Raw genomic sequence first — 106,771 nt, forward strand, 5'->3', positions numbered from 1 at the left:
GTTTTGGGTAGAAGAGCCCCACTGAACAAAAAGCTAATGAGCTGACATCTTCCTATCTTTTAGGGGAGTCCCATGGAGTTGTGGTGTTGCCTACGTTGGGAGTGACTTGGGTATAGCTGGGCTTTTTCCCATGGTAGCGGTTTAGGTGATGAGCAAAATGCCGCACGCTTCTATTGCTGCATTTTTAGCATGATGGCAACCCAAGCAATAGCCGAGTGGCAGCTGTGGGTGCACGGGCAGCCTTGGCTCAACCAGCAGAGCAGCATTTGAAGGAGCTCCCCCAGGATCCAGGGAGCCCATGATTTCCCCAAGCTCCTTGAAATTGGACTGGCAAGCCAAGGGCTGGCTAGCAACCAGGGTGAAAGCTGCCTTCAGTGCTGCTCCTGATTGAGCACTTCCCATGGATGCCGAAGACCAGAGCTAAGTTGCCAGGTCTGGCCAAGTCCCTGAGCAAGCCCACGGGCAGAGCACAGCATGTGGGTATCCAGTTTATGCCTGGAAATGACATCTAAAAGGGGTATCAGCACTATACTGGAAGCAGCAGTGCTGGTCCATGCTACACTTCTGATTTAATGGAATTATTCTGGTTTTCTGTGAAGCTTTTCTCAAAAGTAATCGGTTTTCCTTCCTTTTTAAATTTTTTTTTTAATTTTTATTTAGCATCTTCTTTTCTTTTCCAGCAAGGAAGACTGCAGAAGGAGAGAGAGGTCAGACCAGGTGAATAAAGAGAAACCAAAATGCTTAAAAAGCTGCTCATGAACATTTTTTGTTTCAAAGCAAAATAAGTACAGAGTAAAACACTGGACTCACATGAAATCCTGGCCTTTTCCTGGTTCTTGCTCTTAGTTTTTTCTTTACATGTGACAAAATCATGACTCCACTTTTCTTCATCAGACTCATCCCAAAGACTGGGCGTACCACCTGGAAATGGCTGTGTGTCAGCACAACTCTTATTAGACATCAGAGAATCCCTAACAGCAAATTGCCCCAACCCTGGAAAAAACTTCTGTCAGCACTGGCATATCGTTAGACACAGAAGAGACACAAATCCACACTGAATTTGGCTTTATTTTGTCCACCATTTATAGTATGGGTAATTTCTCCCAAGTTTGAAGCAATGGGTGGCAAACAGGCAGAGAAAGATGGGGAAGACATGGAAAGGCCAGGATGGGAGATCTCATATGGCTCAGGGAAAGGGACATAGCGGGAAAGGTGATGAATTGGTGAAAAAAAAAAGCCAACCAACCAAAAAGTAAAATAAACTTACAGAAACGTGAAGGAGTTCCAGTAAAAGGGGAAAGAGAAACAATCTGGAAATGGCAGGCCGCGCTGCGGATGGTATATTTAGTTAAGCCACTGGCACTTTCCTCTGGTGGGAAAAGTGACAATTGCAGGGCTTAGGTCTTAATCCAACAAGGGAATTTCAACGCGGGCTTATTTTTAAACATGTGAGTAATCCTCATGATTTCGGTTCAGAAAGGTAGATCCCAGCTCGTATCAAGCCTGTTGTCCGCATGGACCTCGCTGTTAGAAAAAAAGATGTTTTGGATCTCTTTCAAGTCACATGTTTTATTTTTCCCCATGAAAAGATGTACCTGCCCAAATTTCTTCTGATTAACAGAGGCTGCTGTGAGATGGAGGAATGGGGTTTGAGGTTTTCCCCAAGACTGAGACAGGTCTGCCTGCTCCGGTTGCGTTCTGCTGAGAGCAGAGCTGGGGACCAAATCAGTGTGATGGAGACATTTCCAGCATGATGGAAAAACGCAAGCAGCCAGCACCTGAGACACCACATCCTCGGGAATGGGGTTTGCCTGGTGCAGAGAACACACGGCAGAGCACAACTGTCTCCATCCTAGGCTCTTGCAACCTGAATGGAGCTTGGTTTGGGTGCAATGGGATGCAGAAGAGCACATCTGGGGGTGAGCCCGGCCCCTGCATTGGGAGCTCGAGCTGTGCCTGGGGGCACATGCTTTATTCCCAAGTTCACTGTCTCCTCTTAAAAGGCAGCCTAGGCAGAAGTTTCACGTCAGGAATTTTATTCACTGGATTTTTAGGGGGTTTTATTGGAAGGGGAGATGGGATCGCTAGTTCTTTCTGCACCCATCCTTTCAAAATGCTCACAAAACAAACTGTTTTGAAGCTTAAACTTTTTGGACATTGAGAAAACAGTGATGCTTGGAGTCAAACACTCAGCTTAGGAGCAAGTTGTTCGTACATGGGGATGGTCCCGCTTGCTCTCAGGCGCATTTTATCACTTGCTGCAAGCACTCCAGTCTCCTCTGGAGAGGAGAGCAGAGCCCACCACGTGCTGATCCTTAAGTGCCATGGACCTCTGTTGATATCCAAACAGATTAACCATTGCCCCCATCCCCCTCTCTCTGTGCTGGGTTTCATACTGATAAACCCCCCGGGTATTCAAAAATCCACAGAGAGCTGCACCTCCTCTTGCAGAGGCTGCTCTTAGCCAACGCCACGCTGCTCCAGAGCTTCAACACCTTCAGGAAATTTTTGGAAATTAGGATGCTTAGAGGGGTCTCCAGTTGCTGGATGCAGTGCAATTTCATGGAGAGATGGTTCCTCCGCCGGACATTGACGCAGTGCTGGTGGACCTCACGGAAAGCCCCGAATCTGGGAGAATTTACCATCTTCCTTGAAAAGGAGCGTATCTCATGGCACTGGCTCGGCAGAGAGACCTGCCTGTGCCAGCCTGGCATCTTCTTGTTTAACAGGCTTATTTTTGAGCAAATAGACCCAGATAGGGTTACTCCACTTCTTCCTGTCAGATTGACGTAAGCAATTTCTACAATGCTCCAAAATGAAAAATTTCTTTAGGAAAACAGCTGAAACCAGTGAGATTTGGCCAGCCCATCCTCACCCTTTTATCAGTAGCATCATAAGTCACTGAAACTGGTGTCTGATAAGGAGATCTCCATTAACTGCGCTCCTGGAAATACACATCAAATTGCATCCGAGTTTGCAAAACCTTCCAAGGAGCAATGAAGAATACAAAGCAGATGGAGAAATGACTGAAATAAAGCAGGTCAGGATGCTCAAAAATATAGCAGTGTTGCAAAAAAAAAGGGAAAATGACTGGAGTCTCATTTTAATTAGTATAAAAAGTCCCCCATATGTATGGAAGCATTTTATACTGTCTTAGATACAGGTTCTTTGCAAGAAGTGCTTTACCATAGCTTGCTGCTATGGGGCTGATAGCGGGAGCTCAGAAAATGAAGGCACCAGGTCCTCTAACACCCCAGCCCTGAAATCTGGATTAGACAGCAACAGTTTACAAAGACCAGGCAGGAGCAGCGGCCTTATTTACAAGAGGGTTATCTCCAGTGGTGTGACAAGGATGGGAAATTTGGGCTAGAAATCCCCTTTAGCAGCCCTCAGACTTTTGCCTTTAGTCACCTTTGAGAGCAACACTTAAAACTGCGGAGAAGGCATCGCCGGCTGGTGGCACTGAACCAGCCTGCCCATCTTGCCGAACTTACTCCATCAGTTCTTCTTCCTCCTCTGACCCTTACTACGGGGTGAGGAGGAGCGAGGTGGGGGCGTGAATGGCACGGCAGGACTTCAGAAATCCCCCCCAACACCCAAGTCAGGCAGAGACGCAGACCTCAGAGGCCGGTTTGTTCCGGGAAGAGGCATTTCCCCGGTGCCGACTGGGCAGCCAAGAGAGCAAGAATTGGAATACGCTCTGCAACGCCCGAGCGAGGCGGCTCGTAAGGACGCGTGGCTCATTCCCCCCGCCCAACCCTTTCTCTCCAAGACAGACTGCGGCAGACAGCGTGCAACCCGCCTTGCACCTCCCGGCCTCCCGCTCCCAGCTCCGTGGGTGCCAAGCCCAGCTGCTGGGCTCTGGGTGCTGCTGCAGCTCCCGCTCCCGCTGGCACGGCTGCTGCTGAGCGGAGCCGGGGAGGGCCATAGTGACGCACCCTATTGGTATTAGAAGACTTCACCGGCTATTTATAGGCCCCCGCCAACCGCAGAAGGCTCTCGGCCTCTCTTTTTCTCCCTCCCTCCTTCCGTCTTGCTCACTGGCTTTAGCTCGGTGCGGGAGGGGGAGCAATAGAAATGCTGTAAATAAACCGGTGGGTCCGCGCGCGACATTCCCGAGCACAGCAAGGTTTCTGCCCCTCCGCTATTGAAATCAGCCGGTGGATTCAGTCTGAAGAAATTACTTCCAGCACACTGGCTTTTTGCTCTGGTGTTCTTTCCTCCCAGCTTTTCGGCTTTGATTTCTGTCTCTTTTTGCTTTTTTTTTTTTTTTTTTTCTTTTCCCTCTCTGTGCAGTTTCACTTTCCAGTTCCTGGCATTGGCTCCGCTATTCCTCAGCAGGGCTGGATAAAGCCCAGGGAGGGGGAGACCTCTCTATTGAGCTTGGCAAATTTCCCCAATTCCTGCCAAGCGCTTCCCCCTGTGTCTCTTCCCAATACCCAGGCTGAGCCCTGACCCTTATTTTGGCCCACGACATCTTCTGATGCTCTCCTGACCGCAGGGCCAGGCTCCAGCTGCCACGCGCGCTCTCTGAAGGACAGGCCACGTGCCCAGCGCCCTTGTCACCCACGCCTCTCTCCAGCCCTTGCCCTGTTCCCGTGCCGGCGGGTGAGTCGATGAGGACCAAGCTGAGCCACAGATGGAAACGGTACCTGCGCGTCCATCCTGGGCGCTCCTTCAGCATGGATAACCACAGCAGTAAGTTTTGAATCACTGTTGCCGGAGCGCAGTCCGCCCCAGCTCGGGGCAAAGGCAGCATTTGGAAATGTGAGCAAAAAATTCACTACACCTGGATGTGGGCAGCGAGGTAAAAACAATGAATAGTGTCCACAGCAAAGGCATTGATGGAGAAGTAAAGCCATTTATAATCACTTCAGTGAAGTGAAAAATAGAGGTCACTGGAGGTGCACATCCATTCTTTCTTTAACAAAACAATGCTGATTTTCACAATATTTATTGTCAGAAGCATTTCTAACAGAAACACTCCTGCCTGCACGCAGGCCCTCGGGTTTAAAACAGCGGTAAGAGAGGACAACTGTGGGAATTAAATCTGCAGCAAGACATTTTCCTTCTGCTTTCTCGTTGAATTAACCATTGCCCTACCTGGGAGACTCCGTTCCTTGCAGCGCCATCAGCACTGCAGAGATAAAGTGATCAAGGGGTGGGGGTGTCTTCTCGGGAGAGATGAGTCTTATCCTTAAGTAAATCACTTTACCTCTCTGTTTTTGTATGGCACCCTGCTCCATGCTTATCTATTCGGCCTTGCAGGCTCCGGGGCCTGTCTCCCGATGCTGGGGAGGGATGTACAGCACCAAGCCCAGCCACATCCCCCGCGGGGATTGAGGCTTGCATCGATGCTGGCAAGCAAATAACAGGGCCTGGGTCTTTCTCCTTGGAGTGGAACCACATATCCAAGTGCAAACAGCTAGTCCCAAACCTAAACCTTTGTGCTATTTTTTTATTTTTCATTTTTTTTTAGAAAATAGCTTATTGAAAAAGGATACAGATATTTCAAGAGCTATATTTGAACTTGGGGATGGTGCTTAACATTTAGTCTCAGAACAAGGGATTGTCACCTTCTCTTGACAATCTCACCCCTTCACAACTTTCTGATCACGTTTTTAAACCTTGATGTGCACCATCTCTTGCTAAAGTTGTCTTAGTGGGAGCTGTGTCGTGATATGGTCTTATGGGCTATGCAGGACTGGGTCTGAAAATTGGGTAAGAGAAAGAAAATTCTTATTACCACTATGCAGCTCCTTTAGAGGTCTCACAAAATTGTGTTTGCCATCCCTGATAAGGAAGGTCAGCAGGCTGCCACCAGTTAAAAACAAGTTGATGGAAAGGGGATGGGAAGTGTCCTGGCACAGGGAAAGCAATCCTTCTCATCTGACCATGCTGGAGGGTGCACAGTGTGATACTGAAAAGCCGTGCAACCCACTGTCCTCTCCAACTCACACCACTCCTCTGCAAAGCTGAAAGCCTACAGACCCTTTCTCAGAGGTGGCTCAGCACAAACGGATTCCCTTCGGCACGCCAAACGCTGTGCCATGACTGACAGCCAGGACACTTGCTTTTTGCATCCTTCTCAACCCAGAGATGCCCCAGCCCTGCCTTGAGAACTGCATGGTCACCCTGGAAATTTGGGATAAGCCAGTCAAATTTCAGCATGCCTCTGGAAGGCTGTTTTAAAAGCGAATCAGAACTGACAGCCGACACAGGAAGATTTTGTTTTATTCTCCAGTTCTTGGTTCTTCAGTTTTGCAGAGGCACATTCATAAACCATAAAAGCAAATTATCCCTCCACCAATACGGATCCAGCCTTGACCTTTCTACAGTGTAATTAAAATGTTAAAGCACTTTGCCAGATTGCCATATGACTAAAATTGTTCCTTTCATTTATACCCCACTTCCTGCCAGCACCAATGTGTGAGGAATTGGTGGTCGTGGCTCACAATGAATGTCTGGTAGTTCTCTTATGATAAAACCCTGATTTTAAGGAACTTGCAACTCGAGCTGGACAAGCATCTCATAGGATATAATTTACTCTTGAATTCAGTGTGTTTCTCCACATGCAGCTTAGTTTTCTCGAACTTTTGTGTTTGAAATTTTCTCACCGGGTATTTCCTACAACTAAATCTCATTCTCATGGACCACACAAAAGCATCCCTGCTACAAGTACTTGACACTTGGCATTTGACAGAGGAAGTGTGCTTGGTTCATTGCTATTATTTATTGTATTTTTGTCAGTGTCCCAGTTCTGCCACTCCATTCCTAAGCAGGAAAAAACACACGGCCTCTGCCCCAAACGGGCTGCAGTCGGATGACAACTGGCGATACTGTAGTGCTGCAGGTAATCTTAAAGCTTCTAGCACACTTGGCTGTGGAAGTTTGCCAAATAACAAATACCCGTTAGGCATTTAAGAGGCCCATGTAAAAGTTCTGCTAGTTTCTATGACAAATGTAGGGAAAGAAAATAAAAGAACATATTTAAACTGTCGTTTGGACTTTGGACTTAAGAGTGAAGTGTTCAGTATTGTATTTTAATATAATAAATGTCACATGGTTTCTGGTAATGGAATAATACAAGCAACTCAGCACGTTATACATTCATGTATTAGATCATAAATGTTTGTAAACCAGGCAATAAAGCTGTTCAAGCAGAAGTACTTACAAGATATTAGTGAAGTAATTTGAGTTTTAAAAGTACATGAAAAGTTGGTGTTTGACAGTGCTATGTGGACAGCAGAAAGCGTTAACCAACAGAAGCAGCACGGTGTAACATGTAGGAGCCGCTTACAAATGCGTGTGTAAACAGCGTGCCTTAGGGATAAAAACCATTACATTTTTTTTTTCCTTAGGTAAAGGAGGGTCTGTTTTCTTGCAGCAAGACCTCTGGATCTTCTCTCTTGGTCATTTGCGAAGCAAAGGGATCAGGAACGTGATGCTAAACTGCTGGAGCACACAGGTTAGCCTGCTTATGTGATGGTAGTAATGACATTAAACTTAAATCTCAGTCTCTTAAACTGCACAATTATACTGTATGTCCTGTAATAAATATAATTTCATATAACTATTTAGAAATATGAACCTCATTTAAGAAAAGTAAGTATATTACACTGGCATGCCTTTGTTCCCAGTTATACCTACCAATTGCCAATAGAGAAAGAATAAAAAGTATCTGAAGATCTACATGAAATGTTTAAAATGGCAATTGACTCTATCTCAGAACACAGGATTGTTATTTCTTTGCTAAATTCAGATGGTCTCCAAGAATCTATAAGCTTGTTGCAGCTGGACAGTGTTTATAGACATATGGCAGAGGATGGTTTTCAAAGGAATTTAAATATTGCAGGGAGTGGTTTTATATTCCAGAGCCCCAAGTTTGCTTTGTGATAGCGGTTTACTTTCACTGTTGCTCAAGAAAGGAGCCCTCTGTTCAGAGGGAAATGCAGAAGGTGTGAAGCAAACAAATAAAATGTTACATTTTCCATCCCTGGCACAGCAGAGGAATAGGAAGCAGCGCGGCAGAAAAAGAGACGAGACTGGATGAACAGGAGAGATACATGACCTGAGCAAATCAGACATATAATACTGGTTTGTATTCCCTGGGTTGACAAACATAAATTAACACCCAGTAAGATGACTGTGTTTTTGAGATAAAATTTTGCTTTCCATGAATACCCTCTAAAATGGGCTTAAAATTCTTTCCATAAACATTTCTAGCCACTAATCTAATTGACCGGAATGTTTTCAAAAAGCAAACACAGCTGAAGGAAATTCACTGCTTTTATTCATGTATAAGTGAATATTTGCAGGTTTTTAAAGGTATTCCCCGAGGTCAATAACTAACTAAACAACCTTATTTTGTAAACAGATATCGTGCAGTAAAAAAGCCAGGCTCTCACGTCTTTGCGTGAAACTATCTACCAAATCATCTCAATTACACTCAAAAGAACAAATATTTTTAGCAAGTGTTCCCTTGAACACGATATACACCTTCTGACGCTCCCTGGAAGATGTAGCTGAAAGTGAAGTTTATGTCACCAGGATACCCGCATTGGGGATCAAAGATTTCCGACTGCTCGAGATGTGCATGGATGCAAGCGGTCAGGCCCCTCTTGCCAGACCCTGCTTTGATTTGGGCTTTGAAACCTCAAATTCATGGGCTTCAGGGGAATTACTCCCCATTTACAAGGGTGGGAGAGCTGCATCAAGCTCCTGGGACCTACCCCGGCTACAGGCACACCACGCGCCTTGAGCAGACCTGGTTGCCTGAGCTCCTTTTACTTTGGGTTTTGTGGTTTGTTTCTTTCTCTCTAATGACTTCTGTAGCAGCAGCTGTGGAAACCTTCAGGTAAAGCCAGAGCCAAACACAAGACGCGCGACCTTCCTCCAGAGTTCTGCACCGCACGCAAATTACGGAGGGCAAGCTACTGATTTTCCAAGCCAGGGACAACAACTATCCCTGCTGAGCTGATCCCTGTCTAAGTGGCACTAGCCTAACTGTAAGCAGTTTTGAAGCAGTTTGGTGGAAACGCTGTAATTTCTAAACCCAGTCTAAGTGAAGAGTAGCTTGGCTCAGTTCAGCTGAAGCAAACATGTTCCTGAACAACTGACCCTAAACAACCAAACTTGCGAAAACCAAAATAAACCACCTCAAACAGAAATCACCTTCGGCAGTGGGCCGTGTTTTTAAACTTTTCTCTGTAACTGTGAAATTGAGATTTTAAAAGTAAAAGCCAAGATCTTCATATAATTGCTTCCTCGCCAGCACTGGCCCTGAAGAAAAACTGCTGTATATTGGGAAAGCTGCAGCACCGCAATGATATGAAATATTACCTCGGCTGCTGTCTCTGGGAGCGTGCGCGCGAAGCCCCCATAGTACGTTGTAGCAGCGGAGCAGGATGATTGCTTGTAGACTTTCACCCTCCAGAAGCAATCACGCCCAAATTCATGAGCTCAATTTCTGTCTCAATTCCGTCAGAATATTGCTGTTAAAGAAGATACAACCACAAAAAGACAATCTACCCTGACATTCCCACCCCTTTCAGTTCTTTGAAGAGGGTGTGTGTATATATATGTGTGTGTGTGTGTATATATATATATTTCTCTGTCATTGAATGGTAAATACTCTGTTCTTCATTTTATTTGCCAAATTGCACAGAATCTGATGCAAAGCCCTCTTTTGTGCAGCGTTCGGAAGTCGCTAAGCATGAATCACTGTGTGAGCATTGCTGAAGGCTGCAGAACCTTGCAAGTATTTTAACCTCTTAATATGGCAGGGGAAAAAAATAAAAGACGACATCTTAAATCCTCTGCTTTTGCTATCAATTCAAATAGGGGGATCACATATAAAAATCCTTCATTTTTCCCAATGATTAGCTGGAACGAATCCCTTACACCAAGGTAACCGTCTTGGGTTTCAATGGAAACAGGTCTGTGCCAAACAAAATGCATGTTCATATTCATAAATTTTAATGCAAACAGCCAATTACTCAGAAGAGGATCAAAATGCAGTATGTGTAAAATAAAATGCAATAAAAGAACAACAGGAGGGATGCGGTTTATTCTAATCCGAGAGCAGTTAAAGCAAGAGCATTTACAATAGCAGAGCTCCACTGATTTCAACAGGAAAGGAAATACCAGTCAACAAATCCTCAAAGTTTTATGAACGCGCCAGTTGGGGTGGGGAAGCCTTCGGATGCTTTCAAAGCAGACTGAAGAAACAGGGAAGATGGGGTAGTTATTAAACAATGTTATTTTCCCAATATTATCTTAGAATTGAAAGATTTATGGCTTTATGCAGCTGATGAGCAGAGCGGTGCCACTGCCCAAGGAACGCTGCATGTAAGAAACTCCCTGGCCCCTCAGCGCAATGAAGGTATTGGGAGAAACCCCAAAGGCATTAAGCCAGGTATGTTTCATAGTGTCGGGGGGTAAAATTGTAACATAAAATATTATAGCTCATTTCTTAAAATTCACTGTGTGGCAGTGCTAGATGTTCAGGAAGGCGTAAGACCCCACTTCTGCTCTTTCTTTGATGAAAGAAAAAGAAAAAATCCTGCTCAAGCCCTACCAAATCTGTATGGCACCACTTCTTCCCCCCTGCTTTTTTTTCCCCTGACACAATGGCCTTACTGGTCTTATTTTTCTTCCCCTTTCGTATTACAGCACTCCGAGTACCGTCCATCCTGGATTTCTTCCAAGACACTATGGACTATAGGACAGCTGGCAGGATGATGCCTTAGATGCAAAGAGAGAACTCTAAAGGACATTTTTTTTTTTGGTGTGTGATTTAACATTCCTGCTTCAAATGAGGAACTGTGAAATCTTCACTCCAGCTCCCTGGATCTCGATAAAAGCAAGCAGGAAAAAAACTGTAACTAGTCCCACTATTTCTAAAGTGAAAAACAAGAACAAATTATTGCAGGTTATAGTTTTTCAGCTCTTCAATTACTGTGGATGCCAAAATAAGGAAAAAAATAAATAAATCTGTATTTATAGCACTCTGTCCAGGGAACAAGTTTTTAAAGCAAACAAAACTGTGTATTTTTGCAGCCTGGGAAAATGCCAATGTAGTCCCTTATTCTGATAGCGTTATCTCATTATCTTACATAAGTCTATCAGCTATTTTACGCTTTTACTGCAAAAACCAGGTCTTAGTTTAAGAGTTTGTATGTAGAGATGAAGAGGTGAAACGCAATTTGAGTATCTCATTTCCCTCACTGGGATTAAATTTTTGGTAAGGCTCCAGTATTTGTTGGAAACTCCTAGCGGGCATTACTTCCTCACTCTACCCAAAATAAATTCCTCCAATATTAATCATTTGTGAAAACGGCGTTGCTTTTTTACACCTCAGATACTGCTCCTATCTGTCAATTCCCCCCAGCAGCACAAGAGGAATTGCACTTTATAATGCAGCTGTCAACGCTATTACTTTTATTTTTTCATTCATCTGGTCAAATTTTGACATCACGCCGGAACCTGAAATGCGCTTTGTTCTCTAAAATCTGTCAGAATTAAAAAAAAAAAAAAAAAAAAGATGAAAAGGTGGGGAGGGATGTGGAAACGTTCAGACCGTGAGCCACGACACCTGTCAAACGCAAGCAAACCCCATCTTCGCACTTCCAAACCCCGCGGTGCCGTGGGGCTGAGGGAAGCCGAGCTGGCTGCAGCCAGCCCCCGCCTCAGGCTTTTCAGCTCCCCCCGGCGCCCGGCCAGCCCTTCCCGCCCGGTGCCAGCGGGGCCGCCCCGGCTTCCCGTGGAGCAGGCCCCAGCGCCGGTCTCCTTCCTCCGGCGGGAAACGACCTTGGCTGCGCCGCGCTGCCCCGGGGCGAGCCCTTCTCCGCCCCGGACATCTCCCGGCCGCCGGCCCCGCTCCGCAGGCAGCCCCGGGGCGAGCCCTTCCCCTCCCCGGGGTCTCGGAGGCGCCGAGCCCGCCGCCTCCGCCCCGCCCGACCCCGCCTCGCTCGCTGAGGTGACCCCCGCCTCGGCCAGCGCCGTGCCCCCGCTCGCTGAGGCGACCCCCGCCCGGGCCGGCGCGGTGCCCGCCCCCGCCCTCACACCGCTGCCGGCTCGGCGCCCCGGCCCGCCGCCCTCGGGGCCGGCGGGGTGTCCGCGCCCCTCCCCCGGGCCGGGCCGCGCCGGGCCGCCCGCCCGCCGGCTCCAGTCACGCTCCCTCCCCCGCCCTCCGCTCCCTGCGTGACCATCTCCCGGCGAGGGGGCGGGAGGAGGCGCTTCTCCCCCCTCCCTCCACCTTCCTCCGCACCCTTCTGATTGGGCCGGGCCGGGCCGCCCATCAACCCAACCCTCAATGCCGGTTGGCCGCGGCGGCAGGCCAGGGCGCAGCTCCCGCCCCGCGGGGGTCCCTCCGGCCCTCCCCAGCACTTCGCGGCAGTGTCCTCAGAAGACTCATTGGGCCGGAGGGGCCGCTCCAGCGCTGGCGGCCGATCCGCGCGCCCATTGGCCGGCCGCCGCGCCAATCCGCCGGGCCGCGGCGCCCCCGTAGGCTGGCGGGGCGCCCGGGGGGCGGGGCGGGGCGGCCTACCCCCCCCCCCCCCCCCGCGGTCCCGCCCTGTGACTAACTCCCGTGTGTGAGTCACGGCGCGGCCCGTCAGCGCCGTTAAATGCCGTGTGCGGGCGGGCGGCGCTGCCTGGGCTGCCCCGGCCCCCTGCGCGCTGGCGGCCGCCTCCCCCGCCTCCTCCCCCGGTACATGGCTGGCGGGCCGTACTTGTCACGGTGTCACATCCTCCCTGCCGGCTGCGGCCCCAACTTCCCCCCCAGCTCGGCTGCCGCCGCCGCCCGGGGCCACCGCAGCGGCATGGGATAGAGCACAGCCGCCTCAGCGCCTGGCCGCCGCCTCCGTCGCGCAGCCCGGCGCCTCGCCGCACGCTCATTTTAAATTAATTTCCCCCTCCAGTTTAAATTCCTCACCCGTGTCGTGTGTCCCCCCCCCCCCCCCACTGCCTCTCGCCGCCCCCCCGCGCCCCCTCTTCCCCTTGGCACCCCCCGCCGTTCGGCCGCCCCCCGCTCCCCTCAGCGCCTCCCTCAACGGTCCTCAACGGCCCTCGCCGCGGAGCCCCCCGGAGCGGGTGAGTGCCGGGCACGGCCTTCCCGGGCTCGCTCCTTTCTGCCTGCCGGGGCTGGGGGGGCGAGGGGTGGGCGGCGGGGCCGGGGCAGCCCCCGGTTCTCCGTGGAGGCGGCGGGGCGGGCGGGGGGAGCGCGGCGGCGGCGGCGGGCCGGGTGCCTCCGCTGGCTGCCAACTGTTTGAAAGTTGGGGGCATTCGCCTCGCAGCGCAGCCTGGCACCGGCCGGGGAGGTACTTTCCCCCTCGGACTGGAAAAGAAGGAGGAGGGGGGGGAAAAAAAAAAAAAAATTTACAAAAGCCTGGCGTCGTTGCCAACTACAAATGCGTGTCATGCTGCCGATGACACATTTGATTGTAATTTTTATTTTATTTTTTTTTTTTCCCCCTGGTTGAGACCGCAGTTGAGGCTGTGGTGAAGGTTGACGTGAGGGGCGAGGGGCTCCCGAAAGCCGCCCGCATCGAGCGGTGGGCCAGACCCCTCCGGACCGGGCTCCGGCCACTGTCCTTCTTGGAAAACCAGGGAAACTCACCTTTTTCATTTCTAGGTGCACCATCTTCCTCCCCACCCTGTCGTGCCTGGATGTTTCAGTATTACCTGGGCTGGACTTGGTGTGGCAGGAAAATGTGTGAATCGTAGGGTGAAGCCCTGGTCTGCAGCGGGGAGTTTTGGTGGCTTGGATTGATAATGGGAGCGCTTAATGTAAAATGGTTATGTCTCTCTTTCATTGCCATTGATTTTTATTTTTTGTTTTCCTCCTTAATGTATTTTTAGAAACGTGAACGTGGTGTACGTTCTCATGTGCCATACGTTCAGAGTAGCTAAAATAAAACAGATACATGGAAAACCCCAGCAAGCAGAGCAGCGTTTCCATACACAGAGCGTCTGAAGCCTTAGTACTTCGCTGGGCTTAGTTATTAATATTAATTGCTCAATCTTTGTAATTCATATCATATGGAAAGTAATTGCTGAACTGAAGGTTTACCAAACCTCACAGTGCTCCAAAATCACCTTTCTCAGACGTCTGAAAAATAAATCTGCAGAACTTTTGTTAAGAGGAAAGGCCAGCATCATTCTAAGAATCCTCCACATGAAGTTTCTTTTTTTAAGGCAAGCACTCTTGTAAATAACAAGTAGTAAAGTATGGCTTTAGTCAGTGACTACTTAAGTGTAGTCTTAAGTATGCTTAAGATCAGTAAATTTCTAGAGGAAATTAAGTCTTTAACAAATCTGGTCTTGCTTCTACCTATAAAGGGGGGGAGAGAAACAAAAAAAAAAAATCAGCCCTGAGATTAATACCAAATAGAAAATCGGTCCTTATCCCAAGGAGTAACTTGCCCAACGTAACCCCAAAACTGCCTAAATGTCTATTATTTTGCCTTTATGGGGTGTCCTCAAACTGTGGTCTCTTAAATCAATATGAAGTGGGCCTGCTTCTCCGCCGGTACTAGTTTAGCACTGGTGTAACTTCACTAACTTTAACGGAGCAGCTTTGCATTCATGTGAAAAGTAATCAAGAAACCCATGTTTTCAGAAAGGCCCCTATAGTAGTGACGTGACAAGCTCCGATTCCTTCTCTCATCAGACCCAATTACGCCACCCTTACTCATGCTGAGTGGTACTTTACTGCGCAAGTACTCCCTGCGATGCTTGTATGACTACTTGTGTACTACAGTGCCAATCTGGGTGAGGTAGAGTGGTGCTTATTTTTTCATAACTACTTCTTTTTTCCCTTGCCTTGAAATAAGAATATATTGGATAACTATTTTTCTTGGGTCTTGAAGAAAACGGAGGATTAAATGTAAAGCTGCTCTGTTAAGTGACCGTACCAAAAAAACCCCTGTTTAAGACTTCTGTGCTACCAGTGAAACAGGCAGGTAAGTTTTCTGTGTGTTTAGCTTTCCCTTGTTGCTATGGAAAGTAGGAAAGAGATTGTTGAAAAATTCATTATCTTGTCCTGAAATTCCTCTATGCCTGCGGGAATCCATGCATACATGCAGCGTTCAAGTTGGGGTTGGTGGGTTTTTTTTCCTTCCCCTCCTTCTCCAGAACCCCGTAAACATTCACATCGTGTTGTTTAAATGTTTGCTATTGAAATCACTGGCAGCAGGATCAGGCCCTCAGTTGTTTTTCTTTAAAGCAGTTGATAATGGCTTTGATGTGATGTTGTAGAAAGATAATACTATCTGGTGTGTCCACAGCTCAGATCCACTGTCTTATTACAATCTCAGAAGAAAGCTCTGTACTAAGCAGCCTGTAAAGAAAATATGTCTAACAAAGCAGAACTGTCTTCTGCCTTTATGTTATTTATAAATCTCTTGAAAGTTTGCTTGATACTCTTTCAGAACAAGACACAATTCTTTCATGTTTGTTTCATGTTTTCACTTCCTTGTATGACTGTGTTCATTGCTAAGCTTTTGTGTCACTGATTGAGATGTTATTGTAATTAACATTAATTATGCAAACTAGATTGTTTTTAGAGGCTCTCCAACTCTGTATTGATACTGTCAACTTGTTTGTTTGTTGAACAAAAATCCACACATTTCACCATTCTCAGAGGAAATAGATTAACCGGTTCCAAATTAATACATGCATGGGAAACCATAGCAAAATTAAGCTATTTTAGCTCAAATGGCACATTGAATCTTGATGGAGATGGTGATTACAGTGCAGTTGGATCTGAAATATCAAGGCAGGGTAAACAGGGGGAGCAAGAAAGGGGACTAGGTACAGCCATTTAGGGAGGGTGTTTACACTGCAGAGTTCTACCACATTCTTTCCAGATAGACAGTACTAGATTAATTGGGCCGAATTCTGCAGTCCCTAATTGAGCAAAACTCTCACTGAAGTATACTGGAGCTGTCTGCTTGGTTATGGACTGCTGAATTTGTTTGAGAAATGGAGAAAAATGGCATACTTTATTAATAATTTAGGATGTTTTGGATTTTGGACTTGGAGAAGATATCTTCCTTTAATTTGGTTTAGAAGGTGTTCTAGGTTTGTGGGTTTTTTTAAGAAAAACTTATTAAAAGTATCTTTGAAATACACATTCACTTATAAAATATTCCCTATAGCAATGGTAACATTTTACATTTTTTTTTATAACGTTAATTATAGTGACATTCACAAAAATATCTATGTCTGATTCTGAATCACCCCCTTGAAACACTTCTGAGCTGAGAAGGACTTCAGAATCTCTCCCTAGAAATCGTAATTGTTGCGATATTTATATGTTGTATTGTTGTGTACTCTCAGGAAGAAAAAAAATAGGGGTAGAGAGAAGAGTATAAATGAGAATTTGTTGTCACGATATCAAATTGGAAAATACATGCAGGCTGGCAGATTATTCCCTGTCTTAAAAGTTAAGTCTCTCTAATTTCCCATTTAAATAAGCAAAATTTGGTTTGCAGTTTGCTTTGGGTAATGAAAGAGAGGTTTTTTGTCTCTACTTTCAGTGCAGTGGTCCTCCGGAAAGTTAGAAACAGCGCCCTGGGGCTCAGCGAAGTGGAGGGTGTATAATTATATGGGAAGGCTCCATAGCATCAGTGAATTAGCATTAGCAGCTGAGTGAGTTTGTTAAGCTGTAGAGATGGTATTATGGAAATCAATAAAATGCTGATTTCTTTTTCTTATTGCAGATTCCATGTTAAAAGGAAAAGATGCTATTTGTTTGTCTGCCTTTCATGTAGGCTTGCCAAGCCATTAGTTGATTTGGGAAGGCAGGTTTTTCAGTTCAGACAATAAATAGTCAGATTTTTTTTTTAACTCTTTTAAATCTTTATTTATTAGATTGTATTCCAGAAATCACACTAACATCCTGGCCCGCAAGTGGCTTCAAGTGTGTCTGTCTGTCAGCAGAGGCAAGAGTGAAGGTCACTTATTTTTCTTATGACATGCTGCTGTGGCATTGTTTGTTGTAGACCAAATGCTGTTATGTTCCTGACATTCCTGTTTCTGCTTTAAATTATCTCAAGTGTTTGGAGGGTTCTGATGAGATGTGCTGAAATCCATGGTAAAAATAAAAGAGAAATAGTGACCTTAACTGTTTTCATAGATGTGAGTCAGGAGGACTGATATTAATCACTGTAAGATCTGTAATATGCATTGGCCTTTATTTCTTTGTCTCAAAGCTTCTCCTGCTTTTATACCAGAAAGACAAGTAACCAGATCATTCATCACATTAAGTACTTACAGAGAAATGACAGATCGACAGCCTTATGTTGAGCACTGTGTAACATGTATGATGCATTAAGTTCTGATGATCTATATAAAACATTTTAATTGGGAGAACAGTAAATGGGAACGGCTGTCTTCTAATCCAAGGACTTTATGGGTTTTTTTTTTTCTTCTTCCTGATTGAAATTAAACTTAAGTTCATAATCAAATTATTTTATTTTAAAATACCTGTATGCTGTGACCCTTGATAAAATACTCTGAAACATTTCATACATTAAGAGCTTTGGGGGAACCTGGGAAACCTGGCTGCCTTAGTGGTGGATGGCATAACTGATGGTAATCCAGTGGACTTTACAGAACTGGGAAGGTCCAACTCAGCAGCTTCTTCAGGGACACGGCAGCGAGCATCTGTTTTGTGACATGTGAGCAGTGTATGTACAGAGTTCAGATATCGTGAGGCGTGTGGAGCATGTTCTTGTATGAATAGAAACAGTTCAAAATGCCGGATTTTATGATGCAGGCAACAGTAAAGGTCAGCAACTTGGAAAATTAATAATATGGTTTGTGTTGACATTTCAGAGGGAATTCTGATGGGGGCGTGGTTCCAGCAAATGTAAACTTGCTGGTCCGGCTGCACAGATAAAATAGGCAGCCTTCCTCTTATCTCTTTGGTAACCCAAACCTTTTTACTGAGAAACTGGCAACATTATGTTTATATTCTCCCTATGTTTTATTGTTTCTGTTAATCTCTAATTAAATAGAGCCAGTGAGGGCCAGCATGGTGCTTTTAATGCTCAACCACAGCTTAGAAATGACACTCTGCTTTCTAATGATTATGAGCAGGTGAAGTCACAGGAAGGGCGGGGGAGTTGGAGTAACGTAGTATGCAAGTAAATTCCTGATTCTCTAAGACATTTGCCTGTAGTTGTGGCGATCCACAGTACTTCATATCTCTGGCATTGCCACGGGTGTCCAACTGAGGACAGTTTCAGAACACAGAAATGAAAAAAAAAAAAAAAAACCAGGGAGGAAGACATGTCAGCTGAACCTGAACAAAACCTTTTTAACTCCTAACGTGTGAAACAGGGAGGAAGGTCCCAAGAAATAATTAGGATAAAATCTTTCATGACTGCAAAGTTACAGTAGTGATGCTGACTCTGAAGAAGTAGCTTCTAGATAGAGAAGGAATTGCTGTCTTTTCATAAGCTGTTACTAATGTGGTTAAAGCATTAGTTCGGAGAACAAGTGTGTTGAGAGCTTGGAATCTTCCTCTTTAAAATTTAAAAGTCTGTATTCATATATTTGCTGTGGGGCAAAATAAAATACTGCTTGTTTGATTAACCGAATTCAACATTCTTGGTTTAAAAAAAAACAAAAGTGCACCCTGTTTTTTGTTGAAATTAAGTCAGATATTCCTGTGGATGCCTTTTCTACTTTTGGTTATCTTTTTTTGGTTTCCCTTCTTCTAAGCATCTTTTCATTGTCTGGTTTCCTTCTTTCTGTCCTACTGAATTCCTTTTCTGTTGTTGTTTTTGATTCCCTCCACTTCTTTCCAGCCAATTTTTTTTTTCCCCATTTGTTGTTGTTCTTTCTAGTCTTAATCAACTACCAGTGTTGCTGCTTGCTTATAGAATCACATTAACAGCTCCAAATAACACTGCTCTACGCAGAGTACAAATAAATAGCAACTGATCCTTCCCTAAAAAGCTTACAGTGGGAATGTGAAATCTGGGGGACTGGCATCCAGCTTCTGTTTTTTGTGGCCCACACTTCTTGGTTTTGGTATGGAAAGCGGTTGTGCTGCTGTCATGCAGTGCTAAGGCACATGTTGAAGTATGGGATGCCAGTAATATTTAGTGTCCTCTGCCCTTGGCAAGGAAAAGGTTCACCACTGCTGACCCATAATCCAAAAGGAAAATGTGAAGGGAGAGCCTTTTGGAGGTGTGACATGAGTTGGTGCAGTCATCCAGAAGGAGTCAGGACCACAGCCAGGAATAATACTCAGGTGTCATCAGCTTCAGACATGTGCCCTGTGCTATAGCAAAGAAGGTTTTTTGCTGCTTCTGTGCCTTGTGGAGCTCAGTTCTACTTTTTGTTGTTGTTGTTGTTGTTCTGCTTCTATTTATTTGGCTGTCTTCTCTGTTTTTTCTCTAGTCTTTTCTCATCTTTAATATGTCATGGCTACCAGTGACCTCTCAGACTGCCTCACAGGGATGTTATTAAGACTTAGTGGGTTTTCCCTCATCCTGTGCTGGAATATTTGACCGTTGCCAAAGAAATTGAGGTCGGAATCAGGGCCTCTTGAGTACCATGCACCAAAAAGTATGTATATATGTGTTGAAGGGAACAAAATACTCTTTAAAAAAACCAAACAAACCAACAACCAAAAAACCCCCCCCCAAAACCCCAATAACAACAAAAAAACCCAAACACGATTTGTGAAGTTAAAAAAGCTAATATCTGGTTTGTGATACAATGTGAGAACTAAGGTATAAAATGAGATAGGTTTTCTGTGGTAATGTAAAGGTAAAAGGTGCAGCCTTTTTAAGAGAACCTTTAAACTGTTAAACCTTTTTAAAGGAACACCTCAATCCTTTGTTAAACCTGCTAATTTGAAGGTTTTGGAAGGTAAGTGGCCCTCTTTCCTGTGAGAAGGAACATACCTGATAGTGAAGTTTCTGAACAGAGCTGAAGTCTCTAGGCCTGGTGGTAGTGAGAGTTGTTGCCTGATATCGAGTGAAAGAGGGTAGCAACCAGATATGCAATGGGAAAATGCCCAGGAATAGGGCATCCTTCCAGTGTTCAGTCAACACAAGGAGGCTGTTTTAACTGCCCTTTGATTTGGAATATTTTTAATTTATTCCCTGTTTTCAGATATTTCAGTGCAAATTGTAGGGAAAGGCAGTTTCTGTCTTTTCAGATTGGCAGACTTTTGTGGCATTCTTACCTTGGAAAGTCCAAAAGGGGGGAGGAATCTTGGGTATAGTCTTCGTAGTCTTCTACTCTCCTCCCTGTCATGTTCAAAATGAGGAAGTCTTCCCTTGTTCAGAATAAAAGCTGTGATAATCCATTTCCTTTGCTGTGATAATCCATTGCCCAAATGTCCTGGTAGCATAATTTGATTGTGGTGCTTGGACAGCTATCATATCACTATTATAAAACAACAGTGTTTGAAATGTTACAATCCAAGAAATCCAGAGTTAAAGTGCTTACAGCACTGACTAATTGCATGCTAGTGAGTATTACTGTATCTTCCTGATTTATGTCCCTCACTGGCCAAGACAGACTTGCAGATGAGTTCTTAACATAGTATTTAACAAGATGGTAGTGCTCTGTGTTTAAATTGCTTGTTGTTGTTTTTTTATTCTTCCTCCCCAATATGGGGTTCAGACCTCCTTGTTAGTTTATGGGAAAGCCACAGATCCAGATTCTTTCTGGAGCTGTTACAGCATGAGTCAACAGACTGCGTAGGGCTTCTTTCAAGAGCTATGAAAGTAGCCTGTGCTCCTTACCCAAGAAAAGTTAAGAATCCTTATTATCTCTGGGGCTTTTCTGTGGTTTTTGTTTTATTTTTTTCTTTTTCCTTTCCATGTCTTCCCCACTTGAACCCTGATTCTGAAGGAGCTGGAGCAGTTACCCAGCCTATGTTACATCTTTCCATTCAGAAGAGGGTGGGGTGGGAAAGAAGGTCTGCATTGGACTGTAGATGTTCTCTCTAGTCCCTTCACCACCCCTAAGTCACACTTCTTCAACCTGAAAAACAGCAGAGGAGAACACTTTTTCCTGGCTTTAATGAGAGATTAAGGAAAAAAATCCTTCTTTTACAAAGAGAGGAAGTAGTGTAGGTGAATGCATCTACCACCCTTTCAGAAAGGGTCACCACCATGGGGGTGCTGCTCAGAAGGGTTGCCAAATCCTCCCAGACTCTGCACCAGGCTGTTGTGAAAGGCTCCTATGAAATGAAGAAGCTATGTAGCCAGTGTGTGCATGCGTATTTCTGAAGGTTATGCTGGATTTCTGCCATGCCACAAAACTGATTAGAATAATTTATAATAAAAAGTGGGGCATGGATTTCAGAAATTGTTAATGTAATGGGGGAAGGAGGGAAGTGGGTGGCAGGGAAGGCAAATCTGAAGGTTTTCCTGGTCAGTGGATGTACCCCAACGTGTAGATTTTCTACCGCTGTCTGTAGGAAGAAGCTACCACCCTCGGTTTTGTTGTCAGAGATGACTGCTACATGCTTGGCTTAATATACATATTGTGTGCTTAGGCATTGCTATTTGTTTATTTACTTGCAGTAGGACTCAGGATATTCCAGATACTTTCCAGGTGCCTACGGATAATCTCTGCTCCAAGGACTTCACAAATCTGAGAGAGGCCAGAGGAGAGTAAATAGGTGTGACTTTACAGGTTAGTACTGAGAAACAGAATGAGATTCACAGGACGCAGGGCCCTTGAGAGGAGTGTGAGTGTGTGGCAAAGGTGCTGTGCAGGTGAGGTGGGGAGGAGGATATGTGCAGTGGCCTCCATGAAAGAAATGGGCACCATGCAGACAAGTGCTCTGACTGCTGAGCCTTCTGTCTATTCTGCATTTATCAGCCATCTAGGCCTAGTAAACGTGTGCATTTTGGTCTCTGGTGTGTCTGGAAAGAAAAGAGATCCTTTGCTTTGCTTCTGCATTACAAGTTCAGTCCTTGGTCAGTTTAGAGCTCCCGACACCTGATCTGTCTCTTGGACGCGTTCCCCTGTATTTGTCATTGCTTGATGTGACGTCTGTGTAAGTGGAGTTATTCTGTCATGTTCTATGCAGAGAAATGCTGTGAAAATGAGAAAGCAGGGGAATGAGGCACGTGAGGTGTGTGTGTGCAACATGAGTCTTGACAAGGCCAGTGAGAAGTAGCACTGGGGTTTTGCACATGTATTCCTTGGGGCACAAAGTGTCATCAATTCAATTTTTGTTGCAGTTAGGGCCCCTGAGCATATCTGTAACACAAAACAGAAAACAAAGAAAATGTTTTCTCTTCAGCCGTCATTCCAGCATTGCTTATGTGCGTATGAATCATTCCTCCTCCATCTGGAAGGATGAGATGCAGAGCTCTTTTCTAAGGAGGTATCTAACATACATCCTCATAGCAGCCAGCAATTGGCATGACAAAAGGGTTACAGCTAGTGGCTGGCACTTTTCCCATCCATCTTGCCACTGGAAATATAACACTTTTGCAATGTGCTTGTTCTTCAGGCACCAGCGTGCAGACGCAGTCCTCGGGACACACAAACAGAGCAGTTGCATGTTGTTCGCTTTTGCTTGTGGTGCCTCCTCAGCAGCCCAAGAACAGGGAAGCGGAAGTAACAGCAATTAACTGGTTTTCTTTATTAGAGTGTGACATGGAGTGGATGGGAACAGTGGGGTACTCATGGAACATCCCCAGGTGTGGGAGGATGAGCAGCAAGGCATCTAGCACTGCCAGTGTAACATCAAGTGTGGGAGAAGACCTTGTTTTGCTTCTAAGCTTGTATGCTTTGCACAGGACAAGGCAAAATTTAGTAGTTTTGGTTGCACAAGGAAAAAAGTCTGATTTTAAAAAATGTCATATGTTGTTCATGTAAACTGACTACCTTGTATATATTCTGTCCTTCACTTGATTTGCAAGAAGACCAAGGCCCTGACTCAATTAACTTAGTCTCAGGTGTTCCTGTCATGTCAAGAAAGAATTCTATTGCCCATCTTGATGTAGAGGGGTGTTTAATGTGGTGTCAGAATGGGCAGTAGAAAGAAGGGCTCCTTAATCTTGGTACACTGCTTTAACAAATCTGTTGTCATTTTTCTCTGTTGCTGAGCATGACTGGAAATGCCCTCATCTTGCAGCAGCAACCAGCTCAATATGCAGTTCAAACCTAAATGTAGAAGCTGGATGTTCTTCTGCTGAAGCTCCTTGAGGCATTCTTGAAACTCACCAAACGCATGCCCATGGGATTGGACATGTCTTTGCTGCTTCCTTCTTTTGAAGGACAGTTGGAGGTGAGGTAGAGGAGAGTCCAGGATATGCTGCCCCCCCAGGGCCTTTGCATTTAATGAGCTGGTGTTTGGACCCATTGTCCTCAGAGCTGGGACCAGTGGCTCTTTCTTCCTGAGGAGTGCCTGTGCGAACAAGAAGAGCCTCTCTGCTCCCCCTTCCTGCTCTGCATTTTAACCAGTGTCTGTTCTGCAAGGCAGGCTAGTTTCTGCTGCAGGAGACGAGAGTCATCTCTCCATCTCGCACAGGATAGCCTGGAGGTTTAGGGCACTGCTCCTGCAAGACCTCAGACGACTTGGGTTGGGGTGGGAATGGCAGGGAGGAAATCATCAGCCTGCCTCACCTGAGGGAGCTGAGTCCTGCTCTGCTGCATGGAGGATACAGAGTTGTGGCCACTGTTGCTAGTGCCTTGTGTACAAAGTGAGGAACTTTGGCTTTTTGAAGGACAGGTTCCTGTCTTAGTGCACAGATGGAGGAACCTTCCTGCTTTTTTGTGATGGGTGGGTTTAAGATGCAGCCCTGTTCTTATTAGCTGACTCCAGACAGCGACATGCGGGGCTCGGGGGTGTGAAGTACTGGCCTGTTCCCTAGTGTACTTTGGGTTTGGGGGAGAGGGAGATGGCCAATGGGGTCTATAGGCTTTCTGCAGCAGAGTTCCTGTTCTGAGGTGATAACAGCTGTGCCCCTTTCCTTTGGAGCTGTTATGACTGTAGGCAGGGACTGTGAAACCCTCGTGCACTGCTGAAGCTGAACACTGTGTGAAAGAGACTATCTGTCTGCTCCCTCCCAAAGTGCTTTCGGGAGGACGCTCTGGAGCTGGGATGTGAAACGGTGTCGTAGAAAGCCACCGTGCCCTGGAGAGTGAAATACTCCTGCAATTTAGGGTTCAGCGCTGGACTTTGTATCTGGGGAGAGCTTTTCTTCTAGCATGTCTCAAGCTTCTGCTTTTCTTTCCTCTGATACATAGTAGCCTGGAGAAGACCCTTCAGGCAGGGATGCTTTGTTACTTTCTTTAGCTTCATGATTGCTGTTTATACTATAGTGTAATAAACACAATTAGCATTTTTGGCTTATTTCAGGGTGTGTGCTTGTGTGTGAAAAAGATTTGGATACATTAACTGTGCCATCTTTCTTACCTGTGCCTGAGAGATTATCTGCTTACGATCTTTCCTGATACATAACAGCTATGGAAAGGAAATAACACTCTCCATGCTTTTGGAAGCATTTCAGTGGCTTGACCTCGGTAAGCAGTACAGTGGTAATAGGGATGAGGGGTGATATGTACAGTGTCTTGCTTTGAAAACTGGCTTCTGGATCCTGCAGAGCATGGTCAGCAGGTGGAGGTTGTTCACATTGTGCACTTCACCTGCAGTGTCCAGTTGCAACATGTTCCATGTGTATAAATTCAGCTCTGCTTTTCTTTCTGTGACAGGTCAGAGTTCAAAATCTGGTCTGGGGACCCCCGAGGCAAAAGAATTGCGTTGCCGTGCGTGTTTGTATGTGTATTTTCAGCAGGTGTATTTTCTCCTGTAACGTGTTCAATATCTTCCAGCCCATGTCAGCTGTGGGTATTTCCACTTGCTGAGAGGCTGAAGAGCAGGTTCTCATGGCCTAAATTCCACCTAAGGCTCTGGGCTTTGAAGGCTAGGAGTCAGCTGGAAAAAAATAAAAGATACAGGGACTTAGGTGCAATTTAGGGCATGTGAATATGGCTCCTCCTCTCCTGCGATACCAGTGTGCCATAAGCATCTAATGTAGGAAGCTAGTACTGAGCTGCACCAATGACTGTATTTTCACTTTCCAGAGTGTTTCTAGACATACCAAACTGGACTCCCCACCTCTAACCCGGGTCCAGTTTGAATTCTGAAGACAATCCCATCAGCGTAGGGCAGAGCAAAGAACCTGATCCAAGCAGTGGGAGAGTCCTGACATCTCACAGCATTTACCTTCTGGAGGGTAACTGGAGGGGTAGGGGAAAGGCCTGGAGCTATGCTGGTGCATGTGCTGTTTTCTGTCTGTGAGGTTTTTTGTTGTTGTTTTTGTGGGTTCTTTTGTTTCTCGCTTTTACAAAGTTTGAAAGCTTGCATTGCACCTGTGGCCTGGAAGGACTGGGCAATGCTCTGTTACCCACCAGCACCAGAGAGATCTGGTGTTGAATGAGGGAGACACTTGGGCTCTCAGACAAGGGGTGCTGAGGGTGCTTTGCAGTGTTCCCAGCGTACTCGGCTATGGGGGAACTGAGCCCCCCCCCAGGCTCGCTTGTGGCCATAAAGAGTGTGATCTCTCACTATGTTGGCCCTGGTAATCTCTGACTATCAATCATCCTCTTCTCATTTGGAAGGACTTTGACTTAATAATAATGGGAGATACATCAGCTTGAGTAATTTCTGTTTGAAGATACTAAGCTCTGTGAATACTGAAGAATATCGTATCCTAAGCTTTTGAGCAGTTCTGACTGTAATGCAGTGCTGTTCTTGGAATGATTTGTTTCAACTATAGGGCCACTTTAAATAGAGCTATTTAAGTATATGTTGCTGTTTCTCATACATCAAAAAGTGAAATTCAGTGAATAATGAGTTATCATGGGGCACCACAATGAGATAAGAACTCATCATAGTTTTGCAATAAATGGCAGTGTCATTAAAGGAAAAAAGACTTTTTGTCTATAAGCTTAATTAGAAAAGCCAGAAATGTTGAGTGGAGTTTTTTAGCCTGCTGACCAACTGCAATACACTGTAATAAGAGCAAATTTCTGTGTGCAATGACTTGCAGTTATGTCATGCTGTAGTTCTAAACTGTGCAAGGCGGTTTGACTCATTTATGTTCTCATTCAGGTCTTCAATGTGCACACAGAAGCAGCTGATTTCTGGGATTGCTGATCATATGGATCGGAGGTGGGGATGACCAGCCCTGGTGTACAGGGGTATTAGGCACTTGCTCGCTCACTGAGTTTTGTAACAAAGCCACTACGCTTGAATTTCCCCATCTGCAGAATGTCGGTCCATCCTGCAGTTTATAAAGAATTTTAAGAGGAATGGTGTGCAAGACCCATACCACTTTTCTTCCCTTTGTGGTGCTTACTTTAACTTATTGCTTTTAGTAAGTAGAATCATTGTACCGCTGTGGTCTCGGTGATAGTTAGCAGGACACCACAATCTGCCCATCTGCAACAGCTCTGCTGGAAAGGTCGGATCTGCAGGAGCCCTTGTTTGCTCTTAAGGATGAAATGCAATTGAGCATCTGGTGAAGGCTGCTCTATGGTAGAAATTAACTATAAATACATACCTGGGGATTTTTTTAATCATTAGGCTTAAATTGATTATTTCCTACCAGTTGTAGGACTCCTAAAAACTGCTCTAAAAACTGCTTTTTCTCCTTCCATAAGAAAAATAGCAGTTTGGTGGGCAAATGCTATGCTATGGGTAAGATGTGGCAACAATAAAGCATGAGGAGTGGTGTGAGGAAAAAGACAGCTTCCTGCTCTGTGTGGTTTTTTTTTTTTTTTCCCCTTCCTAATTACATGGAGTTGGAAGAATGAGCTGATAGGATATGACTGTTGCCATCCCATAATAAGAGTTGTGGTCATGGGTGCCATGCAGGCATGAAGCTTCAAGAGACTGTGATGTGTTTTGAGGACAGACCAGGAATAAGTCAGGCCTGCACATGGCTTTCTCAGGTAGAAGGTAAGCTAAGGAAATGTCTACAAAGCTACTGCCCAAAGTTGGAATTGTGTTCCCTGTTCCAGTTAAACCAATACATAAACAAACCAGTTCACTTGATGTTCCCATTAATTTGGACTGCTTACCTTTCCAGTTTTTCCAGCTTGTGATTTGAGCAGAATGAGCCAGTAGGAAAAATGACAGTCTGGAACTGGCTTGACTTGTCTCTGTCTCTCCCCAGAAAGCCAGTTTCTTTTCTACCACCGAAACAGGGACTGGCTCCACAGCCATTGTTCAGGACACCTGAGACTCCACAGCAAAATCATCTGCCACTGCCTAGATAGAAAAGGGACAGCAAAGGAGAACTCGCAGTCCTTTGCCAGCTCCTTCTGTGCCTCTCTACCTACTAAGGTTTTTCTCCACTGTACAAATGGTGTAGCAGCTGTGGCTTGAAAATCACTGGGGCTTTCCCCTCACCCTGGGGTATTTAACTGTATCCAGCCCTGGCACTTTTACAAGCACAGGCAGCAGAAGCTGTGTGTGGGGCCGGTGTCACGGCTGTGCTGAGTGCGCTGCTTCTGACAGCCATGCTCTGCCTGTGTCTCCTTCCAACGTGGCCCCAGCACACAAAGCGGGCTGGCCCACGGAAAGACAAGTTGTGCTGTTCTGACTTGAGGCCTTCAGGCCTTGTGATGACCTTGAGCCTTTTGTCCCTGAAGATACTAGGGAGTAGCACAAATAAAAGCCTTTCCTTTTTAATGGAGAACCAAACATTTGGGTTACTGAAGGATCTCTGGGACTGGTTGGAGTGGGTTTTTCTACTGTGTGTGTGTGAGAGGGGGCATGGTAGGGAGAAGGAGACTGGGTACTCAGTACAATGTTCAGTTTGATTGTGTAACTCCACTGCAGTGTGCTCATGATGCGTGTTTCTGACTTAACCAAGAACGACTGAAGGTGCAAAGCCCCTCCATGTCCTCCCTGTTCCAGGAAGTCCTGACAAGCTTCTCGCTAAACAGTCAACAAGTCCACAGAGTCCCTTTGGTGTTCTGATGCCTGTGGAAAGAGAAGTTGGCAGTGGGAGTTATTTTCTGGCTTGTGTTGCTGACTGTGACAAAAAAAAAAAAAGAAGTCAGCTTTCTTGACCTGGAACAATGCTGAGGCTGTGTGCAGGCTGGAGAATGAAACTAGTGGTCTTTCCCTCATGCCTTGGGTTTTTGAAAAAAGATTTCTTTGGTATCAAAGTAGACCCTAACCTTCCACGGGGATCTCCTGGTTGAATTCAGAGGTCTGTAGCTGAGATCTGAGTCCTGCCTTGTCCTCAGGCTCACTTTGCTATCATTTTTTATATAGCTCTGCATGGTGCACTAGTATAGACTTTGATGTACTGTATTCTCACCCATCACTAAGGGCTCCATGCTTTTGTATGCTGCCTGTGTATCAGTGGATACAGCTGGTAGGCTCACCTACCAAAAGTGTTTCTTTTGTTTCCTCGATATTGCTAGAAGCCATTCTCAAGTACATTCTGCCAGACAAAATAAAATGAAACCTGTGAATTTCAAAAACTTGGAATCTCGAAGAAGACCAAGTAGGGAAATTTGTATCTTTGGCAGCACCAAGGCCCTCTTGACACAAAAGATCACAGCTGTGATCCATGTCTCTTGAGACTCTGGAGATCAGGGGCTGTATTTCTCATACTGCAGGTTGCCAACCTCTGACCAAAAGAAAGAGGGGAAAAAGAAAAAAAAAAAAGAGGGGGGGGGGAGAAAAAAATGAGTTGGTTTCCTTGGAAAAAGAAAAAGGGATATGCTAAAAACCTGTAACTGAATTGGCTTGAGCTTATGATTGAAACTCTTGTAGTATGATCTGGGTGTGATCTGCTATAATGTTCGCACATTGTACTGGGGTGGGTTTTTTTGCTTGCTGCTGGCTTGCCTTTTAGTCTTGTGTGTGCACAAAGTGGAGAGAATAGTGTGTCAGGTGGCAAGAGGCAGGAAACAATCTCCTACGTGTGCATCTACGGGACTGATGTTCAATGACTGGAGCTGGGAGTAAACCACATCTTAGACCAGGAAAAAAGCAAACTGAGTAAATGAAGCTGCTGGAGTTGTTTAGTGTGCGGAACAGAGCCTGGCAGAGGAGATGCTGGCTGCAGCATTGCACATCTTCCTGGCCTGAGTGATGTTGTGTCGGGGAATTGGAGAGGCTGAAATCCTCTGTGTTGGTTCTGAATCTGGCATATGAGATAATCGAGATTTACTGTAGGCTGCAGTGGGAGAAATGGAGAGGATTGCGAACTCCCAGAAGGTCGTTTGAATGCTGTGTCTACTTGTGTGAGGAATACCACATGGGAAAGGGGTATTCCTCCTCCTTTAGAAGGAACTAGAGATCAGCTGAGACTGTTTGCTCTAGCATTACATAGTAGTGTAAAACTCAGTCATGGGATTTTTATTTTTGAATAGCTAGCAAATTGGGGAGTCGTGATAGAAGTGATTAGAGACATGATTAACTGCGTTGCTTTTCATTTTGTGGCTGAACCAAAAATGTGGGTTGGTTTGAACTGAAAGATGAAAAACTTCTTTTGCTAACATGAAAAAATTAGGATTTTGGGTAATCCTAAACCCAAGTATTTTGGATTGTCTAAATTCCTTTAGGTTAAAGAGTAAGTGATTGAAAACAGTTTTCTAGTTTTAGAGAAACAGGAATCTTAAGGGCTGCTCATTGAATTCAGATTGATTTCAGTCCTCCTGAATCCACATTTTGCTGAGCATAACATGGGACAGATTCACCTGCAGAGGGAAAGGGAGCTGTAGTCCCCCAGCTGCTCACTATACTAGCAGCTGGAATCTCTCCTCTGTCATGGGGGTGTAATCACAACTGTTCAGCTCCCTTATTCAGAGCAGTGCACACCCTTGAAATAGTTCTCCAGACCAAAAAACTTCCCAGCATCTATAAAAGAGAGATAAAATTGAAAGTCAGTCACAGTGAGAAACAGAGCTGTTTTTTTTCCAAAGAGCAGTGTGCATGTGGAAGGCAAGTGCAAATGATTCCCTAATGAAAAAGCAGTAAAAGAGCTGAAGAGCACAGCTAAACAAAGGTCAAACCATGTAGACTGAATGCAGGCAGAGGCTAAACCTATTTGCAATACATACAGAGAGTGCAGTATAAAATGAAGGTGGCCAGCCCAAGGAATATTACCATGCATATATATGTAGATAATATATGCAATCATACATTCTGAAAGCCTGTCATCAGAACAAATTGCAAAGCACAGAACGTGCACAGGAGTTCAAAAAGACCTAGCTGGAGAACATAACACCAAGATCACCACAGAAACAGTGTTCCTTGGGGGTCACTTTGTTTAAGGCAGCCCTTTAAGGCTCTACAATGCATTGGCAAGCAAATTCACAGAAAGTGAATTTCCAAATAGGTGCTGGAGCTAGGTACAGTAAAATTTCAAGTGCATGAATGCAGAAAGGATTGGTGCCAGCCTTATAAAAGCAAAAAAAAAAAGCCCCCTCAGATTCACCTGCTGGGCGCAAGATCAGCCTGTGTGGCAAAGCCCGTGCTGGCATGTCTATATAAAGTTCAATACTATTCAGTAGTGCTTTGCTATGGAACAGAATGTCTCATGAGCCTGACTGGAAATGCTCTGTAAATGCAGTTTTACAAATGTATGTGCTGAGCAGCATTTTTAAAGAATACAAGAGGCATTTCAAGGAAGACTGGATTAAGGAAGTTGTGTGAGATACTGATAGGGGTCCTTGCATCCCAACAGCGTGCACGATCCATGCTGTGTCCCCCTTGTCCCTGAGACATGAAGCAAAAGGTGAAAGTGTTAAAAATAAGTGTTGCTGATTCAATGTAGTTATCGACCAAGTTATTAGTATATGGTTCTGGTTTAAAGAAATAAATGCTATTTTGAACTGTTGTCTGTATACAGAAAGTCTAAATGAGGCCCCCTTGAGAACTTTTTACCCCGGTGTGGTTACATGAGGAAGGTACAAAGATGAGAAGACTTCCAAAAGAGGAAATCATGTCTAGACTTCAAAATGCCAGTTCTCAGTTTTGTTTTAGGTGGTGATATCCTGTCTGGTATCTTTGAGCCTGCATGGAGGAGAAGTAATTGACTGAGAGAAGGAAACTAACATAAGGAGATGCCATGTATCATTTCAGAGTAGAAGTTACCAAACTTTCATATTGAAAATTGTCACCAGCCCTGAAAATTTGTCACAAACTAGAAAGGCAGCATGTATTTTATTGTCTGATAGTGTATCAATTTAATACCACTGACCAGCAATGATGGAAAGTGTTCTTTTGAAGGCAGTCTGCAAGGTCTTGACTAACTTGCATGCTGTAGCCAATGTGCCGCCTTCATATATTTTATGTTAAAGGTTAAATATTTTTGCTTCTTTCATGTTTTAGCTGTCTTGGGGATTGGGATGGATGTGCTGATTCCCAGCTTTTTTTAATAGGTGACTTGATAAACATAAATATAGAACATTGGACTTAAGGAGTTAAGTTCACTATTTCTGGTAGTTGAAATTAAGGTCCCCCAGTTTTGCATATTTTCTGTGTGTACTGTGCCACTGATGTTGAGGGGGGGGTGGATCTCAAACTCAGTAGTTCCCTAAACGAGGAGGAAAACAATTATTTATGTTGTTTGTGGTTAACCTACAGAGCAGTATTAATGGTCTGTAAAACCTCTTCAGATAGTTGACTCAATAGAAACTTTTGAAAAACTATTTAAACTTGAAAGAGAAGTTCCATGAGAAGGTGGGATAAGATGGGGTTAAAATCATCAGGAGAGTGAGTTGGTGTGCATATGATGATCCTCTTGTGATGCATTCATGGGAAGTAAGAAGGCAGAGGAGTGTGTATTTAGGTGCTGAGGGGAAGAAGCTGTTAAGTGGAACCAAAAATCTTCAGTACAGTTACTTCTTTGACTCAGATGACAGTGGCGGTCCATGCTTGGATGCGAATACTGGAAACTTCGCTTGAGGTGCAAATAATTGCATTTTGTGTTCCTCAAATTCAAATATGCTGGAGTGTTTTTCCAGGCAGAAATTATAGTGTAACACTTAAAATTTCAAATGGATCTTTACAGCCATCAAGAGAATTATATTTGTAGTGTGTAAAAGTTGTGCTTGAAAAGAGGACTTGATGCTGTCATGTATCTTCTGTCCCTTCCCATCTGCACACATTCACTCACAAAGTTCTGCCCCTTTACAGGGAATAACGTAAGTGAACAAATGTTATGAAAAAGTCAGACTTGGTTGGATTTCTTTTTTTTTTCCCTCCTCCCCCCTCCCCCCCCCCCTTCTGGACTATTAATATGGCTTAGCATATTTTTAAATAGCAAATTTTAATGAAGTAATTTTACTTAACACTGACCTGGGGCTTTCCTAGTCTTAGAAGAGGAAGGCAATGCAGTCACTCTGAAAACTTGAGTAGTCCTAGTAAAACATAGCTATTTCTTCTAGGCTGTCCAGTATTCACATTTTCACCTCAGTCCTTTTATTGATTTTGGGTTTTTAATTATTTAATTGTGTAAACTTCTTTATAGGGATTATAGGGGTATCCCAAGCTTTCTTTTACTCCATTATGTTTTCATGATTATTTTCATCCATACTGTGATAGTTCTTGCAAGAAAAATGTCAGCGTTTCCCTTTCTCTCCTTTGCAGTTTCTCAGAGAAGATGGAGTGTTGCATTTTTTTGTTGTTTTTACTTCTGGTATCGCAGTGGAAAATAAAAGCAAGTCACTTTTCCCCCACATTTGTGTGCGCCCACAAATAGACACACATGCACACTCTTTCTCTCCCACATGTGTGCATGCATGCAAACACACACAAGGAGTTCGTTCTTGCTTGTGCACAGCCAAAAGAGGCCGGACACGGCTGTCTTCAGCTCAGTGGAAATTGGCACCATCCCATCTCCAGTAAACAACAGCCTGACGTCAGCTCACGCAGCAGTGATAGCAGTACAACTTGAGAGATTTTTCAACTGGCCAAGCTGTTGAAAGGCTATTGCTGGGTTTGATAATCTCTGGCTGCTCTTGAGAGAAATTGGTGCAAAGGTGGGGGGAGGAATGGTTGGTTAATGACAGAAATAAGAGCAATTCCTGATAACTTGATATGGGGTGGAGAGGTGATTTTTTAAGTCTTGCACCAAAGGGTATTTTGATTCCCACCTCGGTGGCTGCAGTTGTTCTCTCCAGTGTTATTCCAGGTTCTGAAATCCTGGCTGCTCTGTAGAATTCACATTTGTTCTGTGTTGGAAGTCAGAGAACAATTAAAGTGCCGTATAACAGTCAATCAAGCAGATGATGAAATTTGACTTTTCTATTGTATTGAATTAAGCACTTTCATTATGATTTCAGTTCCTGATGTTTGCTTTATTCAGTTGTAGTTATAGCTCAAAGAACTGAGCCTGGCGATGCTAAGATTTTTACTAGTTTCTGTATATTCAATTTCTATTACTGGGATATAAGTATGTAAGTTGTGACCACAGCATCCAGAAAAGGTTTATTTGAAAGATGCTTGGTTATTCATCATTATCAAATTAGGCTAGAATAAAGGTACCATTTTGTGGTGCTGGTTTCAGATAAGGCCTTTAGAGAAGTGGCTGTTTTCCTGCAATGCTACAAATGCAAAGTTAGCGAAGCCTCTGTTGCATTTCTGAAACGGAGCCACTGTGACTTAAATTTAATAACAGATGGTTCTCCTCATAACCCGACAGTTGAAAGAGACTTTTCTATTGTTCAGTACTACCACTGAAAACACATTTCCATTATGAACTTACAGTACTCTTATGCCAAAACCAACAGTTAAAAATGAATGGTTTGCTCTGGTAACAGGACAAAACAAACATGAAAATCATTGTGTTGTGTGACAAAAAAATCAGAATATTAAAGTAAAAAAAGTTGATAAGCCTACCAGAATAACTATTTGATGGGCTATTCTTGAATCTATGACACTTCCAAACAAATATTTCAAAGATATAAAGAATAGCACATTGACTTCTGCTTTGTTTCTTGTACTGCTGCAAAGATAGCAAAAAGTTCATATTCCATCTAGGTCCTGTCACGATGGGTTTGCAGAGTTTTGTGAAATCCTGGAAGGGAATGTGAATAACTGCCAATATTAACATTTTCTAATGTACAAATTTTTACTTCTGCTTTTAGGGTATATTCAGACTAGGTTAATCATAAAATCTGTCTTAGTAGGCAGGGACAAGAGTGTGACAGGGAAGAAAAATTGGACTTTTTCTAGGATGGTGTCTGTCCTGTTAGTAGCTTTTGAGCCTTTTGACCAAATCTGATGGAGATGCACAAGTCTCAAAGATTCACTTCTGTGAAAGTGGGCAAGAAAGCGAGGATCTGTCTGAGCATCTACTTCTCAATAAATTCATAGAGATCAAAAGCAAGTGTGGGATAGATCTGTGCATCTCATTAAGAGAACGATACAACTGGGATTGCTCATCTTGCAGAGGGGAAGGAAAGGGTGAACAGCAGCTCTTTCAAAACCAGGAAAGTCCTGACTTTCTGCGAGTCTGACAGTCCTTGGAGACTCGTGTGGCTGCTTGACATCCTGCTCCCCAGAGGGGCTGGCATGTGGCAGGGTCTGACCGTTCTTGATTTATGAGAAAAACCCAGGACTGTTTTAGAAGAGACCAGAAGCCAAGCAGTCAGAAAGCTTGTGCTTGAGAGCTTGCAGTAGCACAAAGGTTGACAGCTCAGGTAAGGAATTTGTTCAAGAGGAATTGGCTGGGGCAGAACTTTCCTAAATCTCAGGCTAAATAGCCAGGCTGACCATAGGTGAGCTGACGACTGGCTGTGGGCAGAATCAGAGCTCTGGTGCAGCACAGGAGACGTGTGAGGAGGGTGATGAGGCCCCTGGAGCCGTATTGGTGTGGCGAGGTGACCTTTCCCCAGCTGCAGTCTTCTTACATTTCAGGGCCCACGGGCAATTCCAGCATCACAAGTTTGGCCCCATGCAAATATGAACTTGCCAGTGTGTAAGAGAAAGGCAGGCCTCTTCAGTTGTCCTTCCCAGGCAGGTATGGCACAGGCTGAGCAGTGTTGCCTCTGTACAAAGTTTGGAGCAGGTTGCCTTAGGTCTGTTTATTATCTCTTTCCTTCTCCATGGTCTGATGGCAGGCTGCTAGACTCTCAGTGCCTTCCCTACAGCCTGCTTCCTTTTCTGGGGTCTGGCTTGTGCCTGGGGACAGTGAAATTGTGACTTGTGGGACTGCAAAACTCTTACAGCAGACTTAGCTGAGCAGGGATCTCATCCTAGGTCACTTCAGCAGTACTGTGCGTTGCATGGGTCTTGTCACAACCCCCAGCAGAACTTCCCCTTCCAAAAACTGTACCAGCAACTAGCGAAAGCAGTTAATCTCTCTGCTGCAGCCTCATTGAAGATCTGTTATGCCATGAGTGGGAGGAGATGTGCAGTAGGAAAGTTTCTTTATGGGTTGTTTTTTGTTTTGTTTTTTGGGGGCTTGTTTTGTTTTTTGTTTTCCTTCCTTTACTGTCTCTCATCTTGTCCAACCAGCCTGCTACTGCTTTAAGTAGGGAGATGAGCTGGTGGGAAAGGCCTGTGCACTTTGCCTCTACCTCCAAGTCAGTAATACTTGTATTTGCTGCCGGTGGTAAGAAGTCGTAAGAGTTAGGCAGAACTGCTCGCACTAGCCTTGACCTAAACCACAAGTCAGAGGCATGTTGCAGCATGTTTCCTCTTGCTGGGAACCTGCAGAATGTCCTTTTGGATAGGCAGCCCTGCTTGGCTCTTTTCTTCATGTAACAAAGTTAACTGGATGGCTGTTGATGTTATGTTTCACTTTGTATTGAGGGAAGCATTAAGTTTAACTTTAATGTGGCCAGGGATCTAGTAATATGGAATTTTAACCAGTTACACAAACTCTTAAATTTGCTTTTGGTTTTATGGAGATAGTCCTAAAAAGGCTCCCAAATAGGCTGGTCTGTTATCGAGGTGTAATTTTGGTATGATTTTGTCGCGCATCTTAAAAGGAATTATCCTTCCTCAAAGATTCAGCAAAATCTTGTGGTCAGCCCCTTCAAAGTAATGTTGCAAGGCTTCTAAAGAAACGATGCGGGGTACTTCTCTTTGCGCTCTGATTATTTTTTTGATCCTTGCAGGTTGATATTATCAAGATTTCCGTGTAGCATAAGGAGCTAAAAACCAAAAGAAAAAGAGTGAAGCTGAAGTGCTTCTTTAATCACTTCTCAGTACTTGGCAACACTGCATGCTCCCGCCTTTGCCCCTTCTGTGCTTCTATAATGGTTACAACTTTTCTGAATGGTAAAGAATCATCATAAGGATGGGCGCTCTCCATACTTGATCGCACGTGAGATGGGAGCAGACTGCACAAACAGCTCGGGGCAAGACTGAGGGAGGATTCTTACCAGCATTTACCACTGGAGCTTTGCTGCTTCATAAGGCAAGAGCTGCTCCCTGACCTGTTCTGTGTCTGCTACAGCATGCACATCAGTGAGTTTAATGAGGTGGAGGACAGTTCCCAGTAGATGTTGGGGATTTGGGGTATTCTTGTTTGTTTTAAGACACTCCTACAAAGTGAAGGAGCAGAATTGCTCTGCAGCTCGCATTGGCTCTGTCTAAATTCAAAAATCCAAGAGCAATTCCCAGGTTTGGTTTCATACCTTGGCCAGGTCCTCACAGCTTACTGGCATAAAGTCTGGGTTTCCAAGTGAAGGACACCAGCAAGAGCAAAAAGGAAGGGAGCCACAGTGATCCTGCTTCATAGCGCTGGAGCTAGCCACCATGGCCTGCTCTTTCCTTTGTTTTTTTTTTTTTCTCCTCTTTAATTATTGTTTTTCCCCCGCAGTGGGCGCAGGGTCCTACGGAGCATGTGATGCCTTTGCGTCTCCTCCCTTGCTCATGTCTCACTGAACAGAAGACCAGTCGCACTCAGAGGGATCCCAAAGCTCCCCACAGCCTGGGGAACTTTTCTCAGACTGGAAAGGTTCTCCTTCTTGTTTGGCCTTTTTAAGGGTAGTATCAAGCACACAAAACTTACCAATTTCTTCTTGGCAATGCCATGAAAGCCCAACAAGGAGGAAGAAATCAAGAAAACCAGAGCAGAGGTGGGGTAAACTGAGGAGCAGGAGGAATCAGATTTTTATGGATCTACACAGAGCAAAACAGGGATTTGTGTGCCAGTTGGACAGTCAGGTAAAGTACACAGCCCTCTGTTCAGCTCCATGGTACTGCTGCTCCCTGTCGAGACCCCCCAGTTTTGCCTGTGTAAACGCCTTGTGGATTTTTTCACCTGGAATAAAACCATATGGTTAAAAAACAACCCCACCACACCACAAAAAACAGTCTTGCAACTGAAATGCTTGTTTCTACCACTAAAAAAAAAAATCAATTTTCTTATTACTACAATAATGTGTTGAATTAAAATGGCTGAAGATCTTTAATTATAATACTGATTTTATTTTTCTTTTTGGTAGCAATAATAGTCAAGCAATGGCATGCCGACAAACACAGCTTTGAATGAGTAGGAGTCCTGAGGGGTGCCATCCTGCTCCCTCTCCAGCCCCAGCCCCATCTCCCAATTCCTGACGAAGAAAACAAGTTGCTGCCTCTTCAAGATTTTTCTTGTCCTTTCTGTTGGTGGCAGGCGTAAGTGTTAGTAACATCTGCTGGCCCGAGCTTGCTTCCTCCTACAGCGCTGGTCTCTGGCAGGGCTGTGCGGAGGAGACAGGAGCCGTGGGCACCCTGTGCCAAGCACCCAGCGTGGCTTTGCCAACCAAAGCCTTCAGCAGAACTGTGTCTGCGATAGCAGCAGCACAGGGTTGGCACGACTAGCAGGGCTCTGCTTATCTCGTGGTAGTTTCTTAGGCCCTAACTCTCACAAGCGGCAGGGCTTTTTTTTTTTCTTTTTGAATAATGAATGTTATTTTGAGGAAAAAAGCCAAGGGGGATAAACAGATCAACATGTGGATCTGAAAACATTTTCTATGAGGTGGAACTTAGAAAGTTACTATAAATTACAGATATTACAGAGGACACTTCTCTTTCACAACCCGTTCTTTAACTTGTTTCTGTGTTTCAACATTTTGTGAGTCACTAGTTTTTTTTCTTTGCTCTATCAGGTTTCCTTGATGGTGGCAGTATTTTCCAGAGCAACTAGGAGGGAACGTATATCTGTATATATTTTAACAGGGACATGGAATCTGTAAAGTCACAAGAAAATGAGCAGACTGTAAAGACAGATGCAGACCCTGCTTTATTTGTTTTGTAGTTTTCTGATCCAGAGTTGGCTAGGTTTCCCTTTGGATGGAAGGCACAAAAAGTATTTTGTTTTGCTTTTTTAAAGTAAGGCGTAGGTTTCTCTGCTGCTTCCTAAGACTGGTTGGTTGATTACTTTTTTTTCCCCCATCAAATTAAAAAAAACCAAATAAACAAACAGCTAAAGGAATATGTGGAGATTTGGTCTATTTCATGTCAAGTGGAGTCAATGGAAAAAAAACCTTATGTGCATCTAAGAGTAAAATTTCTCAGACTTGTCAGCTCCTAACAGGTAGTAATCTTACTGCTCGCTCTTAGGTTGTATAATGCCTGTGATATACAGAGGAAAAATAGGCAGTAATTCAATGCTGTGCTTCAGATCCATATTTTGGGGGGAGGCGGGGCAGTGGGGAGTTCCTTAGGTTATTTTATGTGCAATTTCCTGATGTGAGAAGTTTTAAACACTCTTGTAATGATTTGTCTGGAGATTTTCTTCTAACAACATCAAGAGGCAGCCTGAAATGGTACTATCCTATACTTCACTTAAATCAGCTTTTGTGTCTTCCTTCTAAGTATGCACCAAGTGGGTGCGGCGATGATTCTGGAGTCTGCAGGCGGCTGCAACAGAAAAGGACTTTCGTGGTTTGCTTTTGCTTTCTCTTCCTGTCCCCTCCATTTTCATATACGTTTTTCAGAAGGCTGAGTTTCTGATGGACTGCTTATTGCAAGATCAGTGGAAAGTGAAACTGTGTTTTGGGGCTTGTTTTGTTAATTCTTTTGGTTTTCATATAGCGCTCTATCAAAGGCACTGTTCTTAATATTAAAAACAACTCAGTGGACTGAGAAATTAAAAATGTCAATCAATAAAAATGAAAATCTGAACTTTATCTGTAGGAAATATTAATAAAAGAGAGAAGCTGAGTATGCCTTCCCCTCTCCACCCAAACCCTGCCCTCCACAGAATGCCAAGCGTAGTCACTTTGCATCATTTAGGAGTAACCCTGAAGTACCTCTAATAGCTGAAAGTGAAAAGATTAGAAATCAAGTTGATAATACAGTTTCTCTTCAAATGCTTCCTTTAAATGTTGAATACTGTGTCCCTGAGGAAGTCCCATTATTAAAGCTGCGTGACTGTGAAATCACCTTGACTCTGAGGGGTAGATATTTGAGAATTCTGGGGATTTTCCTCATCTGACTCTTACAGCTTCCTTTCATTGCAATGATTACAAAGTTCTTTGCAAAACACGCCCCTCGGAGTTTATATCATCTCCAGGCAAGTCAAATTGACAGGGGTGGCAGGAATTATCACGTGTACTCTAGGCGTATAAACCCAGCCATGTTACTAACTGATCCTAAAGGTTCCTGTAAACTTTTTCCAAAGGGTTTTAGAGCTTGCTCACAAATAAATGCTGAAGAAGTGTGTCTGTGCTTTTCAGACACCTTTTTTCCCCATGCTGCATTAATAATGTTAACAAAAATAACTCAACAGTGCACACTTCTAATAGACTTAATCACAGAAGATCCTAACATACTTTGCAAACGATATATACTTGAACATGGGAACTGTTCCTCTCTCCTCTGACACACAGCCTGGCGTGGGGTGGAACGCAGCAGCTGTTTGACAGCACGACAGCATATGAGGCATTGGGACGAGAGACCCCACTGTGTCCTGAAGAAACTGTGAAGAATTTAAGGTAACCCAAAATGCAAGCTGATCAGGACATCAGGGTTTAACAGTTGGCTGATTGAGAAGTTTCATTTCTCTGCAAAGTGCATACTGTTGTTTTGTTTTGTTTTGTTTTGTTTTCCCTGAGGTACGAAAACCTGCTCATTCTTTGGTTCAACTTTGCTTACTCCAGGTTTGCTTATAGGGCAGTTAGTGAGCCAAGGCATGGGGTATGCAAGGCGATGTACAAGGTGTTCTGCCTTATCCCCCCTCCTATATGGATAGTGTGGTATCTACTTCGAAAGTGGAGTTATCTGTGTTGCATAAGGGCATCTTATGCCTCCTTTGATATCTACACAGAGAGTTGTTAAGCTGTAAGATACTGTGCTGCAGATACTGTAAGATACCGTGCAGCCGTGTGACTGTATAGCAGCTTCCCTGGGGGCAGGCAGTCCATGAGAGAGAGAAGAGCAGTGCTGCTGCATCACTACCAGTTCCAGTATGTGCAGCACTTGGATCTTTCCCTGGGGGCCTCTCCTTTGCGTATTGACCCAACCTGACCCTGCTTGCCTTGCAGGAACTGCCTGGATCACAGCTAAAGGTGGTATGGCTGTAGGCATGAAAGTGTAAGGTCTGACACTGATTATATCAATCAGCAAGAAGCCTTATACTGCTCTACGTGTTCTTAATGAATGCTGAAGCCAAAACATTCGTGCATTTTCTCTTTTCATCTATTATCAGTAGAGCATATTTAACCATTGTTTGAAAACTACATGTTAAAAAAAAAAAAAAAAAGGCCAAAACCCCTTAATTAAACCATTTCCAAAGCGCTGCTCTTATTCAGGATGGGCATGAACATGGGCAGAATACCCTCATGGCTTTCTGACAGGATCATTCAGCCTTAAACTGAAGTGACCTCGTTCTGGAGGGATGCAAGGAGCTCAGGCTCTGAATCTTTTCTTGCCATGGTTGCTGATGATTTTTATACTGTTAGCAAGACTTTTGGTGGGTGATGTATCAAAAAGCTTGCAGGGACAAAGATTACCTATTAATTTACCAAAGAGAAGCTGTGTGTGTAGGTTCCAAGGAGAAGAGGATGTCTTTGGATTTTGGTTATTTCAGCTTGGGCTTTGGTGTCTAGTTTCAGTCTGGTCCCTTGAGCTGCCACTCTCTGACACTGAGTTCACATTTCAGCTTTTTTCCAGTTGATTTGATTTTGCATAACAGGTCACTTTTTTTCCTTAGTTATGACCAGACAGTGCTGATGGGTTTAGTAGGGCTGGTTTTGGGGTATAATGTGGTCCTTTGTGTTTAGGTATATACAGGAGCACAGAAATATTTTTAGTGACATGCGTTCCCACTTGAAGTGCATGCTCTTCTTAAAGCATTGGTTTTGTTTGGTTTTGTATACCAAAAATGCTTTTTCTTCTGTTTTCTTCTCTCTGTTCCAGAAACTGACTGGTTGAAGATCTGTTTGACTTCAGGTTTTCTTTTTCATAAATTTTCCATTACCTTAACATTTCCTGGGGTGAATTGGGCAAATTTCAGCAGTGATTTTAATGAGCTTGGGATAGAAGTTAGGCATAAATGTCACAAAATTCAGTACCTGTGCATGATTTCAAAACTAAACCATGCAAAACTGAGCAGCTTTGTTTTCAGATCTGAAGACAAATTGCAAAGCAAAGCAAAAAGAAAGTCTGGTATTTCTAATGCTGCTGAAGTTGGTGCAGCTTTTGAACCCACCAGCCATTAAAACATGCTGAACGGTTGGTATGAAACTTGGTGCCTGGAAAGTCAGCTGCTACTGACTGTAATGGAGTCAGTGTCACCTGCTGACCCTTTTTTTTTTTTTTTTTTTTTTTTTAAAAAGGGTTTAGACTCGGTGTGTAAAGGGGGTAGAAGATATTTAGATATTTTCCTTCACATAACTGGAGATACGGGTGTGTGACTGTAAGAGTTGCCACTGCCCAGAGGCAGAGACTTGGGGTAATTAAGCAGGAGCGCAGACACCTAAAGAGAGAGCGAATTACCAATAACTCGACATAAGAAATTAAACCAAACTGGTGATTCTGGTTTCAGGTAGTGACTGTACTGGTTTCACATGGCAGAGACAGTGTACACAGGGAGTGTTAGGGTATAGTACTAGCAATAGCTTTCCAAGTACCACTCAGCCACAATTGATTGATTTTTGCACCTCTAATTTTGACTTCTTTTGATCAGTGGGGAAAACAGATTCCTCTAGGCCAAGGGACTAAACCCCACTATCTTGTAGTTGTGAGTAAAGCCTGATTCTCTCCAAACTGCATTGTGAGTTGTTGTATCATGTGTGACTCATGGCCTAATTAAACAGTCTCAAAAAGAATACAATCCCAGTCCTAGGAGTGTTATTACTAAGCATATCCAAGTATTTTTCTGTCTCTTGGAAAGTCAGATACATGGTGTTAAATCACCTGCCCACCTGCCATCGCACTGCCAAACCATGAGCGGTGTCTGTCATGAGTGTGCAGGACTGGGCTGTCCTGTGAGCACGCCGGATGGCTGCCTACGATGGGTGATTTGAAAGGGGAAATTTCTAGGGCTTATCAACAAGTACCCACACTAAGTGTTAATTAGGCCCTCGCTTCTTAGATGTGCATGTCTGTGTGCGTGTGTGAGAAAAAACAGCTATGGAAAGTAAAGCTTCCAGTTCTCTGTGTGAGTATAATGGAGGAAGGAAGCAGCAAAATGTATTTTGCTTAGCAGAACAACCATTCAATTTTGGGGGGTACTGTGCAAATACAACATTTTGGCATACTGAGTAGGATGCTCCAAGGGATGCATAGTCTTAGTGCCTTTTTTGTTAATATGGTCCTTGGTGAAAAGTCATATCTACTATAGGTAAAATTTCTACCTGTGATCCTCTTGCTTCTAACCTGGTTGAGCTCTTAGATCTGCTAACTTGTAGCTGAGTCTCTGCCTGTGGCACAGACCTGTTTGTGCGGCTTGCACTCCTGTTCATTCATCAAAAACCAGTGGGTGCCAACAGAAGTATCTTTCCAGGCCGAGGCACTCTTAAATGAAACACGTAATTTTTATTGTTTGGTACCTAATGTTTTATGACTACAAACTGTTGTGAAAATACCAATGCCTTCAGAGACTTTCATCCCTTTGAATTATCCTCTTTTTGGATGTGTTTGCTTTAACTCTTGCTTATGTTATACACACTTCCATCTTTTCTCTGCTGCTCCAAATTTCTCATGATTGTGCTACGCTAATACCTTTTTTGGCTTTCAAAGCTGGCTTCTGTTGCTTTTTTTATTTAGGTTTACTAGTTTCTTTAGACAGGAAAATTCTTTCGGTTAATACTTAACCTACCCAATAGTGTAGGTGCTTTGCAGAATAATTCTTAAAGAATCCTCCCAAAACAGATGTCTTCCAGCGGACTGGAATACAGGAGAGGAGAGCAGGGTGTGTGCAGGGTGGGAGGGCAACTCAGGAGACCCGAGTTGAGTGTCCAGCCCTTAAACATTCTCTTTGCTGTATTGCATTTGCTATTCCCTTTGCTCTGTTTAATTCCTGCTTATTATACTTCCTTTTCCCATCCCTCTGCCATATCTGTTTAGCTTCTAAGATGTGTGGCACAGAATTGCGTGTCCAGGCATGGATGTATGTGCAGAGGAGGACTCCAGTGACTCTCGCAGTTTGGGGAGGGGACAGCACTGACAGCATTACCATCCTGCAGCTGCTGTGATTATGTTCCCATCTTGGGAACTCACGTATTTGAAGTTCCTTGTCTCTAGGTAACTCCTCAGTGTAGGAACAAGAAAACCACGCTCCTCTGCAAGTTGCTGCAGCACATATAACCTCCTAGGAGCATCCTGCCACATCCAGTCCTCAACTTTTCCAAGGTTCCGTGATCACTTTGGCCCATATTACACATGCCATCTGAGGAGGTGCAGCGTTGGTTATCCAGGAGCCCCAAACTCCATTAACCAGATCTACCAGGGTGACTTCGCTGTCACCCCTTTTCTGGTGAGGTTTAGGTGATTTGCTGGCCTGTCTGCAGGTGTTAAAAGGCTTTGCTACTTTGCTTCTGTCTCGACACATTTCTGCCTGAAAGCGATGTAGCACTACAGCTGCATCTGGCTCAGGGTGGCGTTGCCTAATCTGTGTGCTGCTGTGAAGCCTCCCGGCTTTTGCCATCTCTGGGAAAACTACCTTTGTAATAGTAATGTGCTGTATCTGACTTACAGCTGCAGGATGCTTTCTGGTTTTCCTTCCTGCTGCATCCTTCTTACCTTTACTCAATAACTAGACAGTAGGTGCTTTCTGTAGTTGGTGCTTTCCTCCCCTGTTCCCTTGCTATCAAGCGCACATCACATGATAGCAGGCCTCACCCAGACCCAAGCGGCTGCCTATCACAGCGTGTCGTCAGCTGGCACCGTTCCCAATTCTCCAGAGCTGGCAACTGTCCTTTTTTCTTTGAGCTCTGATAATGGGAACAGATTAGCGGTGGGAGCAGCCGGAGCACTGCTTTATGGGGCTTTACTCCTGTATACCTCCGGTTTTCCACAAATCTTGCCAAGTGAGTTTCCTGATCGTGGGCTATGTCATTTGCTACGCTCCCCTTCCCTGCCCCCACCCATTTCCTGACATCACTTTTATTTTAAATCCTTCTGTAGCAGTGGTCCAGTTCTGCTGGAGCACTCCACCCAGGACTTCCGAATGCAGTAAATCTTGCTGATCGGCGGACTCATACGGTGTATGGAGCTAGAAAAACTACAAGCTTTGTTGAGCTTAGGAAAGAAATCCTAATAAAATGATTAAGAGTATTGAACTCTTTTCTTTCTTTCTTTCTTGTTTTTTTTTCTTCCCATACTGTGTAAACTTAATTTGGTGAGGCTGCTCTACCCTAAGCAGAAACAAACAAACAAAAATCTTAGCTTGTCTCTACTGCAATCTCCTGCAGCATTTTTTTTTAAATGATCTGGCATAAAGGAATAAATAAAATACATTCTTATTCCTTTAAGTGGTCCACTCGTGGTGCCTTTCTAGACTGTCATCATCATCTTACGAAATGCCGTGGGCAGTGTTTAGTTTGCCAGTGGTTATACTGTCTGGCCTCAGAGGTAGGAGTTGGTCGTTCTGGGGCTGAAACTGTCCAAAGCAAAGGTCTGCAGTGCTGGCAATTATGGTAATCTCTTGGCAATCTTACTGACATATACCATGCTAAATGAGGCTTTTTTTATTCATAAAGGAAAAAGTTACAGACCCCACTGGCATTATGACCAGATACTTTTCTGCTGGAGGTTCCTAAGATCCAGGATTTCCTTACTTTCCTGGCATTTGGGCTTGTCCCATGTGCCTGCTGATTCAAATCATAAAAGTAGACACAGGCTGGGTTTTGTTCTTTGCTTTTCTGTTAAGCACGGACACTGGGAGTAAAAGGACATGTCAAATTTTAAGCATCGTTTTTCCCAGTGTAAAGTGAAAGTCCTTCCAGCTGCATAACTAGGAGAGGGATCAGATGGATTTGAGTCAGATGTGTTTTATAACTGGTCCCAGCATGCTCCTGTTCGTAAGAAAACTAATTTATTTAAACAGTGGGCAATTGATGGAATTTACAGCCCAGTACTATGTGCTACAGGATTAATAAGCAGTGTCCTGTAGGACACCTGCAATTTGCTGCCCCAAAACGCTGCTTGGGATCAAAGCATCCTTCTGCCATATTGCCCGTGAGCTATGGATGGTGACCAGACTCTCTTGAGCCCAGGGCATGTTTGCTGCTCTTTCACAGGGAGGAGAGCAAGGCTGAGTGGGGTAAGTTGCGTGTGAAATGCCCTCAGGTCCTTTCTTCCAGATCACTTGTCTGATGCAAACGTAGCCACCCCTTCTGCCTTACATCTGCCTCCTTGCCTTTAGCCACAGTTGAATTTTTGCTCACTTTCTATCAGTCTAAAGGTACCTGCCTTCATAGTAGCGTAGTGTCAAAGCCCTGGGGGGAAACAGTGCCTGGTGGAAAAGATGTCTTGTGTGGATTTAACTGGCTTTGAATACTGCAGAAGGAGTGATGCTTGCTGGTGGAAGTTTTTAGGGGACCCTGCCTGTTTCTTGGCAGGAGACGTCAGTTAGTTCGTCTGGATGCTCCACCATCATGATCAGGCAAATGCTCCTTTTCATTTTTGTCTTGCTGAGGCTTTTGCACCTTTTATTTTCTTTTTTAAATTGTCTGTGGTTGTCTACCTCACACTGGGTTGAATTGCAGCATGGCACTTGATCTGAATTATTTTTATTATGTCCTGTGGCAGAGCACAGTGGTCCATTGTGAGCAGAGCATGTTTGCACAATACCCTTGACACCCTCATCTTCCATGCTGTATCATGGTTCTCAGGTTACTTCCAGGGGAAGTTCCAGGGACTGGCTGTTGTGGGGTGCAACATCACAAACGCATTAGGGGACCAGTCTGTGTCCACAGTGGCCAATTCCTGCGTGTCCTCCCCAGAAGTGACACACAGTGGGGATTTTTCTGCTGCGGATGCTAATTACACTTGCAAATGATGCCAACATGAGAGGACCTCTGAGCTTTCTGCAGAACAGGGTTAGGATTCAAAATGTTGACCAAGTGGAGAAATCACCTGGAAAAAATGAGGCGATTCAGAAGAGGCACAAAGTTGTGAACTTAGGTGAGAATAACGGACCTCCCAGATACAAAATGGGAGATGGCTGGCTGAGCAGCAGCTCTGCAGAAAGGGACTGGAGTTGATGGTGGATTCCAGGCTGACTGTGAGTCACTGGGCTCGTACAGTTGTGAAAAAGGCAAGCTGGGGTTTATAAGCAAGAGGGTGCAGCAATCCTTCCACTCAGCTCAGCCTGGGGAGGTCTCAGCTGGAGTCTTGAACCAGTTTTCTGTTCACAGCCTTCAAAAACAGCAAAACAACTCGAAAGTGGGCCAAAAAAAAAAAAAAATCTAGAGGAAAACAGCATGAATGGGTGATTTAGCAGACATGACCTATGAGGAAAAAATGAAGGTATTGGAGTTGTTCAGTCCATGGAAGAAAAAAACTGAGGGGATGAATGGACATGATAACACCTGTAAAATGTAGGAGGGAATAAACTGTTTAGTACATACCTCAGGAACAGGACTGTACACTTGTCTCGTGGGAGCTGAGCGTAGGGCAGCCTTGGTGGCAGGTTGCCACCAGAAATCCATGGGAGCCTCTTTCTTTTTTTAGCAAATGTCTTTGGGTGGGTGTTTCTGTGGCGGTCCCTCCTTCTCTCCTGTTCTGTGGTGGCCAGCCTGAGAAGCGCGTGGTGCAAGGGAAGCCTGTGCTTCCCGTTGCGGGAGAGCTGTCTCTTGTCCTGTAAGCTGAGCAGAGCAGGCCAGCTGCAGAGCTGACCGGCACCTCTGATCAATACATGTAATGGCAAAGCTCGCCCCGTGCTTTCATGCTGAGAAGGCAGCGGATTAGTATCCAGGTGCAGCTCCACAAATGCTTGGTCAGAGGTATGCTCTGACATCAGGTGATGAGATTTCTGGCTTCTGATGCAGGGAAGTTGAACGTTTGGATTTGGCTTGCACAAGAAGGCCAGTCATTTTTCTCTGGAGTCTGAAGGCAGGGGAGGTGGCCAGGGAGAAAGCAAGAATGCTGCTTTAGACTTGCTGCAGGACTTGGTGGTAAAAGCACACAGATATAAACTCTCAGGATATGACAGATGTGTCCTGACAGACGACCCTTTGGCACCAGCAGTCAAAAGGTGGCGGTTGCATTGCTGCGAGGGGTTTGTTCCCATCTTGTAGGGAGATTTTTGTCTTGGGGACAGGCTCACTCTCCTCCATCATGTGGCAGCTACCACAGCAAAGCAATATTAGGAAGTAACATTTTAGCTGTCTTCCACGTGATTAGTCCTGCTTGAGGGAGGGGGAAGGGCCTCACACTCTCTATTAATCATTTCTTTTCCCCCCCTCCCATCTGCTCAGTGATTCTCTTGCTCTTGCATACACCACTAATATTTGATCTCTCTCTCTCTCTCTCTCTCATATATTTTCTCTGTCTCTTTTCCTCTCCTTGTTGGTTCTTTGAGTCTCTGCCCTCCTTGCTTCCAGCTTCTTGCAGAGATGCTACCCAATGACCTGATTCTCTCCCATAGCTCCCTTAAAAGAAGGAAAAAAGGAAAAAATACTCCAAAGCATCCAATGCCTCATTCCCCTCTCCCTGGACATTGTGCCTTTTCCTAATGGTCAGCACCTTCAGCCAAAGTCGTGGAGCACATGTGGGCGGTGCCTGCTTCCCTCTCCTCCTCTTCGTGCCCTCCCCAGAGGCAGCAAGCCTGACTCCTCCTCCACCTCCTTCTCTTCCAGCTGCTTTCACTAGCCTCCTAGCTCTTCTTGGCAATGAGGAGCCCGGACATCTGTAGAAGCAGCTGGAAACAAGATGGAGAGCCAATATCCTGCAGCTCACCAGATCTTTACAAACCTCAGCTCAGGAACCAACTGCTTAATTCGCTGTGTTTTTGTACTATTTAGTTTGCACTGCACACTGCTTTTTTTCACCATCCTGACAAAGCTATGGCTTTACTGATACATGTCATCTCATAGCTGTAGTGTGTTTTTTTTAGAAATCTTGTAGCCGGTCTGTAAAAAATGAGTGCTCTTATGTTATAGTGGAAGAAGGCAAAGTTAAGCTTTGTTTCCACTTGGATCTTCAACGTTACCTGCCAGTATCATCATATGGCTCTAAGGACAGGATTTAATTGAAAAAAAATTAACTAAATTAACTAAAATTTTACCTCTGTCAAACAACTAGTGGTACCACAAATTCATATTCCTGAGAACACAGCAAAAGTATTTTCACTGGTTCCTTGTTGTTTTCCCACCTGATTTAGATCAAACTTGGGAAGATGACTCGGGTGATGTTCTGAAAGGTGACAGAGTTATATTTCCCTGTAAACGCTGGGAGCCAGCGTTAAACTGAGCTCGGCAGGGCTAACCCTCCTACAAAAAAGAGCAAAAGAGGTGCAGGATTCCTGCTACTGTTCACACAGAGGTGGGGGAAGCTCGCGGGTGTTGGGCGGTACAGCACTTTGCAGCAGGGCTTTTGGGGATGGGCCCCCGAAAGGGAAGCTTGCGAGTTGTGTTGCTGTGAAAAGCCTCACAGCGTGTTACATGATGCAAGCTACTTGGCAAATGCTGTAATTGTGTCACTGAAATGGCTGAGCCACAATGCTCAGGGAGAAGGTTTTGCCTTGTGAGCCTGCAAACGCATTATACCCTTCCCTGGTGCATGAGGGCAGTCTGGGAACGCCGGTTATGCTGCAAACTGCCGTTGAGTGCTGTGTTTGTGTGGGGTTTCTTGTACTCTGGGATTTGGAATTTGCTGGTTGTGTGGCTGAGAACACATAACAAGACATATAACTAGAGAGGTGCTTTAAAAATATTTTTCAAAGGACTTGCAAGATGAGCATGATGAGTAAGGACAACGTTTTTATAAAGCCTTCAGCCCAGCATCCTGTTTTAGTCTTGCGACAAACTGCAGTTATGCAGAAAGCAGCTATTGGCATTTTTAATGTCTCATTCCCTCAGCTAGTGGTAGCTGTTTACTTTTAAATGTCATTATTTGCACCCACAGCAGCTGGAGCAGAGAGGTACAAAGTAAAAGGAATGGCTTTAAAAATCAGGCTTCAGACCTGATCCGGGTTCAGGCTTCAAACCACCAGCTCTGACAGCGCTGAGCAGTGCTTTGTAGCACAGACGTAGGTACGTATGTGTGGGTACACAGAGCCTACATGGGTTGTTCGTGTCAGGTGTTAAAGTCCAGTGTAAAGCAAATACCATTTGCAAGTAGCCCCGAGATGTCTCCCCCGCCCTGTCTCTAAACCTTTGCTGCAAAACAGAGCTCTCATATTTTCCATTCCTAATTCAAGAGCTGGAGGGATCGCTAAAGCCAGGTATCAAATTACAAGAGAAAGAGTGAAGACATTTGGTTGCAGCTTCATCGGCTCAAACAGTATACCCAAGCGACCATTTTCATCATTTCCCAAGTCAATGTTAGAACTATGTAAGGGAAATCATCTTTTCTCTAAGTCTGTCCTTGGGAAGGACAGTGTCTGTAAGGAAAGTTCCCACCAATAGAGGTGTGTGAGGGCTGGGAAGAGGAGGAAGGAAAAACCCTGTAATGTACAAAAAAGCATCTCATCCATAGTACAGGAAATGTTGTTCCTACTCATCTGAGCTACTAAAAGAACAAAAAACCAACCAAAATAAAAAACCCCAAGTTTCAACAATAACAATTTTCAAATGAAAACCTTTGAATGGGTAATGTGTGTAGCTTATAATGAAAATGTGACTCAGCCAGGAGTTGTTACTATTACTGGTACTGTTTTAGTTTTTAAACTTGAGCCTACTTCAGATATTTGGCATGTCCTTGTTTGTGATAGGAAGCTGATTAGAGGTGGTGGCAAAATATCCTTTATGGGCTGACTAATTCAAACTTGGATCTTTTCTGCTGAAACTGAGATTTGAGACTCTCTTCTTGAAGTTAGACATGAACTTGAGTGAAGATTTCAATGTGTAAACGAAAGCCCAACCTCTGTATTCTGTTCTCATTACCTTTTTTCCACCTCCTTGGTAGCATTTATTTTCTTGTTGGTGTTTTCCAGACCATGTTTTTTCCTCAGACAGAGCCTATTCTCTTCCATGTTTGGATGCTTTCTTCAAACCTTCAGCTTCTTCTCTTTGATTCTTAAACTGGTGTATGTGTTTGGCCATTTCCTCAGTAGTTTGTCCCACCAAAACACAGAGCCTCCTCACCCTCTTTTCCTTTCCTATGTATTCTCCTGGTCTTTCTCCTGCATGCTGGTTTTCCTTCCCCTGATCTCCATGTGTTATTCCTTTTCATTCCTTGGTTGCACTTGTCTGGCTGGAAGAGATCTGCAGCCAGCTCCTCTACCGTTTCCCCACTGTGCCTTTCCTCCGGTAGAGTTGATGGGAAATGCTGTATTTCCCCCTTCCCTCCTCCCACCACCCCCTTCCTGTCCTGCTTCTCTTTCTTGTATAGCTCAGTGAAAAAATGCTTAATGAAAAGGACTTCGGCTGAGGGAGGAGGAGAGCAAACTCAAGTTATTTCCCTGTGTGTATTTTCTACTGTCTGCCTGTTCCTGCGAGCAGGCACTCAGCCTTTGAAGCTGGATATTCTTGGGAGTCAGTAGAGATTCATTTTGGAAAGGGTAGTAGTGGACTGACATTTGATTTCCTTATTTAAGTGTGACTGTTACCCATATGCTGGAGACCACATGTGACTTACAACGCCCACTCTCTGCGCTTCCTCAGTTTTTCTGCCCAACCTTCAGTTCACATTTTGGTGGCTATCTTCACCGTGAAAAGAGGTAGAAATTGTGTTCCCTTTCACGCTGAAGCTTAGGTTAAAATTAAAACGTGTGCAGAGCTGCAGAAGCTCCGGGACTTATCTCCTACAGCCCCAAAGGCTGCCTTACACCCAGCTCAGGGGCTTTTCAGAGAGCTGAAAAGGGGAATTTCAGTGTTATACGCAAGCATTTTGCTTCCTGCCGCTTATGTGGTGGTTGTGAAGGTGTCCCTAGACCGTCGTAGTTGTCAGTGTGATTGCTGTATTGAGATACTACATGAACCCTAAATGTGAACCAAATACATAAAAGCATACTGAGATGAGAGGGGAAACGTAAATGAATCTGCGTATTTTCAGCTTATGTGTCTTTATTTTTCTCAGGGTATCAGACAGTGATTTGTTGTGTGTGCTGCTTGTGCACTGTGTAACACGAACGAAGAGCGTCCATGCAATATTAAAGACACAAATTGAATTAAAACTGTCGAGCTCTTCACTTCCTCGTGCCACTTTTCCAGGCCAGTTTTTTTTCCCCGTGTGGGCTGTGTGTTGCTTGCATGTTTCCAGAGCTCAATGAAACATGCAGCACTTCTGGATAACAAACAAAACAGCATCGGGTGCTTTGTTGTTACCCATATGCCCAAGACTAAGGATAAGAAAAGACTTGTCTCTTCCCTCCCTCGTCTCCACAGACCTTCAGTGCAAGGAGTCAGAGTTTGAAGAAGTTGAGTGAAAACCTCAAGGGAGTCAAAGTTCTTACATCTGCATAATTCATGGTGGAAGCGATGTGATGTAACACGGAGCCAAGGCACTATACTTGTATAACTTTGGACCTGGGCAAGAGGAAGAACTGGTGTGAGACAGCCCCTTGTCAGGAGCTTTTCCCTGCAGTCCTCCAGACAGGCTGGCTGTATTCCTGAAAGACAGGTCATATCCTGCCAGACATGAGAGCCACTGAGTGAGGCTGTACCGCCTGTGCTCTGCAGACCAGATAGGTCCTTTGAGCCTTTGCCCATGAGTACAAAAAGGATGCACTACGAAAGGTCCTTTACGCAGATGTCTTCATATAGGTGAGGGAAAAGGAAGCCTAAGTAACCTGCCTCTTCTTCCATCTTGCCCTACAAATGCCTCCCATGGTTGCTAGCCCTTTACTGGGAAGCACAAGACCCTTCCCTCTAAGGGGCTGTGGATCTAAGGCAGTGAGTGCTTGTACTAGGGCAGCCCGAAGAGCCAAGTCACCTTTGAGAACAAGATGATGCCCTGTCATGCACCCCAGTGCTCAGGAAGGGATATTACTAGAGAGCTCTAACAGAAAAAGCTCAGATGAGCAAATACAGATGTCAAACATATTTTCTAGCTATCCAATCTGCCTCTTACCCTAATAGAGGCATCGGAAGGAAATGTGCATCTGTACCTTCTGCAACTGAAAATGTAGCTCCAAACTGAATTGCTGGTTTAGCTGCTGTGTCAGATGGGTAGTGTGAGATACAAGCACACATCATCTTCTGTCAGTGTGGGAGGCTCCTGTTGCAATGGGGAAAGGATGCTTGGGGTGGGACAGCTTAAAAAGGCTCCACAGAGTTCATGTACCTGTGCTGTTAGTCACTGCCTGTCCTTTACTCATGCAAAGCTGTGCACGAGTTTCAGGCTGGCTGGTGTAGCTAACAGTCAGACCCTAAATGTGCAAGGCTTGCCTTGTCACAGCTGAATGGAAATAGCACCATCAGATTTCCTCTGTGCTACCTCTTGATGATTTCTGCACCAGCAGTACTTGGCTTACAAGCTTAAAACCCTGATCCTAACTACTTACGAAGTGCCAGCTGCTATAAGGAACCATCAGCTGCCTAAGCACAGCAGCATCTTTCCCTAGCTCTGAGCCTGGCTCACAGGCTCTACAGGCTGGGTTTTGCTCCCCGTTGGCCTCAGCATCTCAGGTGGTGTGAAAGCAAAGTATGGCACTTAAGAAAATGGTCAGTTGTGCTAGAGATGGCATGAGGGCAGGTAGGGTACAGCTCAGGGAGGCTGACCAATGCTGGTCCTGCAAAGATTGCTGGTGGTGGTGTGGCCATTGGACAGGACACACAGAGCAGTCACCTCCTACTTTAGATGTGAGGGAGAGATGGAGGGGAGCAGGCAAGAGCAGAATTGCATTTTAAGCTTCACAAACATTATGGGCATTGTTCAGATGTTTGCAAAGTGGTTTTTACTTTCAGACCCCTACAGAACTGCTGTGTTGGGGTCCTAATCATTTATTTTCATACACGTGTTGGCAGATGGGCGGAAGAAGAGCCTGCCAAGCACAGTGCATGCTTGAGGGCAGCGATTCTGAGGCAAGTTGTTGAGATTATCTGATGTTTCACATTTTCTGTGATTTAGTGTGTGTGTGTGTGAAGGAACTTGCAGACAATACTATGTTGGGTTGCAGGGAATGAAACCCCTAATGAATAGTCCATTGTTTACATCCATTTGAGGCTGTTTCTTTGCTGAATTAGTGCCATGAAACATAGCTTGCAACTCTGTTGTTTTTAACTCCCTTCTTCTTACCCATCCCCCTTCCTATGGCTGCTAAATCCTGCTGTTATCTTCTCTACACAAGTTTCCAAACTTCCTTCTCTCCTCTTGATTTCCCTCTGCTTAAACCCCTTGTTCAAACTGGGTCATCTTTTGCTTCTAGTTCAGGAAATTTACCCATTCTTGGACTCATACCTCAGTCCTTATTGTTTTTATCCAAATGAATGTGGGGGGAAAAAAAGCGCCAAAACTGTTTCCTGCTGCCATAGTCAGGTCTAGATCCCCCTCTTCCCTTTATCTTTCCCTCCCCACCTCCTTGCTTTGGAGCTCTTCCTGCACCAGTTTGCAGCTGTATATATATATTTTTTTCTTTTTTAAATTTTATCTTATATTTGCCTGCAAGCCCCCTGCCCAATTTCTAGCTCTTATTTCCCTCTCTATTCAGGTGCTTTCCTCCCTTGCTCTGTCCATACCGCTCCATGCTCTGATCTGTGCCGCCTTCTGGTGACACCCTACATTTTGAGATATGGCTCAAGCATACTGACCCTGCGACTGCCCCTCTGCCTGTCAGCCAGAACATTTACACAGCTTATTCACACAGCTCACGGAGGAGTGTGGTCAGGACATGATGACTGCCTTGCCAAATAGTTTTGTCCCCATCTCTGGTGCTCTTTCTGCGATTGAAACTCCTAAAAGTGGAACCTGGTCTCTGCTTGTCTTGGGCAGTGTCTGCTGGCGGGGAGGTAGCTGCCTTTTGCCCCTCTTTAAACAGATGAGCATGGCTGGTTGGCAGAGTTGTAAACTTTTCTGTACTTGGTTTATAGATGACCCCTTTTTTACTAATTGAGGCTGTGTAGCTGTGTACTGCATGACTTGCTGGAGCGATTGCTCAGACTGATGCATACCACACTCTGGAACTGTTTCTTCTCTCTCCAGTCCTGATTTATAGATAACTGGAGAAGGGAATTCTTGGCTGCCGTGTTTTGAAAACTATTACACTGTAGAAAAACTCATGAAAAGAATACAGCACCTGATAAAAAAACAGCTCTATTCAGTTTTCTGGTTTTCCCCATCAAAAAAATGTTCCTTTTATTATTTAAACAATAATTTTCTTCAAATGATATTGCAGGAGATGTAGGCACAAAGGCTTGCCTGCTTTTCCAGGAATTCCTGGGAATTGGAAATGGGGAGATTTCCGTAATCAATAGAAGGAATGGGGTATTTTGGAGAGGGCTTTTTTGTTTGTTATATTATGTTTTTCTGGGTAGGCATTGAGCACATGCCACATAGTACAAACCAACCACAAGTCTGAGGGGTTGTGTGCGCAGACTGAAGTGCCAGGACAGCTTATCTACAGGGATCTGCAGAGACTTCCCTATGGCTGAAGAGATCAGCAGGTTGGGAGTGTTGGAAGGCCCCAAAGATTTCAAGAAAGTACATGCAGACCAACCGACAGTCTCCTTAATTACAGGAGCACTATGCCTTGTGCAAATCAACATCTTTTGCTTCCCTTTTCTTCACAACCTCTGTGGGATGCCCTCTGGATTGTGACTTGAGGGCAGTGGTGTAAACTTTGAAATACTGTCTGTATGTGTAGGACAGTGCTGGCATCCTTCTGGGTCAGAGGAGCTGCTCTAAAACATGGCAAAATCGTCAAGTGACAAGAAAACCAATGATGCTTCAGCCCATGCCAAAGAAAATCCTGCAAGAGGGAGAGTTAGCTGTGAAAATTTACCCTGTTGCTACGGAGCTCATTTGGTTGCATATATCATGTGAGAGAGGGATGACTAAAGAAATACTCCACCTGGTAAATGAACAGAGACTACATTTGCCCCAGTTACAGGACAGCTTATACATGCATAAAACCTGAGCCACCTGGTAGTGGTGCTGGGCAGGTACTATCTATTAGTGGTCAGGTGGGGAAGCAGATAGTTTTTGAATGGATGGGCTTGTTGGAAGGCAGGGGAGAAGGGAATTTCCTATCCGTCTTTAAAGTATTTCTCCTTCATGTTGCCATGTGCTGTTAAGGAAACTAGATTTTAGGGACGTTAGTGCTGTAAGCAGCAAAAGTTTCTTCTTCCAACAATGGGGATTCTTTCTCTTCCTTACTTCCACTCCATGATGGTGAGGTCCTGAGGCTGTGATATTGTGCTTTAGTTTCGGCCTCTCACTTCCCTCTGAAAACACAGAGCCAATATACAGCATTTCGGATTCGCTCCTGAGTTTCTTACAGTTGTTCCTCCTTCCCCCTCTGTCACTAGACATTGCACATTCCTCCTAAACCAAACTTCTGTAGCCCAGAAATGGGTCATGCACCACCACCTGGACAACAGGCATCGCTTGCGTCATCTGTTGGTGTGATGTCCGGCAAGACACAGAGCGTGCTGTGCGAGCTCTCGGTTAGCAGGACTGGCTTTCTCAGAGAGCGGGATGTGAGAACGCCCCTCATGATACCTGCCATATGGGTGTTTGGAGATGATTGGGGGGGGGGAACTCTGTTTACAAAGGCAAAAAAAAAAAAAGAAAAAGGTATAAGCTAACTCCATCAGCGCACGGATTTTCTGCTAGCTGGTTTGGATGATTTATAATGGTATACAGAGCTTTGTCACCTTTATGCTGACTCGTTCCAGTGCTGCCCAGAGGTCGGCCCGTTGGCCTGTAAAAAATGAGTTGTTGATCTATGTTGCTTTTCCTAGTGGCCATGGTACTGGGGCTGTTGTGAGTCCTACTGCAGAGCTCAACTGGGGGCTGGAGGGGGCCGCCTAGGATGTTCACTTGGCCTCTCAGCACAGGAAGTTTCATTTTAGGCACCCTTGTAACGTGACCCTACACAGGACATAAACAAATCTTTTTACTTAGTGGGTAGAAGAGCAGTAATACCAGTGGCCAGACTTGTAGCCTTTGCGAAAGAACGCAGTTTCTCAAGTCTGTGTGGTTACTTTGGGAAGCTCACAGGAGAGGAGCGCACTTTCAGTTTTTTTTCAAATGGGGTTAGCATGGAGTAACAGGTCCAGTTGCTGCAACAGAATAGCTGCAAAGGGGATGGACGCAACGCAATTAGCAGCAGAAATGGAGGTGTCTGTGAGCGTGCAAACATTTTCTTAGGACACGTACGTTGTGCTTCTCCCTCCTGAGAAGTGCTGAGAACAAATTGTCATAGAAATGTAAAATACATTAAGACTGCTTTGGGTTGAGGCAAGAAATGAGGGCCCTATAGCCTGGAGAAACGTGCATGAGTCTGCATGGGGAAAATGCATCTTAATTAGATGGGTTGACAGATCCTGTTTCTCCTGCTCCTTCCTCAGTTAGCAGCGTTCAGTCTAGGAAACGCCTGCTGAATTCGCCCACCAGTGCCCTTACGGAAGGCCTGGCACACTCACCTAGAGTCCTCCGTGCTGTATGGCCGGATGTCACCAGGACCAGGTTCGTGACCTGTTTGGCTGGATGGACAGCTTCACCGTGGGAGGGGAGCCCAGCACATCCCATGCCCTCCACACGCAGTGTTCTCTAATGCTTCTTCCCAGTGGCTGGCTGGGTTTTGGCACGGAGAGGACAGCGTCTCTCCCGGCACGGCCTGGCTGGGTGCTGGGGCTATGCCTGCTCTGAGCGCCACGTTCCCTCCTCTGCGCTGTGGAGGTTGCGATGCTGCTGTTTTGAGCAGCACTTCTCTGAAAGTTGCTTAATAGACACGCGAGACTCTACTTTATCTTGACAATACACCCTTTTCTTGAGAGAAATGAGAAGTTTCAATTTCAGTCACTAGCCTGTTTTTCATTAACCTGTTTTAGTCAGCAAGTCATGGCTTTACTGTGCCACTCTCTCAACTGCCACTCGTAAGCCTAATGAGACGGTGGAGCAAAACTCCTGTCCTCTGCAGAAAATGCAAAGAGAGAAGAGGCAGTTTTACCCCAAACGTTAGAGGAGACTCGGTCAAATTAACGCTACAGTAAACGTCAAATACTTTGAATTTACAGGGTATTTTTAAGCCCCAAGTGGGGGGCAAGGGGGAGGAAGGGGGGAAGGGATTGAAGTGAAGTTAATAAAGCTTTTACAACTTTTGACTTAATCTTTTATTCAGTGTTTGTATAACTCAGTTATCTGCTAGTTAATACCAGTATTTTTGATACCTCTCCAGAGCCAATACACTGCAAACCTTCAGCCCTGTTGGGTATTTGTGCTACAGCATATTTAATAGCCATGACAACAATTCAACAATTGTATAGCAGCCTCCCCTCCCTGTCTAAGTGTTGCAGGCACCAGAGTGTCTCCATTGGAAAACCCCTAAACATACAGTTTCAGCCAAAACTGGTTTAATGATAGTCTACTGAGAGCTTGACAGGCTTTTAAAAAAAAAAAAAAAAAAAGGTACTTTTTTTCCATCTCCCCCTGCCACCAATTTTTTTTCTTAACTTCTTCACTTCTTTTGAAAAAAGCTGCCACTGTAAAATACAAGGCAAATTAAAAAAAATAAATTGCTTTAAATTGCTTAACAGGCTTGATGAGACAAAGACTGGTGTGTTGGAGTGGCTGCAGGGAGCTCTGCGGCTGCTTTTGTATGATTTCAGAGGTGAATTTAGATGGCTGGAAGATAGATGGGTGCCAGATGCAGTTTGACACAGATTCCGGCAGCTGCTCCTGTGCGAGGTTTCATTAGTGGCGAGTTAGCCAGCAGCAGAGCTCCGGCGAGGCCCCGAACGCTGAAATGACAGCGAGAACAGTGAAACAATACAATATTCGCTAAGTGATTTTAATCTAGGAGATTAAATGACACCCAGTCGGTTTCCAGACTTAGAAAGCCAACAGGGTATAAAGCTGTTCATGGCACTCACTCTATCCAGGCCCTTGTCACATATATTTACACTGTGAGTGCTTCCCCGACCCCCCCACCCTGAAATGGGAAGAGAAGGGTTGATTTTGTGTCACAGTCGTATTTTTCCATCCTAACTGTATAATGTGTTTTTAACTGCAACAGGAAATATTGGCCTCGCTTCGACAAATGCTTACATTGGACCGAAGCGCTTGCGTGCTCCTGCTAAGCATAGGCGTAACTGTTTGAAAGATTAGGGCCACAATCTGTAAAGAGAACGGTTTCCTTTTTAATGGATGGGCAAGTCCCAAAATCAGGAAGTCATTGGTATTTACGGGCTTGGGGAATTGGGTTTGGTTTTAAGTAAACTGGTGTACTACGATGGATGACTTGATAGAAATGGCAGTGGAGCTGCTGTTCTCCAGGCAGCTGAAGGTTTGTTTGTGGAGGGACACTGAAGATTGGCATTTTGTGAAGGGAGAGAAAATGTAATCAAACTTATGTGCAATGCAACCTGGGCTGACTGTGGTTAAAGATTCTTCTGGGGGGCTTCATGGGCTGTGTTTTGGGAACCCTCACTGTGGCAAGGCTGATGCTTACTATGTGGTTATTAGGGCTTTGTACAAAAAAACCTTTGTGTATTTCTGATCGCTTTAACAAGTGAATCCCTGACTAGAGGAAGAGATTTTTGCTTTCTTAGTTGGGGGAAAGTATATAGGGAAACAAACAAGAAAATCTCTTTTCTTCCATACGTGCCACCTGAATATTGCCATTACATATTTAACTGCTGATGTCGAACTACTCTGTTCACTTTGAGCCACTTACTATCCTCACAGTAAGCAAACAAACCAGCTTTTTTTTTTTCCCCAATTAATATGCAAGTTGGATGTGTATGGGTTGTCTTTCACAAACAACCAGCAGTTGAGACTGAATGTTACAATTCTGTGTCTAGATGCCTTTGGTAAGTACCCCATGCATGGCTTCAATTAAGCTTTCTATATCGAGAAAGTATGCCTTAATTTAGCAGGTTAAAGATATCTCTGTTACATCAGTTTGTTCACAGTGTGTTGTGACCTAATCAACTAGGGATGTAAGCCATTTCATGAGGAGTAATTACTCAACAACAAAAAATGTCTCTCTTTCCTAATAGCTGTGAGTGAGTTGGCTAATTGGAATCCATTTTGGTAGTGGCAGGTCAGCAATCAGGAGGTGACTTTCCTGGCTGGCTTCTAGGTGGGAGAGAGAAGCTGGCAGAAGCTGAAACACAGAGCTACAGCTTCCCGAGGCCACTGCAAGAGCATCACTGCTGGTCGTATTGGTGCCCTGTGCACTGAGAGCGTGGTGGCCTAGCGCTCTCCTTTACCAATGATGCTGTGGCATGGTTTGGTCAAAACCCTTTCCTGGATGTTTTTGAGGGAAAGAATTTGTGACTGGCTTGGAAATGCCAGATCTGCTCTCAAGACTTGCAGAAGAGCTCTGGTTTATATTGTTATTACTAGGGGTAGGGGGTTGCAGTGATAACGTTATCATGTGACAGGTCTTCTCGGTCAGGAGATGGTGCGAAGTTTAGGGATGTTGGCTCATTATGTCTCTACTCAGAATAACTTATGACAGTGACAGAGCAATTTTTGCTTTCAGTGCTTCATCACTTAGGAGCATGGGCTGCCAATCCTGCCAGAGGTGCTGTGCTGAGGCATCTTTTAGATGACCCCAGTGGTTGGTGTCCTGTTTTCCTACTTTACCAAGAGATAGATCATTGAGGTGCATTCTGATATATTCCCCCCCGCCCCCCCGCCCTTGGCTTCAAATCTTGCTGAGAGGGAGGTGGAGAGGAAAATCCTCATGAATTAACATTATTTCCCTGGTGGGCTTTGCTGCCATTTTATCTAATTACGCCTGCTGTTTTCCAGATCACACTGTAAGCATTTGCATGAAGGGGCTTTCACTTACCTCCTCAAGTAAATTAAATAACAGCCCTTAGGCTGGGCTGACAGCATAATGCATTTTCATGTGGGAGATCAACAGCTCCCATACCTTGAGATGGGAAACGCTAAAATGACAGGGAAGCTCTGCGCTTTTGTCTTGAATTAGGGCAACTAGGCTGAGTTAGGGCTACTTTGAAAATGCCTGCTGCTGACTCTTGTGGTGTGTAGGAATCAGTAGGAAGAGGGACACACAGGAATTCGCAGTGAGGGAGAACAGACCGTGGTTTTTGTCTCACAAGGATCCACAGGCTACGTGTAAGATGTGCAGGAAAGCCAGGGAAAGCAAGCCTGTTGTCAGCAGGTTTAAATGCACAGCCTTATTGGAAAGCATGAAGGGATCTGCAAACCAGGAAAGATTGGAAGCCACAGACGTAAAGCAAATGAGAGGTGCAGGCCCTGCCCTGAGGATGTTTACAATGTGACTTTGTGGATGAAGAAGGCTGGACTTGTGTTGAGTGCTCTGGAAATCAAAACACATGGGCTCGACTTTCATTTCCACAATAAACCTTCCCATAGTTTCCCTGTGCTTCAGTTCTTCAATTTGCAAAATGAGGCAGTAGCCCATCTGCTGAAATGACACTCCACAGCTTTCTTTGCCTGACCCGTTATTCCCAGTGAATATCCAGCCCCAGGAACTATCTGCCTCTGAACGTTTCAGAGCTCCTAGAGTCCTTTGTACTGTCAACCTCACAGGATGATCCGCTTCCTTCCCAGTCATATGTAGTATGCATCAGAAATGTACATCAACCCTTCCCTGGCTGTGGTCACTCCTCCCTTTCTTTGATGGAGTTGACAGCTTCTGAGAAGGAGGAGAAGGGATCAGGAACAAATGACCATGAGGAAATTTCAGTGTATTTCTTCAGCTCCTGATCAGCCCAGGCTTGTCCTGGCAGAAAAGAGGAGGTCGGTGGGAAGGCAGAGAGGGGAACTCTACCTTCCCCAACCATTAGGCTTGGACAAGCCTGGGGTGGCCCAAAACTCCGGTGTCCTCTTGGGCTCTGCTTTTGCAGGATGGTTGTGTGCCCAAGCCAGGGATGTGCAAGTAAGTGGGCTGGTGAGCTGTGTGGCCAAACTGAGTGAGCATTTAGTGAGTGAGGAAGAGGAGGAGATGGGCCCCTACAGCAAGCAGGGAGTTTAATCTCTGCTCTGGCTTACTTGTGTTGGTCATGAATGGGGGGTCAGCAACAGGAGAGGCTGCTTAGCTCTGTGTGTGTGTGTCTTACAGGGTGGGGAGCCTTGCATATGTGTTTCATGTAAAGGAAGAAAGACCATAGGCATCCTCTTAGTTTGCTGTAGCTCTGAGGTGACAGCAACCCTCTCAGTATTATACCCGTAATGTTGAAGTACCTTCTAGTTTTTGATGCTAATTCTTCTTTCCCTGTGTCATTGGTTAGGGATTAAGGAAATCATGCAGATCACTAAGATCTGCTTGAAGGAGTCTGCAGTGAGTCAGTTTTGTCTGGGGACGTTTGCTGAAGAAATGCAGTTGACTTGGTTTTCTTTTGAAAATCAAGATTTCTGTTCCATCAAAACACAGTTCCAGGTTGAAGGTGGAGGAGAGCTAGAAGTGTTAGTGTGATGGGGGTGTAAAAACCTTTTAACTTACATGTTAAAGCATCTTGGCTCTTCCAAGTAACTAGAGAACTACTTTGTGATGCATTTCTGTGTCTAAGATGAATTTTGAATGCCACTGAGATAATGAGATTTATCAAATAAAAAGCCCGTCTTTCACTTTGTTCAAGCTTGGCCTCATGCCTCAAATACATAAGAGTTTAGCTCAGAAGCAGCTTGTAATTTGTATCACAAAACCACGGTGTGTAATTCATGATGGATGGTAGCCACTGGATACGAGAGGTTTGCAGTTGGGGCGCGTTAATGGCTTTTGCTGACATTTGCGCTTGGTCAAAGTCACTGCAACAGGCCAGAGGACAAGTGAATGGTCACTACGAGGTTACTGTGGGAGAGGCTGAGGAGGTGTTTGTCTTTGTAAATCGGGGATTCTGATTTAATGTCAGTCTTTTTTTTTTAGCATGAACATGCATGATATTCACAATGCAAGACACACTGCTGCTTTTAACACGTTAGGGGAGATGATTCAGGATTGATATAGCTTCTTCAGTGATCTGGTAGTATATATCCCATTATTATTATTATTTGCTCCCTGTAGATGCTAGGAAGCTTTCTAACAATTCACTGTACCTCTCAAGCTCTCATCCCCTTCTCTCTCTTTTTTTAAAAAAAATAATATAATTTTATTATTATTATTTTTATTATTCAGACTCCTGCTGTATACATCCCCCAAGCAGGTGGGAGGGTGAGTTGGTGGGAGATGACTTGGCTTTGCTGGAACTTCACTTAATGCAGGGTGGGGGCAGAGAAAATGAAGCTAAATTACGCAGATTCTGAAGGCACCGCAAGTGTGCTACATCACTTGTGAGCATGACTAGAACTGAAAATGAATCACAGCCTTGTTAGACACTGTATGTGTCAGTGCATGTGGGCAGAAATATCATTCAGTGAGAGAGAGAAAAAGACAGAGAGACAACATCTTTTAAAGTGTGCTGGTCCCACTGAAATTGTTGTAGTATTTAACCTAATGCGTGAGCGCTGGGAAATGGTGGGACAGCTGCTCTAGGATACTTTGCTACGTTGATTTTTCTTCCTTCCTGAAAGTTCAAGAGGGGTCTGGACCTCTCAGTAGTGACATCTGTTTTCTAAACCAGAAAAGGCTAGGATTGCAAGTTCAGGTTTGAACCCACTTTTGAGGACTTTGTAACAGAACCACCAAGACTTATTCTGGGCTAGATTTGAATGTGGAGTTCCTTCAGCCTGTGTGTTCATTTTGCATTAGGAAGCAAATTTGATCTTCCTGTAAACTTTTGATGGTGCACATGCACACAAACACATAGGTACACAAATGTGCACACTGAGCTATTTCACGTATTCTGTCTACAAAAATCCAGTCTGGATCCGTCACTTTGATTCTTGCAGCTGTATAATTCAAACAGGGCTTGATTTCTAAAATGGAAATTGGTTTTACAGTTAGGTTGTAATATGACAGAGCCACATCAGGTGATTTGATGGAGAGGTGCTGGAATCAGCTGACCACTAAAATCTGCTGTATACATGTTTGTACTGCAGAAGATACTTGCCACAAATAATAGCAACGTTCCTAAAGAAGCTCTCCCACCTCCTGCAGAGACTATCCATGTCAGCTAGCAAGCAGCAGCCATCTTAAAATTCCTCCCGGGCACACCAAAACCACACTTGTTCAAAGCCAGATGGAGTCAACCAGTGTATTCTTTTAGGGATTTTGGTTGTGCATCTTTGTATGTTGTGCTCAGTCCTGGAAACTGCATTTTTTTTTTTTCACTAGCCCTAACCCTGTTACTTCTCCAGCAAAGCAAAGGGACCTGTTTGTAGACTATCAATCAGATTGCCAGGCACTTCTGTCTTCTGGTCTGATACTGCCAGTTTTGTATGGAGATAGTCTCCTCCTGTTTCTTGTAAACTAAGGTGTGTCTGCTGCATCCTAATAGATATGAGAAAATCTGGCCTGAGTCTGCAATATGCATGTTTTGGGGTTGTACTTCTTCACTGAGGGGGCAATCTTACCTCTCTAAGAGGGATTGCAGATTAAGTTTCTTTGAGGGTGAAAAGGGGAATTTATCCCCTTCCTTGAAACCTGGGATCATCTTTGCTCAGCATATGAACTGGAAGTGATGGTAGGACTGAGGTATGTTCCTAAATGACAGCTAATAGAAGAGCTTGGTTGTTGACAGCACCAGACTACAAGTGAAAACTTCAAGGAATTAAAAAAAAAAGAAAACAAACCACCGACAAAACCAACAGATTGTTAATGCTGGTACTCCTGAAAGCCCCGTTACAAGAATATAGAACTCTTTACGTAGCTATTGTGGGTACTATAGGGTAGACGGACTCCTGTAAAAGCAGCTTTAGATGCTATTTCACAGCCTAAAGTTTTACCAGAACAAATTCTTGTGTTGTGTTTTGTGGGCTTGTTTTTTTCTTCCACACACCACCACCCCCCCAACCCCCCCGTCTTTTCCTGTCTATATTCCCTTGGTTTCTCATCCATCGAGTGCTGGTATGGCTAAGTTTCTTGTTAATTGGAGTTTTATATTCTGTTCCAGGTTGGTCTGTGCTGCTTTGGTCCCCAGCTTGCTTTCCAGTATCTCATAAAAGCTTTTATCCTACTTCACCCTTCTGCCTGAATCCATACTAGATAAGATTTAGGCCTAGAGCATGTCAAAGCACCTTGTCTTGAGCAGAAGATGGTGCATCTTCTTTTACTCTCCTGCCTGAAGAGACTGAAGACATTCAGCTCCAATCAGCTTTGCTAACAACTCAGCTCTCTCCCATAGCTGGGGACTATCACTGTTTTACTACCGAGAGGATGAATCACAGGCTGGGAGGAGGAAGAGAATTGAGGAGCGGGATCAGCAGGGATGCTGTTGTCCTATCTGGCTAACCTGGGCAGCGAAGGCAGGAGTAGCCGTCAAACCAGGCGGGTTAGTCTGAACTGTCAAAACTCCAGAAATCCTGGGGTTGTAGTTGAAAATGCTTCCTCTGTGAAGCACAGCCAGTGCTTCCCATGTGTGGCACTTGTCTTATAGCTGGGTTAGATCCCAGCGCCAGGCCGTTCTGCTGAATTTGGGAAGACTGTGTGCAGGAGGAGACAGGTGGTCTTTGCCAGTAATGTTCACGGGCATTGGCCTGTGACATCTTGTATAATTTAAAAGCTGATGATTAGACACTAGCTTGAGTTTTTAAAAAGTGGCTAGAGATGTGTGGTTTCTCCTTTATCCCCCTCCCCACAAACCAGGTGCTCTGTACTTTCTGAACACGAAGTGGTTTCTGAACGTTAAGAAGGATGTAAACTGTTCACAGCTGAGGACACAACGGCGCACCTCCCCCCTGCCAAAGAAAAAGAAAATTAAAAAAAAAAGAGAAATAACCACCATCAGTAACTTTTGAAAATCCTGGTCATCATGTGGCGTTCCTAGAATGTCCTTACTTATTAAATGAAATGTGAATTGCTTGGTATTTTCCAACTCTTAGATGTGACCGTTTTGGGAGAAAGGCAAGGAAGGGATCCATACTTGCGACAAGAAAAAATGTTTTAATTACTTAGAGCAAGAACATGTTCTGAAAAGTAAAGATTTTAGCCTTAATGTGCGTGGAATAAAAGGCCGTTGTGAGCTATGTACGAGAGTTGCTGAGAGTTTGTATTCTGCCCTTTTTTTTCTGTGGGAGTTATTTCCTGTTGTTGACTAGAGTTCTTTATTTAGAACCACCTAGCTACTGAATGACGGCTCGCTTGCAAGAAGAAAAAGTGTGATTAAAATTTGCTAGGGCTTATTTCAAGATCTCCCCACTTCCATTTATTTAAGGGGAATCTTTGCTAAATGAAAGAAAAAAAGTTCAAAATAACAAATGCATTTCCTTCTCATGATTTGGCCCACATCAGCCGTGACAGCTAGCAAAAATAGGTTGGGAGTCTGAGGTCTTTCACCTGAACATCTCATGGAAGACAATATTTCTCTAACGGGTGGTTTGTATTAGGTCGTTCTCATTTTAAAACCAAAACAAACCCATCAAATGCCAGGCCTCCCTTCTCGCTGGTAAGAGTAACACACCGGCATTCTTAGGGGGCAGCTCTTTCTACAAAGGCCACAACTAGAGTAGGAGCGGGCACTTGCACTTTCCCAGCTGCTCAGGTGAGAAAGAGTTTCCTTTGAAGAGCGCTGCCAGCAAAAAGAGGTTTCTGTCTGCTGACCTGCATGGGAATAGGATTTGTGTATGTGTGCAGAGTCAAATTATCTGCACTTCAACATCTGCTTAACTTCTTCTTTTGCTTTTATGGCAGGGGCTGAACATCCAGTTAAGAGTTAAAGAAAGTTAGCAGAAGACCAGGTTGGGGGGGGGGGGGGGGGGGGGGGAATTAACCTGAAAGTTAACATTACTGGACTATAGGTGTACAGAAGCAAACAAAGTAACTGGGGTTTATTATGACTTTTTTGCTTAGCAGGAATCACACTAGGAATGTCCCCTGGATGTGGATGATTAGAAAATGACCCAGGGCATGAGGTATAGCAGATGGACAATCATCCCTCCTTGACTTGGCTGGCCCCTGGCTGTGAGCCTCTCCCTGAGGGTGCCTATTTCTGCCCACTATAGCAAATAGGCTGGTGCCTTTCTGTGAAGTACCTGGCTGCTGGCCGCTCTTGTGGGCAGGTTGTGAAACAAGTGTGATGGCTCAAGACAGCCATTCACCTCTTCTACAAATAAAACTGATAGAAGCTGGTTTGTAAAGCTGGATCTCTGCAGGAAAATGGTGCTCTTTGTAAAACAAAAGGGGTTGGGGAGACTTCTGTCCATTCCTTTGTGCTGGAAAAGTCTGTGGTTGGGAGAAGCAGCAGGGAGAGCCTCAGTGATTCTCCTTGTGGTATTTTCTTCTCCTGCTGCTGTCCAGAGGTCAAACCAGAGAACACCCCGGACTCGGCAGCAGCACCGTTGATGGGGATGCAGCTCTTCCCACTTGTTTCTTGGGTCTTGTCATTTCCCTTGGCCTGTTCCCCTCTGTACTCCCATCATGCCTCTGCTTTGCTCCTCCACCAAGGCTAAAATTAAAAAAAGGGAGAATTATTACTGTTTGAGAGAGCTGCTTATAGCTGTCTCAAAGCCACTACTGGCTTTAGGGAGCAGTATGCCACATGCAGTATCTGCTTCCCCAGCTTGGTGCCATCCTGCTCACAACATACCTTTTTTTTTTCCTTTTTTTTTTTTTTCTTTTTTCCTTTCCCCCCCCCCTGCAAATCCTGACACATGCTGTGGTACAAGAGAGATAGGGGTGACCAGGCAGAAGAGCTGCCTCTCCCTTCTTCCAAACCCCCTGCCAGATTTCAAGGACATTAGCAGCCCAAAGCCACTGGAGGAAGAAAGAGAGCATAAGAGGTGTGAAAGGAAGGGAAAGATGGACCGTGATGATAAATGGTGGATTCTCAGCTTTTTTTGTTTGTCCTGGTGGTAGATCCTAAATACTGGGTGGGTTTGCAGTGATTTAGTGTTTCATCTTTGCTTGGGAGTGCTAATTAGGTGTAAAACTCTTTTAGCCTTTGGCTAATTGGTCACTATAAATGAACAGCTTCCTTTAAAGTGAGAGAGCATAAAGAAGGTTAGAGGAGAACCTGAATTAATTTGTGCAGTTCCCTTTTTCTTCAGAAAGCCAAAATACATTTCTGACCATTACAGGGGTGGTTTTAGGTAGAATGAAGAAATACATGAAGAAATACACAGTCTGTTTACCTGCATGTACAGTATGAGCTTTTGCTGACTCTTAGCCGTGCTGGCAAGAGGGAATGTAGAGAGGCAAAATGAATCATTACCACAGGCATAGTCAGTAAAAGCATCTGATGTACTCATTCACTCTTTTTTTTTAATCTCTTCTTTGCACATAATCTAAGAAATCACACATTTTGTGAAGGGTTAAAACTGAAAGACTTGTGCATTCACTGCATTGACTCAATGAGTTCAGTTCTATATGGTCTTCGTTTATTTGTAGTGGAACAGAATGGCAGTGGGAGTTTATGCTACATTTGATGTTCTTGTGCTAGGTTTTTTGCCAGCTCCATTTATTTTTTCCTCTTCTAAATTTGGCTCTGCAGATTCAACTTCTGTTTTATTGGGGCTTGGTGGGGGGGTTGTTTTGTTTTGTTTGGGTTTTTTTGGTAAAGAAGTTGTGTAGGTCACTCACTGTTTACTTAAAATTAGACCCTCAGAAACCTCTGTGTGAAAGAAGTACAGATAAACATCGTCTGTAAAGAATTTTGCACCTGGGACAGTCAGGGGAAGAATTTATCATTGCAAATTTGAATTACCTTGAAAATGCCTCTGTCTTACTTGGTAAGCAGTGCTTGAATCTACTGGCTCTAAGAAGCTGCAGAAACTAGTTTTAAACAAAATGCCCAAGCCCCCAGAACAGTGTAGGAGCTTAATATGCTCTGTTAATATGGTTGTATTCCAGCCAGCAGAAGCAGCTAGAGGTAGGTGCATTCATTTGGATGTCGATGTATTAACTCAGGTTTTCATGTAAATAAGGGTTGAAATAGTTGGTAGTTTGTTTTGGGTTTTTTGCCCCTGGTAATGCATCTGAGCATGAACACATTAAACTCCAGTGACATGGTTTTAAGTGCTCTATAACATATTGCAATGCTATATAACACCCTACATCAACACCATAGCCACGACACCATTTTGGTTTTGTCCTCCCAGCCTCAAACGCGTTGCTACTGTTGTACAATGCTTTACTGCAACAAATTTAAGCAGGAACATTCACTTCTAGAAGCCTCTAGTCACCCTGCTGGTGGCCCTGTTTGGTCTATCAAGCCTTTGGCATTTCAGCAGGGTTGCGCAGTGCTAAACATACTCCATCTTGCTTATGCAGCCAGGCCTCTTCCAGGTTTCAAGTGTGTTTAAGAAGAGTGCAGGGGGCATCTGCGCTCCAGAAATATATGGCTTCACGTAGAGCTCTGTTGGAATAGCTTTGCTTCAGAAAAGGGCTGTAATATGTGCAGCGCACGTGGTAAGCCAGATCAGTAGAGCTGCTCTCCCCCGGTGAACCAGGAGCAGGTAGTCCATCACCGTAAGGGAGATGTGGACGACTTTTGTATTGAAGCGCGTGTGTGGCTCGCATGTTTGACAGCCCCATGTTGTTAAGATTTTCAGGCTCATGTTGGGTTTGTGCTCAAGACTAGTGGGTAGCCGAAGTCTTCTGGCTTGATTGCAGTGACATCTGTTTACACCAGTGGCTAATTAGGCCTGCAGACTGGCCATCTCTCTGTATTTTTCCCCACCGTTTCTGTGTTTTTTCTTTATTAAAAGTATTCCCTCCTCAGTTGTAAAATGGAGCCTTTGGTTTTATCTGCAGATTCTTTTTTCCTCTTAATCCACTGGCCTCTGTATGAGATGAGTATCAGGACATCAGCGTAGCCTCTCTTCAAAAAAGTAACCAAGTGTTCCAGAAAAGAATGACTTGTGCTTTTGATAGAGACTGCAGAGTGTGCACTGAAAGGGAAAGAAAAGCAGCCTACAATTGTTTAAAACTCAGCTCAATGCAAAGTACAATCCACTGAGTCTTGAGAAGCAAGAGTGGAAAGGGGAGACTGTTTTAGGAGCCCGTGTGCCGTACAGATGGCGTCGGTGTGAACAGTCTGGCCTGGGTCAAAAAGGAAGCACATCGTGCAGGTGGTACAGCCTGAATGGGATTTGGGAAAGAACACAGATGTTTATGAAAAGGCAAAAGGATGTGAGAAGATATACAGCAATGGTAGGCAGCCCGAACCTCTGTCAGAGGACAGAGTGTTTCAGCTGGAGCGAGGATGATGCACACCAGCAGTCTCCAGAGGACTGGGAGTGCACAGGGAATTACAGAGGGAGGGAGTCATCTCTGTGCATGAGGAATGCAGCAAAACCTCCTCTGACTAAGCCAGCTAATGCACACTGCGTTTTTTTTCTTTCCTGATAATCCTGTTCCATAATATTTCCTTAATAATTTAATATGTGAAGAGTAGCCCTTTTGAAAAGCATCTAAATCACCAAGTCTTACTTTCAGACGAAACCTTGCCACCCTTGTCCTTGACACGCACTGGAGATTTTTACTGGGTATGACTATTTGAGTGCTATATTGCAGTTAAGGTTTTTTTTTTCTTAATTACTTTATGAATTTACCGTGTGGCTCAACCCTTGGTACTGCCAAGTAACAGCTTTCTATTACTAGACTGTATGGGCCTGATCCTGTGTTGCTGAAGCCAAAAGCAGTATTTGGGAACAGACGTTGGCATCGAAATCTGTAGGAAGGCTTAGAATAACTATACAAAAGGGGTTAGTTGCACTTGGAATATTGATTCATGAGCTCCATGGTTTTTTTGCATCTCTGTTCATTTTATCCAAGTAAGATCAACTGGACATATAATATATGATACTGCATTAGAACTAAAGCTGCATTTGGTCATACTCATTAATTAAACTGATTTCTCCTGTAGTTTTTTTTTTCCTAGAGAACTAACGGAGAATGATAATTAAGCATATTATGCATTCTAGGGAACGGTGTTTCTCCTATTGCCACAAAAACATTAAAGGAGAAAAACATGAACTAAAGCAGAAAACGACGGAAAAAAGAGCTAAAATTGGAGTGAGAAGCGGGGGAGCATTTCTTCTTTCGGTTTTAACCGATTCCTCTGTGCCTTGGGACGTGTGGGGCAGCCTTGTTAGAGTGGAAGAGTTGCACTAGCAAAAAAGGAAAAAAGCAATTGAAATCCCAGGGAAAGCAGCCTAGCTCACAAGTGCAGCTCCCTCCCTGCTAGTGAAGAGGTGCAAACTGCAGTAATGCAGCACCCCACTTTTTTTTTGAGGGGCTTGCTTTTATTTGTGGCTGAGCCTTGCATGAGAAGGGCCCCGCTCCAGAAGGTCAGTATTGACCTGAACGGAGATGCCACGAGGTCTTAGTGGTGTTCAATCATGCCTTTGCTTGTAGCGTGCTTGCTTCTTACCCATGAGACCGGCGTTGCATGGTGGGGAGTGCTGCTCTAGTGGAACAAGCGTCCTTGGCTGTAGGCAAGCCCTTCGTTTAGCTTGTCCCAGGTTACTGGTGCGGACGGGGTCTTTATTTGCAAAAAGTTGTCTGCTCTGGGGGCAATATTAGGTATTTGCCTGTCAGCTCCTGCATGCACTGAAGCAAAAACATCCAGGGAGAAAATGAAGATGTTTTGTTCTTACAGTTACTTGGTGAAATCTCACACTATTAATGTGTACTGCAATTAGAAAGAAAAAGGCCAAGGATGCAATTAGAAACATAGGAAGCAGTTCACTGCCTCTTTTTTTTTTGAAAAACGTGAGGGATGCCGACATTCCAGCACACAAAATGTTGCTGCTTTTTCCTAATTAGCGCATGTGTTGAGAGGCAGAGATTACCTGGCAGTCCGTAGTATTTCTAATGAATTGCCCTATGAAGTCTGGTGTCTGTTTCCCCCCTCCCAATCTCTCCAATCTTTGATGTCTGTTTGTTCATTTATTTATCTTTAACACAGGAGGGTTTTTGAATGATCTACAGGACACCTGGCTTCAGTCAGGCAAGCTTTGACCATCCTTGCTCAAAGACAAGGCTGCGCTTACACTATGCCTGTGGCCCACGTCAGGTCAGTACCACTGTAGAAAAATGCAGTTCGGTTCCTTCTCTTTTAGCATGTCATCTTCATGTGTGAGCAGTTCGAGGGCCTGCGTCAAGGCTATGACTGCACAATTACATCCGCGCTACTGCTCCTCAGGAAGCCTTTGTGTGCGCCGTTCCAAAATGGGATGCGTTTTGGGTGGCTCCTCCTCGCAGACACGCAGGCTTTTCCCCCCGCTCCTGCAGGCTCTGGAAGCCTGTGCCGACACACTTCCTTGTACGGTGTTTCGTGGCTCAGTCACAGGCTGTTTCTCTGCGCTTACCAACAAGTTTGGGCAAACTGCGTTTGGGCCTTGCAGACACCTTCTGGTCAGATTGCTCTGGAGCTGCAGAGCAGAGTTTCTTGGCCAGAAAGGTCTCATTAAATCAGGCGGGAGGCAATGTGAGAAGCGGTAGGATTATTCGCCTTCTGTAGCCTAACTTCGTCCCGCCACGATGGAGCCTCTGCCGTACGCGAAGCGTAGGAAGGAGCTCTGCTCGTATCGATTTGTATCATGACCTATGCTCAGTTGAGAGTGCTTCTGAGTGTGGATGCAGGTTGTACTAGTTGTGTTCAGAGGAACAATCCGAGTTACAGCGTGACTATAAACTCCTGCCAACAAAGGCCCAGGGGAGTTACAGTAGGAAACAGAAGGGGCGGTGAGTTTTCTCTTACGCTAGTGTAAAATTGGAGCAACCTACCAAAGTCAGAAGCATTCAAAACTCAGAATACAGGCTCAGGCCTTTTACTGCGGAGTATAACATGGCAAGATCAGGGCCGTGGATATCGGACCGGAGCCCAGCTGCTTATTTAGCAAATGTTTGTGGTTATGCCTATGGTGCCGGTGATAGCGTGCACACACCCAGACACGGGGACTGTAAACCTGCTGTGGACTTTGAGCTCTGGAAGGCAGGCACTGCTTGGCTGGATGCATCCACAGCACAATTATGCAAGGCCAGATCCTGCCGTGTTACAAATCCAGTGTAAAGGAGGGCAGAACGTGGCCCTGAAATTTGGTAGATCTGGCATGCAAAAGAAAAACCCAGCTGAAAAATGTACAGATATTCTGGCTGGCTTTTGAGTAGTCTGAAGCCCACCAGACGGGTACCGTTCCACTCATGCCCTAAAGAAAAGGAAGCTTTTCCTTTTTTTTTGAATGACTTTTTTTTTTTTTTTTACTATGACTCTTGTAATTTCAAGAAGAGACTTGTTTTCCCCAGTAGAAGGACCAAATTTCAGCGCCTGGCTGCTGGAAAATATCCAGCCAGGGGAAGTTCTGGTTTTAATTTTTGCCAGCTCCTGAGCAATTCACAAGTCACTCATCAAAATTCAGTAAACGGTTCGTGAATTGCTTTGCAGATCTGGTTCAGGGCTACCTCTGTATCACAGGCAGAGGATGAGAGGGTTTGGATCTCCTCAAAGGAATGGCTGGTAGCGCGGGTGGAAGGGGAAAGGTGTGCCGAGGCCTCCAGAACTGGCCAAGTCAAATGGCGGTTTTTAGGTCTTATGCCCTTTCTTCCCATTTTAGTGACTTCAGCAGAGTCTTACTGAAATACCAGTCTTGGTGTTTAAACCTCAATTAGATGGAGTCTTTTAAATGATAATTTCAAGAATCCATAAAATCATCACTTAATCTCCTTCTGTTTTGGCAGATTCACTGTTTTAGTTTTTTTTTCCTCCCCTTTGTGGATTTTTGACAGATACAATTTCCAGGTTAAAGAAATCTTCCCTCTCAAAGTATTCTTCTTTTCCTTTTTGGTTTGCTAGCTGAAAATGGAACTTAATTTCTAACAAGACCATCAGCTTGATTGATCACAAATCATTACAGACCATTTTGAGCATAACACCTAAACGAGTCGTGATATTAATGACTAATAATCGCCTTTATGTTAGGTCTTAAAGCTTTATTGTCCCGAAGTACAACCGGTTTAGTGGAACATGAAAGGCCGGAATGATCCGAGATGCTGCTGGGGCTGCTGCCAAAACCGTAAGGTGTTCGAATCGCCTTTTACAGCGCCGGCTGGGATTGCAGCCCCTTTCGAAACACAATCATTGAGGTAACTTAAAATAGTCGTCGTCTTTCGAGATAGCGCCTGGTGCCGAGCTCTCCCCCCCCCCCCCCCCCCATTCCCCCAAGTCTTCGTGCGCTCGAACATCTCCGTTTGGCCTCATTTTTGTGCTTCGGTGGTATCTGCACAGCCCAAATTAGCAGCGAGGATCCCTCGGAGGGGGCCGCCGCCTCCCTCGGCTCCCAGGTGAGCTCCCGGGGCGGGGGGCGGCCGGCACCGCTCCGGCTTTTCTCCCGCCGCCCCCCCCCCGCTCTGCTTGGCCCGGCCGGGGGCTGACCGGGGGCGGGGGGGGGGGGGAGCCGGGACGAGCCGGGGGCCGTCCCCGCGGGGGAGCAGCGCTGGCCGGGGGCAGCCGAGCCCCGTCCCCCGGCCGGGTCCTCGCCGCCGGATAGCAGGGATACTTGTCATATTTGCGGTCGGGGCGCGTTGGCACCCGCCTTTGTCCCGGCCCGCGGCCCGGCGCGGGGCCCGGCGCTCCCCGGGGAACCCCCGGCGGCGGCGGCCGCGCTGCGGGGGCCGCGCCGCCCGCCCGGGGCAGAGGCACGCGTGGGCAGCGCGGGGAGCCGCGCCGGCGGCCGCGGAGCGGGGGGAGGAGGAGGAGCAGCGGGGGGGGGGGGGGGGGGGGCGGGGGAGGAAGGCCGGGGCCGAGGCGGAGCTTTGACGCGGGCCGGAGGGCGAGGAGCTCGCCGGAGCCGCCCCTGTCGTCAGTGCTGGCGGCAAGTGCTGGGAGCCGGAGCTGGTGCCTCCTCCCTCTCCTCCTCCTCCTCCATTGTATAATGCTGCGTGATCGCAGCCGCCCGGGCAGAGCGGAGGCTTAAATCCTCACGCCGCCTGCGCCTGCCTCCTCCTCCTCCTCCTCCTCCTCCGCATCCCACCCGGCCCCTCCCCGGAGCGGCGCGGCGAGGGAGCGACATATGGAGCTGCTCTAGGGCGAGAGTTTGCGACCTCCCCCCCACTCCATGCGTTAGTTCTCAGGTGGAGCTGCATGTGGTGAGTAGGGCTGGGGGGCTGCGGGGCAGCGGCGTGGGGTTCGGGGGGAGCGGGGGCCCGCGACACCCACCCCCCCCCCCCCCCGGCTTTGCGAGTCATCGGGGCTTGTTTTATCTCTACCTTTAAATTTGTGTCCGGGCAGAGGAGCTCGGGGCGGGTGTCCTCCCCCTCTCCTGCGGGGGGGGGGGGGGGGAGTCGTGCTGAGATGAGCAGAGGAGGGAGAGCGGCGGAGTTGCTCTTAAAATACCTCTCCGCTTCGTCGATGCGCGGAGATCCCGGGCCGAAGCAGGTGCGTGCGTGTAGTTGGAATATACTTTTGATCGGGGCTGCTTGTGCCGGCCCCGGCAGTGCGGGCGGTCGTGCTCTGGAGAGCCGGACTACATCCGACTCGAAGAAGCCGGCTTCACCCCGGTAAGTTAGCCTGTGCGCCGGGGACCCCCCTGAGCCGGGAGGCTACAGCCTTGCTCCGTTTTCCCAGCAAGAGCGGGGACTTTAGGGTACCCCCGAGAGTGCGGGCCCTAGTGCCAGGGGAGCTAAAAGGGCCTGGGGGAGACTTTCACTCCGCTGGAGCAAAGCTGACATATGGCTGGGCAGGACCCGCCTGGCCCAGCTGGCTGGACATTTCCAGGGGTTGGTGTTAGGGCGGCAGCAGGGCAGGGGATTAGTGTGTCTTTTCCCTGAGCCACAGCACACTTGGGTCTTCCTTGGGAGCACCGCCAGCACAGACACACAGGCGTTTGGGGGGCTTTTGTGCAGGGTGGTTCATCGTTTGGAAGCGATGTTCGAAAAAACTGTTTATTGGGATTTCCTTCAGGGTGGGGGAGTGCTTGAAAAAAATCCTTTTGCCGTGCCACTTTCATTTAGAGCGTTTGCTGCTTTACTCATGTCAGTGTGTCAGGATCTGGAAGGGTAAGTTCTCCTTAAGTGTGAAAATAGGAGTGCAGTTACCTGCTGTCATTTCTTGCATTTTGTGAAACACATCTGGAAACCCCAGGGACGCTTTTGTTGAAAATCTATGGAGGGGTTCGTGTGCTGTCCCCTGGGACCCTTGGTGGCTGATTTACAGCTATGGGTCAGCTGCTGGTGTAAAATAAAACAAATCTGCCCATTTCATCTCCATCTGGGGGGGCTGTCAGCCCCTTTACCCGAACTTCAGCGCAGCACGCCAGAGCTGTTGCATGTGGCAGTCCGTGTTCAGGCAAGTCCAAAGCTCTCGGGATCAGGAAAGTCCAGGCTTTTTCAGCTGGTGCCCGGTCAAGTCAGCAGGGTGGCTCTTGCTGCCGTCAGTGGGTGCTGGATTTGGCCTCCGTAGAATATGCTATTGCTCAAACAATGGTGGTAGAGGGCTTGGCCGCCCCCTAACATCAGTTTTGTGCTTGTGTCTCTCAGATGGAGTAAACAGTTTCTATTTGTGTGAGTTGAAATTACACTTCCTACCTTTTTATTCTGATTTTTTTTTTTTTTTTTAGGGGTTCACCTGCACAAATGAAGGTGCCTGTGTCTTATGGGCTTCTCTCAGGGTACAAAATTGACAGAGGCACCTCAGTTTCCATCTAAGTGCACAGGAAGCTTTCACATGGTAAAACGAAATGTAGAAATGAATTGGGTTTTCTTAAAAGTTGCTGCTGCTTGTACTTATATTGCTGTAGAAATTAAGCAGTTGATTAAGCAGGGTAAATTGAAAGTAGCCCTTTCTGCTTGAAGTTAAAATGCATACGTTTTTACATAATAAGATGGTATCTTTGGAATCTGATTTAACATAATGAGTTAGTGGTGGTGGTAGAGATAGGGGGAGGATTAGCAGTTTGTGCTGCCAGACAGGTATCTGGGAGCGTGTCTTAGGGAATACTTCCATTGTCCAGGCAAGTATTGCAGCATCTAACGTAACAGCTGTAGATCTTCCTCCTTTAGTGACTGATCCTACTTCCATTTAAGTTGGTAGCAAAAACCACCCACTCCCTTTTTGCAGGAACTGGATTGGACTGCTAACGAATGAAGCTAGACTTTGTGCATATTAAAATACCACTTTGATTTTTGTGTCAAGCTGATCTCTTTCTCTCTGAAGCTGATTAAAAACAAACGAAAAGAAACTTGCTAGCCGTAGGTACTTTGGGTTTTTCTGTCGGGTTTTGCCTGATGAAGCAGTCTTGAAGGGCATTAAATACGTCTGTAGGTGCCGATTTATTAAGAATTGTAATTCTGTTCCTTTATACACCTGCTCTTTTTAATGGGAAAGATGAAATAATGACAGTTTCTCAGTGTTTTGGTGGAAATAATAATATAAATAATCCAAGCACTTGAATTGTCTGCCTGAGAGGCATCAAGGAGTTTGAGATAATGTCCTAATATCAAGGAAAACCTCAAATTTCATATTCTAATTTTTTTTTTAGCTTCCATGAAGTACAACAGATCTTATGCAATATCTAGTCTGAAGGATTTTGCCATCATTTACACAAGCTGCTTTTATTTTTCCAATAAATAATTCATAGGGAAAAATTTTTTTTAGGAACTCTGACTTTTTTCACACTGATGTAAAACACTCCTGGCACAGTTCATCTCTGGCAGTGCTAACACTAGACAGGTGATCCAAAATACTTGTGACTATTTTTGCTTTTATGTAACATCTTAAAGTGTAATCTGTCAAGCAAGGAGAATGCAGTACTTTGTAAGTAGTCTTCTGGTGATCTACTTTCTATAAGGCCTGGGTAGCAAGAGAGACACTGTCTTTTAACTCAGCTTTATACATCTAACCAGCTCATGAGGAGACAGCTCCAGTTGCAACGGTTCCTGAACATGCACCCGCACACAAATCGGTGCCAGAAACAGCAGCTTTCAGTTACCAAGTCCAAAGATCAGGAGTGTTCCAAAGGAGAGAGCAAGGTCCAGCTTAAATGTAAGCAGGTTGGCAGTAAGCACAGATCTTTAGTGTAGATGAATCTTTTGCTAATTAATATTTGTAGAAAATGGAATTTGCCAATCTGAGAACAGCGCTCATTTTCTTCAGGGGGATATAATTGCATGTTTTCTGCCACTTGTTTTATTTCTAAACTTCCATCAGTCAGAGAAACTGTGCTGCCATGAAGAAGTGCCTGTTTTCTGTAAATGGAGAGAGACCCTCAACATGTGTTAGTTCTTTAATTCTTTTATAAACAAAGTCAATTTTTGTGTTTGCTGTAGTGGAGGCTTCAGGTTTGTTCAGCATTACTAGTGCAAACACTATAACAAAAAATAAGATAACAATGCTGACTGTTCAACACAAGTGGGGAAAGAAAGGCCTGTAAATGCAGTGCTAACTTTGCTGTTTGGTGTTCTGAACTGAACTCAACTGACGTTGAGCAAAACAGAGTCCAAAGCAAGTGTGTTTCTGGGAGACGGCAGAGGTTTTGTAGAAGAAATAGGCCTGTATGTCCTGCGTCTGTACAGCACAGATCACAGCAGGGTCCCTGCCCTCCATCTCATGGCTGTACAAGTATTAAAACAGTGTGTCATTGGGCAGAATAGAAACTGCACGGTGACATTTGCTTCACTCATGGCTCCTGATGAATGTGTCAGATGCTCGGTGTCATTGCAAAGTGGCCAGGAGGAGCTGTGAAGATGCGCTAGACCTGCAGCTGGGAGATTCCTCTGGCGCAAAGGGGAATTCCTGGGTGGGGAAGAGCTGATCTGAGGGGCATTTCCAAGGGAGAGCAGGGTTGGTCTCCAGGGGCATTGGGTGGCTGGCGGTACAGCCTCATCGGTCTTCAGAAATGGCTTCAAGTCATGACAAGGAGCAAGGTGGTTTGAAAGGACCGAAGAAGCTGTCAAGTCACCAGAGAGCAAGTTTTTTGTGTTCACGTGCCCCTTTGAGGGTGGAGGCTCGGCTAGCTCAAGTGAGACAGCAGTCACCACCACATCAGAGTGACTGTGGATTCAGGCTGCTGCAGTGATATTACAACCATGCTCAGAGTTCTGCGTTAGGCAAGTTCAAACCATTATTCTTCCAAATAAGGGGCCGGATTCAGTACTCTGCTTGGTACGTAAAACCGTAGGTGTTGCTATATAACATCTGAAGTTCCCAACCTATATAACCTGATCAGTGTTTTGAGGAGCAGTGGGCTTAAAGAGGAATTTCTCATTAATATTGCTCTGGAATTGAGTTTTAAGTGGCATTGAATGACATGAGTCTCAGTCTGTGTAATTATTAGGAGCCAAAGCCTGTTTACTTTGCTTTCGCACCCGTAAGATGTATTGGGTTTCATCCGACAGCTTCTGCTTCCAGTGAAGTTAGAATACAATTTTTATTCTTAATATAGTAGAATACAAAGAGAAAAGTGCAAATGTGGGTTGTTTTCTTTAAAGTTATTTTTAAAACTGGGCGGTATATGGAAGTAGCAGAAGAAAGAAGTTCCCTTTTCAAAGGAACCCTGAGTTGGTGGAAAGATCCAAACTCGCCCTAAAACTTGCTCGGATGATCTGTAACGAATAAAACTGTTTTCTTGATCCCAGATTTTCAATCCCCCCAGGAAACCCTTGTGCTGTTTGAGCCACACTCACCTTTAATGGAAATGTGACAATTATCAGCTGTTTTCTTACAGTTTCTTACAGTAGCCTGTCACATTAGTCTCTTAAAAACTCCTGTCGTGCCAGCCAGGCAATAAGGTTGAGTGAACTGCGCTATAGAAAGAACCACCCATGATTGGAGGTAAACTATGCGGATATATGTTGGGGTGGAGGTTGAAAGGAGCATGGAGGGCATATTTGAAGCAGACAGTGCAACTGCTACAGCAGGTCTGACTAGTTTGAGATGCCTAAAGGCAGCTTTGTCTTAAGTTCAGGTAGCTGCAAAATGAAGTTTTAAAACCTAATTCAGAAATACATCATCATCTTCCGGTGCCTCCACGAACTCTTTACTTTTCATGTGTTTTTACAGGCACTCTTTCACCCTTGGAAGAAGCATTTAATAGAATCATGTACACGTGCATGCATATAATTTGCATATTTTAAAAATATACATTTCATCAAGATAGGAGACTGGTGTTCATGCACAAACCACAGTGGTTTTTTTAAACAGTGGTAACATTTTGCTTTCTTATCGCTCTGTGCGTGTGTGCATGTGAGAGAGAAGTCACTCTATTTAAGCATTTTTTTTGTATAGCATGATTTGTTGCCGGTCGTTTTTTGTGCCTTCGCCTGTCCCTGTGTAGGAGGAGGGACTTAAACTTTATTAGTCTGTGCTGCGGTCAGGGCGATTTTGACCAGGACTACTTTCATGCTGGCTGTCCCAGGGGTACAATAACCTGCTTAGGTTACCCTCCTGTGATCTAGCTCACTCCGTCTCCTCCTACTCCATCTGTTTGGCAAAATTGGCTCTTCTAAACAACCCTTCCCCTTTCCTCCCCTAACTGAAGTATTCCAGAAATAACTTGCGAATGAATAGAAGAGAGAGAATATTTTCTGCGTGTGTAACATACAGTGTAAAGCTTCCTGTTGCTGCTGTGCTTCGCCTCGCTGGCAGTGGAACATACGTGATACATATGTGCTTTTAAAAAAAAACCACCTTAAAAAAGGGTTTTTTTAAATTCTGGGGAAAATCGGTGTAATACTGTCTTGGGTGAGGTGAATGGGTTGCGCCTGACTGAATATGAAATGAAGTTTAGGACATTTAGTTTTAGTTTCCTGATCTCTTCTCCTGTATTTTCCACTTCCAGTTTCTAAAGACTTCATTTGTGGTTAAGTTTGTTTGTTCCCTGTTAATTGACCTGTACTAAGCCTGCTTCGAAGTACAGGTTTAATACACGTGTTGCTAAAATATGCTATTAAAAGGGTGTCCCCATATAAGTTTAAATGATTTATTTGAGAATGTTTAAATTACTGTACATAAAAGTTAAGTGGATCCCATGGTGGCTGTTTTAAAGGGTATCGCTTTGGTGTAGTAGTTTTTGTTGTGAAATCAAGCAGGTGCCATGAAAAATGGGATCTCTTTCGTCTCTAACTCTTAGCTGTTACAGCTTGAGAATAGTTCAAGGCTGGCCAAAGTTCCCTTTATCAGTTTTCAGAAGGCTCCCTCGCTGGACGTGAAAACATGTGCTGTGTTTCAACAAACGCAAGAGCTTTAGTACACTGGACTGAAAGGCCAATAGTTATCATCTTGTCTAACATCACTTAACACCGTCTTAGCAAACTTTCATGTCAAACTTTAACTACCTTTTTTTTGTTTGTTTTCACTGGTGGTGGAGAAATGTCCAACAGCTTTTCCGCCTCTTTAAGGGAAACTTAGGGGTGAGTGGGTGCTTTTTCACAGAATATACTTGTTTGCAGGGCTGTGTTCATTTCATTTAAGTATAAATACTGAAAACTACTCATATGCTGCATAGCTGCTTTAAAAAACGCCAGGGAAACACCTTTGTTTTCTCTTCTTTTAACTCTCAGTAGCAAGAAACTGGTTAGCAAATAAAATCTGCAGGGCAGAAGCTAAAATGACTTGTCATTGCTGGGATGTATGTTGCATTTTGCAGTATACATTTCTTTAGAGGTTTTTTTTTTTCTCTCCTCTTCTTCCCCCCTGCCATTCGCTGCTTTTCAGTTTGACTGTGATAATTTATTCAACACTGTTTTCAGAGCAATAACCTACTTTTTGGTAAACCATTCAGTTCTTTCCACAGTAGCGTGGGTATTTTTTTTTCTCCCGTGTGTTTATTAAGGGTCTATGACAAGGGGGAAAAACAAGGTATCTTTGGGGAAAAGATGCTACGATACGCTTGAAAGCAAGGATTCAATCCAAGTAATTATACATACGCGAGAAAAACTCTTTCTTATTATGCACAAAGGGGTCTCGTCTCTCTTGGATGCACGCACAATTCTCATTAACCTTTGTAGGAATTATACACATCCAGTGAGGATGGGTCTACAACACTCAGTCCCTATGTAAGCTAAAAATACCAGCTAGACTGTGACATGCGTGCGCCAGTAGAGATGTCTTGTACAATATAACACAACGTTGCTGTAATCTATTGTTCAGAGCGACGTTGCAGGGGAGGAGGGATGTATAGCTGGTCTTGCTATTTCATCATTCTCCCTTAGAGTCTGACCAGTAGCATCTTGTCATTACAGGCGTGTAATTTTAGCAGTGAAAAGGGAACGTGTGTTTGCTAGCCTGTGTCACTTTCTGGTGGCCATGCTAGCTCTTTCAGATGGTTTTGAATTTAATTCACAAGTAAGGTGCCTCTTTTTAGCCAGCGGTTTCACTGTGCTGATGCCTGCTGGCTCTTTACTGGGAAGAAATGGAAGGCAGGCAGCTCTTGGCTGAATTGGGCCCTGAAGTGGTACACAGTAGTCTTAATTGCTGCAGCTCCACCGCTTGAGGAGATTATCTCCCTGGTTCTCCCAGTGCGGAGCTGTGCACACCAGCTCCCGTGTGGCTCCTTGCCCGCTGGCAGAGAGATTTCATCGTGCAGTGGTCCTGCTTGCGGGACCGGCATCTCCCGCTTCCAGGCAGCGAGGTCCAGAGCACCGGACTTGTGAAAAGAAACTATGATGTGGAGCAGGGGGAGCTTCTTGGCTGATCCCAGGAAGGCTTGTGCGTAGAAGCCCTCACATATTTTTCGGGTGACAACAAGCAGAGTCTGCTGAATAATCAGCTAATCACATAGTAGAGACCGAGGAGGTGGCCTAGTGCTGTGCCTGGTTTTATTTACTGCAGCTCTGATTTCCTACTACTGATGCCCAGGTGTGTAACGCAGCTCCTAGTCCTTGAGCTTTTGATATTGGCAGCAGAGCGGCTCAGCCCGTGTGTACACAGCACAGTGTAATTTGATTCATGCTTGGCAGGCCTGGCCGCTTCCTTAACGCTGCCACGTGGAGACCCGAATTTCAGAATAACCTCAGCCCAGCTCTTTGGGGTGGCTCTTTGAAGCACACAGTCTCAGCCAAGCTGATCCCTGGTGAGGAGGCTCCTGTGTGGTGGCACGGGCGCTCTTGTGAGCAGACGGTGCGTGCAGCCATCCTGGGGAAGGATGTAAAGAGGATTTGGCACAAAGGTGACCCGAGGAGAGGGCAGCTTTGCCATCTTGCTGAAAATCTCTCTCCGCCCAGTGACTAACCCTAACAAAACAGCTCCCAGCAGTGGGAAGGGGGAATCCTCCACCCCGGTCTGGCTCAAAGCAGGTACTGCTGGGGTTGGTGGTCAGCAGGGCCGTGTCTGCACCAGGCCTGCGAAGGGCTGAGGTGGTGTTAGCAGTCGCAGAAAGCTTGTTTCGTAAAACTTCCAGTTAAGGACAAGACCAGAAAAGGGCAGGCTGGGGTTTTGTTTGCATCTGCTGGGTGCCATTGTAAGGATGCTGATCGAAGTCCTGTCTGAAACAGAACATGTGAGAACATTTTGGCTGTATGAGACCTGTGAGACAGAAATTACTTCTGGGCAATCCAAACCTGTTCTTTTTTCCAGTAAAGACAACAGGCTTCCTGTACATGAATAAAACCCGTTTTGAATAGATGTTTTCTAGCCCCGGTATGTTACAAAGCTACATCCCACCTTTTGCTTCATACCAAAACGAAGTTGTCAGAGTTGCTCTGAGCTTTTGCTCTTGACTTCAGCCTTGCAGCTGGCTTGAAATACGCCTAGCTAGCTTTCCACGCACAGAACCTGCGCGGTCTTGTTCACCTTTTAATTCTGCCAGGGTAGTCTTTAATGGTTTAACGAGCTAACAAGTGCTCGTCTGATTTAAACTTGCATTACGTTCTGCTACCCTGATAGAATTCCTAATATTATAAACACCCTTAATAACATGGCTATAATCTAGAAAACCTGCTCTCCTTTTTCCAAACAATTACTTAATGAGGCAGTAATTTATTCTAAGCTATATTTATTGGAGCCCATTCCAGCTTTATCAGACATACTCTGTTTGGTGTGTGCAGTTAGTCAAAAACATTAAAATTGCTCCACTTCTTCCAAGGGAACATGTTACATTTAGCAAACTGACAGCATTAGAAACTGTTTCCAATTTAATAGAAGCATATGTTTCCTGCAAGACCTAACACACTACAGAGTCAGAGATTGCCTTAGACTGCGGCTTTGCATTTCTTTAGCGTGGTAAAAAGGAGCTGGAAACAAGGCAAAAGTGGAGTTTAGTCGTGTTTTTGGTTGTTTTGCTCGCTTTTGTTTTTCAGAGAGCCTTCTAGCAGGGCTTTGACGGGCTGCAAGTTTAAGAAACTATCAAGAAAGTAGTGTGGGCGGCACATGTAGAGCTCTCACTCGAAACACAGTTTCTGATCATTAACAAACAGCAAGAGCTTGCTTTGCCCTCTGGGCCTCAAATAGTACAGTATGCAACAAGGGAGAGCAGGCAAGGCACGAGGATGGAAACAGTAGGATCAGATTACAGTTTCAAAATATCGCTGGAACACGTTGGCTGGCGTTACACTATTGACTGGCTTTATAATTGCATTGCTTATTTGCTAGGGAAGGCTTCACCTTACTTTCTTAGGAACATGGACACTCCTTTGGGGACCTAGGGACTCCAGGCTCTGAGTACCAAAAAGTCAACCCCCACGAGAGCTGCATGACTTCAAATGCTCCTCAGATGAGAGTCTGAGCTTCCTCTGATGTCTTGTCTCCTGTTTGCCAGGAGGTTTCCTTGCACAATCCCTAACTAATTCCTGCTTAGATTAGCCTCTGAAAGTCACCTGCTGTGGTTTCCTTTCTTATTTCGATTTTAACTTGAGACTGGAAAAGACCCCTGTCACTCAGCTTGCTAACTGCTCTCCCCCAATCTTCACTTGTGGGTGCCTGAAGCGGGGGGCTAAGGCTGCATTTCTGTAGGAGAGGGAAGCTGCCTTTCTTGCTAAGTGCGGGAGTGGGGTGCTGAGCAGCTTTGCTTGCCTCTCTGCTGCTTCTGGAAGAGCTGAGGTTCACCTGTCCACCACAGGACGTGGGAAGAGTTAGGTCCATATAAAATATACGTGAGAAATACGCGCCACTTACGGTTACTGCTGGCACTGACAGCCTTGCAGTGAAGGCTTGCAAACATAAAAACAATTCCCTGTACTCTCTGGAAGCACAGAGCTACCCAGGAGGCCAATTTTTTGATATAGCTCTAAAGGAGAGTTTTGTAACTGCTTATTAAACCTATTTTTTTTTTAAAAAAAAAAAAAAAAAAAGGCTGCCAGAATTAATGTAACATGCAGCTGTCAGGGAAGACAAACCTGGTAAATGGGGAATGCCTGAGCACTGGGTCTGCAGAGGACAGAAACCCCAGCACAGCTCCATTCCCTGTACCTCTTGTCTAGGGTTGGGGGTTTTGTTTTCTAACTCATGTGTGACATGAGACCGAATTCTTACCAGGCGGCAGTTGTCAGGAGTCCTCTTTAGCCAAGCAACATGGATGTATTACACTCGAACAAGTAAAATCTGCGAATCTGCGTCAGATCCCGAGAAGCAGCCTTGCAAAAAAAAAAAAAAAAAAAAAAGAAAGAAAAACCCACACCACCCGTCAGTGTACAAATTGCGAGCCAGCTGTAGCATATTGAACGTAGCCGTGCGTTACTGCGTGGTACATGCTGTACTAACTCCCGGGGATGCTGCCGTGCCAGGATTTAAAGACCCTGGTGTCAATAGATGAAATCTTCGAGGAGGGGTGATTTTCCTCATACGGTGGCTGTCACCTCTGAAAGTCCATGTTGCTTATTTGCTTCAGTCCTGGAGTTAAACCCCAACACCTGGGCTGTTCAGCTTTCTTCCTTATTTTTAGCGAGGCTGGGAGAGGGTGCCAGATTTATACTGGCGTTCCCCTCCACTGTTTCTCTTCCTTTCCAACTTTGAATGGGAGGAGGATGCCTGTGCTCTCAGAGGGCAGGCCGGCTCCCAGCTGCCGGGGCAGGTTTGCTCTGCTTTGCCAGGATCCTGCAGGCCAAGGAGCATCGTTCTGCCGTGGGTGAGCCCATGGTCCTGCCCCGAGGGGGTCTTCCCGAGACGCGGCCGCGCTCCCTCTCTCTGCTGTGGCCTTGGGGATGTGGAAATGGGGACAGGGAGAGAGGTTTACCTGTTTGCCTCCGTAGCTCTAGGGGACAGATGCTTTGAAGTCATGGAGACTGGTTACAAGTTCAGGTGGTCCCTCAGGCTGGATCCAGCAGCACTGAAATGCCTCGCGGCAGCCCAGCCTACCTCTGCTAGCTCAGAGGATCTAGCACTCGTCTTGCCAGTTGAACCCAGTTGGCACAAAAGGCCTTTTTATTTTGGTCCTGCAGCTATCTATGCCAAATCCTGATCCTGCTGAAGTCAGTAACAAAACACTCATTGACTACTGTTGGGCCAGGATACAGCCAATGCAACCCTCAAGGATGAGGAGTGAGGGATGGAGGAGAGGAAAATAATATTTCATGTGCCAGAAGTGACACAGAAAGTGCTTGCGTAATTTACTGGATAGAGTCTCTGAGAAGCCCTGGTGAGGTTCGTTTACACCTGAGGTTTGGAAACTTTGTTTTGGGAATGAAATGTGCAAATTCAGTACTCTCTTTGCGGTTTGGGGGGCTTTTAGGGGGGGGATTTTGTGGGTGTGGGTTTTTTTTTTTTCTGCACGTGTGTGTGTGTGTGAAGTAGTGTTTTATTTTAATTCCTCTAAGTTGCCTTTTTCTTTCTCTCTCTCTCTTTTCTCCCTGTGGTTTTAATTACCCAAGATTTCAGAAAATAACCAGTCCTGCTTTAAACTCCACTTTTTGCATGAGCCCCTGCTGTTCACATCTCTCCTTCGGCTTTTGGCTGTGTGGGGAGGAATGGTTGCCTGTGGACTCTGGGGTTTGATGCTTTTACCTTTTTGAGCAACGTGGCGTTCGTTCTAAAAGTGAACCTCGCTGTATTAAGTTGTTCATCCCCTAGACCAACTGAAATGGTGGCATAAATACGTGAGTGGAAATGTAACTTCTTAAAGATCCCTTTCTGCTGTCCCTCTTGGTGTTTGGTTCCTCTTTCTTTTTTTTGCTTCCTGTCTGCCTTGATGAGCGGGGAGGGACTATTGGGTTGTGGAATTGATTTCCAAGAAAAGCCCTCAGTCTTGAGAGACATTTTAAACTAAACTGTTAAAAGCCTTTGAGAATAAACATTAAAGGGTATTTTTATTATTGGTGAGATAACCAAATCACTTATTCCCCTCCATTTTTATATATCCAGTGCCTCCCTATGCCAAACTCCCAATTGTTAAAGACTTCAAAAATAGTCCAGGAGTGACAAGGTATAACGTCTTAAGTACAATCAATAAATACAATACTTGTCTCACGATGTGCACGTACCTCTGTCCTCTGGAGAGCGAAGGATTCGTCACTAAGTGGGCTCAGAGACATAGTCAGGCATTGCACAAGCTTTTCTGTGTTTAATCGATGACGGTTGACTCCAGAGAACCACCCGCTCCAGGCTGATTATCTCTTCTGCTGAGCCCCAACTGCATTTTTTTCCAGCTCTGTCTGAAGAGCATGCAGAGCCAATAAAAGGAAGCTAAATGACATGCAAATGAAAAAAATATATATTACTTTTGTTTTTCAATTAAGAAAAGCCAACTCCCAAACAATGTGAGTGTTTCTCTGGCTCTGAGGCGCGTGCAATCACCCTAAATGGGCAAAAAAGCAAGTTGAATCTTTCTCAGCAACAATGGTTCAGCTTTTGGGTCTGGGTCTTCCAGAGCTGGAACCAGCTGGTGGATGATATTGGGGAAGATCTCCAAGTAACTCTCCCCCGCCCCAGTCCCTGGATAAATGCAGTTTTTCCATTGCTTTTCTTCAGCTTTCTGGTTCCATGTACCTAAGTAACATTGAAAACTAACTTGCATACCAAAAACCCTGCAACACCCTTTATTAAAACAACAACAAAAAACTTTGTGACATCCCATCTCAACTCTTAATGCTTGGCCCCAAAATGACATTTGCTGGCAGATGGATGGAAATGCAGCAGAAATACATCTGGCTGGGATTGCTGCTCAGCCAAAATAGATGCACGAAAGACCCTCCATGGATGTGACCCTTGGTCGCTGCCTGCCCAGTCTTGCCTTTTGGTGGGTTGCTGTTGTCTGGCTGTCCCTATTACGGCCATATGACTTGGTAGGCCAGCTCTGTCTTCTGACGCTTGGGAGGGTGTGAGTGTATCTCATTTTGTACTGATCTTTGGCCAACCCAGTCTGTAAGTTTGGCATTTTCACTTTCCCAGCAGGAGCTTTGGCTGGAAAGGCTAGGAGCAAAGTTTTTGAGATGAATAGAACTGAACCAGATCAAATGTTGGCATTGTACAGCTTGCTTTTTTTTTTTTTTTTCCTTTAAGATGTTGTTCAGTATCTTAAGACATACAAAATTGATCTCTGTCATGGAGGCATGAGACTTGGTTGAAGGAGGGAAGAGATGGTTTGAACTGTAAAGAACACACAGGCAACGTTGTCTTAAGCTGTGGTGGTCAGAAACTATAAAATTCCTTTTTGGAGATCTAGAGAAGGTCTTGCAAGCCTGAAGCCTGTCTGTTTTTACCAGCTCTATCAGTTGGTCTAAAAAGATACCACCTCCTTGCTTTGCTTAGAATGAATAAAGTGATTTATGGAAACTGGAGGAAGCTGTTTTTACAATTCCCATTTACATGGCAGAGGAGAATGGGATAAATTAAAACTATAAAGGTGAGAGTCTAGAGGTGCTCATCTGAGCCCCCTGTTTTGGGGAATAAAACCCCCTTGCTTAGGCTGGCATCCTGCTTTGCCGCTTTAGTAGTTAAACTTGCTTCAGAGAGCGTTTCTGGGCAAAAAGGAAACTGAAAGCTGCGCTGAAAAGCTAGTAGGTGAAATTGGGAGTTGCCTGATCTATTTTATCTTTTTAAAGGACAAGCTCTGAACCAACCTAGGTAACAATCGAGTGAAATGTGAAAGCTTGACAGTCATACATACAGGAAACATTGAATCATTTCTAAGCTTCCTGGAAAATGACGTAGCAAGGGTATTGTTGTGTTTACTAATGATGATCCCATAGCTCTTACCCATCAGCTTGAGAAATGTCTTAACTACCAGCACCTCAATCTTGTATGCAAATGGGCTCAGTTGGGTTCATTCGAAATGCCTGCCAATGTCCCCTGATAATAATAATTAATAATCAAGCACAGGGAACGGAGCGTGGCCACCCGAATGTCTGTTTTCTTTATCATGGTGAAAAAAGGTTTGCCTTGTGCAGTGAATATTTTTATACATTCCTTGCAGAGCCTGACAAACTTCAAAATTCTTCTAGTCCCCAAGCCATTTTAAAATTTCTCCTTTAAATAGAGCATTGCGGAAGGAGCATTGGTATGTCTTTAGGACAGAGTCTGTCTTTTTTCAGGGGGAGGAGATAGTAGGAAGGGATGGAAAGCTGCTAGCTCTCCTCCTAATCGATCGCTGCTTTGAAAATGTGCTGGACTTGGGCAGGGGTTTTGATTCTTGCTAGCCCGGTCCTCCCTTTCTTGCTCTATCTGTCCAAAGTGGAAGGAATTGTGTCTGTCATGAACATTTCAACAGCAACCTGCCCCCCCCTCACACCCCACACCCACGTGCACAGCTCTGGAGTAGTCCATGGAAGTGACACTAGGGAGCAGAGAAAAACCAGACTTCGGCAGTAGTGCTAAATTTCAGAGGTTTTGTTCACCCGAGATTCCAGGCGCGGGGATCGCTGGTAGCTGGCCAAGGAGCTTGGATGGCAGCCTACCCGTTCCTCAGCTCTGCTCAGCTTGCTCCCTCCCCTTGCCTTTCTTTTTTTAATTGCATAATATGCTAGGAAATGATCTGGATTTGGGACTTATTTTTAACCAGAAGAGGCTCACTTCACCCAATCTGATTTTGGATTTAACATCCAGCAAATGCTTTCTGAAGCTCTTTTCTTCTTGCATTGAAACCCTGACTTCTTTTGCCCCCTCTCCTGCTTCACAAGGGCCCTTTGCTTTTAAGTGTTTGTCAGACATTCTTGGGGATGTTTGCAAGTCCTTAGCTGCTGCGGGACCAATGTATGATGATCAAATTGTTGTTGGACCTGCTTGGTGCAGTCATTTCGCAGGCGTGGATCCTGTTGGGGGAACTGGGAATTGTACTCAAATAAGGAAGGCGAGTTTTGTCTCCTAGACGATAGCTAGGTGATAGCTACATAATAAAGCTCATATGAGAGGAGTCAGGTTTGGGGTTAAAAATCTATTTCTATGCCTGTTACAACTTCTCTCTGGGTAGCTGGGGCTGGAAAGATCTTCCACTTTTTAAAAAAAAAAAATTAGGCAGAAGTCTTCATGCCATTTTATTAGCATTTTTTTGTTAAATGGAGGGAGGGATGAACCGGGGCTGTCCGTGATCCTATTAAAAGGGCAACTAGTTTAGCGCTCCAGTGCCTCACCACTCTACCCGGGGAAAATGAGATCGGAAGGCCAAACGTTTGCCCTAAGATGTGGAAGCAGGCCAAGCTTTTAAACTAAAGAAGAATAGATTTAGACTAGACATAAGGAAGAAATTTTTTACAATGAGGGTGGTGAAGCACTGGCACAGGTTGCCCAGAGAGGTAGTGGAGGCCCCATCCCTAGAAACATTCAGGGTCAGGTTGGATGGGGCTCTGAGCAACCTGATCTGGTTAAAGCTGTCCCTGCTCACTGCAGGGGGTTTGGGCTAGATGACCTCTAGAGGTCCCTTCCAACCCAAAGCATTCTATGATTCAAGCGCGGGGTGCGGCTCTGCAGTGCCTGTGATCCGCAGGATCCCTGTTTCCGCAGGACTTTTCCTCAGCTGATTTGATGCAGCCCATGGGACAGGCAAGTGAAGTGTAGTAACAGCCTCTGCTCCTTCTAGTTTTGATTTAGATGTGATAAAATAGCTTGTCTGGTAAACTGTGTCCATGCAGGTAGCGGGGGAGAGAGTCAGAGGGAACCTGCCATCTCACAAGCACTGAAAGAAGTGTCTGTCACAGGGACCGTGCTGTTTCACCCAAGTAATCGTGGATATTTCAACAAACCAAACCCTGGCTACTCACCGAAGAGGGGTGGTGGTGTGGGGCAGAGCGTTGCTGACCCTAAAGCTCTCCCCATTCAGATGCATAACATTAGGTTGCGCCTCTGTCACAGAACAGCGATTCCTTCATGCCTTTGTGTTTGGGGGGATCTTCATGTCACAAAAATAATGGTGACAAAATGAGGCTGGGACTGTGCTGTGTAGAGGATCGTTTCCAGGTGCTCTGAAACATCCTGGAAGATACAGCACCAGGGATTGAACTGTCCTACTTACTCTTAGCTCAGAAATGATTTATGATGCAGGGCAAGTTTGGTAAAATTCCCTTTGTTTCCTTCTTCAAAATCTGCCATCTGACCAGGAGAAAAGTGCATGCATTTATGCTGATTTTTGTTCGTTAGAAAGCCCTACGGCATTCTTTTGTTCTCAAATGAAACCTGACATGGATGTAGTCCTGAGTGAGGGACACGCTTTGATGGGAGGGAGGAGAAGACAAATGGTGCATCTGGAGCAATGCATCCTTGCTCTGGTGCAAAAACTATTCTGTCTGCAGCTAGCAAGATCCTGGAAGTCTTACCAGAGGAAGCAAAAGCTGCTGGCATTGCCTTAGCCAGGCAGCAGCTGAGGAAAGGATTTCAAACACTGCCCTGTGAAAATACTTCCTGCACCCAGAAGAGCAGGGGGTGAGCGCGCAGCCCACCCCAGCCCTCTGCCAGAGATGCCATTGCTTCACGCGCAGGTGGGGACGCAGAGCATCCCCCCCAGCGCAAGGGGCAGGCAGGGCCTGTGTTCCCAGGTGGATTCTGGGTGTGGGCGTAGGGGTGCTCCCTGGGGGCCCGGTTCCTGGAGCGGGGTGCTCAACACTTCAGGAGACACCAAACTCCTTCGAAGCTTTCTGAGGCAGATGCCCCCATCCTCAAACTGGGATCCAGGCATTGTCAGGATTGAAGGCCCTGGCTGCAGCAGCGGAGTGTAGTGTAGAGAATGGTCTTGCTGATTAGACTAAAAGACGTGACGGATCTTCTTCTTCATCTGTAATTTTTCTAATTCTGAGTGTAATAATTGCATTTTCTGCTCTAGTAGTTTAGTCCTTATGTGATCAGTTAAATAAACCCATGAGGTCAGATATGCATATATCCGGGTGTGCTAAAGGGTTGAATCTCGCGAGTTCACCGGGAAGATTTCTCTCAGTATACAATTGCTTGAGCCTCGCTCCCCTTCCCCCCGTGAACATGCTTTTGAATAAAAAGGGAAATTCACTTTAAGAACCTCGCTGTATTACATTTGTATTCCCAGGCATAGTACTGCATCAGTCAGGAAATTTAAGGGAACGTTCAATATAGTATCTGTAGCTTGTGCACCTATGTGCAGATATTTGGGGACCATATGCTTAACATATGCAAGAGTGAAATTTGCTGCCAAGTGCGCAAGGGCTTGAGTTTTATAGATGCTGAATTCCTGTTTGGAATTTACCAGCATAGCCCTGCTTAAACACAACGGACCAGAGCACTGCGTTAAGGAGGCTTCTGCTTCCTTATCACGCTGCTGTGGGCCAAGAGCGAGTTATTTGTGTGGACATATTTCCACTTGTGACTGTTGGGGGTAAGCGAGGAGGGGACAGAGCAGCCAATCTGTCCACGCCATGTGTGCAAGGGACTCGGTGGACTCGGGTAGTGATTCAGGCGGGAAGAACAGGCTTCAAGCTTTGCTGGCTTCATCGGTCTCTTCTCTTTCCTTTCAGATATATGTTGGGGAAAGGAGGAAAGCGGAAGTTTGACGAGCATGAAGATGGGTTGGAAGGCAAAGTGGTGTCTCCTACTGACGGTCCCTCTAAGGTGTCTTACACCTTACAGCGTCAGACTATCTTCAACATTTCCCTTATGAAACTTTATAACCACAGGCCATTAACCGAGCCAAGCTTGCAAAAGACAGTTTTAATTAACAACATGTTGAGGCGAATCCAGGAAGAACTCAAACAAGAAGGCAGCTTGAGGCCTGTGTTCGTGACCGCTTCGCAGCCCGCCGACCCTCTCAGCGACAATTTCCGCGAGGCCCAGCCGGCGTTCAGCCATCTCGCCTCCCAGCCCCTTCTCCCCACTGACTTCGTAAGCACTACGCCCCTGGAGTCTTGCCTCACCCCAGCCTCTTTGCTCGAGGACGACACTTTTTGCACTTCCCCGACTGTCCAGCACGATGGTCCGACAAAACCACCACCTCCTGCTCTCCAACCAGTAAAGGACAGCTTCTCTTCAGCCTTGGACGAAATCGAGGAGCTTTGTCCAGCACCTACCTCCGCAGAGGCAGTAGCAGCCGAAACAGCAGCTGATGACTCTAAAGACCACCCCAGCGAGTCCAACGTTCAGAAGCCCGAGGGCCTCCCAGAGAGCAGAACGGCCGAATCGAAACTCATGGACTCGCTACCTGGCAACTTTGAGATAACAACTTCCACAGGTTTCCTCACAGACTTGACCCTGGATGACATTCTGTTCGCTGACATTGATACGTCCATGTATGATTTTGACCCCTGCACATCTGCCACAGGGGCTGCCTCAAAAATGGCTCCTGTCTCAGCAGATGAGCTCCTAAAAACTCTCGCTCCATACAGCAGTCAACCAGTAACTCCAAATCAGCCTTTCAAAATGGACCTTACAGAACTGGATCACATCATGGAAGTGCTTGTTGGGTCTTAAAATATAGAAATATAGCAACTTTTTTTTTTTTTTTTTTTTTTTTTTAGGATTTTAATTTTAAGTACCAGTATATACACTTGGTAGTATTTCCATAGTCCCTCCCACCCCTGATTCACAGCACTGTGCATGCGTCCTTGCTTGCCTTTTTTGAAAAGAAAAGGATCACACTAGTTTTTGCTTCAAGCAGAGTTGGAGTGCCTTCATCCATGTATGACCACTTCTAATGTATTTTTTTTAAAGTGGTTCCTCAAGGAAGACCGAATATCCTGGTATAGGAAAGAATATGTATTGTAGACAATGTTATGTTATTACAAAAAAAGAAAAAAAAAAAAGAAAAAAAAATTGTAAAAGCTAAGCACAAGGATTATGTTGGGGAAAGCTGTAAATTGCATGTGCATATTTGTCTATTTTTTCTATAAGTTTTATTGCAAGAGGTAAAAAATTTTATTATTTAGATAATCTCAATACCATTTTAGCCCTGTATAGGTTGACTTAGCAATTCAGCCTTTTGGAGGCATTAACCTGCTCCTCTTTAAGTGTTGCATTTACATGGCTGTTTAGAAACTGCTGCCCAAATTTATTTTATATTTTTGTACAGATTCTGCAGTTTATGATATTGTTTTTTCTAAAAACAAATGCTGTTTATACACACAAAAAAAAATAGCTATTTTGATAGGATTTGCTCACATAGTTCCTGCATAATTCAGATGTACAAGAACCACTTGTACTTTTATACAGAGTTGTAATGTTTTATATGTGTATGGTGCAAAGAGAAAATTGGATCAAATAAGCCTGCAGTCGGTTTCCCTGAATGCAAACAAAAAAGTGCTTTAAGAAAGGGCTGGGAGCTGTTCTGTAGGAGTTTCACAAGTGTTTGCTCCCTGCTGTACCCACTGCGCACTACTGTGATTCCTGAAACTTAGAGCCATGTCCTTTTCCAACACGTATGTGAAGCAGTTGGCAGGAAACAGTTGTGGAACTTCACCCGGAGAGGTCCCGAGCGCCACCGCGGCTTCAGCCTCCCCGCCCCGGCGCCGGGCCGGTGCCCCCAAGCCCGCCTGCGTCCCCTTGCCGGGGCGTCCATCCTGTGTGACGTGGAGCGCCTTAACACGGCGGCAGATCAGCACTTCCTCACCCGAAGCTCCTGGGAATGGTTTTGAGGGGGAACGCGCCCGTTGCCCACCGAGAGCCAACCTCTCGCGGCAATCTTCCTGACCGACGGGCGTACGTGCGGAGCGGGCAGAAGACTGGTGTTGACAGCGTCCACTCGCCCTTTCTTGGAGCATTTCTCCTTCCCCCTCCCCACCTCACTGTGCTAAGTGCTGAAAAAGGCAACTTCAGTATTACTGCAGTGAAGCTCATCTCTTACCTGCACTGGATGGACTTGCTTTAATATCCATTGCTGTTGAAACTGGAGCCAGTCGTGTTACATCACTTGGCATCTCGTATAGGGTTGGTTTCTTGTATCAACTGTGTTACCTGCTTTACACTTTATAGACCTGTTTTACAACAAATATACAGACACAGCTTTCTATGCATGGTCCCGCTCCCCGTAACACCTGAGAAGTCTTCTCATACTGCACCAATAGCATTTTTTAAGTTCGTTGTGGTGTACATTTAATTTTAAAAAAAAAATGTTTGCAATGTATCATGCCTATTGCTGAAGTTGCTATGGCATTTTAGTTTTTCAATGGTACTTTAGCTGTTGAGCGCCGGTTACAACCTATATTGTTGACATGCCTATGGCTTCTTTAGGAATAACTTTTATATTTATTTAAGAAATTTTAAGTTATGTTTTACGTCATTTGGCAATATTCAGTCAATTCTGCTCCCTTCTTGTCATGGATGAAATTGGGTCTTGTCTGCCCTTTAAGGAGGCAGCTTTTTATAAATTGGCACTTTAAAACAGGCCATATATATTTATTAGTATATAGATAGATAGATGTAACATAGATATGCACACAGACACAGTGTAAAAGCAAATACGTTTTGCAATGAAGGAACTCCTAATCAAAATGAAATGCGTCATGTACAATTACAAAACGTGCTTTTGGCTCCTAATTCATCTGCCAGGCTGAGATGTGGGGCTGGAGGGGAACTGACTGAGGGGGTGGGTTTGCTTTCTTCTTTTTTCCAAGCTGAACTCAGTGAAGCAGTGGGATGCTGATGGATTTGCAGTTGTTTCCTCACATGGACAAAAGAAAAAAAATATTACTGCTTCAAACAGAAAACCATTGACCAAGCATCACTTTAGGGACCATCAGAAGTGGAGGGGGGGCGGGGGGGGGGGGCACTGCTTCGTCTCACACCTGGCCGCGCTCCTTGGCCCTTGTAGGAAAAGAGCCCTGCCAGATTCTGCACCTCTTGTAACTGGAGTAACTGGGAAAACTTTAGCCATGCGAGGGTTGTGTGTCTGTCTGCACGTGGTAACATCAGCAGTTTCACAGAGTAACTTGGTAAGCACTTGCCTTACCATGGTTAAAAACTGATTTACAGTATGTTGGAGCTGCCTTTTTTTTTTTTTTTTTTTTTTTTGGTTTGTTTTTTTGGGGGGTTACTTATGCATTTAAACAAATACCATATGCTAGGCAAAAGTTCACATCAATGCCATTTTTGCAGAGCTGTGCTGTTGTTTAAGTGGGATTAGTAGAAGTTTTTGTAGCCACAGAACAGGAGAGGAGCTCTAAATCCATTTTACCACTTGGAAGACGATGTCTGTGTATCCTTGGTGCTGAAGTGCACTTCCTATGGCAGAGTCCTTACGGGAATCCCATAGGACATAAATGTACCTGACTTACGGGACTAGGCAAAAAGTTAGCAAGGCTGGTGCTGGTCTGTACCTGCGGCAGGCCATGGAGGGAAGGGCTCAGCTGTGGCTTTCTCCCTGCACGGTCACTTACTGTCTCGAGCGTGGCCTTTGCCACGAGCCTAACAGCAGCCATGCGTGGAGCGGCTCAGACCTACACCAGGGATGGAGATTGACATTAATGTGCAATGAAGTGACAAGGTGGGAGCAGAATAAAGGAGCTTTGGATTTGAAGTGATTTTTTTTTTTTTTTTGTTTTTCATAAATTATTTATTCTTTTTTTTTTTTTCCTTCTGTAAATATATTTATTTTATTGTGAAGCTAACAACATCTGGATTGTAACATGTACAGAATGTATGGTAGGAATGTATTCTCTTGTAGGAATGTAAATCTGTATGAAAAAGGCTATGGGAGCCAGATTCAGAGAAAATGAATTGAGTTCCAGTCAGGATATGCATGGTAAACATCACATCACTTGTTTATTTTCTTGACTCTTATGGGTCTGGTTGTTTGAAATATGCAAAAAAGGTATGGATGAGGGACAGTTTCATGTTCAAAACTAGTCCTAGTCAGGCTCCTGCCCTGTCAGCTTCTCGCGACCGGCCTCCCCTGGCACTCTGCTGGAATCTGCAACAGGAGCCAGGAGCAAATGCAATCACCTCCATGGTGCTGGCCTGGTAAATGTTTGAAAACCATGATTTTTTTTTTTTTTTTTTTTTTTTTTTTTTTTTAAATTAAATACACTCGAGAAGCCCAGCTGAAGTCCCCAGGGCTGGACAGCTGACAAGGGTTGCAGGATGTTACCTCCAGCCCCAACAACAGAGCTGACACCACCTGATTGCCAGAAGGTAAGGCCAGACCAAAAGTCACGACCGCGCTCTGCGCCTGCGGTGGAGGGTTTGCTTGCTCGAGGTCAAACTACCCGCGTTGCTCTGTGTGTCCAACCAGCCCGTCCTGGGACACCAAGGTCCCCTCTGGAGCCCGACGGGACCACACAGCCCTATATGCAAAGGAAGGGGAATTTCCCTCTTCCAGAGAACATCGTCGAGCAGTATCTCATATACATGCATCAGTCTGGCACCTTCTTTGCTTTTCTAGCTGGCTGCAAGACAGTAAAGCCACTGTCTGAAGCAATTGCTGTAAGAATAAATTTGGACCTTGTGAAAGGTAATTTGGTTTTTCCTCAATGCGGTGTGGTAAGAGCCTGGGTTGTTTAAAAACCAATGTTTTGAATCCAAAGTTTACACTTTTATCACCGTTAAATTGAGTAAATCGTAATGGGTCCTGTCTGACAAACGGTTTAATTCACTCCAGCATATTGTGAACTTTTTGTTCTTGTTACAGGGTTTCTTTTGGTTTTGTTGTTCCCCCCCCCCCCCCCCCCCCATCAGGGTTCAGTATCCTGCTTCTGTGCAAGTTGCTTTCAGTGCTTCTATTAATGAGACTGAACGTTTTTGAAGAAATCAGTTCTTTTTTAAGCACTTTTTCTGAAAATAAGCCTAATGCAAGTTCTGGAACCTCTTTCAAAACACAAATTGCAGATAAAATCCCAACCTCAACTCCTATCTAGTTCTGAACATAATCCATACTAGCGCCTGTAAAGGCCAAGATTCTGGAAAAGGTGTAAATAGTGTGACATGTTCAGTGCATGGTTGTTTGAACAGGGCTTGTTATTGTCAAAAAAAAGAAAAAAAGAAAAAAAAAAAGAAAAAAGGCTGTATTTCCCCTTCCCCTCCCACAGACCTTAGAGCTGTGCCTTTTCTATGCAATATTACAGACATATACATCTGAAACCAGATTACTGTATTCACATGTAGGTATGGGCTGTAATCAAAAAAACAATTGGACAAATGTACATGGAAATGAGCAGTCTTACTTTTGTAGTTTTATATTATACAATAAACAATTAAAATAAATTCTGGCTTCGTTCTTTCCCTCTGCAAAAGAGGACGGTCGGGGGGAGACGGCCCCCACGGGCGAGCAGGGAGGTGGCAGGGGACAAGGGAGGGACAGCCCGGTCTCGCCCCGCTCCACCTTACAGAAGAGGAGGAACGTCCCTCTGTCCCCGGCGCAGAGAGGTGCCCTCGGTGGCTGGGTCCTTCAGTGGCCACTCTTGGCCTACGCGTGCCACAGGATGCTGGGCTCTGCCGTGGTGCGAGCTGCAGCCCGGAGCTGGGCCCTGCGGTGCGTGCGGCTTACCGGGGTGCCGCCAGGCGAGCCGGGAGCAGAATCCGTCCAATTTTAATACATATAATGCATTGTCCTTCAGGGCATTAAACCCCAGCAGGAAACATCTGATACCTTAATCCACTGCTTCATTTATCAGCGCCCTCTTTCCCCCCCTCAGGTGCCTGGTGTTTGCTTTCAGGGCCAGCCAGGAGGGAGATCTCGCCCCTGTCTCCCGCTCAAGCCTTTTGTGGCAATAAAGCAGCGAGCACGGGCCAGGAGCAGCGTTTGGGCTGGCCCCGGCTGCGGTGCGCGGCAAATGAGTCACCCCCCTCCCGCCCCCCCAGCGCACGCTTCGCCTGGCCTCCTACACCCACAGAAACACGACTGCTCCATTTTGGATTTACAGCAAACCAAAAACCAGACAGAAAAGCAGCAAGTTTTCCCCGTCCCGACATGCCGCACATAGCATCTCGGCTGCGGCAAACTGGCTCATGTTACCGGTGCGGCAGCCAGCAGCGGCAGCGCGGGGCACGGGGCCCTGCGCACCAGCTGCCACTCGGGGACAAATGGCTGCGGGGACACAGGGCACGGGAAACGCAAAGAAAGGAGAAGTGGAAGAATTAAAGCCAGCCCGGGGATTGGATTTCTGTCTGCTCAGCACGTGCCGCGCTCAAAGGGGTGAAACGCACCCGGGGCTACGGCGTGAACGCTTTCCCCAGCGGCTCCACTCCCTTCCAGGGTACAACAGTGCTCGCCCTGAGCCGACGCGCTGCTGGCTCCTGTACGGACATCTCCAGTTGTCAGTGCATCGACCCGGTGCGGGATGTGTGGAGATGCCGCCCTTGCATTCCCAAAGCTGTTCTGGTTTTGTTGCCACCTACCATTTAAGAGCTCGTTTTCTCACTTGTGACTCGTTAGTAAGAGATGCCTCCAGCCCAAAATGTCAAGGCTACACGCAGAGCCCTGCTTACCCCTTCCTTAAGGGAGTGGCTTGCCGCCCACTCCGGACCTTTCAGCTTTCCAGCTCAGCACGGGCAAACCATTGCTCTGGGCTTTTCAAATGGGGTACCTGTGCGGGGAGCGGGTGAGCTGCACCTCCCTCCAGTGTCTGCCCCAGCGGGAGGGCTCCCCGGCAGCTGCCAGGCATTCCTCCGCAACCAGCCCCTGCTCCGAGACCGCCTACGCGGGGGCAGGAGAAAGCAGGCTGGGGCTCAGCGCAGGCACTGACCTGCGGCAGACAAGGTTCAGGTCTGAGGTATCTCACGACGCCGCTGCGCCGGAGGAGAACGGCACTTACCTTGTTTCTTGGGGTGACAGGAGCCTGGGCTGCCCTCAGGACTGGAGGGCAGCCCCTCCCTCTCTGAGGTGCATCTGATGTGCCCCAGGAATGGGCTTTCCAGGCAGAGCAGCGGCTCCTCACAGGCATTGAGACCACCAGCGGCGATGGCCCGGAGCTGGCCTAGGTCTGCGTTCAGCTCTGCTGCTGCTCGGTACCACCACGAGCCAGCGCAGCAACTCCAGAGCTGACACCAGCCACTAAGCTCCTCTCCGGGCCCCAGTAATTGGAAGTTTGGGGTGGTGCGGCCAGGCAGAGTCACCAGCTTTCACAAACCTTGCTCAAGTACGTGCCATGTGGGGCAGAAACACACAGAAACGCAGCGAGGAGGGGACAGCAAAAGGCAGCCTTGCCCCACCACGCTCCGGTGCCCTCGCCCAGGAGGGATGATGCTCCCTGCCTCTAACCCGCACACCTGACCCAGGCCCGGAGGGATGCGTGTTCCTCCCCTTCTCGGCAACAGGAGTGAGCCCTGCCCCTGGCCCTGCCCGCAGAGCGGAGCCGGCTTCCCTGGACCACACGCATCTCATACTCACCAGAGAAACCACAGAGGGGAAAAGCCATTGGGGGAAAAAACCCCTCCAGCCACAGACAAGCCTTCGTAGAGCTGCTCTGAACCACAGCTGAGATAGCGATGCTGGCTCAACAGCTGAGCTGTGCAAGGAGCTGTTTCTCCCTGGTCCCCCTTGCTCCCTTCCACTTCACCCCCTTCCGCTGGGCTCCTTCACCTCCGCTCCCACTGAGCCCGTGGTCCCACTTGCCTCCATCGCTGGTGGTTGCAGGCTCCTCTCTCTGCCCGGTCCCTGCATCAGCTGCCTCCTCTCCAGGCAGCTCCCTCCTTCCACAGCTCCTCTCCCTTTTGAAGAAACTGCCTTAGCAACTGGCAGCGGGCCAGCAAGATCATGGGTTTTTCCTCCCACCTCCCTTCTCCTCCAAAGAACGAGATGGCCGGGGTGGGGGGAAGGAGCCATAAGACTTCATGTGCTGTGGCCGTGGGAGCCCTGTGTGTGGCAGTGGGCTGGGCACACCTAATGACTTCCAAAACTCATCCTCTGGGACTGATGCTCCAGGTACGCCCAGGTGCTCTGGGGTCGTGGGCAGGGAGGTTTCTTCCTAGTCCTCCTTCCCTCTCCCCTTTTCCAACCGATGCCTCCCCAAAAGCTGGCCGATTCTCCGCCAGACTTCTCCAGATCTAGAGCATCTGCCAGGGCTTCCCCTGGCACATCACAGGGCACAGAAGGAACAGGTTTTAAATCGCCCCTTTCTGTGAGGATTTCCTTCCATTCTTCTGGCCCTGCTTTACCCACCTCATGCTACTCTCCCTGGACTATTTCCTCTCCCATTTCCTCTCCTTTTCCCCCTATTCACCGGGTTTCCTCCCCCTCCCCTGTTCTTCCCCTCGCTTTCTCTCCCTTGCACAATTTGGCCTACAGCCTTCAGTACTTGCTGCCTTTACATCTCCCTTCCTGGTGCAAGCAGGGATGACATGGATTTTGTGCTTGTGCCAAGCTCTGCATTTACTGGGGCGGGGGGGGGGGGGGGAGGCACGAAACCCTGGAAGTTTGCTAGAAGACAGTACTTGGGCAGTCTTGTTTTCCCTGCATGCTGCCTGCCAGCTCACACAGGGAAGGGATTATTTGGGCTGCTCCAAACAGAGTTTCCTGTATCACTTGCAATCCCTCAGCAGAGCTGATGTGGCCAGCCAGCTCCTGCTGCCTGCTCCTGCCCGCTGTGGGGGGTCTGCACTGGGGCGGGAGGCACAGAGGGACGAAACCCCCTATCCCTCCGCTCTAATGTCATCGCCTACCACCGTCTTTTTCCTGCCTCAGGCCTGCCAGGGGTTAATATCATTGCAGCCAGGGTGGCACCTTACTTCAATCAAAGATTTCCTCCTAAATCCTTCAGCATTGTCACTCTACATGGTCCGCATCTCTTCCCCTTAAAAAGGGCCAAAACCCCAGGGGCCTGGGGGACGTGGATGAGGGGGCCTTCCAAGTCCTGTTTTAGCAGACACAGCAGCATTTTCAAGCGAGGCCAGGCAGCTGGCTCAGAACGTGAACACGAGGGGCTATCGATTTCAAGACAGCCATTTTTAAGCGCAGCCCTCCGTAGGGCTGGGAGCGAGGCAGGAAGGGGCCTGCGGTGGCTGCCAGGGGGGCTGCCCGCTGCAGGGAGGTCTCGCCTGTACCGGTGGCATCAGCCGATTCCCGGCCTGCAGGAATCGGCACAGGTCCTGTGGCAGCTTTCGCACCTCCTGCCTCCAGCGAACTTCACGAAGCTGCTTCTGCTGCTCTGAATGGGATTGAGGGTCACTTCAGCCCCGATGGCTGCCCCCAAACAGAGAAGACAGACAAGTTAATGCTCTCATTTCAGGGCTGAGGAACATCTTTTCTCAATTTGGAGAACACCTGTCCCGTAACTCCATTTTTAAAGCAGGAGACCTCCTGGTGCAAATGCATCACAACACCTTACTTCCCTCCAGGCTACAGGCACGGACCTCTGAGAATCCAGCTGCAAGGACACAGCTTTAGGCTACACCAGGGTTTAAGGAAAGTCTGGTGAGCTGAGCTGCCAGACCTCGGCTTTCACTGGATGAAAGCAAGAGCGGGGTCTGGACCCAGATCACATCCCCCAGGAGGAAAGGTGCACAAATGGAAGCAGCAGCGATACCCAAAAACCACACAGGGGCTGGCCAGTGCAGCCCAGAGATAACCCAGCTTCAGCAGCAAGATTTGATCCCAGCTATGGAGCTTTCATCCAAGGAGGGGCTTGGAGGTCAGGACAGGCACAGCCCAACTCCAGGATCTCAAAAGCCTTTGGGGGTTACCTGTGGGTCCTACCTGTGGGTCCTAGTGACCTCCACAAGCAGCAGCTGCTCTGTCTCCTGCCCTCCAACACTGTCAAACGCGGAGAAAGCAAAGCCCAGGGTAAACCATCAGCACAGACCCAAGCTGGCCGTGCTCCAATGGCATCATGGTCACGGTTCCTCAGACCAGTTCCTCCTGCTGACGAACCTCACGAGCACACTGACTCACAGCTGCCTTAGCCAGGGAGTGAAAACTAGATTTTGCTGCTCTGGGAGCCACATTTCTCCCACCTTAGAAAGGAAAAAGATTCAGGGAAGCAGTAAGGCAGGGGTGCCGGGAAAGAGCTGAACTTGCAGTTTTGCTCTTCGACATCTCAGATGCAGGCAACAGCTCTGGCAGAAGCGGTGCTGGCAGCGAGGCCACCCCTGTTTAATTGACCCCACACACACTTTGGCAACGGCCTCAAATACAGGGAGCAGAAGCGGCTCTAAGCACAGTTCAAAACACCAGCTCCATCCCTCCGCTGCTACAGATTACTCCCCTGTCCTGGTTTCGGCTGGGATAGAGTTAATTTTCTTCCTAGCAGCAGGCATAGTGCTGTGTTTTGGATTTAGTAGGAGAAGAATGTTGATAACACACTGATGTTTTTAGTTGTTGCTAAGTACTGCTTATGCTAGTCAAGGACTTTTCAGCTTCCCATGCTCTGCCAGGTGCACAAGAAACTGGGAGGGGGCACAGCCAGAATAGTTGATCCAAACTGACCAAAGGGCTATTCCATACCATATGACGTCATGCTCAGTATATAAACTGGGGGGGGGGTGGCCAGGGAGCAGCGATCGCTGCTCGGGAACTGTCTGGGTATCGGTCGGCGGGTGGTGAGCAATTGCATTGTGCATCACTTGCTTTGTCTATTGTTATTATCGTTATTATATTGTTATCATTATCATTACTATTTTACCTTATTTCAATTATTAAACTGTTCTTATCTCAACCCAGGAGTGTTTCTCAATCTTACTCCTCCGATTCTCTCCCCCATCCCATCGGGGTAGGGGGAGTGAGCGAGTGGCTGCGTGGTGCTTAGTTGCTGGCTGGGGCTAAACCACGACATCCCCAAACACCGCACAGCCTTGCCAGTCTGCTTATTACTACAGACCTAATTCTGGATGGTTACTTTTGTCCAATCTAAGTGAATAACCCTAATGCAAAAAAAACACCAAACCAAAAATCACCTAATTGCCTCTGCCACTCAAATTAGGTTATTGAAAAGCCTCAACTTAATGGGTCAGGGATCACCAGGACACCCAGAATTACTTGCAGAAAGGCGTATGATTACGATTTGTACATCCCCGCTGCATGACGGGGCAGCACCTGGTGCATGGCCGGGGCTCCTGGGACAGCAGCGATACAGAACGACATCTAGCACGTCCGTAAAAATTGTGAGCTGCTGACAGACGCTGCGGGAACAAAGCGAGGGCTGAAACACGTCCAGTGAATCATCCACTACGAATTGGTTCAACCAGTTTGAAGTCCCACACCCAAAAGCAAAGACAACCCAGGACTGTGTAATTCCAGGCAAAGGAGTGGGGGAGAAAGGGAGAGAAACGTGCCGGGCAGGAGGGACGGCTCTCCGATGTGGCCCTGGGGATGAGCTTGGAAAGGCGGCAAGTCCCAGCTTGCTCCCTCCTGCCAGAAACTCTTACTCCTGCCTCCCCTCCCACGCCCTGTGCTCCTGCTGCGACCTTCCTCCCGGCATGGCTACTCCCTCCAGGAGAGAGCTGGCACCCCCGCAGATGAAACGGGAGTCTAGAAAGCAGGTCCCTGTGGGGAGTGGAGGTGCAGGGGATGAAGCAAATGAGACCAGGGAAGGAGAAGGGCTCCAAGGGCACGGGACTTGCTGAATTGAAGTGTCCTCAGAAGGGATGGGAGAAAAACTGACCTTTCCACAGTCCACAGGCTGCTCCTGGGGGGTAGTGAATCTGCTTGGCTCCGACTAACTTAATTTCATGCCTTGACCTGAGCCAGAGCACTGACCTCAGTGCTCTCCCAAAGGCAAGGATAAAAAAAAAAAAAAAAAGAAAAAAAATTAAAAAATACCCCTCCCCAGTTAATCCCAGCCTAGCCGGTGCCTTCCTGGCCCTGCTCGCCAGGTTCAGAGCGTGCACGGCGGCTCCACCCTGCCTAGCACCCGTGCCCGGCTTCACGCGTTACGGCTGGGCGCTGAAACGCACCCTGGCTGGCTGGTAACTTCTCGGTGGGACAGCGGCACGAAGCCAAAACTGCAGCCTCAGGAGCACTTAACACACTGAGCCTGTTTTCTTGTGCTGCTCTAAATGCTAACAGCCTTCAACTGAGAGGCATCAAGACTTAAGCTTAAATTAAGATTTAAGATGACCAGCAGGAACAAACCTATTTAGTGCGACTCCTTTCTCCCCAGCACACTTGCAATCCATACCAGGAGAGCAGGACCAACAATTTCTGGCTATGGTGTCTGTTCTGCAGGAATTAATCTAAGCTTTTCTCCATCAGCTTCATTAAAACAGGCAATTTGGCCCTGTTGTTCCAGAATGCCTTGTGCCATCTAGCAGATAACTCTTTATACAGGGACAACGCGCCCCTGCCAAAAAGGGTTAAAACAAACCGTTTTAAATAGCTTCATGTTATATATAATCTATCACCCAGAGTAACCATAGGAAAAGCACACTTTAAATGTGTTTTTTGACTGTGGTTAACCCTGAAAGTAGAGACTTTATCTTTTCTTGATTATTGCACTCATCTTTTTGAAGTACAGCTATCCCCGAAGCAGAGCTCAACCCCACCACTTTCAAACAGCTCCTAACATGATGCCTTCTCCTAACACAGCCACGTCTCCAAAGAGGTTAACGTGCAGCTTCTGCAGAAAACAGGTCCTGCAACTGTACATCGGCCAGCAAAGTTAATACCTGCCACGCAACGAGAATAAAGTTAGAAACATATTTTGTAAAACGCTGCCTCCTTGTTAACCTGAGGGAGAAAAACCAGGCGCTTACTATCTCACGCAACCCTGAGAAGCATAATAATTTACCAACATATAAATGGAGGGCTTAGCGGCAGCTGCACTACATAAACAGTCACTGGGGTGCTCTGAAGTTTCTATCAGTATATAGCATATAAAGCTGGGTGAATAACTGATTTTTCGGTTCGCTGGCAATCCTGAAAAAAAGTTTCAAAAAAAAAATTCATTTGGGGTCGACTGAAACAAACGTTTCACTTTGACTGTTCAGCCCTTTACAAAAGTTAGCTCCGAAGATCATTCAAAATGAAAAGTTGCTTCAAAGAGAAGAATCTCAAAGCCCTTCATTTGCAAAATGCCAAAACAAAATAGGTTTTTTTTCTTTTCTCTCTAGAACAAGAGTTTGGCAAATCAAAACAACTCATAAAATGTTTTCATTTTGCCAAAATTTGCTTTTTTGCTCAAGATTTTACCCAGCTCCAGCACAACGAATTTACACCTCTAACAGTTTAAACAGAGACATTAGTAATCCTGATGAAATACAGGCTTTAAAAAAAACAAAGTCTCAGCCACTGCACAAATGTCCCGAAACTGAAACCCAGAAGAAAGTAAGCTAAAAAACCACTAAGCTTTTCTTGGCTCGACAGGAGAATCTTATTAAGTCTCTGAATCGTATAGCCACAGATTTGGGACATTGTAAAAATTAAATTAGTCTTAGTTCTTATTAGCAAGGCAAGAAAGGAACCAGGAGATTATAATACAGCAACTGCTATTGTGAGCCAATTTTTCAGCATGTTTCTGCTTTTCTCCTGTAAACCAACAATTAGCGGGCATTCTCACTCCTCTCATAAAGGCGGTGTTATTTTTAATCTTGGGATGCAGGTTTCTGACTTTCCACTCAGACTAATGCAATTCAAGGATTTAATGCCACGCCACAGTGGGATTCTCATTTCATTTTCTGATTTGTTTCATTTGAAGTCTCTGCTTATTTGTGCCCTGTAGTCGCACCTACCTATGCAGCAGGCATATGGAGAGACCCAGGGCAGCGAGGAGTTAAATCCTTGGGATACAGAAGAAGAAAAGGCATCCATCCATACATACTTCCAGAAAGCAGGATGGCCTCACCCCCCTCCCGTTTTGCCTTTTGCTGGGAGTTTAACACAGACTGCTCGATGGCTCTGATGCCTCAAATGGGGACACAGGCTGGCTGGCTGGGGCAGGAGTGG

The 106,771-nt window shown here is 45.7% G+C and overlaps 1 protein-coding gene across 1 annotated transcript; it reads left to right on the top strand.

The window, feature by feature from the left end:
• The first annotated feature begins 13,076 nt into the window (after positions 1-13,076).
• Positions 13,077-93,438, top strand: SERTAD2 (SERTA domain containing 2). The gene is made up of 2 exons (XM_075708034.1): positions 13,077-13,095; positions 92,490-93,438. Exon 2 carries the CDS (start codon positions 92,494-92,496, stop codon positions 93,436-93,438), a length of 945 nt encoding a protein of 314 aa, XP_075564149.1. The 5' UTR covers positions 13,077-13,095; positions 92,490-92,493.
• The last annotated feature ends 13,333 nt before the right edge of the window (positions 93,439-106,771 follow it).

Source organism: Pelecanus crispus, chromosome 3 (assembly GCF_030463565.1).
Source record: "Pelecanus crispus isolate bPelCri1 chromosome 3, bPelCri1.pri, whole genome shotgun sequence".
Taxonomy (NCBI): domain Eukaryota; kingdom Metazoa; phylum Chordata; class Aves; order Pelecaniformes; family Pelecanidae; genus Pelecanus; species Pelecanus crispus.

Excerpts from the sequence above, each read along its gene's own strand:
- SERTAD2 (XM_075708034.1), top strand. The coding sequence starts at position 92,494 with ATGTTGGGGAAAGGAGGAAAGCGGAAGTTTGACGAGCATGAAGATGGG.